Source organism: Lates calcarifer, linkage group LG12, assembly GCF_001640805.2.
Source record: "Lates calcarifer isolate ASB-BC8 linkage group LG12, TLL_Latcal_v3, whole genome shotgun sequence".
NCBI lineage: Eukaryota > Metazoa > Chordata > Actinopteri > Centropomidae > Lates > Lates calcarifer.
Genome location: NC_066844.1, coordinates 4824086 through 4944139, shown reverse-complemented (window position 1 = coordinate 4944139; position 120054 = coordinate 4824086). Strand labels below are relative to the sequence as shown.

Here is a 120054-nt window from a genome sequence, read left to right as displayed (position 1 = left end):
AAGAGTTAACATGCCTGGGACTCCTCTCTTCCCTTTAAAATAAAATAAAGTAAAAAGAAATGTTGTGACCTGGATGGCTGAGAATCTTCACAGGTGAGCACTGAACTGCACTTGGACATTGACAAAGACTCTTGTTGTCAGTACTGTTGTTGAATTATTCTGTATTAAGTATTTATTGTCACCTATATGGTTTATTAAGACAGAAAAAATGTTATTACTGTACCATATCTTTAAATGGTACTCCAGATGTAACGCAGTCTTTATCCACATGGTGGCAGTGTTGCACTGAGCAACCGAGTCCCGCTGAAGAAGTCGTGTTTCACCAAAGTAGGAGCTGCAGATTTACAGGGAGACTAAAGACACTAAATTTGTCTGACGTGTAACGTACTGTACAGTATATTATGAGTGCTGGATAGCGCCCCCTAGAGGCTGCAGCACTTATTACAGCCAGAACATGAACAAACATTTTGATGATTTAGTTATTCTCATAGCCTTACCATAGGCACCACTGGACCCCATTTACTGGGGCACGTGCCCAATAATAAATATGTCATTGACTTTATACATTTCTGACACTGTCAACAAAAACTGAACATTATCAACTTCATAAAAGTAGACATCATGGCTGAGACTATTTTGTTGAACTGCATTAGATTGTACAGGTGCATCTAATAAAATGAGTGTAATTCACCTTCAGGTAGATTTTTCACAGGTGTGTTTTCTAATCAGCAAAGAAACGTGACCAGCCAGTGGCACTAAACAGAAAACAGCCTATGGAGGAAGAGTATTATCAACCAAATGTGCTTAAAGTATCAAAAATAAAAGCATCTGCTCTGAAGAAACTGCGGCCCCCCATGACTGATATATTATTCTATATGACATTTCAAGGCTGTTAGTAAGGATTCATCAATGTGTAAGCAGCATTTTACTCTTGTATAATGAAATGAATGAATGGATGAATGAACGTCCACATCTGGGCAGTGTTGACTCATTCACATCATCATTGTGCTGAGGCGGTAGGACTGAAAAGCTTTTTAATGGCATACTGTGAAGGAATATTATTGCTCATTGTAACACCTGTTATCAACCTGAATGGCCTGGCTGGGTCACTATGGTAACGTTGTGATCTAAGATGTCCACCGTGTGATTCCTGGAGCTCCCTGCTGCTCATCATCCTTCACCTCCCTCTCTATGAAAATAAAATACAGAAGCACCTCAACCATGGTGACATGTTAGGAGGATACACGGACATCTACCAGCCCTGTACATCAGTATGACTGTAACTTATTTCATCAGATTCTCGAACTACTTACTTACTTGACGACTACAGGTTATATCATATTTAATGTTACAGTTCTGTGATCTGAAACCATGGGTAAGAGTAAGAGTACAGTTGAGCATAGTGAGGATCTCATCCAACAAACCTGCACAGAGTAAATAAAATCAGACAAGCTGATTATTTATTAGCTTACAAAGCAGGTAAAAGGCTCCTATTAAAGGAGCAGTGTGTAAGATTTAGTGGCATCTAGTGGTGAGAACGCAGATTACAACCAGCTGAATACACCTGTCCCCTCACTCCTCCTTTTCCAAGTGTGTCAGAGAGTCTACGGTGGCAGCCAGGAGACAAAATGCAGACAACTACATAGATATAAATAACTCATTCTAAGTGAACGAAAACACAACGATTATTAGTTTTAGGTGACTATACACCAATGAAAACAGAGGGCGAGAGCCGTTGTTAGCGTTTGACTTTCTGGGTGGCTTGTTAATAATTAGCCAGCACTTTTTTAACGACAGCATCATCTCAGAGAAGAAGCCAAGATACAAAATAGCCTACGAGAAAAAAATCACAAATTGACACAGATTTATTTCAAATTCCAATGGCTTTATTTTATGTATATAGATTTGTATATATTTATATATATTTATATATTATATATTTATACTTATGTAACAACTTTTACTCAGTTGCTTGATTATCATCTTTTGTTCAGCTTAAGTTCAAACGACATGACACTAAGACCAAGGCATTCCACATGATCATATCTTACAAAAGAGTAAAGAAAACAACGTGTGTGTGTGCAGCTGTCATACACGCACACTAACATACATCAAATGTACAGGTATTGTGGTTCTGTTTGTAGAAAGAACTGAAAAATAAAAAGTAGATAAAGACGGAGACAAGCAGACAAAGAGTGAGAGCGTGAGGGAGAGAAAGTGAGAAACCAGATGAACCACTGGAGCCGAACTGGAGGATTCTGTTGCATAGATCGAAGCAAACAGGAGGAGGATGTTCGATAGAGACAGACAGGATGAAAGCGAACGAGGGAAGAAGAAGGTGACGCACACACTGAGGAAACACACCCTCACCGAGCTAGCAGCCCGCCTGACAACAACAACAACAACAACAACACACACACACACACACACACACACACAGGGAAGCACAGAAGTTTTATTTTGGCTCACAAACAAATCACTGCAGAGGCTCACAATCTGCCAGACAGGTACAACTGAAGACACTGAGGTCAGTTCCTTAACAAGCAGAGCCATACTCACCATCTTAATTTAGCCTTTTAGCATGCTAACATTTACTAATTAGCCCGAAACACAGAGTGAGCTGAGGCTGATGGGAACGTTGTTGGTTTTGCAGGTGTTGGATGAATTACATGTTTGACCTGATGATGGCACTATATGGAAAGCTAACCAATCCTTAAAGCTGGTACAGTTCATTACAAAGTGGACATGAATGTGTGCATCAGAACTAAAGACAGTCCATCCAAAAGATTTTGAGATATTTCACTCAAAACCCAAAATGTGAACCCATGGTGGTGCTACAGGAAAACTTTGAGGATCTCCAGTCATTAGGATTCATCATCTGGGCACCATGAATGTTTCTGCCAATTTTAATGGCAATCCATTGGATAGGTGTTGAGATATTTGAGTGTTGCACCAAAGAGGAAGAGCGACAGACCAACGCAGATTCACAACACCATTAAATTTAGGTTTTAATTACCTTAAAGGAGTTTGCTTGTTTATGTTCTGGACAACATTCCTGCTAAATTTAGTGCCAAGTCATTTATATCACAGTAATTTTGACTCTGATGTTTACATGAACATCCCTGGAAAAACTAGCTCAGTAAAGTGAATTCAGATAATTAGAGGGAGATTTCAGTGACCTCAGTATTTCTTCCTTCCTGACTGCCAGATTTACCAAACTGGGATGAAACTGTGAAAGATTTGTCAAAAAGTCAATAAACACTAATGTTTACTCAGATTTAAAATTTGAGGAGAAATGTTCAGTTGTGTTACGATGAAGTTTTGTTTTTTGATTGGATGATCACTCTGTTGTGTTTGTTTTATGACATTCTGTTGGTTTCTGTCTCCAGAGTTTAGCTTGGCACAAAGTCTGGAAGCAGAGGAAAACATCCAACAACTTAAAACCGGTTTGATTTACATATTTCAGGAAACATTCTGGCTTTTTGCTTTGGTCTCTTTTCTGGCAGTGAACAGTCGAGATTTAAATGTTAATTCATGATGCTTGTTTTGAAAGGAAACTAAAAATACATCATGAAAACTGCTCTCAACAATCAGACTGATGTGAACTGGAGCCTGATATAAAACATGTTTTTAACATGAACACAAAACATAAACAAACACTTTGATCCCTTGGACTTGGTTATTGAAGAGCAGGACATTTAGTTCTATGTCAATCAATTGATCAATTAAAGTCAAATATTCTGAGGATTTGCTGCTTTTCTTTGTCAAATATGAAGGTAAACAGAATATCTTTGGGTTTTGGGAAAGTATAACATGAATTTTTATGGACAAAACGATACATATCAATCGAAAAATACCTCTACCGATTACGATACACAGCAGATTAATTGATATTGAAAATAATCCTTAGTTGCACCCCAACATTTTACACTTGAAAAATAAACTTCAGTGAGCTCTGAATAAAATAAATCTCTACCAATAGTCAATCAGGCTCTAACATCAACAGACATTCAACAGGTGAACAACAAACTCCCATTATCCTCATTTTCCTCCTCCACCTGGCCAGTGGAGGGAAGCAGGAGGATAATGGATCAATGGATGTGACGGGTGAGATGATGACACCTGCAGAGCAGAAGCCTACCTGAACCACATGCTGAATGTTTTCAGGTCTGTTAACTGTCATCGTCTCCCTCCTCCTCTCACTGCACAGATGAGTGGGTGATGAGTTCAGGAGAATCTGTAAATCTGAGTGTTTCTCTATGTGTGTGTGAGGATGAGAACAGCTGGGAGGTGGATGAGCAGACAGATCTGTTTGCTATTTTTTCCGGGTTAAATGAGACGATGGAAATCAAAAAAAAAAAAAAAAAAAGGAGGAAAAATCTTCATCTTTCATCAATCCATCCATCAGAAGTCACACAGTTTTAATTTCCTCAGTGTGTTTCACCTCACAGTGCAAATACATGTGTGCGTGTGCGCGAGTGAGAGTGTGTGTATGTGTGTCTCGCATGTGTGTCTGTGTGGGCCATGTAATTTTGAGATTCATTTGGAAAAACAAGTCAACATTTTGGGATGTTTCATTCCATACTAAAACATGCAGAACACAGAACATTGAACACATATACTGAACAGTTAGTTTTATCCAAATGCAGTTACTCTTTTTTTTTTTAAATCTCTTTTCATACAGAGTGGCTTTAGGCTACACAGAACACGACGGAACCAATCGCACCAGGTTGGACATATTGCTTTAAACCACCAAATTGTATATATGTCATGCATGCCACATAGATGATATTATGTTTATACAAAAATAACACCAACGCCTATTACTGTGTATCATAGTAATTACAGAAAACAAATCTTTTTCAGTCTTTTTTGCAATGAAGTTCAACTGAGAAATCATAAATATATCTATGTATTTATATCTAATATATACACACATACATACCAGATATAAATATATAGAGACATTATATAAATATATAGATATATATGTTGAGTGGTTATGACTTTTCCAGCTGTGGTATTCCAGTTCGTTTTAACCATTTTTTTTTTTTAATTTGTGAATTTTGAAGTGGATGTGAAGGTTCTCTCCAAAGATTTCCTTTAATATCCAACTACAGGAAGCTGTTCTGAGAAAAGGCAGTGCTCTGAAGAGGAAGCAACGCAGTCAAAATGCAACAATGACTCGATAAGAAGCGAGTTCCTTTTCCGTACAGAGGTCCTAATGGAAAAACTGTGGCGAACTGAGATCTTATATACTCCCAGAAAAAAAAAAGAACCTTCAGGAAACTAAAACCAGGTGAAGATTTTTCAGTCCGCTGCTGAGTCTCATCCTGTCGACTGACTGTTTCGTTTTTTTGTTTGTTTGTTTTTTTAATTCTCATGACGTGGCTGAAACCAGAAGCACAAACAGGTCTGGAGTGTCTCTGATGGCGGAGGGGCTGTACTGTGCACCTGACATGAGACGTGAGGGGCAACCAGTCCAACCAGTCCAACAGACGACCACCACAGCCACACTGAGGCTATGGCCGAGAGCAGGGGGCAGGGACAATCTTATCCAGGCGGGGAGGGGGGAGAGGGGGAAGGAGGGGAGGGAGGAGTGAGGGGGTCATGTGGCTGCAAACAAACTTGTGCAGAAGAAGAAAAGGAAAGAGGAAACGACTTTGGCAGAACATTCTTAAAGCTTTGCTGGGTGATGATTGGCTGATTGCCCCCTCTCCCATTTGCTGTCACCGACACAGACAGCAGGCAGGTACACTTCATTCACTTATAAGACAATATTTACATTGTACTGACTGTAGGAGCACAGGTGTTCTTGTCAGATTCACCAGTAGAAACAAAACAGAGAGGGAATGCGTCATTGTTTTGGGAGGCGTGTGTCTTGTTTACAGTTGATGGACATACGAGCAGGAGGATGAAGTGATGTCACAAGCGCTTTTTCACAGTCCTGCTCTTGTCCCCGGGGGGGTGTGCGAAATGTTTCTGAGGATGTTAGTTGTATAAAAATGGCGGTGACATCTAGAGCTGCAGCCGTGTCCCATCACAGGCCCCGCCTCCTTTGATTTCATCACCAAATTAGCAATCAAGGAGTTGAAGCTGAGAAATGTGGCGTCTTTTCCTTCTTTGAATTTAGACAACGTAACCTGAGGTCCAGGGCCGGCCTAAGCATTTCTGGGACCCTGGTCATGATTAGAGCCCCCCCAACCCTCCTCCTGAGGCAATGAATATAAAAACAAAAAAAAGGAACTTCTAGCAACCGAGATCTGACCTGGGATCTGATCAGACTGGATTTCATTTATATTCAGTCTAATCAGGTTGGGTAGAGCCCTGTTGTGTTGCCGCAGGTCTTGGATCAATTTTGAAGCAGGTTCGTTCTCCCTCTGACTTTGGACTAGGTCAAACTGTCTCTGAGCCCAAGGCAGTACGATGGGATTAAGATCATTGTGGCCTTTAACTTAGTTTATACTTCACAGTATTCTCACAAACAGGAGGGGGCCTTAAATTAAACAGTATGTGAAGAAGCACAAAGTAAACAACTGTTACCAGTTGAACATGGCTGCAGATTCTGCTCTACTGCTCCTCACTGCTGAGAACATGTGTGTTCCTGGCTATTAAACAGAAAAAAAACTTGGTCATGTTTGTAAAGGTGTACCTGTCTGGCCAGTCTACCTTTTAACACATCCATGCTGAAATGAAATGCAGCAGTGGGTGCCTCATGCAAGAGGCGCAATGAAACCAATGTTAGCACATACGCCGATGACACTGCGCTGAGCATTAATAACCTCTAAGCTGTGAGGCCAAAACTACTCATTGGTTTGTTTCATGACCTGGGCCGGCTCGACTTTGGTTGTCAGGTTACTTTCTCAGTTTCGGTCTGTCTGAGGCGAGGACACGTCTTTGTAGGACGTACCCATTTGAAGGAGGCGCAGCCTGAGGCAGGACACAGCTTTGATCCTCTTTAAAGTCATCAGCTCCGACAACAGCCAGTTGGAAAACAGTCCACTCATTCAAACAAAATCAGTTGTAGTAGCTTAAAAGTACAGAAACAAAGAAACCCAGAGGTTGGATAAATAATTATACACTCCCATTTAATGTTTTGATACAGTTAGCTGTATTCACGTTGCATTTGCTGAACTCTAATGGAGTTGGATAACTGCGAAATCACATAGCGTGTAGTGTGTCACAACATCTTAGATAAAGTGGATTATACTCATGTAAAAGGGGGCTGATGAGACTAGATTGTTGAGATTCCAATTTAACGGCCAACAGGAAGTAAACAAGTCACTGCAGGTTTCTGAGCCCTAACATCAGGTGACCAAGACGACACACGTGGCATAAATATTTAGAGAGCTGTAAAAAGACAGAGTCCACGGTAGATTCATCTCATTCATGTACTGTACTGTCACCAAACTCTTCAGCCTATACATATATATTCATATATCTCCAAAATATTAAAAAGTACTTAATATAAAAATACAGAAGAATTGTAAAAAATGAGCAAAACATTGAATTTTATATGAAAACCATGCAAGAAAGATTCCCCATTTAGTTAAATAGTAACTCTAAGATTCAGGAAAGCAAGGGAATGAAAGGGAAGTGGTCGGATGAGAGAAGCGCAGGCGAACTGCCACACACTCGCTTTTCATGTAAACATTGTAGAGGTCCTTTAAACTTGGTTCGGCAGTGACGACTGAAGATTTTCTCCTTGCTTTTTGGTCATGTTTGGAGTAAAGGGCCGGGAGAGGTGGTGGGGCGAGGCTGGGGGGGAGGGCGATGGGTGTGAGGGAGTGGTTGAAAAGGGGGGTCAGGGGTGAGAAAGTCCAAAGGAAACCTCGATAACAATGAGATAAAAAACAATACAGACAACCTATAAAATATGGCTCTGAGTTACATAGAAAAAGCTCATCAGAGGGGAGAGGAAGAACCTAGTCATGACAAAAAGTTGGAAATATGGCAGTAGTAGCACATTACTTCAATAACGTGTCCTAGTTCAAAGATTGGTTGATGGCTGCTAGTCAGACTAAGAGGGGATTAGACGCATCGCTGCTTCTGATTGGAGGATGATTCCTTCTTCTTTTAAGACAGTAATCTGCAGACAACGGCAGGCAGGAAGTACTGAGCAGCAGCGGGGGAACACACAGTGGATTTAACTCTACAGGCTGAAATCATCAGTCTCCCATAAACCTCAGCGTGGCCGCCACACTGACTGTCTGTTAATCAAACCACAGCAGAGCGGAGAGGGATGATGATGACGATGGCGATCAAACACCTCCTCTGCTGCTGGCTGTGGGATGTCACTGACGGCTGATTTAGCTTCTGTTCGTAAAATCTGACAAACAAGGGAAACAATCAGAAAAGTGGGTACTAAGATTTGTCTTAAACACAGACACAGTCCAGAACCTGTTTGGAGATCTGTTAACTTCCAGTCTGTCGGACTGAACTTCCTGCAAAACAGACTCATCGATACCGTAGTACTTTTCAATTCAGATAAGCTTCTGCAGCAATGTGGTGAAGAGGGAACTGACCTGAAGATGACACTCTCGATTTACCAGTCGATCTATGTCCAAACTCTCACCTGTGGTCCTGAGCTCTGGCTTAAAGACTGAGATATGAGCGGCTGAAGTGAGTTTCCTCTGGGCTCAGGGCACCTCCTTGTTGATGTACTCGGGATAGGAGGAGCTAGAGGACATTATTGGGCGGTGGAAAAGGTGAACTGATGCCACTTCAAAATGGATAGTTGAATAAAATAAGGCTGCAGTGGGAACACACCTAATCCTGTGGCAGTAGTGTTCAGGTTGGAGACTCCAAACCTTAAAGACGTGAGTGAAATATTTGCTTGACTTTGACGCCGCATTGAAAGAAAAAGCCCAAATTACACATTCCGTGTAGTCGCAAGGGTCCACGAGATCTGAAAGGATCTACGAGGACGGCACGGTGGGGCAGTGGTTAGCGTGGTCGCCTCACAGTGTCATGGTCACAGGGCGGCATTTGTGTGATTTCTGACTGGCTGACAAACTTCAAGAGGGTGGGGATGGGGGGGACACCAAAGATACAAAAAGGAATGAGACAGGAATGCAAGAAAAATAGTGTTTGAGACTGTGATGGTGATGATAACACTGATCCCAGACGGATTTGGATTAAATTCTGTTTTAAAGAGAAGAAGACCAGAGCAAACTGGGGTGTACCCACCTTTCCCCCCAGTTTGAGCTGGGATAGGCACCTTTCAACCCTGCACGTACGGGTGAATCACCTTCCCACAACGAACTGCTAAAATTCAGGACCACGTGGACTGGACGCAGATTGTTCTCGCCTACGAGCGCACGCCGACGTGTGGAACACCCACTGCTCTGCTGTCAAGTACAGCAGGGCTTCAACTGTCCTGCCACAGTTTCCTCTTCGTTAGCTGAGTATTGACGAGTCTGTCTCTGTCCTGTCGCGTAACAGGATGTTCGGTCCTACAGACAGGAAGTTTGACGGAGCTCCGAACAGACGCTGCTGCAGACGAACACACAGATGGTCGACTAAACAGAATCCCAAATATTCATTCCTAAGTTATCATCATGCGACTCAACACGAATGAAACATAACATGCATCCTACTTAGAGGGGGAGCAAGAACAGGATCCACACTGTTTCCTATCAACACCGTGTGGTTGGGGGGCGGGGGGAGGTTGTGGAGTGGGTGGAAGGGGGGCAGAGAGAACCAGGACCCTGACTGGATGAGATGAGGTCAGACTCCCACTGGGCAGAAAGCGAGCCCTCTCTGGAACGCCGCCATGTTCGATATTTTTGGGTCGTAAACATTCTGTCTTATCCAACATCTAACAACAGCAGCTAAAAAAAAGAAAAAAAAAGAAACCAACACATACAGACACGATAAAGGGAAGAACATTTTTTTAACAGTTGAACCTTGAAGACCGTAGTGTCACACTCACAAGACATTCTCAGGAGTTTGAATCAACCATCAATTAACATTCGTTAGAGGTTTTTAAAAACAAACAAATGCTCAACATCTACAAAATAAGAAAAAAAAAAAAAAGAAAAGAAAAAGTTACATTTTTGCATTTGCCTACAAATCTTCTGATCACCAAACCCGGCTGTTAGCTGTGTAGAAGAAGAGCGGAAGCGTATGTACATGAGAATCACTGCACTCTTTTTGAAAAGTTCGGTGCGGTTTTTGAGAGAGCATTACGCAGGAATGAAGCGAGTTACAGAACACGACATGCTGCTGCGAGTCCCCCGCAAAAAAAAAAAAAACAAGAGATTGAACCCAACATAGTTTTAAAAGCTTTTCAAAAGGATCATCAAGTAAAAAATATACATGAATGGACAAAAAAACAGGGACAGGCCTTCCACTGTGGAGAATCTGGATTCCACCCTCTACTGATTTGTGTGTTTTTGTGGTGGAGGTGAAGGTGGTGGCGGGACAGACTTACAGGCAGAGCAACGCCACAGTCAGTATGAAAAACACAACGTGGCAGGAATGACTGAGGGGGAGGCGGCGGGGGCGTGGGCGGGGGGTGAAGACGATGTGAAGCATGTGTGCGTGCGGGATGAGGGGATGAGCAGAGCGATGACTTCCCTCCTCAGTGCGACAGTTCAGTTGGTGGGATGACATATGATGCTGATGAAGAGGAGGGAGGAGGAGGAGGACGAGGAGGAGGAGGAGGAAAGAGGAGGAGCTCAGATAGATGACTCGCGGCTGTGGCGGAAAGCACAGGGTGGCTCTCCTCCTCCCATCGCCCCAGAGGAGGGGCTGGGGAGGGGGTCGATCTCATCTCCAGTCTCCTCGATGGGGGGGATGCGGGCCTCCTCCTCGGACAGGGGGACGAACTCGGGATGGGCCATGAAGCTGTGGATGGAGCTACGGGACTCTGGGCTCTCCAGCCCCGCGTACAGGGAGCTACGGAACGCGTTCACCACCTTAATCTGAAACAAGAAGAAAGGAGACGTCAGAAGACGAGTGACATTTTTATGAACGTGTGATGTCAAACAGGCAGCAGGGGCTGATGGGACATGGTTGGTGCGTCTGAATCTGGGGCGGGGGGAGATGCAAAAACCACAAAAATACAACATTAACAAGTGGAACACAGGTCGGCCGGATGAGAACACAGCGGGAAAACTGAAAAATATTCACAACACATCAACACAAAAGGTCAAAAAAAAAAACAAAAGGTCAACACAATCTTGGAGGCAGCTGAGTGCAGGGAGATAAACCGCAACGAAAAAAATCCACAAACAGCCGGCTGAATGTGGAGGAGCATCAAAACACAACAGCTGCAACACACACAAACCCACTCACACACTTTTTTATCTGCAGTAGGAATCATATCCTGTGCACTGATTGACTTCATGATGCCAGTTTGTATTTATAGTCACAAATTTAAATATTCAAATTCAGGCTCAGGCTCTCAAAATGCAGTGATCAGCTCCCATTCAGCCTCGAGGTCCAACACTGATTTTGATTTTGGCTCAGAGTCGTTCCAGTTCATCCCAAAGGTGCTGGACCAGGACTGAAGTCACCTCCACAACAAACAAGGGAAAACCACTTCTTAATGGACCTGGCTTTGTGCACGAGGACACTATTATGTTGAAACAGGAAAGGGCAATGCCCAAACTGTTTACAAAAAGCTGAGAATAAACTATTGTCTAAGATATGACAACAGAAAGAAACCAGGAAAAACACACCAAGTAAAGCGTATGGGTGTGTTTAAAAGATATGGACAGAGTGCTTTCTTTACTTTTCTTTTATCGCCTACCCATTAGTGCTTTTGAGACACAAACACATCATGTTTTAATCAAAAATAAAAGCTCAGTCTGTGTCTGGGGACACGAGTCCTCTTAATCTGACTGCACAGGCAGCTACTTTGTACTTCATGGGTACAGTCTGAAATAAATCCATAGTCTGTTCTTTGATCAAAGAGTTCCTGATTTACATAAAAAGTTTTAAACTTTATGCATTTGACAACTGTCTTCTTTTGTTACATTAGAAAAGAAATGGAAGAAAAACATGTTCATATTTCTCAAAGTAAGGTTTAAAATCAAGTGTAGTTTGAGTTTTTATACTGAAGGTATTCAGGGCCGAAATGAATCTTTATCAGGCCCCGGGGCGAGAGTCTCTGTGAGACCAGAGAGACCACCACTCTGTGAGGGCTTGGTACTGAATCTAAATACTTTTTGTTACCAAAAGAAATGAATATTGAAAGCCAACAAGAGAACCTAAAACTGCAGGGTCAGATAAAATCTGGCTTATGTATTCTTTCAGATACTTCCAGGTGTAGATGATATTTTTTGGAAGTTTCAGACTTTTATGTAGATTACGTTCTTTTATGGCTACAACATTTAACATTTGAAGACGTTACCTTTCCTTTTAAATAAAAAACAAGTAGCAGCAAGTAAATTGCTGAATAAAGGACCCGGTTTTCACAGCCAGATTAATCAGAGGGAACATGATGCAATGAACACCCTGCAAACACCAGGTCTGGGTACTGAACCTCAATACTTTCTGTTTCAGATTGAAGTGAGTATCAAAGGCTGATGAGTCAGATTCATTGATTATCTGACGAAGCAGGAGCCGTCTCTGTTAAATCTGGACTTCAGTCGTGTAAAGTCACAAACAAATCTGCAATAATGTAAAAATAAAAACGTATAAATGCCAAAGAACCGGCTGACATGACTTCTGGGGCCCTTTGGGGTCCGTGGTGTCGACTGGTAATTCAGTCACAGTGGTATCATCAGCCGCACTGAAAAAAGCTCAAACGATACTCTACCCCAGTAAACAACACACACACACACACACACGGGGGAAAAACAACAAACACATGCACACTGTTAAGTATTTATAATCACATTCAGAGCCAGAATCATTTTGTCCTCTAGCTGCTCTCTTCTCTCTGCCTAAAGTCGCTGCCTCTGTGATGAATCCACAGAGGCTGCAGCTGATCACACTGATTTATACGCACCAGCAGACACTCTTCATTATAATTAATAACCCTGCAGTTCAAAGCTCTCTATTACTGAACCACAGGAGAGCTGCAGGCTGAGCGCTGCAGCTTAGAGCAGACATGCAACAACCATCACTCACTCACACACACACACACACACACACACACACACACACACATGCAGCTCACAAGTTAAAAAGCTCTTGGCTGTTAAACCATGAGAGACTTGCTGAGCCTGACAGATTTAACCCTGCTCAGGATTAACCCATAAAATTATCTTGGTGCCCAGGCCGTCGCCTCTGAGAAGAAAAGAAGAAAAGAAGCGAAAAAAAAATAACAACAAAGAAAATAGGACAGGGATTTTTTTTTCTATGTCACAGATCAGAAGGATTCACAGCTACTTTCTCTTCTCGTGTGCCGACAGTTGTGATCTGTCATTGACCCGTCAGGCAGCAAGTCACATCAGGGTTAATGGACGCATGTCAAGAGTTTAAATCTCCACAACATGCAGGAGGAGAAGCAGCAGGCCGAGGGGGAAGTGGATGACAAGAGAGAGATTAAGATGAAGAGGAAGCTACAGCAGAAGAAAGTGGAGTAGGAAGCACAGATCAGGTTGTCTGCAGGTTCATTTAGGGAGTTTTTGGATGGTGAAGCTGGATATATTCTAGATTTTTCTTACTGTAAATAAATCCAGTGATTGAAATCAAAATTATATTTATGCTGGCAGATTTATTTGTGTTGTATTTTGAATTGGCAGATTCCCTCTCCTTCCAGTCGTCATGCTAAGCTAGGCTAATCACGTCCAGTTTAGCTTCCTGTCAGACTTATGGCTACTCACTTATCTCTTTCCTACAATGAATTCACAGATGTATTTCCTGTTTTAGTGACTGTAAACACAAACTGAGCATTCCCTCTTTCACATTCACAGCAGACAATGCAAGTTAGCGGACAGTGACATTAGCAGTGCCATTTTACAGCAACACTGTGCTTTTTCGTCAGGGGTCGTAAACACTGCCGCACTGCAGTGTTTGAGTGGTTGCAGCTGCCCACAGTTCAGCTTGCCGAGAGTATCCACCCATTAGAGAGATAAACAGATGTCTTTTGACCTGCAGATTACAAAATAAAAGCTGCTAACACTCCAGATTTAAGGTCATTACAGCTCAACAGTCATTTCATCACTTCCTCAAGTCAAACTAAAGGCAACAGTTACTACAGAACAACCAGCTCAGTTACAGTGGCTGACTACACCTCACATCAGTTCCAGTTTAATGTAAATTACTATCATGTTTTATGAGTTGGTTATTTAGACTAATAGGTAAGTAATTACTGTCAGATTAGTTCAGGACGTGCAGACACCTGCTGGTGACAGAAACAGCGTGATGGATTTGTGAGTCATGCAGCGTTCAGTGTGTAGTTTCAAACAGAGAAAAAGAAGACAGAGTCCAGCCGGGTGAAGCGTGGTGTTAGCTGGCCTCCGGTCACCGACTCACTGCCTGCAGTGGAGGAGGAAGCAGCAGCAGCAGCAGGGGGTGGAGCCCCGGCCGAGTTGGTGAGAGAGGAGGAGGAGCTAAGCCCTACGTGGGTGGGGCTAGAGAGAGTTTTGGCGGCAGTGGCGTCATTGTGCTGGCTGACGACGGACGGCTGGCGGCGCAGGGCACCTGGCACCGCCGCCTGGCCCGTCTGGAAGGTATAGACCACATCCATCTGAAGGAAGGACAGCCACAACACACCGTTAGACAGCAGAGACAGAGCGAGGAGACAGGACAGAGGAGAGGAAACAAGAAGGAAGGAAGGACTTCTAGAGAGGTTAGAAAAGGTTTTCAAAGGCTGGAAGGTGAAGATTGTGTTTTGGGTTTTGAAGGTCAGTTATCACAGAGAGAGGAGGTCGTTTGAATGCAGCAGCTGGAACCAGCTGAGGTGTTAATGGAAAGACGGCAGTGACGTCTGAGTGACCGAGGAGCTGATGTACATCTCTGAGATATTAGTACGATGACATCAAGATGCTGCTGGGTGTTTGGACTTAGATAGAAAAACAGTGGGTGTATGTACTGTTGAGCTTAGCTTTGTCTCTCCCAATGCAGGCTGGGTATCAAAGCAGAGTTGACATTGAATGCTTGAGTACCAGATTCTCAGACAGACTTCACCTCTATCTGGCATTAACCTGGGATCTGTTCTTATTATGTCCATTCTTCTTCTGTAACAGGATGTTAAAATACAAAATAGTTCAACGCAGCACATCTCAGGTCAAGCGAAGTGATGCTGGATATTCTCGAGGTATCTCTACGACTTCCAGCACAAAGGTCATTTAACAAGAGAAGACCCTTTTCAATATCCCTGCTAACTCTGCTTATGATACACTTTCATAATCATAAGTTTATTTTATCATTTATTTAAATTGGACTCAGGGTTTTGGAGAATGCGTGTGAGATTATTTTAAGTATTCTTTTTAAACTTTCATCATATTTAATGACAATAAAGATTTGTGTTCTTCATTCTTTTCTTTTTTTGACAGGCAGCTTAAGGTAACCAGTAGAGGTGGAGCTCTGTGATCTTTCAACTCCGTACTGGATGGACTTAATTCTGGTTTGACACCTGATCATAATGAGGCCTAGACCACCTCCAGATGTTTTCTGGGTCCAGATCCAGATAAAATATCCAAACACAGGTTACTACCAGGTGGAGATGAGGTCACGTTTCCAAAATGTAAATCGTATTTTATCTAATTTTAGAGAGCTTTTTTGGGGGGGAAAGTTCTTGTTCTGTGGTTTTGTGTTAAGATAAAATAAAAGAAAGATGTATTTGAGAAGTTTGGCTTGTATTATTAAACAGGAAAAAGTACCGTATCTGTGCCAGGATCAAAAACACTGACATGAAACCCAGTCTTGGTCTTCACCTTCCAGTTTTTACACGTCATTAGCTTTTGTTTGTGGCAGAAAGAAGAAACATGAGATAAAGACAAAGATTCTTATTTCTTCCAAAAGCCTGTTGCAATGTTATTTTACACATTTTAGCCCATTTACTTTTAAAAAGTCATCTTTTTTTAATCCCATCCTCTGATGAGATAACCAAAACAGTAATGATCTGTTCTGCAGCAGAAAGAAAACATCGTCAAGCTGATGCAAAGTGGGTGAAGAGGCATGAAACAGAAACAAAAACAAGAAGAGGAGGATGAGGATGGAAGAGAAGAGAAGGAAAACACATAAAAAGAGAGAGAGAGAGAGAGAGAGAACGCTGTCATTTATATTTGGTGAAAGACAAAAATGTGAAAATCCAGAAGAAGCTTTGATGGAACGAAGGGATGAAAGAGGAAACAGAACAATGAATAAAGAGCTTTTGAATCGGCACTTGGAGATAAAAGGAGTGGAGACAGGAGAACGAGGAGAAAATGTGTCACTCCGAATGACTGATAAAGTTTCAGCAGTGAGTGCTGCTTGTACCAATTATTCCCCCACTGTGTTTGACTGTCGAGGCGTTGAGCGGCACAACGCTGCCCACCAGGATTAGAGAGGAGGAGGACAGGAAGAGGAGCATAGAGAGATAAGAACCTAATTAGCTTGCAGCCTTTCGTCGCCTCCCCCTCCATCCCCCTCATCCTCCCATCCCAGGAGAACGACAGACTGATATTACAGATACACAGGCATGAAGAGAAAAGAGAGAGCTTCCACTTTTCTCCACAGCATGTTCGATGGAGGAGGGATGAGAGCTTTGTTTCGCTTCCTTCTTTCATGACGCTCAACAGCTACATGAATGCCAGGTGAAGGTTATTAACACACACTTTTTGTACCCACCATGCACCTGTCCATCCATTTAGTAGCTGAACCACCACTGAAATATCACATTTTTTAAGTTGACATGGTGAACTTAATTTACATGTCTTACAGTTTTTTAGGTTCAATATTAGTTCAATATTCCCTCTCTTTTTGCTCTGGTTTTGCTCTCCACCACCTCCTGAGTAAAATGTCTGGCTTGTTAGCGGCTAAATGCTCCACTATGTTCACCAGATACTGTCGAACTGTGTCCAAGCAGGTTGTGTATTATTATATTATTCTCTGAAAACAACCACTTGATGAAGATGACACTACAAGAATGGAAAGAGTGAAACAGTAAAGGTGTGGGTCAGACAGATAAACAATGAGATGAAACTCACTGTAGATTATAGCTGCTGTAAACCAACATGAAAGACAAGTCCTTTAAAATGATTTTTTTTAATTATAAAAGGGAATTCTTAATTGATTTAATTCAATTTAAAACAAACTCAAGTTTGGCTGTTTATGCTCAGACAAAATAAACACTAATTTGAGCAGTTTGGTTTGATAAAAGTTGAGTAATAGTAAATATCATAGTTGCAGAAACATGTTTTAGTAAAGTAAGATATATGGAAAGATACTGACGGTTGTGTCTGAAAAAGAAACGTTTCAATATTCAATATTAAAATGTGTGAAAAGCCTGATGCTCTGCCTGTTAGTTTGAGTCTTTTCAGAGAGAGTATGTGTGTGTGAAGAAGCGGCTTTAGCTTCAGCAGAGGTCAAACTGGAAACTCAAGAGGACAAAGCAGAAGAGGATTATTAGTTATTATTAATTCAGATGCTTTTACCCTCTGGCCACAATAAGTAGAAGTTAGTCCTCAGCTGAGAGGAAAACACCTGACCTCTCTGACTCCTGAGTATATTTGTAAGTGTGTGTGTGTGTGTGTATGTGTGTGATTGTGTGGGAGCAGAGCGTTGGCTGCTGTTACTGTAGGTGGGTGTTAGCATTGAGGCTAATGAAGCCCACAGGGACTGAATGGGACTGCCTGTGGACATGCTAATGCTTAGTGAGTGTTGATCTATCCTGTAGGAGGAGGGTTTTACACACACACACACACACGCACACATGCACACACACACACACACACACACACACACACACACACACACACACACACACAGCAAAGTCCTAGTCTGTGAGATGAGTCACAGTGGTGTGAAGGTGCTGTTGTTTACCTCCAACACTCATCAGGTTTCCAGCCACATAATTTCATTTCAATATATAACATTAGCTTGGTTCATTCAGTTCAAACAGTTGGTGGCACTATTTCTCCAGGCAGGTATCATTAAACCATTGCAGTAGATGAGATTACATAATTAAAAGAGCGCCACTCACACTTTTAAAAGATGGAAAAAAACACATAGAAAATTATGTCAATATGACTTTTATATTTGTCTCCTCATCGCTCCACAAAGACCTGATGTTTCTGTCTCTTCATTGGAAGAGTACTTCCTGTACATCATGATTTATTTGTCTGTTTCCACCTCACTTTATTATATTTTGCATTTATTGATAAACCAACTTCTCCTTCTCGGCCAAGCGTAAAAACTCATTTTAAAACTTTGTTGAGAATTTTCTGTGTTTACTTTTTTAATGCACAGATTGAAAAATGTGCACAGAAACAACTCAATGGAAAAACACAGTCGCTAACAGACTGACTTATAATATCCAATAAGTTTTCTGTCCCACGCTGGTTGCCGTCTTTAATTTCTGTATTTTAATAAAGTGGGTTCTGTGCCGGAGCTCTGCAGCAGAGTGTGAAATTAACTGGACAGCAGCTACAGTGTATGTGTGTGTGTGTGTGTGTGTGTGTGTTAAATCTCTTTTACTCTTTTACCTCTGCTGTGTTTTAATTTCTTTCCAACAACAACATGACTGAACAGGCTGAATGTGGAGGAGAGTTTGTGTCGTCTGCTGCAGCCACAGTAAACTTTTATCTAAAATGCTACTGGATTTTAAATATATAGAGTTTTTTAGCTCCTTTTTTAGAGTTTAGTTGCTTCTTCTGGAAATATAAACTTAATCCAAAATACATTTGAGATGTGTCATGTTTTCATTCGACCTAAGCCTCTAGTTTTCAGACACATCAACTCCAAGTGGAGACATTTTATCGTCTCCTCAGTTTGGTTTATGTGTGAAGAGTATGTGTGTTTTTTTTTCTCCTGAGGAAAAGAAAACTATTGTGCATTGACCGCTGTCTCTCTGCACAGCGATGGAGATATTTTGTTCCTCAAAACAAACAAACAAACTCTGTTTGTTTCATAAAATCACAAACCAAATTAGCCCAAAATGGCAGAGCTGATTAGTTTCACTCGCTTCTTACTGCTGACTGTTTGAATCTCATTTGACTAAAATGAAATACAGCTCATTTAAACTGTCAGAAACGTTTGTGCTTAATGAAAAGTCTCCTTGTTGTGTTGATGAAACACGACGTCTCTGGTGGGACGGTTTGTCTACGCTCTCGGTTCTTTACCTCATGTTGATTCGGCTTTGGATTTAAAGTTGTTGGGTTCTTTGTAGACGACAGAACAGAAATTTACCTGAAAGCTTCAAAAGGTTTAAAAATAATTCACATAACAACTGACCAGAAAAATGTAAATAATCTGAAAACAAAACTTAAATGTCGTCTGTTTTCTTCCTGAATCCTGTGTTACCATGGCAACAGCTCTGACAGAACAGATGTTTGAGTCTCGTTATTATCGTCATACACAGAAAAAGCTTGAAACAAAAAATAGTAAAGTTAGCAATAAAGTTAAAACATGGCCGGGGAGTCGTGATGGTGAGTCGTACCTGCGTCTGGATGCGGTTCAGACCTCTGAACCAGAGGATCTGGCCTCTCCTCAGCTCCATCTCGGCGTGGTCGATCTCATCGGCGCCCTCCGTCAGCTCCTCCTCGTGGATCTCCTCCTTTGTGATGCCGTGGCCCGCCTCCTTCAGGAACTTCAGGTGGTGGGTTGGGATGGCCGAGATCAGCTGAGTTTGACAAAAAAAAAAAAGTTGTTCGAGTTGTTAAAGAGCCACTCAGCTGTTCGAACACAAACAAAATCAGAGACTCAGTTGTACATGTTTGAACCAACAAGGTTAAAATCTTGATTTTCATCAGTGGAGTGTTTACAGCTGCACTGAAGCTCGACCTATAGGCTCAGAACTACCTATCAAATATGAGAACTACTGAAAAATATTTTCATTTTTTTGTGTGCAAACTTTGCCTAATATCTTTTTTTTGTTTTCATTCATTTATTTACACCCTCTGTGAAAAATACTGATCAAACCTTGAGTCATCTGGATGTTACCAATCTGATCCAGCATCTGTAAGATACACCGGAACAAGTCAGATCCACGGAGGCCCCACTGTGCAACCCACAGGACCCAAAGGATCCACTGCCAATGTCCCAGTGCCAGACACCACAGGACACCTTCAGAGGTCCCAATGGGTCAGAGCTATTTTGACGGCACAAGGGGGAACTACACAAAATTAGACAGGTCCCACAGCTGCTGGATCAGAGTGGGATCTGGAGAGTTTGGAGGTCAGGTCGACACCTTGTGCCCTTTGTCGAGTTCCTCTAGATTTTTCTGAGCAGTTTTTGTGGTGGGAGCTTTGTCCTGCTGGGGGAGGAGTGTTTGGTCTGTTAAGGTGGGTGGTTTTTGTCAAAATAAAAGCCAGGTGAATGTCAGGAATCCAGGGTTTCCCAGCAGAACATTGTATTGTAACGACATGATCAGTGTTATTCACCTGTCAGTGATCAGTGTATATATTATATTGTGTCATGTGTACTGTTGTGCTGTTCTTGAATTGTTGTTGTTCATTGTTCAATTAAAAAAAAAAGGACAGGAGAGAGACACACCCTGCAGCTGCACATCAGCTTTTTATATTTCTGTCACCTTCTCTCTCTCTCTCTCTCTCTCTCTCTGTTAGAAACAAAAGGCGTTTTACCTCTAAAATAACTCACAGACCTCAGATCAGCTTCTTTCTGTCAGCATCTTTCTGTCTCTCTGTTCTCAGTCTCTGCCCTCCAACTGAACCCATCAAGCTTCTCAGAACTGAACTTTTTTTTCTTTCTTGTGTAATGTATGCTCTCTAATCCTGTGTGTGTGGGTGTGTGTGTGTGTGTGTGTACATGTTAACAACATATCGTGTGTGTGTGCATCTGTGTGTGCGTGTGTGTATCCTCAGAGGGACTGACACGCTGGGTTTGTTTTCCCTCGGCGCTCGTAAACAGGGAGTCGCGCTGCTTTCATGTGCTGAGCTCATTACCATGGCGATGGTCGTGATGGCAACGCTGCAGCAGCAGTGTGACAGGCAACAGTTTGCTGCCACAAAACCTCACATGTATCCACCTCTTCGACTTCTCCTCGGTAAATGAGGCTCAGAACTCAGGCTCATATTTGTTTGATTCTGGCTCTGTTGCACTCCCTCTGGTTCTGGTTCTGGTCTCACCTGTCCCCACAGCAGCTCTCCCACGCCAATGAACACGCACCACAGCCACTGGTCGATGGTCAGAGCCGTGCAGGAGAACGGCTTCCCTCCAAACTGAACGATGATGATCTGAGGAGGAAAAGAAACGCAGGACATGTTGTTGATGTTCAGAACTTTTCTCAACAACAGTGACCGCCATGATGATGATGATGATGACGACGAGGAGTTACCTGCAGGGCGAAGGTCCCCAGTACGACGCTGCAGAAGATGGGGTTCCTGTAGATGCCCTCGAACACGTTCCTCTCTCCGTGGATCTTCCTGGCGTTGATTTCGTTGAAGAGCTGCATCATGACGAACACGTTGAACACGATGGTGTAGTGCTCCGATGGTGGCGAGTGGAGGGGGGCGTTGCGGCCGCTGTCAATGTCGAAAAACGTCTCACCTGAGAGACAAGATCCACAGAATCAATCTCATTATTTCCACAACAATTAAACGTATTTCCTCTGAAGTGGACTGGCACTGTCGCTGACACTCACCAGCAAAGAGCAGGGTGAAGATGATGACGAGCTGGTACACGGCGTGGCCCAGGATGTTCTTCATCATGGTCCTGGAGATGAGGGGCTTGTCGCGGCCGTAAGGTTTACGCAGCAGCAGAGACTCAGGTGGGCGGCTCAGTGGCCAGAGCGAGAGATGCCAGAGTGTCCATGATGAGGTTCACCCAGAGCATCTGTACGGCCTTCAAAGGAGAGTCCTGCAGGAGGAGGAGGAGTTTAATTTACAGGAAGGAATAATAAAAAACAACAACAACCGACAACACGTAGTAAAACTGCAGCATGTAGTCAGGATCAGTCTGAAGTCTCAGGTGTCTATCAAGGAAACTATAAGAGAACTCGATGAGGAGCAGGCTACAGATTTTTTTTCATTTTTAAACTTTAAACTGGAGCCACAGAAAGATTTGTAAAACTTTTCTCACAAATACCACAGTGCTTCCCAACACCTGTACACAGACTTTAATGTGTGTGTGTCAGGACTTAGTGCTTTAACAATACACTCTTGGCATGTGACACATTAATTTTATTCTGGAAAACAGACTATTAGAAAAGTTTCTGGACATGGACATTGGTCACAGGCAGACTTGACTGATAAGTGGTGCAGCAGTTATAACCTTCCTTTCTTTCCTTGTTGATTGATTATATTTACAAGAAGTGATTGATAAGTTTGTGGCCTAAGGTAGAAGGAGATGAGTTAAACAGCTCTTGTTACATATATGTAAGGTTCAAGGCTTTGAGTGATTATGCAGAAAGTTTGTGGTTTTTCTGTTTCAGCTAGTTGAAACTTGAAGGTCAGCTCTGTCTGAGAAAATGAAAATGGCAACCACTGAGCTCCTTCTTCTTTCTGGGGAAGAGGCAGCAGTCTGAGGGGCCTCATCAGGTGAACAGGGCAGGTGTTGGATGAGTTCAAATCCACATTCAAAGGCTGATGTCGTCCATTTTCTCAGACAGAGCTGACTTGTAAATTTCAATTACCTGAAGCAGGAAAGCATCATAACTCTCACCATAATCAATCAAAGGGTTAAACTGCACTTGGCTTTAATGAGAGCTGTTTAACTCATCTCCTTCTACTTTAGCACACGTGCCTTACCAATAACATGCTGTGCAGTCCTGGTAATATTGTTGCGAAGCCATTATCTGTTCCATATTAGCTGTTAATAGATCAGGAGGTGATTAGAAAACCAATTTCTCTGTCAGACTGTGAGGGTTAATGTGGAAACTGTCACATGTGCTGGCAGGACATTTTTCTTCCTGTACAGATAATACACACAGCTACTCTGGACTTTCTTAACTGTGTGAGTGAAAATAATCGATTCTGACTTCCTGTGTTTTGATCGCCACTCTGCGGTGAGGGCTGTCCTTTATTTCTATCATTGTTATCTTATTTTTCATGAATTAAATGCATGTTAAAACAGGAAAAACACACACATCCACACACACACACATTTCATTGGACCCCCTCCACTTGTGAAACCCAACCTACGCCCCTGGCTCCGTCTCTGTATAAACAATAAAGACATAAATCAGTTTACCATCCTTTAATGATCTGTGCCAACATTTCAGCGCCCTATCAGAAACCAAGCGGTGGATGATCAGTGAGCATAAACAGCACAGAGACCACAGACCTGCTGAGTCCCTGTTATATTTCAGGATTATGATGGTGACGTGTTGCCATGGTTTCAGGCTGTATCTTAGCCTACTTTCTGTTCTCCGCTCTGTAGACGAGTTAGTTATCTGTCCTGCCAGCTGTGAGCCTTTCAATTAATACACAGCCGCAAGTTACTCTTTTTTTATTGTGTCAGGAGTTCACTTTCATGATTAGAGACACATTATAAAACAAAAAAAAGTGACACGGTCGCCTCGCCTCCTCGCAGCACCGAGACGGTCACATCAGAGTCACAAAGGATTCACTTTTTCTTGTTCCTGTGGATATTTGACCCGACAGAGATTTACCAGAGTGTGAGAGCAGGTGCATCGAACACAGCAGTGAGCATCAAAACTTAATCAAAGTAAACAAAAATCAACAGGTAGAAACGGTAGAAGGGAGAAAAACTGATTTACTAACAGCTGAGCATCAGCCATGATTAAATAATTTAACAATTTAATGATGATTTAATTGAACTTTTGCAGCACCAGACTTCCTTTAAAACACCATAGGTAGCATCTTGAGCTGTAACACTGCCGACATCCCACCTGTGTGATGCAGGCGCCGGTGAACGCCACGATCACGGCCACCACGTTGACGGTCAGCTGGAACTGCAGGAACTTGGAGATGCTGTCGTAGACGTTCCTCCCCCACATGACGGCCTTGACGATGCTGGTGAAGTTGTCGTCGGTCAGGATGATGTCAGACGCCTCCTTCGCCACATCTGTGCCGGCGATTCCCTGACAGGGGGCAGAGGAGGGACACGATCAAATCCTGGTTGGAGCATCACGGGATCACGTAGAGCTCAAAGTCCAACAATGAAATTAAACCATAATATCATCAGATATTTGATTGGAGGAAATACCCATTTACTCTTTTCTACTTATGACACATGGGATAAATCATACGTAAGGACCAGCAGGCTGTTTCTGAGTTCAGTCCTGTCATTGCCTCATCAACCACATCTGTGCTGCAGATCTGAGCTAAATGACACCTCGGGCTGCATCATCATCATTTTTCTATTTTCAATTTAACCGTACTGTCAGTTGTCTTGTCTTGCTGTTGTTCCCTCGGAGTCTCAGTTATTTTTTCCCCTGAGGTATTCACAGAGTTTTGAAGTTGCTCTGAAGACAACCGCTGATTTCTCTCAAACTACAGAACCACGTATTTACTGTCTCATCCAGCCTGAGATTTTCTTTCCCCATCTTTAGTTTTTTGGAGTCATTAATTAAAGGAGCACTGTGTAGAATTTAGTGGTGAGAATGCAGATTGCAACCAACTGATCACCCCTCCCTTTCCAAGCATGTCAGATGGAGAGTCTATGGTGTCTACTGTAGAAACATGGCAGCACAAAATGGCAGATTCCATGAATAACAACCAATTCCCAATGTAGATATAAACGGCCCATTCTAAGCAAACGAAAACACAACGATTATTAGTTTTATTAAATAAACAATAAAATGTCTTTTTACTTCAAATCTTAAAGAAGAAAGGTCTGAAGAAAAGTGGTTGAACTGGACACAACTGATGGACACAAAAGACTGGGAACAAACAGCTGTGACACCTGACAGGAAAATGTCTCTTTCTAAACTTAAAATTAAAGGTTTGGTAAGACTACTTCCTGTCTCAGCTGTTCTCAGTAATACACCCTCAGCACCATTATCCTACTGTACCTCTGAAGCAGTCTGACAGGTACAAAGAAGAGGATAAGGTAAGACCAGGTGCTCGGCTTCAGAGAGGATATGGTTGGATTTTTATATGGTGGATTTTTTCTTTCCTTCCCCACTGTTCTAGCAGAGAACAACCCGACCGGTGGCTCCCTGGTGATTTGAGTTTGACATCCCTGGTTTAGAGGAAAATGCTGCTAAAGTGTACACAGCTTTAACTGGGAATATTTTAAACCCAATCAACTGACACAGCGGTAAAAATAAAGCAGGAGAATTAGCCTCATGTTAACAGTAACCGAGAAGAAGCTGTGATCTGAGTCGCTGTGTCCCAAACAGACGGAGGCAGATCGCTCTGTGTTTTCCAGCTGAACAGGTGATAATTGAACAGGGACACTTGGTGCAAACTGAAAATATTCCAAATGGGACACATTAGGACTGGAAGGTCACTGGTTTAAGTCCCCAGAGTTGTTTCCGCGATGTGTTTAGGAACAGTAAGTATTGCCAGGGAGCCATTTGACAGCACAGCAGCTGCTCAGCAGCCTGCAGGAGACACTGGTGTTCAGATGACTTTTCCTCAGTAAATAAAGGTCACAACAACAACAACATCCAACACACAGAGCTCAGCTGATGTTACACAGCTCAACCACAGGCCTTTGTTAATTGATACGTATCTGCTGTGATATCAGTTGATCATTTTTCAGTGCAGCTCTGATGTGAGCTGGAAGAAAAACGCCTCCCTGTGACTCCCCTCTGATCTGATGAACAAATAATCATCAGCAGCTGATTCATCGATGACAAAACAATGATTCAGGTTTCAATCATTGTCTTTGTCTGTGTTTCACCAACACTCCTCAGGTGAATCACGTTCTGCTCCTGCTGCTGCTTCACAACTGCATTTAACCCTCTGACCCATCAGAACCCAGAGGACACCATTTGTAATGTATGTTTGTATGTATATGTCCTGAGTTTCTGGCACTACAGCTCCCATCATGCTGTGGGTGAGAGTAATGTTTCCACTGAGTCAGTGTTTTAGCTGCAGGCTCCACACGAGCGCTGTTTTTGTTTCTTTTTTCACCTGAAGTTGTGGGTGGTCTGTTCTCTGTTGCTCGGGGCTGAGTTTGTTTTATCCTCGTGAGGAGTCGCAAGGTCACACATCAGATATCAACTCTGTTCTGCACTCACACAGTAAAGGCTTCATAAAACTGAAATATAACTACAGGACACTGAAGAAAACACTATAAAATATGAAGGGGTGTATTTTCTTTTCGGTTATTCACCTGCTGAAGATATAAACTGAACTGATTTCAGAGTCTGTGTCAGCAGATAGTCATAGAGGATCACACCAGTGTGTCTGCAAATTTTAACTACAAATAATGTAAATGTAAATATTTTGTATGCATGCTGTACATTCTTAGATGTTCAAATGTGTGTTCTCTCATTTCCCAGCAGTCACTAACATCATACTCGTCTTTACAAAAATAAAAATCAAATTAAAAACTCTTGAAACTTGCTTAAATTGTCTAATCCAGTGATTCCCAACCAGGAAACCAGGGGTACTTTTACCCCAGAGGGTACTTCTGCAGTTGTCAGGGGGCATGTAGAAAGTTGAATGAATTAACTAAACTAAAATAAAACATAGCGGGTGATGATTTGATTAAAAACTATTGAGTTAAACATTTTAATGGGGAAAATAAACAGCCAGTGTTACAAGTGCTCTCACGTGAGTGTGTGAAAATACTGAGTAAACTGTTCAAACTGCAATGGTTAAATGAAGTAATAAAATCGAGTTTCATATTATTAATAATGTTAAATAGCATCCAATTAATAATACACTGATAAGAAGATATTTGGATCATGATGGTTTGGGGTTATTTGAGTTCATCTGACGCAGCTGCGAGGATACATCAGACGTCGAATCTATCACCAACTTTTGAAGAACTGTAACTCTTATAATTAAAGTCTATGAATTAATTTGACCACAAAGCATCTAAAACACAGCAGCATGGTTTGTAAACGTGTTGGTCTTTGAGGGATAAAGGCAGTGAACATGCCCCCCCCCCCCCACTGTGTGGATGATCTGAGGCATCCAAGCTCAACATTTACTGATTTATTATTCCATTTCACAGCCACCTTAATGAATCCACGGCATTAAGCTTGAGTGTTATTGTGGATGACGTTTAGAGAAAATACCTATTTCATGGCTGCATTAGAAATGTAATTAACTCAAAGGATTTTTATTGGTAATGATGCAGAGCAAACTGAAGCAGCAGATGAGTGAAGGAGTGAAGACAACAGGTGGAAAAAAAAAGGTTTAAAATATTGAAGACGTGGTTACCATGGCAAAGCCAACATCGGCTTTTTTGAGGGCGGGGCCGTCGTTGGTGCCGTCTCCTGTCACTGCCACCACCTGTCGGGTTTCACCCACTGTGCTGTCAATGATGCCTGAGTGGAAACAGATGAACAGATTCTCCATCTCAATGAGTGTATGAATATTTCAGGAAAGATACTGCAGCAGCAGATTAATTCACCCCATCTGCATTTAAAACAAAAACATGCAATGACAATTGAGAGTTTTCAACCAACATGAGATCTGGTTTGCACTTACCTTTGCTAATTTCAGGGTAAATGCAGGAATCTTGAAGCTAAGTTCAGTAACTTTAACTTCTTTTAAAGACCTTTTCAGTATATTTTAAGACGGCCCTGTAACTGGTTTCACACACCTTGAAAATCGACTGACTGTTCTATGCTGTACCTGCGTCAGGGCTTCAATCTGCTCTGTGCAGCTTGACGTGGCTATGAAACATAAATAAATTCGTACAAACCCTTTGGATAAAAAGGCCATGCACAATGAACACCGACAATTTAATACCTTTTAAATGGTAAAAGAGACACTTCAATTATTTTTAAGGGCCTTAGTTTTCGTTGATTTATTCCTTTTCAGTTCAATTAAATTTTATTTAAATAGCACCAAATCACAACAGAAGTTATCTCAGGGCACTTCTCATAGAGAGCAGGTCTTGACTGTACTCTTAATATTAAAATATTTACAAAGAGAGACCCAACAGTTCCCACCATGAGCAAGCACTCGGTGACAGTGGGGAGGAAAATCTCGGGCAGAACCAGACTCAGGGTGGGCGGCCATCTGTTGGGTTTAATACCCTTTAAGACCCTGTAGACACTCTGAATATTTATCCTACATATATCCTAATATAGATCCTATATAACACTGAATCCCTTTTGAATGAACCGACCTTTGACCAGAGTGTGTTTGTCTGTCGGTGATGAACGAGCCAGAACACGCAGTTTGGGCCAAACTTTGTCCAGACGCTCTTGTTCCACCTAGAAAAGTAAAACATAACAAAAATAGTTTAATCGTTTTTTTCATCATCATGTGCCAAATACAATCCCTGCCTTTAACTTTAATTACATAGACTGCATCTTTCTGCTTGTCTCACCTCTCCCTTGTCGTTTCTGATCTGTTGGTTGAACTCTTTGCCCTCCAGACACAGGAAGTCCTCCCCGGGCAGCAGGATGCCACACTTGGTTGCGATGGCGCGGGCGGTGTTGATGTTATCTCCAGTCACCATGCGCACAGTGATGCCTGCACGCTGGCACTTGGAAATAGCCTCGGGTACCTGGGGGAGTTTTGGGAAAAAAATAAACGTGTGAAGTCAGAACAACATGACACCAACGACATGAAACTCAACGGCTTCTGTTCCTGATCCATCCATTATTTTAAGGGTTATTCTGATTATTCAGATTATTTAGTCCATGTGAAAACTGATGCTGAGGTTTATTTTACTAAAGTCACGCTAAATAAAGCAGCGACTCAGAGGATGTTGACCTGAGCAGGAGACCCGACTCGTCTTGTAACAGCAGCAGCAGCCGGGTCTACCTCTGCCTCTGCTGCTGTTCTTCATCCTGCTGTTACTGACACCTCATTCACCTCAGGCTGTCAGACACAATCGAGCAGATAAACAGAGGTACAGACAGAGCTCTGTGAGGAGTCTGTGGTGATGTGATGACCAGATGACAATCAGAAAACTGTTGGCTACTTCCTCTGCTCATCAGGAGGTGTCTGCTGACCAACAGAGATCCTGTGTGTTTGCCTACAAATACAACTTCATATCTCTGATTCATGCAGAGGGGAGCCTTGAGCCGAAGGTGAAGGGGTGAAGGAGCCTGATGTTATTAAAACAAACATTTTACCAGAAAGTGAAACGATCAACGTCAAACAGTGTTTGTCCGGGATGTCTCCACATGTTGAAGTGGCGTGCATGTGACTGCAGTAAGAGAGATGCTCTGTATACAAAGAGCTTGTAGGTTGGTTTATTTTTTGTCACCTTTCTACAACCAAAAACACAGGAGCAAAAGAATGTTTTAAACAGTGCATTTGTCTGATTTAATGTAAAAATGCTACCGATAGCATGTTCAGCTGACTAACGTACAACCCACAGTAATAACCTAGTGTTACTTCAGAGGTCAAATGATATTATGTCATGATGTAACTCCATTATATAGTGACTGTAAATCTGCTGCCACACTGTAAAGGACAGAGTAGAGTCGATTAAAAAGCTGCCAGGCATAGCAACAGTAAGTGATGGGAGTAGTAGAGTACTTTTGTAGTTGTGATTTGCTCTGCTGAGCAGTTGAACTGGGTCATCATGGGAATTTGAACAGTGTTGTATCCTCCATCACCTCTGCCCTTAAAGTCAAGGAACTGACCACTAATTGTTATACACACAGTCAGGTCACAGTATTATACATGTTTTATGTTTCAGAATATGAACACAGAGACTAAATTTTGTGCCAAAAACCTAAAAATAATCTGAAGAGCTTTGTGTCCATCACAGGTCGTGTAGAGATAAACGACGAGCCGCTGACTGCCTCCTGCTGCTCTCCAGTTATTTCCATCCTGTCTGTGATCTTTGTGCTCTGACATTAAAGCAGCAGGCAGCAGCACTGATGCTTTCTGAGCTTCATTACAGGCTTCATTTAACACTTCAGAGTGTCCAAATCTGACACACCTGAGCAGGACTCACTTCAGTCTTCCTGTTAGGAAAAGAGTGTTCATTTATCTCGGCACTGTCATAAACCGCTGAACGCTGGAACATTTTCCCTTAGAACACAAATACTATAAAATAATCATGAGCAGCCTGTCAGATCAGTTCAACTTAGACTCTTCATGTGGAAGATTTCACATCCATTTTCTCTGTATTATCTCATGATCTTTCAGGAATAAACTAAACCTCAGTGACTCTCTGCTGCATTTGTAAGCCGGACTTTTTTTTCGTATGAGTGAAAACAGCCGCAGACTAAAAACACGAGAGCTGTAGAACCACTGACACCTGACAGAAGTCGATGTAATCCTGCAGGTGACAGCGGCTGCAGCCACACTGAGCTGCAGGCTCTTAACCGCCGTTCATCAAAGTCACGTTCTGCTGCTTCTGTCATTTTTCACGCAAACAGCCGAGTGAAACATCATGAATGTCTCTGAGGAGAGACAGTATGAGAGCGTGCACCGTTATCCTTTATTTATATGATTCACGGGGGTCGAGACAAAAAGATAAAATACAGCAGGATGCACCCGGGAGGTTCAGACTTTTCATCTTGCCTTCCAGTGTGGAAACAGAACATGTAAGAACTAGTTAATTTTTCTGATTTGTATGAAACATTTCCTCATTTTTCTCATATGCATCTTTCTCTTGTGACTCATTCCAGTCTCTGATAGATCATTAAAATGTGTTTCCTCCTCCTCTCACATGACACAGGGTAAAAGGGTGAATGACACATCATGAATAATGAAAGTTGTTTTATAGTTCTGTTGTTAAAAAGACCTACAGTTAACACACATCTACACCAAACAGCTCGCACTGCCTCCTTTATTGGTGGATTCTGTTACACTTCAGGAGCGATATCAAGCGATATCACTTGATATAAAAATCAAGTAAAATGTAACCACACTTAAGTCTGTTTTATTTTATCTGTCACAGCCTCTGCTCTGCTGCCTCCTCTCTGTGCTCTGTTTGTATGACCCTCATACAAACACGGCACTCATGATTTTCTGCTCCGCCAGTCTGACTCTCTTGTGTCACCAGGACAGATACCTTGAAAAATTCTCCAGGTTTTTACTTATTTAGAACTGGTTTCAAGTAGAGTAAAGTTAGATCTTAACCGTGCTCCGTACCTCAGGTCTGACGGGGTCCTCGATTCCGACCACGGCGATGCAGGTGAGCTCGTTCAGGATGTCGTTCTCACTGTCCCAGTCTGGCTCTCCGGCCTCGGCGGGGAATTCCCTGTAGGCCACGCAGATGGTCCTCAGCCCGTCGCACGCCATCGGCTCGATCACCTTGCGCACCATCTCGTCACGGTCCTTCGGCTTGAAGACCCGGGGCTGGCCCTGGGCGTCCTAAGATACGAGAGCATCTGCGAGAGGAGAGAAGGGAGAGACAGAGGAGGTGGGTTATCATCAAGCTGAGTGAGGGATGTAATCTATTACTTCATTCCTTTTGGGATTTGATCTCACGCCTTACTTCCTCAGGATGATCTCCGACGCTCCTTTGCTGTACATGCGGAAGCCTCCGTCTGCGTTCTTCAGCACCGTGCTCATGGACTTACGGGAGGAGTTGAAGGTGTAGACCTTGTAGAGCTTCTCCTCTGGGATCTCGTCTCTGATTGGCTGGTAGTCCCTCTTCAGGTCCAGCACCTAGGCCCAGCAGAGCACACTCGGTTTTGTTGCCCACGTGGCGGGGCAGGCCGCCTTCTTTCTCTGGAGGCTGAGGAGGAGGAGAAAAGGTTTTAAGTTTCATCAGTTTTAGCAGCAATGAGGGGAGGACCCCAAGACTAGTAAGGGTCTGATCAGGTTTAGGGTTCGAGTTAGGGTTAGATGCAGCGAAGGTCTCACCAGGATCTTGGTGGTGTACGCTGAGTTGATGGAGATGCTGTTGACCATCATTTCCAGAGTCTCAGGTTTGATGGCGTCCGGTTCAGGGACGGTTTTGTAGTGTGTGTCACCGATGTACGCCTGCACCACCGTCATCCGGTTCATGGTCAGCGTGCCCGTCTTGTCCGAACAGATGGCCGTGGCGTTGCCCATGGTCTCGCAGGCGTCCAGGTGACGCACCAGATTGTTATCCTTCATCATTTTCTAAAAAGATGGAGAACAGGGTTTGCTTTCAGACCTGGCCTTGAAGGTGAAAATCCAGTCATGCTACATTTCCCATAATCCCCTCTGCTTCCCATCCTGCTCACCTTGACAGAGTAGGCCAGGGAGATGGTGACGGCGAGCGGCAGCCCCTCAGGAACGGCCACCACCAGCACCGTCACGCCAATAATGAAGAACTTGACAAAGTACTGGATGTAGATGGGGGTGCACTCGGCCACCCAGGCCCGACCCTGGATCCCAAAGGTGTCGATCACAAAGTAGAGGATGAGGATGATGACGGTCACGGCCGACATGATCAGACCTGGTTGGAACGAGACGAGCGGGTTTTAAGACGAGAACACGTCCCTTTCATGTCAAGTCAGAGGCTAATAAACATGAATGACTCACTGTGAGTTTTTGTTGCAGTAATGTTTTTAAAACGTCTCATGGTGCATTCAAGGACAGTCTGATGTCCAATAACAGTTTATAGCAGTTTGTTGAAAAACAATAAAGATGAGATTCAGGTGGTTTCGTGTATTGAAAAAAGTTTGTGTACAGTCATCTTTGAGGCCTAGAAGTTTAAAAAGTTTATCAAAATGTCCTGTCATCCCTTTTCTCTCTCTCCATGTTTGACTCCTGAATGCTACATTTGAATATATCAGGTGGATAAAACACACATCATGGTTAAACTACAGCCAAATACAAAGTTGGAAGCATAAGTCTTCATGATACACAAGTGTAATCAGAGTAGTCAGACGACATCCTGGGTGTAGAATCAGAAGCAGGTGAGACAGAAAAATGCCACAGCTTCTGTTTTTCAGCGTCAGCTCTCCTGTCAGTCAAAGTTTTTTGGCTCAAATTCTATTTCAGTCCAGTAATGAGGGGCAGTTTATTACTGAGTCTGGTTCATGAATGGAGCCCCCCCCCTCCACTCTGTCCTGAAAGCCCCTCAGTGTATTAAGGTCAATTGAAATGACACAGAAAATACCTTCAATTCCGGGATGAATCATGTTCCCACTAAAACATCCATCCAATAAAACTGAGTGCGTTCTGACCCTCAGCCTCGTCCTGAGCACTTTGTGTAATATTAAAGGAACAGTCCCACATTTCTGGAAATCCTCCCCCCTTGTAAAGACAGAGATCCAGGATCAGTTATTGTCCAGTGACTTTGCAAAATCATGATCCACCCTCATTTTTAGATTACACACTGACCAGGATCAGAGTTTAAACTGGACAGGTGATTTAATCTGTATTTCCCACTCATTATTAATCAGTTTTGAGTGGCTTTAGTACTGTGACTTTGCAAGAACTGTGGTTGGAGACCTCTGGCTCTGACTGAATTTCACTTGGCAGGCAGCTGTAAGACACTGATAATATTAAAAAAAACCTTCACAGACGCCGGCAGAGAGATGCCATCAGACACGGTTCAAATATTTATTTCTCTTTTCTGGCAGTGAGCAACACACATCAACCTGCAATAAAAAAAACTATGCTGCATTCAGAGCTTTTCTAACATTAGATATTCAGAGCTGATGAACAGTTAAATCACCTTAACCACTCCAAACATCAAGGTTATGACTTTGTTCTGGAACTCACTCACAAGGAGAGATGAACTACAGCACAATGCTTAATCCTCTAAAGGGCATAAATGTGCTTCAAGGCAACTTTGACTCTCTGTCTGTCCAGCAGAGACACCTGCACCATGACTACACATCACTATCCATGTATATGTGAGCAGTCAGTGTCTGCAGACCACCATGTCTGCCCTTAGTCCAACAGGAGAGGATAAAGAGGTAGCACTGCCCAGAGGATGTATTCTCACCTCTTGTCTTGTTAACGCAACAATGGTTGAAGCTCTTTGTATGTAAACAGCTGTTAATGCTAACGTTGTCTATGTAGTGATAGCTAAAACTTACATGTAGCATCTTTAATACTGTCTATTACACTTGTTTAGTATGACTTGATTTAACAGATGTTGGAAGGTGTATTTTTTGTCTTTTGACAGAGCTAAGCTAGCAGTTTCTGAGTTTTTTAAGCAGTTGCTAAGCTAGGTTAAACCCGTTGTGGATCTGTCGCTAAACTGGACACACAATGCATCTGAAACATCTCACTGTTGGCAAATATAGAAGGAAAGGGCATCATAAAATGTCTGACTGCTCTTTTGAGGGAGGTTTCATATCCTATATGTGTGTGTGTGTGTGTGTGTGTGTGTGTGTGTGTGTGTGTGGTGCTCACCAGCTTTCCCAATCTGCACAGCCAATCTGGTCAGTTTGCCCTGCAGCACAGACTTCTCCTTCTTGGTCACGTTGACCTTCTTCACTGGTTTGGCCTCCTCTTTCTCTTCTTTCTCCTCCAACTCGGCGGCCTCCTCGCTCTTCAGGGGCTGGATCTCCAGGGCGATGCCGTCCTGGGTCTTAGCTGGAGGAGGAGGAGGAGGAGGAGGAAGAGGAGGAGGGGATTTGGGGGCACGGGGGGATAAGGTGGTGGTTGAGGGGTAAAAAGAGGAGGAGGAGGCAGGTTTTAAGGGACAAATGAGTGAGGAGAAAGGTAGAACAAGGGCAGAGGGGAAAGGGGGATGAGGAGGAGGTTAGGAAAGGGTTTGTGATGAGGAAGAGGTGATGATGAAGGAGGGATGAGAGAGGGAGTTATGGGATAGGATGGAGGGATCAGGAGCAGAGGATGAGGGTAAGGAAGGATGGTTTGATAAACGGTGAATGAATTAAATCAACAATAAATCACAAAACAAAACAAACAGAAGAAGGGAGGAGGGTTCAGGAGTGGTTTGGGGATAAAGGGTAGAGAGGCAGAGAAAACGTTACAGATTCAGTCGGAAGGGAAGTCGAAAACGACCGCATTTTCTCAGAGATCAGAAAAAAAAGACCCCTGACTCTTTATCATTAACATGGTGACCCTTTTGGCTGAATGCAGAGAGTAGCAAGCATGTTCATCATTTTTTTATGATCACAGGACAATCATGACCAAAAAAAAAAGTTCCAGGTAGCTTTTCAGAGAGTGTCACAGACGAGTTGGGAGCAGCAGGTCGTAATGAGGAGCAGCAGACAGAACAGAGAACAGCAGAAACAACAGAGAGGATTTAACAGGGGGGCTGTCAATCACACAATCACACACTCACAAACACACACACACACTGTGTTGTGTTCCACATCAGAGCTCAGAGTTTGGAAACGAGGCTGGGCTCTGAAGTCTGACATGGCGTCTGGTTTCACGTCCTGCTCGGGCGGCTCTGCTCCTCATTTGCATAAACAAACTGTGTATTTGCATTTCACTTCATCAGCTGTGATCCTGTTTGGACTGTAGTACTGTAAGTGCAGCTTTTTCTCTCTTTTTTTTTGGATCTGTTTGATCACTAAGCTGGAGAGCTTACGCTGAATTCAGCCGCCAGCGTTCCCTCCCCATCCACTGCTGTTTTGTCCTATTTCCATACCAAAGAAATGTGAGCAGGTGATGAATGGAAAACAGAGCAGACCTACAACTAACCTGACACACTGAGGTCTGATGTGCTGTTTGTCCTCGTGAAACAACTGAGCTGACAACAGTGACTGAAACTGGGATGAGTTTGTCTTGAAAGCCCATAATTTCCTCGTTAAATTATTAATGTACAAATGTGATTGGGCCTTTAAATATATACACAAAACCTCCATCCGTCAGCTGACTGTGTTTTCCTGGAGTCACTTTTGGTAACAATATCAGCATTACTTCTGGAACCAACAATACCAACAGATCATGGACATAAAGCAGGTTTAGATTCCTGGATGACCAGTAAAAAAAAAGGTCTCTAAATGACAAGTTCCACTGCTGAGAAACTCTGCCCAGGTTATTCAAAATCTAACCCAGCCATTTTAATGAAATTCAAATAACATTCCAAAGGAATGGAGTGTGTGGAAGAAGGTTTCCCTTTTCTATTATCTACTGGTGTCGAATGATGAAGACTGCTGGGTCAGAGAGGACGACTGATTTGATCGAATTTATCTGGTTTCTGCTGGAGAAACTTTCACTGGAAAAATAGTCAGTAAAAATAACAATAATGATAATAATAATGAGGGCTGGAATGTGCAGTGTTTGTGCAGCAAGTTTTCAATGAAAACGTATTAAAACATATTCACTGATTGAGCCTCATGTAAGAAGCAGTTGCCACACTCACAGATTTAGATGTACAGGACTAATCATGCACAGACAGTCTGCTTCCTCCACAGGGAAAAAAGACAAACCAGGGGTCGTACAGAAGGTGCTAATGGTGACATGGAAACCTGTGCCACTGTTTTAAATGAGACTGATGTAATATAAAATAACTTGACATTTCAGATGTAATTCCTACTTGTGTGATGTGATACTCAGTGTAGAGAGGTTGCACTGTGAAGTAATTCAGGATGAGTGTGTCTAGAGGGGAGGGCGGGATGTAAGATAAGGATGAGTCTGACTTTAAATATGTTACTGGAATCCCACGACACTACAGTGAAATACTTGAGTATTTCAGCATGTAAACTTACACAGTTCAGGTGAGCACTGCCACATCGGCTTGACTGACTCCCAGTTTAGTCACAAGTACATGACTAAAACAGCTGCAGTAATACATCTCATTTTCTTGGATCAGCTTAATTTGTGTTTGCTGATTTCTGACAGCTCGACCATTAAAGTTTTGTGGTTCTTTTCACACCTGAGAAACATTTTTGTGAGCAAAACATTTCTGCAAATGCAGCAGAATGAGAAGTCTTATATAGCAACTGATGATAGCTGTAGATTATAACCTGTGGACAGTGACACTAATCAAGTTAAAACAAGCGTTTGTTCACTCATGTAAGCAAACATAACAGAAAGACAGAAGAGAACTTAGGATAAGAATATGAAAACATTCTTCCATGAGGCTCAATGTCTCTGAAACAGACATTTTCTCCCAGCTCGCTGTTGATATTTTGTAGAAAACATCCACAGTGAGCTCAGGGACCTTCAAAGACTTTGCACAAAACCAGAGGGTGCATCTCTAATGTGTAGTAATGTGTTTTTTTGACAACTCCTTCACTGTCGGTGTCATTGCTTCACTCTGAGTTTCATCAGGTTGATGATGAGAAACTCCCCACACTGAACTTTGCTAAAAAAGGGGAAGTGAATTGCAGGACAACACGACCTCAACATGACATTTAGACACTCTGAATGTGGGGATGAGTCGGTGTCAAACCAGGAAGCTGTGAGAGCTTTATGCACATGGTCCACTCTGAAGACAAGCCACAACATAGAACTAACTGACACAGCTTCACATGAACAGGACTGAGACCCACTGACCAACCACAGAACTGTAAACAGGCGCAGCACTGAACCATGGGAGAACGCATGGCGGGCAGAGGGGGGCGAAGAGGGGAGGGGAGGAAGGAGGGGTGTCTGACAATCAAAAAGAAAGCAAGTCAACAAACAGAACTCAAAGGATCACCCCAAAAAACAAAACCAAAAACCAAAACCACAGCAATGCAGAACCACGACAGAGAGAGACAGGAGGAGGTAGAGGAGGCTGCAGAGCTGTGGAGGCTGCAGGAGACTTCAGCAAGACAGAAAAATAACAGAGAGGAGGGAGAGAGTCAAACAGTGATTACAAGACAACATGAAGTCCTGAGCAACACCCTGCAAGGAGGCAACAGTGAGAGAAATGAGAGGAATCAAAGGCGAAAAAAGAAAAAGAAAAAAAAAACAGAAACTGAAGATACACAAACAGAACAGACGACAGCCCACAGCCCACTAAATGCTGCAAGGGTGCAACTCCCACACACACTGACAGCCTCGAAAAACAGCCAAAAAAAACCATCACGGCACTGTCAGGATCGGTTTGTTTTTCCTCACTGGTGTCAACAGAAAGGCGCATTCGTTAGAACATAATAAATATATTGAACCGCGAGGTGAGAAAACTGATTTCAATCCTCCATAAATTCTCAAATACAGTGAGATCTCAGCTTGACTCGCTTGACACGTCTACAGGAAGTGTTTAGTTTCATACTGATCGAAAAAAAACAAAGCAAAGTAGAAGTAACTGTAATTAAATGGTGACTTAAAACAGTATTAGTGTTAAAAAGATGAAGTGAGAGAAGCAGAGTGGTGAGTGTAACACAACTCTGTTGTTATATTGATGGATTTAATTTGAGCAGACTGTTTTCTAGTCAGCTCCTGTTTTAATTTGCTGCTCATAGAAACTCAACACTTCCTCCATGTGTACCTGTTGTCTGCATATATTCAGTATGAAGTAGATTTCCTCAGCTGTAATTCCACCAGTACAACATCTCATCCCTCTACTGAAAATATCTACTAATTCATTCACTAATTATTTTAAGTTAAATACACAGACGTTACCCTTTAAACACTTTGTAGCAGCTCAAAAGTCATAATTTTCCCTTAAACTGAAACTTATTGATGAATAAATTATCCTATTAACAGATAATTACCATTATGATTAATTATTTAGGTATATAGGTTTATTTCTAGCAAACATGGCAAAATTCTCAACTTCCATTCTCAAGTTGTGATAATAAACAGAATATCTTTGGTTTTCCACATTTAGCTTTTAGGAAATTTATCATTTTATCAACAAGGTTTTTAGTTGCAACCCTTATTTTTTCTTTTATTCATGCTTTTATTGTGAAACATCTGCAGGAAGTCTTGAGGTGTTTCAATGACAGGAGATTTACAGTGATTGAAAAAAGGGCAAAAGGTTTTGAAGGCATCAGAAATACCTTGTGGTGTGTGTTCCGCAACAACTGTACACTTAAATTTAAAGGTGCATTACTCGAGTTTTTTTACCACTAGGGGGCAGAAGAACGCCCCCATCAGCTCTGACATATTATTAGGGGCTAACAGCTGCTAACTTCCAGAAACATAAGAAACATCATCCCTTTGGAGTCGTGTGAAAACAGCTACTTGCTGCTGAAAACTGAGCCGCACAGTTAATCTGTCATAAAATTAATGCTAGGAGCTAAAAGAGGCTAAAAAGCCGGTGAGGATTCCCGTCAGACTCTGAAGCAATAGCAGACGACGTGACTGAGGGTGTTTTGTTCTTGATGTGTTTTTAGTGGAGGTCGTCCATGACGGCAGCTCTGTCTGTGAATTATTTCTGTGTGCAAAACTGTGGTGAGCGTCCAAGTGTGTGTTTGTGTGTGTGTGTTTCTGTGTACATCAAGAAGCATTCTGCCCGCAGCAGATGCTCAAACCATGGGAGGTCGGGAGGAGGGGAGCTGTGTGTGCGTGTGCACGAATGTGTGTGTGTGTCTATGTGTGTGTGTGTGTGTGTATGTTCTGAGACAGCTTGCGGAGGAAGTTGGACATGTGTTGGATCACACGGGACATGGAGGACGGTTGGCTGGTCAGAGGAGTTTGGAGGTTGGAGCGATGACGTCCTCAACACACACACACACACACACACACACACACACACACACACACACACACTCTCTCTTATCAGATCGGTTAAATATTAAATATTTTAAGGCACTGAAGGAGCACTTGATGTCAACACAGCGTCACACACCAAGGACACCTCAGAGGTCAGACGACTACAGAGTCCATCGCATGGACTCAGACTCGTGTCTCAGTTCTGAGCGTGTGAGGGGACATTTTGAAAACAGAAAAAGACGTATTTTGTTTTAGCCATTAAAAACATCTGTGTCAATACCTCTTCATCCAAAACACAGAGTCAGATTGGAGACTCTTTGTCAGAAACGCTATTACACAGTCCAGTTTTCTATGATTATTGTGTAACAGGCTCATTAAATTATATTAAAATTATATTTTTAATATATTTTATATTTCATAGTTTGGTGTCAGAAATCCGATTCCAGACCAACAACTATTGAAACCGAAATATCGTACCATGATCAAGTGGTCTCCTAGCTGCTGTGTTGACTGCTTTTTACCTTTGTTTTTAGTCATTTATTTATTCTTTTTAGCTTTTATGTTCAGTTTTATATTATTATTATCATTATATTATTATTAGGCACCGACTGCTGGTGAGAAACATTTCATTCCTCCATTAATGCAAATACTTAATACGAAATGACAAATGACTGAAATTCAATGACTGGAATCTTGAACGTTAATAATTTATCTGAATCAGTTATTGATCCTTTTCATGATACATTGAGCTGCTGCTACTTCAACACACAGTAAGCTAGCTGAACAATTGTTAAACTTGTTAACTCCAAACGTAACTGTGTGTCAAAGATAATCTTTGTAATTTAATATATATGGTGTTGACAGCTCCTGTGACTTCCTCATAGATTTGGACGCATATTCTCAGATTTAAAAAATGTAGAGTTAGCTGAGACTTTTTACTTGTATTAAAACTAGCAACAGCAACTGGAAGTTTAAAGACAGAAACAGAATTAGAATAATAAAAAAAAAAAACAAAACAGGTGCAGTCGACAAAAACTAAATGCTTTGGCACCATTTTTTACATTTAGACATATTTGAATTAAATGTAGCTATATTAATGATTTGGTAATCATCAGTTTTGCTAACGTAGCTTAGCTTAGTTAAAGAGCAATCAAGTAAAACAGAGTGAGGCTCTGGATAATAGCAAACACACAACATTACTAATAATACAAAATATTATTATCATTTACTTGCAGAAACATTTTTTCTGTGCACCAAATGTCCCATCATGCACTCAGAATTGAGCCACAAACATAACTCCATAGTCACCCTGTGACAGTTGCCATGACGACTGTGGATGCTGTGACTGGCTGTCAAAGACCTGACGGTTGAGAGTTGCACCCTTTGACAGGTAAAGCAAGGCAAGAGAACGTCCCCCTTTTTACAGCAGAGAGAGAGAGGAAGAGAGAGAGAGAGATGGACTGGACGCTCCCCTCCTGCCGCTGGGTGGAGGGTGAGGAGGGGGGTGAGTAAACAGGGAGGATGATGGAGGGACAGAGAGGGACAGATGGATGAATGGAGGGGTTACCTTTGTTGCGATTTTCGGGGGGTCCTTGTTTTTTACCTGTTCGGACAGAGAGAGAGGGCGGAATGCTGATAAGATGGCTCAAAGGAAAAATAAGATCAAATCAAAATCAAAAGGGAAAACACAAAAGTTCAAACTGATAGAAACCCACAGGTGTGTGTGTGTCGTGTGTGTGTTGTGGGCAGGAATGGACCAATCAGAGGAGAGAGACACACGGCTTCCTGCTGCAGAGAACCAACGGCCACAATGTTTGACAGCCGAGCTAATCAATTTATCAGTACACAAGTGATCAAAATTAATAATTGGATGTTTGTATACGCTAACATGGATCTAAACATCTGTTATTGATCCTTGTCAGCTGTGATCATGTATTGATCAGATATGAGACCGCGTGAGTGCGACAGGTGCAGGTCAGGTGCGTTTTTTCCTCCACAGGGACATCAACTTCCTATTGCCCTAATATGGAGCTCTGCGCTCTTATTGTGAAAGGAGGTTCGGCAAGGTCAAAGCCACCATTGACACACACACACACTAAAACACACAGCTCTTTATTATTCAGCTGGTGCTTTGTGATTGATGACTGAGACCAAACTGCTGTGTGTGTGTGTGTGTGTGTGTGTGTGTGTGTGTGTGTGTGTGTGCGTTTGTGCATACACACTGAAGGCTGAATGCCTGTAAGATAACCAATGGGTGTGACTCAACACGAATGCATGAATATATGTGTGTGTGTGTGTGTGTGTGTGTACAGCAGCTTGATGCAGCCATGTGTGACTGTAAAATCTGTTGTGTGTCTCTGTTAGCAGAACACAAGAGACACACAATGGAGCCTGTGGGTGTTTCTGTACTTCTATCTTTGTGAGGACCAATTAAAGTTTCAGACTTGGTGGGTGGGGACATTTTTGGGGAGTGAGGACATTTTTAAAAAACTTGGGGCCATTTTGTCCAGTCCTCACTCCTTCATAGGGCTTTTTTTGAGGGTTCAGGCTTGGTTTTAGCACAGTGGTCAAAATTAGGTATACTTTAAAGCAACATTATGTAACTTATTAACCTCAAAATAACAGCGTGAGGATCATTTTGATGGTACACTGACTTATAATAGGTAGAATTGAGCCTCTGTCATCCCTGTTCTTGCCCTTTGTAACTTTGGTGAGCAGGTGCGATCTCCCTCTAACTGAGTGATGGTCTGCAGTTTAAACTGCTAGAAATCAGGTCCAGCAAGTTCAAGAGTAATGCTGAACTGTAGATCAATCAAAAAGACTTGCGTTTTTCTCTGATATCCAACTTTAAAAATATCAAGAATTTTACATGGAGTTTGGTGTGTTTGTTACAGCAACAGCGCTTCCTGCTTCAGAAGCCGGGGATCATGGGTAATATACACCATTCAGCCATGTTTCAGTTCAGTGAGTGGGCTTACGCAGTCAGAGCTCTGGTCGAAAGATTGATTTGTTTTCTGTACCCGAAAACAGCTTAACCGCTCAGACTCGACAACAGAATTATTATCACTTATGGCTGCAGGGGGCGCTCTTCCTCAGCAAAGTTACACTGTTGCTTTAAGGCTTGGGAATGTCAATGAGGAATTAAAGTGTAGCACTACAGACACGTGTATGAGATGCTAATCTCAGTTTTAATTTCAGTTGAATCTGGGAACTTGCCTTGTGGTCTTCTTCATTAAGAATTAATTAGTGGTTTGTTTGTTTTTTAAAAATGAGTGACTGGAGGCCGAAATATAAACCTGAGCGTCTCTCTCCGCTGAGCTGGTACATTCAGCCAGTTCACAATGAATGCCTGACAAACTCAAACTTCAGCGAATAAAACAAATGATCAGACAAAAACAAACTAAAGGGAAAGACATGAGTAAAAGGGGGTTAGCATGATCACAAGCAAATCAAAAGCAATAGAGACCGACTGCAGAAGCCTGTTGGTTTACATCAAACTGCTCTGTGATAGTACGAGGATCATCTGGACTCTGGCTTTTGAAGGGTTCCACTTCAAAAAGCAACAGGGGGAAGGTATGTATCACATTTTTAACAACATTACATCATTGTCAAATCAATCCTCAGTATATTGGCCATAACCTACCACGAATAGATGAGACCATGATGTAGTATTTACTCAGGTGATTCTCAGATTCTTTGTCCTTTTTAAGGTCTGTGAGGAAACGCTGTTCAAGTGTGCATTGGCTAAAATGTTCACAATAATGCCTACAAACTGGACAAATGACAACTGTTGAGCTTCCTGTCTAACTTTTTTTTTTTCATTTAAAAGGTGTTTTTGAATTTCAGAAACAAAAGCAGCTTCTCATTTTTAAAAGTCACAAGCACATTTTATCAGATCTAGCTACCTAGTTAACAAATGTTAATTCTTGAGAATTGGTTGAAAACTGTCTCCAGTTGACTTTGATTGTTAAAAAGGTTATCTCTTGCATAATAGTTCAGTATAAAGAGAAAAAAAATGCACGATTGGATCCATTTCTTGCTAAGCTAATTAGCCAAGCATGCTAACATTAGCAGTTTACATTGACTACACATGATACCACTGTACAAAGTCTTTGAATGCAGAATATACATCAGATTTAATTTTAATTTTAGTTAACTTGTGAACTTGTTTTTGTTGAAATATCATGATCACTACTGGTCTCCTTATCCGTGGTCTCATTTATTCACTGACAGTGTTTTAATGATCAGATTGAAGCTTGAGAATGTTAAAATGCTACAGTTAGACCCTTCAAACAGCTCTGCTGTTATCAGCCCAGACTGGATGAAGTCTACCCACTGACAGAGTCAGCTAGTATGACAGGAGAAACTTCAAATCAACACCAGCTGATAAAAACGGGCAAATATTTCCAATCTGCACTGTTCAAACAGTAGAGTAGAAATATTCAGAAGCTGACACGGTGATAGTCGTCTTTCTAACCAAACCTCCCTCCCAACACTTCGCACAATTACTGTCCTCGTACGACCTTTGACACTTCAACATGAGCTGTGATTTGTTTTAATTTGTTTTGTTTTTGAGATGTGTGTCACAGGCTTTGTCTCATGTCTTACTTTTCTTGACCTTCTTCTCTTCGTCGTTCTCACTGGCGCCGAGCAGAGTGAAGATGATGCCGGTTTGAGAGTTGAGGCCGACGGCTGACACCACCATCCTGCCTGATCCCTCCATCACGTGGGTTCCTGGGTAAAGGGTCAAAAAGCTACGAATCACACCTGAAACTTGGTCTTTAGCTTTTGCCGAGTTACTGCTATGTTCATTTATTTTCAGTTTAGATTAATATCAAATCATTTGTGACATTTTCAGCTTGAGAGTTTTGTTGCTTAGTTTTGTAGTTTTGTACAATCAAGTTTTACCTGTACACTCTGTATGTCATGTGTCTGTGAACAGGCACTCACCGGACAGCAGCATGGGGTCCTTCTCCAGAGACTTGCGGACCTGGTCGGATTCTCCAGTCAGAGAGCTCTCGTCAATCTTCAAGTCGTTGCCTTGGATCAGGATCCCATCAGTAGGCAGCAGGTCTCCTGCAAGTACAGAGGTCAGAGGTCAGAGGGTTCCCATCAGCCCCAGGAAGTGAGGAAGATCTCATACAGGACTTGCATTTCATTTATCTCTTAAAACAACATCAGTGTGGACAGATTTCAGCTTCGGATTTGGTCGAGGGCCCCTAGTTCTAATGAAGGCGACATAATGCGATGATATTTTAAACTGTTGTGAGTTTCCAGCTTTGTGTCAGCGGTTTGGGGAAGGCCCTTTCCTGTTTCCACATGTCAATGCCCCCGCGCACAAACTCCTGGTCTATGAAGAAGTGGTTTTCACAGTTTGTTGTGGAAGAACTAGACACAGAGCCCCATCCAACAGCTTTGGGACGAACTGGAGCGCAGACTAGGTGCCAGAGCCTATCACCCAGCATCAGCGGCTGACATCAGTCATTTTCCTGTGACTGAATGGGAGCAAATTCCTGCAGCCTTTTGCAGTCTCGTACCGTATTTGATCTGAGCGATGTCTCCCACCACAATCTCAGCCACAGGGATCTGGATGACTTGGCCTTTGCGGATGACGGTGAACTTCTGCTCCTGTTCGATGCGACTCTGCAGCCCACGGAACTGCTTCTCCTTGGACCAGTCGTTGAAGGCCGTCACCAGGACCACAATGATGACCGAGAACAGGATGGCGGCGCCCTCGATCCAGCCGGCCTGGGCCTCGCCCTCATCCTCGACCCCACCTGCAACCTGGCCGCATGCTGAGAGAAGACGAGGACACGTTAGACTGGAATCACTTTTACCGAGTAAATATGTCAAGTCCAAACAGGTCAGAGCAGCTGCGTTAAACTAACTTACAGCTTCAATTAGGTTTAACTTCAATATCAGTTTTAGCAACAGTGTTTTCAACATGAACAATTTGAATATTCAGTCATGGGCAAATAATTACTCATTGTAGAGTAAAAAACATATTTTCTTAATCATTATCTGATCTGATTTTTGAAGATCTTTGCACAGGGTGATAGCCAGGAATCCACCAATACTGAATTCAAATTAAATTCATGATATCTAAATAGAAGAAGAATAAATTGAATATGAATATGACATAAAATAAATGTAGAAAGAAAGAAAGAAAGGGAGAAATCAAACTGGATAATTGCATTACAAAACCAAACAAATAACTAAAAGAAATAAATAGATAAAAATAAAAGTTAAAATAAACAAATACATAAAACATAATTTTGTCCAACTGCACTGACCTTCACTGTCGCCCCCTGGTGGATGGTAGAAGGACAGGCCGAGCGAGATGATGGCAGCGATTTCCAGGATTATAAGCGTGACGTCCTGCAGAGCCTCCCACACCAGCTGCAGGAACGTCTTGGGCTTCTTGGGGGGGATGAAGTTTTTTCCAAATGTTGTGTGACGTTTCTCCAGATCGACAGGGTTACCAGACAGACCTGTGGACACAAACACAACACATTAATATTCACATCAATACAGAGAATATAAAGAGGAAATAACTGGGAGCGTGCTTTGCTTTTTAAACAAAAGGTAAAAGAGTATTTCTGGAAAGTAAATAAAGTTAACATGCAATATCATACTGAAAAGTTTGCATCACAGCTCTTTTGAAATATCTAGTGTTACTGCAACACAAAGTAACGATGCTGAATGTAACCTAGCACCAAGGATTGTCTTTTTAAATCCAGTATCTGTGGTGGACGTGGTGTTGTCAGGCCTCATGACCTTCTCAAAAAAGTGTTCCCAACTTTAACAAATGTGTAACAGGCTGTGCAAACTGATCAGAGCCAAAACTTTTACTTGTATTTACAACAAAAAAGGTGCAGGCTGCATTGGGTCAGTAGGGGATTTAACAGTGATTTTAATTGGTGACATTTTTGTTTCTTCCTTGCATGAAACACAACTAATTTGACAGCTCTGTGAATCCTGCACCAACTCATTACCTTAGGTCTAACTGGTGTTTATCTCACTGCTACTGTAATCACTATTATTGAATTAGTTGTCCAATACTGTTTTCACACACGCCTCCAGTAAAGACTTAAAAAGCCAAATCCTGTCTTCAACCTTCAGTGAAAGTGTGTTTGTTGTGTGTGCACCTACACACACAGCGAGGGGGCAGAGGAGGCACCACAGTTAATCAAGGTAAAGATTTTACAGATTTCTATGAAAAGCAGTTTTGCAACATGACCTACTTTTGTTGCAAGGAAAGACTGCAGTGTTTCCATATACAGTTTTTTTTTTTTTCTTTTTGCTTTGGGCGAATCACCAACAGATTTGTCCCACCCAGAAAAATTATGTATTTTTTGTCTTCATCATTTCCTCCTTTCTGTCTGGAGAGACAGTTGAAGAAAAAAGGACTAAAAGGTCAAACAAATGGTGCATTCAGGTGCAGCCCATATCTGATTTGAAATGTAAAGGACTGTAAGTATAGTTGCCTAGTTTTCTAGGTTTCACTGATGCCTGTCTGTTGTATCCAGGAGCGGTTCCCCAACATCTTCTGACCTTTAAAACGACCCCTTGTCACCGACTCCATTTGTCTACCAATTGTGACCAGCTCAATCAAAGAGAAAATATTTTTAATTTAATAACTTTCAGAAGCCTGATGAGCTAAAATGATCCCATAACTCACATGAAAAAAGCAAATATCAGAGAAAAATCGGAAGAAATAAATCTAACTTTAAACATCAGAACTAGGTTTTCTTCATCATCCTCTTCCTGTCAATCATCCTGTGGCCCCTTGTGTGGGTCGATGGGTGTGTGTGTTTTTGTGTCTGTGTTAAAGATGAGTCTATGGCAGCCTGAGCTGACCTGAACCCACCCCTGCTGTACAAACAATCTGCTGCTTCACCCAGAGCCAAACTGCTCCACGTCAGCACCACACCACCTGATCAGAACAACCCGGTCTGGATCAGCTACTGAGGATCCCGGTTACACAATCATGTGGAAATCACGAACAAAAAATGATTAGAACAACCAAGAATCAAAAACCATAAATGATAAAAATAGAGTAAGACACAAAGGTTTGGATGAATAAAACTGAATATGAATTGCAGTGTAGCAGCATCCTCTAAATAAAAATCAGTCATAAGACGTCTACAACTAACTGATTAGTTCAGTTAATTGAAAAATGTCTGATGTTTCGCTTCCTGTCCCGGCACAGACAGATCTCTGACGATCCTCTGCTTACTGAAGGCCAAACAATATCTGTGAGTTATTGATTCCAGAGCTGTGACTGTCATTTTCCAGCAGTGACTCACATCTATCCGCTCATTCGTTCTCCATATAAAGACAATAAAAATAAAGAGATTTCTCAGTCGACATGGGAGGGCTGTGTCTTTAGAGCTCCTTGCTTTTGGCTTTCATTAAAACTGGGTGAAAATTACATTTTAAAAACACCATTTCCAGTGTATTTATTGCATTATATTAATTAACAAAGGGTAATCAGGAGGTCGTGTTTAGCTTCACTTTTGGAGGATTTTCTGAGCTCATGGCAGGACCTCGTTAGCTTTAACTTCACTGTTTATTTGCAGCAATTTCCAAGTGCACAGGGATGAGTCTGAATGAAAACTACTTTTAACGACCCGTTTTTTAAAATTTATTTATTTTTTTATAAATCTGGTATTTTTCAGTAGAACCTGAAAATCTGTGTCTTCCTCTGCACGGCTGTGTGGGCAGCAACATGGCCGCTGTGGATTCTTGGTGGAGTTGGGAGATGTGCAGTGGAACGTGATCTGAATGTCAACAGACCGCACTGCCAGGATTTCTCATGGAGGAGGACTCTGTAAGTCAGCACGAACATGAGCTAAGACATGTTTCTGTCTTTATATGTTTTAATAATGGCCTCTTATTCCATCTCTGATTATTCTCTCGAGACAGGCTGAATGAAGAAAACCCCTCCTCTTCCTCCTCCCATTCCTCCTCCTCCTGCTCATTACTTTTTTCCATCTGTGTCTCTTTTTTCTTTGGATGCAGTAATCCAGTAGAACTACCAGATAATAGTTTCCGCCATTTTGAGGTTTTATCTGCTTCCAGAGCAACCACAACATGACTAGTTTCCTCATCACTCATGTCATAAAACCATAATTCTGTGGGAGAATTATTTAACAACTGAACAGTAAATCTGGCAGAGGTAAGAGACAAGAGTATCTACAATTAGATGAGGTGAACAGAGATGAGAGTTAAGGAGGAAGATGAAATGAGGGGGGTAGTGAGATGAGTGAAGAGGGAGTGAATTGAGTGATGAGATTAGATGAGGTAAAATGAGGTAAGGTGACATGAGATTAGAAGACATGAGAGGAAATGAGGCAAGATGAGATGAGCTTAGGTTTCATGAGATCAGATGAGATGAGGATGCAAGATGACGTGAAGTAAGACGAGAGGTGAGAGGAGGAAGGGGACACGAGTGGAGACGAGATTAGATGAGATATGGTGGAAGAAGAGATTAAAGGACGAAGAAGAGATAAAATAAGTGAGATCAGATGAGATGAGATGAAGTGATATGAGAGTAGGTTTTGTGAGATCACATGAGATGGCGTAAGATTGATGAGGGGTAATGAGATGAGGTGTGGTCAGGTCAAAATAAATTTAATTAATTAATTAAAAACTATGTAATTGCTGTCATAATAAATTCAATCTCTACTTGATTTTTCCTTTTCTGGTTGCTCTACTTCACCACATACTTGCAGACTCTCTTAAGGATTAGCGCTTAAAGCTAGGTAGCATCATTGCATCTCTTGCAGTGAGCTACAGTGACAGTGGAGACAGCAAGGGTCAATCAAAAAACACAGTCAATTAAGTTATTTGTTGTAGTGAGCAGATCTGCTGATCTGCAGTGAAGTAGGCCCATTTGAGCAACTCACCAATGGCAACTGACCTAATTTATTTTATTTGCCATCGTAGATTTTTACTTGCGCTTGGCGAGTGCTGGGTGCTAATTTCACACCCTGGGTTGGAGGCAGCAGAATAAGGCGAGGTGAAGTTAAATGAGATGCCGTGAAAAGATCTTAGGTGAGATTTTCAAACATAAAAGCTGTTGTATTAACACAGTACTCCACCACAGACCGGGATACATGAATATACATCAGTTTATTTGACCGACAGTGCGGCTTTCTTACATGTCTGACTGAGTATCTCTGTGGTTTAGAGCTGAAGCAGAAGTTTCATGATGAGAAAGACAGAGATTTTAAAAATACACCGGTTGTCAAAGTCATCAACAGCCGTATTTCATCTCACTGTGGTTTAGTTCAAAGTTTGGTTTGATCAATCTGAAGCCAGTGATTGACGCCGAAAGCTCCTGACACACTAAAATAAAGACAAACAGAATCACAGAGCTTTACTGGCTGTTTGATCGATACGAGTCTGTTTTTTTCTGGTTCAGTATTGTGATTGTGACGGCGGGTTTTCATCTGGTGCTTGGCATGAGCTTGTTGTGTTGGTGAACGTCCCCGTGGAGATGCAGATTAAAGCTCCGCGATGATGTTGTTCCAGTAACATAACAGCGGAGCGGTTTGCTGCGCACACTGCCTGTCACAGATGTTTATGAATTTCAGCTTCCAGCAGAAAATGGACTTCATTGGTCCAAAAAGAGGTCTCGTCCAATTTCACAGCCTCATCTGCCAATGTGCAGCTTTTTACCACACACAGCTTTCACTTTCATTCATTCTCCCCATGACAGATTAAGCTACAGCAGCAGGTATTAACATCCAGTCGTTTTGATGTCCACTACAAAGACACAGAGGACCTGTTCCTTTATCATCTCTGTGGTTCATCCACCAGCTCCATCTTTTCTATCATCATCCTGCAATGGCTTTCTCTCACTGCCGTCCCACAGATGGACTAGCAGTCTCTGACATACACAGAAACAGATGATGCTAGGCTCACGCCTCAGTTTCAGCTGTATCTGACAAAATTCAAGCAGGAAATCCAGCTGTTAAGATTTAAATTAAACTTTAATTTAATTTAATGAAGTGAATCGAGTGTGTTTCTTAAGACTCCTCTTTTCTTTTTCTGAAACAACGTCAGGTAGGTGTAAAAAAAAAAATCACAAAAATATGTTTTAATAGTTATATAATGTTGGCTTTAAAATGGTTATCTCATGCACAGTATTTATCTTGTGTCACGGTTTGTGTTCACTCAAGTACTTCAAGAGAAGTTAAAGTTTAAACTGAGAAAGTTTCAGCTGCATGAAAACAGAAATTACAGACTGTTTGTAACCTTTTATAAGCGTACACAGTAAGTACATTTTATAAATCAGTACTAATATGATTTTTCCATACCTTACTTTAAGAAATACAAATGTTTTTCAACAAGCCTGTTTTTTCAAGAAAATGTTAAAATGTTAAACACAATCTAAATACACGGAGCCATTCAGGAACTTTGTCTAAATGAAATTTGGTTCTAATTAATGATATTTAACAGTAGCTGCTGACCGTTTAAATGTAGCTGCAGTCAGACATCTTTCAGTTTTTTCCTTTGGTTCTTCTGGACAAAAAGCTCTTTCACTGTGCTTATGAATGCATGAAGATATGTGGCTTAATAGCATGCAAAGGTATGTGGTGACACGCACACACAAACACACACACACACAGTAAGATATCTGAAGTCCGGGGACCAGGTGTATTTAGTTTTTTTTAGAAAAACCAGATGCTCTGTGACTCGGATGTAATGGTAAATACACAAGAGGCATAAGCCGGGGCTAGCACATGACCAACGGCCAGTACACAAGGTACACAAATGGATGAATGATACACACTCAGATCTCTCCAAAATCTTAACAACTATAATGAAAAATCAGCTTTAAGTTATGTTTCCTTTACTGTCACTTATTTTACTGATGCATGGTGAGTAATATAATGCATGTGTGACACAGCTGGGTCCTTCAGAGATCCTGGGACATTTTTTCTTTCTTTAAGGAAATTACCACATCCCATTTCCTCTGTATAATCAAAATAAATTCTTCATGTTTGTAACCTCATCTGCTGTCAGACTGTTCCCTTTTCACAGCGTTAATTTACAGGAGCCAGCTCTATCGTCAGTATCCACAGAGATAAATAAACCTGCCTTTAATACAGACACTCACATCCTCTGCTGCAGAATGATGCAATGACTGAGCTTCATAAGTCCTCAGGCTTATACTTTTTTTTTTTTTTTACAGGAACTAAATTACATACAGAATATTTTACATTTGTGTCTCTCAGCTATTTTCAGATTTTTGAAGGAGAGAGGATTTCAGAGGGCGAGATACACTCTAGATACCAGTTTCTTTTAGTTCATCATAAGAGACGTGAGAGGATGAAAAACCTGATACAAGAGAGGAAAGACATGAAGAGCGTTGCATGTCTCGGTGTCTTTCTCTCTCATGGTGATCGTTTAGAGGAGCATTCTGCTTCGACTGGCAGAGACGTGGATGACCTGAGGCTCTGTGTGTGTGTGTGTGTGTCTGTGTGTGTGTGTGTGTGTTTTACAGTGAATAGGACTCGGGTCACGCAGCCCTCGCTGACTTCTCACACCACCGAGCTCTAGAAGATCCAACACGCCAGCAGCAGGCCGAGGAACCTCTGAACCTACTTACACTACTAACACTACTACTGTGTGTGTGTGTGTGTGTGTGTGTGTGCACTGATTTCCGTATAACTCAGATTTAAGCCTGACTGATGATTAACGGTTTGCTCAGTACATATCTTAGCGAGACGTTCTCGCTGTGTAGTCTTCACTGTCAACTATTACGGAGCAGAGGAAAGGAGAGGGAAACTCACTGCAGCCTAAACCGACCAATCACAGCTGTTGTCGTTTCCGCGTGGTTACAATTAGCGCTGAGACGACTCGTTAATTAATCAACAAGCAATTGCCATAAACTCTCATATAAAGAATTCAAATAAAGTTAAAGTCTCGACTAAGAGCCAGTCACTAATTGAGGAGGGTGGGAGGTTAAATTCTCCACCACTTTAATTCATCAACACAACAACAGAGAGCCATGTTACACTCACCACTGCTGCTCTGAGTTTCTCTTCTCAACAGAAATAATGTTTTCATACTAATTCATTCCAGCTGCTTCCTGTTGTTTCTTCACATTAAAAGCACGCCTATAAAGGGAGATGTTAGTTAGTTAGTCAGTCATTGTGATAATAAATAAAGGACAGAAACCTCCTCGAAATGCAATTTTTTTCGATTAAAACTAATGACTAGTGGCTACTGGAAAACAGAAAGACAAACTTCATCTGTCCAGTATTTTTCAAATCACTTTTATCTCATCACAAGTTCTCTGTGACACTATTTGCACGAGAAAACATCCATAAAAATCTGAACATCTGATCATCAGCTGATGACACAGTCAGTTACTGTTTAAATCCATTTTTCTTTGCTGGTTTCAGCTCTCAGTCGTGGATGTTTATTTGAAGACACTAACTCCTTTACAAGGAATAAAAGTGACGCTACAGAGGCAAAGAGAAATCAGCCGTTCATTAGCATTTTCCTAAAAATAGTTGTTTATTTTTAGGTTCATATGTGTCTCTTTGTGAAGCTCTTTGTAATCCATGTCCTGTTTAAATAAAGTTTACATCCAGCTGTGTGTCTCATGCTCAGAGGCCACGTGTCCTCTCAACATGAAATACACTCAGATTTTGTAAAATGACGAGAAGGACGATCAATGACCTCCAGAGAGGCAACAGACTGATTCATCAATACACATTAACCAGCGGGATACGCAGCTACAGCTGAGCCCTGTTGGTGTGTTTTAGGACGGGTGAGTGTGTGTGTGTGTGTGTGTGTGTGTGTGTGTGTGTGTGTGTGTGTGTGTGGTCAGGTTGAACTCGGGACAATGGCAGCCGTCCCAGCGTCCAATCAGGAGCTGATTTTACAGACTGAAAGTAAAAGCAGCTGAAGAAGAAACATCTCATTATCGCAGCCCGAGCAACGAGCTGACACAGAAACAAAGTTAATTAAAGCTGCGAGCAGCGTTGAACGGGCCCTCGCACCCGGCGCCCGTCGGGGGAGCGGCGACCGCGGGACCCCGGCAACCGCGGGGTCAACGCAGGTCGCAGGGCACACGCTGGCGTAACAGTTCACACTTCCGAGATGTAAAAATTTTAAATAAAAGCTTTTACGCTAATTATTTTCTGTGATAATATTTTTCAGAGCTCATCATCTGTGACAGCTCTTGGCTCTCCTGACTGTAACCTCTCTGTGGCAGCTTCTCACAGACTCAATCAACTCCTCTTCCCCTCCCCCCTCAAACACAAACACAAACACAAACACACACACACACACAGATACCCCCTCCCAAAAGGAGATAAAACTCAGTTTTAACTTGAGTTTACAAGCTTTGAGCTTTGAGCAAAAGCATTTTTTTGCAAGTTCTGTTATTGGGTGCATATATAAATCATTTATGCTTAAACAAGGGTTATAATGAAGTTATTTGAACAGTGAATATCTCATCTGCCTAAAGTCAGGGCGAAGCCACTAACCAGCTGTAGGGATGGGTATCATTAGGATTTTATCTTTATCCATACAGACCCCTATCAGTCCAGCTCAGACTGTTACTGGTTTAAGAGAGTGAAGTTTATAGCAATTTGCAAAATTTGGAGATTAGTGACAAACTAACCAGTTAGACTACATACAGACAAGCTTTCATTTTAGCTGTTAGTAACAGTTTGCCATGAGCTTAACCAGCGTGCTGTGCTTCGTGTTAAACATGTCATGAGACTGTGGACAACGCTGAAAATATTACTTTACTAACTACTGGCCAAACAGGCGCTTTGACAAAGAAAAGGTAAAGGCCAGCAGCTTTTACTTTTCAATGCACTTGTCGTCAACTTGAGTGGCTTATATTCAGCTGGTTCACCTCGACGCCGGTGGATGTAGACGTGCACTTTTCCTGTCGCCGTACACTGTGTAACATGAAAATATCAGCCGACCCCTTGTGAAATTTCCTAACTGATCAAAACCAAACTGTAAAGACTTTGGTCAAGGGGAGACATATGGTAAGATTACATGAATTCAAAATAACCTACAATTCCTTCAAATTAATTTGAAGCCAGTTTAATTTTTTGAGCCAGCTTTGACATCTGCAGATATGAGTTTCTGAAGAGGGGCCTGCTGAGGTTAGATGTGCTGAATAATATCCATTTTCATATCAGAAAAAACACTGCATTAAACATTGTCTTAGCTCACTGAGCTGAGGTCAACAGGTAATATAACCAACCTGTGAGGTGGCTCACCCCCGTAAGATAAACACATAAATGATCCCTGATAGAACCGATAATTAAAGGCACATCAGTGACAGGGAATGCTATTAAAATTAAACTATAAACTGGTGACATTAACTGCAAAAGAACATTTTTATTGATACATTTCAGGTAGAATTTAGTTTTCAATAAGGAAAATGCTGTAAGAAACCTGAATTTGTTGCAACAAATTTAAAATAAAAGCTTTTATGCTAATTATTTTCTGTGATAATATTTTTCAGAGCTCATCATCTGTGACAGCTCTTGGCTCTCCTGACTGTAACCTCTCTGTGGCAGCTTCTCACAGACTCAATCAACTCCTCTTCCCCTCCCCCCTCAAACACACACACACAGACACACACACACAGAGACCCCCTTCCAAAAACCCATCAAAGAGTAATACAATGGCTCCATCTGTAGGATAAAGTAGAGAGTCGCAACAGGAAGTTACCCCAAAATCTGAGGTTTCAAACAGGAAGTTGGGTTTCCGAACTTTGACGGGCCAGAACCGGCACACGCTTCGACCCAAACTCACAATTTTCGGAGGACTTCTTCCAAAAATTGTCAAGGAGGGGCTGACAACATTTGAAGTGAATCTGGTCACCCGTCTAGAAACTGGACATCACACTATAAAATATGTCATTTCCTGCTATAAATAGGTGGCGCTACAACAATTGTATGAATATTGACATATGGATGTGTGCAGATAGGTACCATTAACAATCCTGTAAAGTTTGATGCAGTTTGGACAAAGTATGGCCGAAATATAGCAAAAATAAAGCAACTTCCTGTTTCGTGGCGAGTAATCGAACTTTGAGGGGCCATAACTTCCACGCCCTTCAACAAAAACTCAAAATCTGCCGCAATTTAACATCGTCTATGTCTTAAGAACATACTATTAAGTTTTGAAGTCAATCGGATAATGCGTCTAGGACTAGTTCGCGTTCAAGCGACCCCTGGAAATGGCCAAAAACACACAATTTTTTCACCTTCCGGTCAAAATAAAAATACTTTCTGTTGGGTTTAGAATATGGCTCCAAGAGACTTTTTGGTGCGTCATGGGATGTTACATATGTGTGCAGATTTTCAGATTTTTAGGCGCAACGGGCTTGAGGGGCTGTTCCGTTTAAAAATGTAGGTGGCGCTACCGAGGGCATTTTACCACGCCCATGCTCAAGACCCCTAAATTATTAAATTTTTCGCCGTGCCTGACGCGTCTGCAAATTTTGGTAAGTTTTCACGCATGTTAAGGCCCTCAAAAAGCCGATCTAAGAGGCGGAAAAAGAAGAAAAAAAATAATAATAATAATAATAATAATAATAATAATAATAATAAACAGACCGAAAACAAGAGGGTCCTTGCAACTCGTTGCATGGCCCCGTTGGGCCCACGCAACTCGTTGCTCGGGCCCTAAATATAACTGTGTGAAGTCTCTAACTGCTAACATGACGCCTCTGTTACTGAGCTAATCAGGTTAGCTAACCGTCAGCTGGCTATTAGACACACAGAGCAGGTTTTACGTTTGTGTTTCAGGATGTGAGAAACAGGATTCATCTCAGTTTCAGTTTCAGCACCGACACTGACCGTTGACCTTGACAAAACAAACCTGGTTAATGTGAGAAATCAGATTCAGGTGAGAAATCGAAAACCTCTGTGTGAAACTCAGGTTTCCTGCAGGTTTCCCTTCTGTCACAGAGACACACAACTGATCTGAACTGCCTCGTTATTGTGCACATGACAACAACTCAAGTTATAATCATTAAGCTTCTCATTATTTCAGTCCAGACTTTGGTTTACCTCTGTGTGCATAAAAGACTAACAGGAAACAGCTGCGTGCTGCTAAGGAAAACCAAACATCTCTTGCTGCTGATGCCTCGCATTAAAACTATGGGGTGGCTTTTATTGTGAAGTAGCCACAGGAAATGCTATGTATTTACCACCAAAGTAACTAAAAGAAAAAGACAAATAAAGACAGGTGAATTTAGATGAAAAGCTGCAGATGACGACCTCTGAACCAACATTCCATCGAACTCATCATTTTGTTCAGATCAGATCAGATTTAAAAGGATGTGTTTTTGGAGTTTGAACCACACCAGGAACCGATGCTGCTTTCACATCACATCATTTAAACTGTAATTACGAGCAGACGAGTGAAAAAAAGTGTTTACATCATCCTCTGACTTGTAATTCTAAAATGGAGATAATAATATCTCCCACTCTCTGGTGGTTACATCAAAATAAAGTCCAATATTAACACTAATACAATAGATTCAGTTAATTTTTAAGAGCTACACACTGTTTGTTTGTATATGCTTCCACTTGGTAATGAACTTCTACAAATACAAAACTATTATTTTATTAATTTAGACTACAAAATGTAAATAAATAAAAATTCAGAGACCCAAACAACGACCAAAAACCCAGAATATATTCAGTTTAGTGTATCGAAAGACAAAGAATAAAAAATAGCTGCCAATTAATTTTATTTCAATCAATCAACTTGTCTTTGCAGCTCTAAATATGACACAACAAAAGTAGCTAATGGAGGCTATCTATCTTATCATATGCTAACAACAACGTCAGATTAATGTGTGGATGCTCGGAATACGAGGGGTTTTTCCTGTTCCTCCCACTGACACTGAAAGTCTCTGCTGCTCCAGCTCTATGAGACTGAATCACTGGAGAACTCTTACATGTGAGTATAAGCTCAGATAATGATGCTGATGTAGGACGTGATGAGAAAAGACGAGACAGCAAACCGCATCTGGACTGAAACTGGATTGACACTAGTCCACCCTTGTTAACTGTAACAGTCAATCATTGTGTGTGTTTGCCCTCAATCTTGTATTTAGGTTTCCCCCATTTTCCCCCCTCTCCCTCTCTCTCTCTGCAGTGAAAATATAATTACACTTTCTTCATTAAAGTGAGTAATTTCTTGCGTGGAGGACGCGACTACAGCTGTCCTCTGATTACTAAATGGAACAGAGCAATGATCTATGGAGCCATTAGGGGAACGGGCTGGAACTAATTTCAATCCTGGAATGGACCGATGACTGCAAACACACAGGCACGCACACACACACACACAAACACACACACACACACAGAGGGATCAAAGGATGAGACAGGGAGAGGGAAATAACAAACAGCAGCTTGTCGGCCATTTTCTGGCCTCGTATGAAGCTCTGACTGAAATCCAAACCGATCATCTTTCACCACAAAATAAGAAGTGTGTCAACCAGAAATGTTGGCGATCTGTTTGTGTGAATTATCACTGCTTGGTGGCTGACACACTGTCACCTCCTGATCTGTGTGTGTGTGTGTGTGTGTGTGTGTGTGTGTGTGTGTGTGTGTGTGTGTGTGTTAGTGCTGCAACCAAATCAGTTTTACAAGTCTACTCTGATTCCCCAACTTGTTTATAATAGTATATAATTCATGGCAGAGTCACTAAACCTAAACAATAAATTCCTACATGGCAGGTATCAGCCCGATTATCATCACAGACACAGTCACTGCAATAAAAAGTCTGCTGTTGTGTTATAGTTTGTTTATTTATCAGCAGGATTATGTAACCGATTTGCACCAAACTTAGTGGAGGGATGAGTCACGGCTCTGGGGAGAGAACTCGTTAAGTTTTGGGGCAGATCCAGATCATTTACTATAAATCTGATATTTTTTCTCTGGAGTCTGGTGTATGTTTGGCATTGCACTGTGCTCTTAAGCTCAGTAATAAAATCCTAACACATGTCAAGTGTCTCTGATGACAGCGCTGTCAGCTGAAGTGTTGAGGCAGTAGAGTTACCAGAGCCAAAGTCTGGTCCAGATCAGACGTAGTTTAGAGAGTCAGGGTGTAGTAGAAACAAAGGTGAAGAAACAAGATGTTCCTGTAGCTGCTCTGCTCTCTTTTTTCCATTTCCCTTTTCTGTTTCCATGACAGTCAAGTTTCCATTTAGGCCATTTTGAGATAAGATGATTTGTAAAGTTTTAGAGCCTGTTATCTTGTGTTGCCCTGTTTTTTCCAATGCAACATGGAAAAAACTTGATGTTTGACCCTTGTTAACGAGTGAAAACTAGATTTTTATGAAGCAGGGCAAGAGTAGAGGTCACAAGATTACGCAGTAACACAGCACCTTCATTTGTTGATGCTGAACATCAGTGGTGCAAACAAACAGAGGAAACTGAGGATTTGGGAGCCCCTGCAGTACTAGGGGCCACACTGTTTTGTTTTGGCAAATCTCCTCCACAGCTCTGCTCTCTGTCCCAGGATAGAGAGGTTCTGGACTAAAATCTTTAAAGCGCTCCCTGATAATGTGGATATAAGATCCACACTGAACTTGATCTTGTCTTATTGTACTGGGAGCTTCAGATTCCATATTTAAGCTAGGAAGAGCACAAAGGCAACTTCTTTCCTACGGTCTAATTATAGCCAAAAAAAGTGGTCATTCCTTTAGCAAATGACTTTTCATCTTTTGTTTTTTAATTTCCATTGCAATCTTTACTGTCACATTTTATGTACAGAGCAATAAGGAGAAAGAGAGGGAGGGTTTATTAAGGGTGTATCCCCCTTTTGTGTTGGTCAAACATACTTGACAAAGAAATCAACACTGCAGATGATGACATGTGAACCAGCAGCTCCCTGAATTAAATCCTCCTCTAACATCTTGATTAAATGATTTATTATTCTAGGCAGTGGTTACTAACACCATGAGGCTGTGGAATATCTGAGGAAGAATGTGATTCAGCAAAAACAAAAAGTGTACTGACTCGTGTGTTGGATGCGTCTTACCTTCTATCGGTGATGTTTTCAGGCGGCGGCAGATGCCCTGCACGTCTCCGTACGTGTCCCGAATCTTGTTGACGGCCTCGGCGCTCCGCAGCTCCATCAGGCCCCTCAGATCCGTCATGGAGATCCCAAAGTCCCCGTCATGGTTGCCCTCGGCAACCGAATTCCCCGGAGGGTGGTCCGCCGTGTTGTTGGCCATGTTGTGATGTCCTCTTCACAGAAGGTTAGGTGGTGGTGGTGGTTGCTGTTGTTGTTGTAGTAGTTGTTGTTGTTCCTCGGAGTGTCTTTGTTGAACTGATCTAAACTTCACACTGTGGGTCGTCAGCTCAACAGGGAACAGGAATCGTGGGTAGTGTAGTTCTCACAGGAGGCAGGCGGAAAAGACGAACACTGAGATGAACTCCTGGACCTGGGTGTGCATGCTCCTCTCAGTTACCATGGAAACAGGGGGTAAACATGTTCCTCTGGTCTGTCGCTGAAGAGGAGAAAAAAATAAAAAAGAAGAGACAGGGATGAGACAGGTTGTTATAAACTAGATCCAGACAGGACGCGGCCTGAACGCACAGCAGCCCCGACATCATCATCAGCAGCAGACAGATCAGTTAATTAATAGCACAGAGACTAATTGGGCCAATTAGTGGAGAGTTTCTCATCTTAGATTATTAAAGGAGTCCCCTGAATCACTGAGGTCGTTACGATATAAACTGATTATCGGTTGGCGCTGCTCCTCTGAGACACATGATTAGGTGGTAAATATCTGCTCTCCCTGAGCTGTCTGCTGAGTTTATGAAGTAGCAACAACAATATAAATTTTAAAAAGTACATTTTCTTGTTTACGAATGAGTCACATTTCATCTTTCAGAAATGAATCAGCACATCAGTGACACTCAAGGGATCAAAGGTCTAAAAGGAAAGAAAAAAACAGCAGTAATGATGATTAAAAAATAAAAATGTTCTCTGATTGTCACATGGAAACGAAAGAATTCCCCGACAGAAAACATTTACAACCTCCTGTACCCTGAAATTGAATTTGTCTGGCAATATCCTCTCCACAACAGAGTTAATCTATAAATCCTCGCTCCTCTGCCCTCACAATGCGTTTAGGTGCACAGCTATACAACGAGCTAAACACACTTCCAATAAAGGCTGAAGACAGGAGTCAGCCTTTTAAATTCATAACTGGGAGCGATTGTGAAATTGTAAAAAACAGTGGTGCATAACAAATTCAATTATAGTGATTAGAAACCAGGAGAAGATACAACGTGCTGTAAAAAATGGCAGCATGGAAAAACAGATTCACAGGCACTTTGTTCTGCTGATGAAGAACCAGAGGTCAGAGCTGGAGATACGGCAACTTTCCAACGTGTGTGTGTGTGTGAGTGTGTGTTGCCTAAGTGTAGTATTCCAGCCCATCACCACAGATTATGTAAGTGCACATCAAAGGCTGTCCTCCATTTTTCACTGTTTAGTGCCCCGTCATGGACACACACACACACACACATACACACACGCACGCACACACACACACACACACACACACACACCCTGTTATGGAAGCGCTGCTATTACCAGTGCTGCTGATACATGTGTGTTCTCCTGAGTGGTGGTTTGTAGTGTACTGTAGGTGATGCGGCCAATTGCCTCGGTCAGTGCTTCTAAGACTTGGTGGGAGGGTGTAGGAGCCATTTCAAGAACAAGAAAGACTGAAAGAATCTGAATCTCTTCTCTGACACCGAATACATCACATTTCAGCCGAATCATTCGAACACACAGTAGGTGACTTTAACATAACTCTTCCTTACAGCGTCATTCATGACAGGACTCTTATGGAGAGAGACAGAAAGTGAGATGTGTCAATTATTTTTATTATTATTATCAGCACTGAGGTCATAGTCAAAGATGGTGTTGTACAGGGCTAGATTGTAATGAAACGTGCCCTCCATATTTAGATACATGGGGCATGCAGAATATTAAAAATATCAATATAATGTGATGCAGTGCAGTCAAGTACAACACCACTACTATAAATTCAATGCTAACGCATACAGTGTAATTTCATTAACACCTCTGTGAGAGTGTCAGCAAAAACCTGTCAACATTAGGCATCGTCACAGTAAACTCTGTTGCATTGGATTGTATTAGATTTATCTAATGAGTCCAGTGCAGGTCTGAGAGGAGCTTGATTCATGATTCAGGGATAGTTTCACAGGAGAAAACAGGAACAGATGATGCTCTTTAAAGATGCATGATTTAGTCAGGTCGACCAAACTTTTTTTTTTTTTTTTTTGCATAAATGTCAAATATTTGCAGTGTCTACGTTCTTAAGTATGAGGATTTGATGCTTGTCTTTGCCACAAATGATAGTAAACTGAATATTTTATGGATTTTGGACTGTTTGTTGAGCAAAACAAGACATGTAAAGACATCACCTTGGTCTATGAGAAGTGATCATGGCCATTTTTGGCAATTTATTGCCAAAACTAACTGTTTTTGTCAAAAAAAATGTTATTGAAATATACATTGAAAAAATAAGTCAGATTCAGAGAAAGGTAAAAAGAAATGCGTTCTCCTCGGTGTAACATCTCAGTCAAATCTGAGCACAGACAATACATTAATCCACATTAAAGCTAAAGAAAAAGGTTTTATAACTTCTGATCTTGCCTCATCATCACTGGTTTTCTGATTGAAGGTTATCTTTGATTGAGACAGCTTTCTGAATTTACCGTTTCATCATGTGAATGTTTGGTTGGAAACAGCTGTGGATGTGGAAACAAAAATAAAGTTAAAGAAACCATTTCTTCCTTTTTCCAGAAATATGATCTGTCTTTTAACCTCCAACCTTTACCCAGTTCCCTGTCTTAATCTTCCTCATATCAGGTTTCACAAAGCACTCTGTCATTATACATGTATGGTTTGTGTGTGTTATCTTAAACAGACCAGGACAGATGCTCTCTCTCTCTCTCTCTCTCTCTCTCTCTCTCTCTCTCTCTGTGTGTGTGTTCAGTAATTATCCGTCTGCTCACTGACCAGAATTCGAGTCATTATCACAATAAGACAAGAGAAAAATGAAATGAAATAAACTGCCTACAGTTCCTCGTCCCATTAATGTTTGTTGTACATTATTACACAAACAGTTGGTGATGTCACTGTGATGGAACGTGTTAATTACAGATAACGAGGTTACTTCATTATGCCGGCTCTGAGAGGAGGAAATTGGCAACTACTTAATTAGACCAGACCAAACAGGTACATAATTCTACAGAATCAGGTCGGCTCGGTTTGATTGTTCATGGTTTAATGATAATAATAAAACATTTTTCTGCTTCAAACTGTGATTTGTTTCTTGGATTTAAATTCTTTTTGCTCTTTTTTTCTCCTCCACTTTTGGAAAACTGAGTCATTTCCTGAGAGACAAACCCACTTTTCTAAGTGTCACCATATAAACTCAGGGCAAAGAGAAAATATCACACTGCTGATTATGTAAAGCAGTAACCATTTGTGTACTTGTCAAGAAGACACTGGCCCGCTGTGGTTTCAATTCTTGAGTCTCTTTTTTCTCTCTGGTAAGACGAAACAAACCAGAATTACCACCTCAAGGTTGTATGCCTCCACCAGCCAGTCCAGTTGTGGTTAATTAGCATGTGAATGCTTAGATTTATGTTTTGAGGGGTAACAGTGACCTTGACCTTTAACCTCTGACCACCAAAATTTAATCAGCTCATCCCTGAGAAACGTTTGTGCCAGATGTAATGAAACTGCCTCCAGATATATTGCACCAGTTGCAGTGACTTTGACCTTTGAACATAAAAACCTAATCTGTTCATCCTTGAGTCCAAGTGAACATTTGTGCCAAATTTGCAGAAATTCTCTCAAGCGTTAAGAACAAATGGATGGACAAACCCACAGCTGTCGCCGACACAGAGCCATAAAGAGTGTCAATATTTGGCAACAATAACCAGTTCTGTATGTATTTGTCCATTAATCAGCACAGGGAGAAAACGCATGTGAAAGCCAGGATGGATTATATGGACTAGAGAGTCCCATCCCCTGTTTACACAGCACTGTGCTCCGGCCATGACCCACAGCGGAGCACCTTTTCCCCAGTCAAACAAAGACACTGCAGTCACTACAGGACCAGAGAACCAGGCTATTTCTCTGTCTGACTCCAGCTGCTCCCACCATGACTTGCTTTGTTTATAGTAGCTGGTCAACCTGCTGACATGTGGCTAGTTCATCGGTGCTGAGTTGTGACGTTTACTGAGAGAGAGTGCATGCATTTTACATGAGTCACAAAGAGGAAACTCCCTGCATACAGATCACACACATTGTTATTCATCACACACCGGCTTTAAGTCTGACCTTGGTAGCGATATCACATTTGCATAGCGTCTACAGCCATGACCAAAAGTGAGCTGAAGAACCAAAACACCGTGCAGGATTTTTGAGTTCTTCAGCAGCTGTTAAAACCCAAAGAATTCAGAACATAAAAGAATCTCATGAGAGACACTAAGAGGCATTCAAAGTAATTTCCACTCAGTGTGTCTTAAACCTCAAAACAACCAAGTGTATTTGATGTTTGTTCAGCAAAACTTCAATATGCAGCTCACAACTCCGTCATTAAGGTTTGAATGAATTCAAGGCTGTTTATTTTACTGTGTTTACTTTGATATTTTATCGTGTTATTACCATATTTACTGTTATAATGTATCCTGTTATTACCATATTTACTGTGATATTTTACTGTAATATTGTATCCTGTTATTACCATAATTACTGTTATACTGTATCCTGTTATTACTGTATTTACGGTAATGTTGTATCCTGTTATTACCATAATTACTGTTATACTGTATCCTGTTATTACTGTATTTACGGTAATGTTGTATCCTGTTATTACCATGTATTGTGATATTATACCGTCTTAGCATGTTTACTGTGAAACTTCTGGTCACGGTAATCGAAGAATGAAAATGTGGCAGCACAAGAGGAAGGGTTGGAAATTATGAAAGGAAAAAAAACGCATGTTGGGTGGAGTTTCAACATACACAACACACACACACATACCTTTATCATTTGTTAACTAGAGCACCACACCCAGTTCGGTCCAAAGGTGAGCTTTCATATTTTCAGACCTGACACACCTGCTGACACACACACACACACACACACGCACACACACACACACACACACAGATAACACTCACACACATTCACCTTTTCTTGCTCATCATGTGACTGAGCATGTGTGGCTGTTATACTTTAACGGGCAAGTGTTTGATTAACGTGGACTAATCACATGCTGATAACAAACACACACTCACACACACACACACACACACTCCACCAGATATGCAAAACGGTCACTTAGCACTTCACTTAACACATAGCATTAGATATAGAGAATACAGGATGTGTGAGAGAGGGAGAGAACGAAAATGAGTTGTGATTTCTAACAGCTGAACTTCATCTCATGCTGAAGATGCTGCTTCCTGTTTTCATGGTTTTACTTTGGACCATTTTCACTCATTAAGCTCTGCTCTTGTCAGACTCAGAGCCTCAGACTTATGTTAATGGTGTAGTCCATAGCTGCATCAGCAATACTCAGAAATTACATATAACCACAACTAAAACACAGTGTTCATGAAATCTTGACGGCAGCTGAGCACAGATTTTCTTGCCAAAAACATGTTTCTTAATTTCTGAATGAGATGAAGAATCAAAAACCCTGGCGAGTCAGACAGAGCAGGTACGACTAGATGATGACATAACCATCTGATCAGCTGTATCTTACTGACCTAATGATCTGATCTACATTACAGTAACAGCAAAATGCTTCGACCTTTTCCAGCTCACTGTAACCCCAACCAAATCCTTTCCTGTCCCTTTGGATAAAATGACTTAACGTTTCTCAAAAGATGGAAAGAAAGGAGGGAAAAAGAATGAAGAAGAGAATAAGATAAGATGAGGTGAAATGTCTTAAGTGTGGACAAAAGGTGAGAGCTTAAACAGAAACTTTAATTTGATATTTATTCAGTGTAATGTCACTATCAGTGTGTTTATCAGTGAAGTGAAGCTCCACTGAAGACTGAACCAGCCTAATGCCACAAAACAGGCCATAAAGAAACCCTTTATGAGAGCTCAACAGGAAGTGATGTCAGGACTTTTAGTCGTCTCTATATATAGACAGATGATCTATGTAGGCATAAGACAGCCAGTGTGTGTGTGTGTGTGTGTGTGTGTGCGCCAGAGAGACAGTGTGTCTGTTCTTTGTCCATCTTATCTGTTTGTTATTGACTCCAGATGAAATTATGCTGCAGCCACCATGTTGCCAGCCACTCAGCTTATATGTGTGTGTGAGAAATGATAAGCCAGTGTGCGTGTCTCTCTGAGTGTGTGCATGTGTGTGTTTGTGCAGAAAATAATAGAAAAGGGCAGGCAGAACAAACCGATTCATGAGGGGGACAGTCTGTAGTCCTGGACCTGATGTGTCTGGATCTGTCTGTGGACTCTCTCTCTCTACAGTCTGATACTCTGACACTCCTTTTGTCTCCTCACAGTGTTTATAATTCATGCTGAAATTATTTGTGTGATTTATAGAAGCCCTTTCACATTTTGTTATACAAGCATCCTGTCTCATGCTGTGTTAATAGCATGAATGAACGGTAGAGACGGAAAGATTCCCATATTTACGACCTGTGAATGTTCAGTGTCATCGAGGGAGTTGTATGGCTGCAGAGTTGGTTGTGCGTGACGCTGGATTTTCCAACCATAATCTCATAAATGGGTTTGCACTGTGGAGGAAGAGGAAGAGATTTATCTCTTATTTTCTATCTTTTGTTTCAGTGTTTCACTGTGGACTTTCACCTGAAAACATAAACACGTAGACACATCATTTCATATGTAAACAGTTTTCAAAAATAATCCATCTCAGCAAGGACATGATGTGTTTTCTGGCCGAGCGCACTGTGTTGCTTGTCAGGATTACATTTGGTTAAACTAAACAAACCCAAGTAGGAGAATGACTCACTCACTCACACACACACACAAACAACTATCATCCCATCCATCATGTTGTTGTTATTAGGAAATCACAGTGGACTGAGCATGAATTCATACATGTAAAACATTTCCTTAAAACATTTTAAAAGGGATTTTTGCTTTTGTTAAAAGGGGATGAATCAACAGACAGACAGCACCTGAGCGCTGAGAGTTTTGTAGAGAACAGATACTGTAATGGCCATTTTTAAAATAAGTTTTAAAAAGGTGGTGGTTGTCTTATATTTCAGGACTAGACAATTACGTGTCCATTTATTACATTAAATATTCTTTTGGATGGAGAAAGTACAAGTTTAAGTTGTTTGTAGACTAACAAGTCCATCTATAGTAAGTATTTCACAGGGATGCAAACTCATAAGGGCGACTATGATGCAGCAACAGGGGAAGGGGAACTAATATGGGTTGAGTGGGTTTGGTAGATAGTGAAAATTTACAACTGTTTGGTCAATAAAAAAAGCAGGGGTTACGTGTGACGTTTATAAATTGATTTCACAACAGCTACAACTAAATTGTTGTAATGTAACTGTCGGAGTTGTTGTCCCAGAACTCAAACAAGCCGTACAGCAAAAACATCTGAACGTTAGCTGCTGTGTCAGACACAGTCCAGCAAGACTAAAGAACAACTACGCAATATAATGTGACCTTGCAACAGGTCACTTCAGATTCTGTACACAAAACACTAAACTCCCCTGAGCCACCACAGCGCCTAAACGCTCCAAAAACCCTGGGAAAACTCTACTAAAAACAAGCCACAAAAATCTAAATAACAACTAATAAAATGACAAATGTTAAGGTTTAACATCATGCAGAATTTAGCAGAAGACAGAAAGAGTAAAGAATGTGTTGCAGAGATTTAGTCAATATATAAATAATGTTTTCCTCCATCAAAGCAAAATTAAATGTTCAACTTTTTGAATTCAGTTTGGTCTGTGACAAAGAAGAAAATCCATTACGTGTCTGAGTTTGGACAAGATGCTGAACGAACGCCTGAAACAAACATCTGTCTGTGAACGCCACACCAAAACCACTCACGGCATCTGCTGGGGAGAGGTCAAAGGTCATCAATTAAAAAAAACAGGGGTTACATTTCCGCCTCATGTATAATCACCTGTAGTCATGTGACTGAACTGCAGGAAAGAGCACGGGGTAGAGCTGCAGATATACAGTACACTGTGCTCGCAGGATGACATCAGTCCACAGAGCTGTAAATTATACAACCTCTTATCAAACACTTGACTGTTATTAATCTCCATCACTGTCACTGCATCCGGGCAACTTCCCTCCTCCTCTGCCATGAAAACAACATTACCCTGAAGCAGAGGTCAGACCCACACCTTTATCTGGAACCTGAAGAGCCCCAGAGTTATAGACGTGTCTGAGTTCGACTGTTTTTTTTTCCCAGAATGCAGCTTGTCAGGCAGTCATTTCCTCTTAAATCTTGGACTTTCTGTGGGCTCTTATTTTAAATCACAGTCCATCTGCAGCACCTAACATGTTCCTGTTTCTGATTGTATAGAAACAACTGAGGATTTCAAGACCGTCTATCTTTCTCTGACACACACACACACACAACGAGTTGAGGGTCATAAAGAGGTTTCATTCTTCTCTCTTTTTATTATCCTCCATCAGACCGTCCCTCTGTTCAGCTGCTGTTATCCTCCCTCTTCTCTGCTCTCTGCCTCTGCAGACACACCTGCTCTGCATACTAAAGCAGTAGCCTGCACCGCCTTCCCCTACACACACACACACACACACACACACACACACACACACACACAAAAACACACACTGCTGGCCACACCCTCCACACAGAGAGGAACTTTTTTCTTGTTGCACCCAGCAACAGATCACACACACACACACACACACACACATACAGTCCCATTGAATCATGTCACACAGACGTTTCCACATGCAGGGCACGTCAAACGGCCGACACCGAGCCCTGCTGGTCTAGACGACAAAGTGTGTGTGTGTGTAAGTGTGTGTGAGTGAGAGAGTGTCGCAGCACGCTAGGCAGAGTAACAAGAGAGCGAGAGAGAGAGAGAGAGAGAGAGAGAGAGAGAGAGAGAGAGAGAGAGAGTGAGGCCAGGAATGCAGGAGACCACACCCATATCTGCAGTCACGTGACCACCAGAGAGGAAAAAGGAAATCCCCACACTGCAGAGAGACGAGGCAGAGGACTGGACTCTGCTGTGGAGGCATTAGACACCCACACAAACACACACACACACACACACACACACACACACAACACACAACTCAAATCTCAGTCTATCCAGGAATCATCTGCGGGACGTTTCCACACAAACACAAACACAGATGTTTGCTTCAGTTCAGCGTGTGTTAATGATGCTCTCAGATGATGACACAGTATGGACAATTACTGAGGATCACTCTGACAATCGTGCACACAGATAAGCCCCCCACACACACACACATATACAGAGTACTTGGTAAATGACTCATCTCCACAGGAAACAGTACAGATGTGGACTTACTGCCAGTTTCCTGTTTGTCTCTTCATTCACTTTAAACCTGCACTCTCTTAACCCCTTAAGCCTCACTGGTCAGTCAGCGCAGACTCATGCTGTTTGTCCAAGTCTTGTTCAAAAACCTGCAGAACTTCATTTAAAATGTTTACAAATATCAAGTCAAGTCTAAATTACAGAGGAGGTGCGCAAGCAGAAACAAGGACGGGGCCATAGCAAAGCAAAATCAGGACAAGTGAAATATGATCTAATTCTCAGATCTTATGAGGACATTGTGGACCAGATGACCTCTTCTTGTTGTCACGGATCGCCCAGAGTAATCATTTCAGCATGTTATAATGGCATGTACATGTACAGTGGGATGGGTGTTGGCTATGTTACGTAAATGAAAAATGTGTGGGGGTGGGCTCAGGCGATGACCGGGTGTTAAAGCTTCCCCTTTAAGATCAACTTTGCCCGTCTTGATTGGGTGAAAGACTGAACATAACAGGAGTCAGACTTTGGCTGAACACTGACAAGCTGCCGTCAGTGTTTGTTCAAGGTCCAACTGGCGTCTTAATGATCGTCAAACACTCTCACTGGAGTGTCTAATGTTGACTGTGTCGTGTTAGAGCGATAGAGTTTGAGATCTCTGATAGCTGCATAAAATAAATCTGCAAACATATGCCGAGTTTGTAAGTACACGTCAAGACTTGTCGATGCCCAGATGAACAAATAGGAGCAGAGATCTGTACACAGTCAGACATGATCAGTCAAACTCACAGTATCAACCAGAAGAAACTCAAAGAGCTCAAAGTTTCTCATTTCAGTGAGGATTTTTGTGTTTTCAAGGACAGCACGCTGCAAAGCAAACGAAAACACTAGGTCACCGCAGATGTGCCTCTCCAATTAACTACAACAACGGTCGTTTTAATTTTACAACAACAACAAACATCGACTTTGGAGGAACATTACTGCAGTGCTTTGAGAAACAGGTACATTTTCAGATTGGAGCCTGTCTCTGACTCACTCTCAGCTCTCTTAATAGATCCATGGGACAGACTGTCTCTGCCAGGCGGTCGGATACTGGAGTGAGACAGAAGGGACGGAGATGGTGCAGACTGATAAACCTGAGGAATTTAATCTAGTCAGTGAGACAGACGAGTGATAGACACCTAAAAAACACCCCAGAAATATATATATATATATATGTGTGTGTGTTCATTGACCATTAAAGCTGTATGAAAACACATACAAACACACCGTGGATCCATGCAGAGAGCTCATTCCTGGGATTCCTGACTGACTGGCTGGATGAGTGGACAGTTTAGACAACCAGACTGAGGCCCCACAGTGTATTGTACTGAGCTGTGAGTGTGTGTGTGTGTGTGAGGGTGTGTACAGTGTAGTACACAACAGTATATCTGACTACTTGACTGTTTTTATTAGTGTGTCCTCTATCTTTAGTCCTTCCTTCTCAGCGGGAGAGCCTCAAACTATGGCAAGCCAGGGGGCCAAAATCCTGTGGTATCTCATGTGCATCACCAACCACAGTTGTTTTGTCTTTACATGCCAAGTTGCAGCTTCCAAACAGGTTAAAATCTCACCATTTCAAGCCACTTTTTTAAAAAATGTTAGAACTATAATCTTAAACCAGATGTGGGATTTTTGACATTGGAAGTCTGGATCTTAAGATATCAGAGAAACAAGCCCCTCTTGATGTTTTGTTTCCACCAAAGAGCGCTGAAAAAACGCAGATTTTTAACATGGAACTACTTTATTAATTGTCAGGTCTGTTTGTTTTGGAGAAGAGGAGACATGACTGGATAATTCAGGTCCTGAATGATGAACACTGAAGGAATCCTAACCTTAAAACAAGCGGAGCTAATGTTAGCTGGAGCTGGGGTTGATTCTGTTTCCTCGACGCTGATAGCACCAGACCCTCCCTCTTGGGATCACTCCACTCCCCCTCCTGCTGAGTGTCTGTTGACAATGAATCTCTGCCATTAGATGAAGAGAGCGCACTGCTGATAAACTCTGAACGACACCGGAGACGAGCACAGTGCAGAGGATTCATGTCCTCCTTGTCCTTCGTGTCAATTTTTAGACCAAACGACGACAGCAGGAAGAAGACGGATCTGAACCAAACAAAGCAGCAACATCTGGAGAGCATCCAGAGATTCAGTAATCCTGTTTCACACAGGCTGAAGCTCTGAAGCTCAGCCTGTTCATCACTGGAGAGTTCTGATCCACACTGATCACAACCCAAATACACTGAAAAAGACCTGTTTGTGTGTGTGTGTGAGTGTATGTGTGTGTGTGTGTGTGTGTGTGTGTGTGGACACATCAGACACTGGTGGTGCTGGTCCATCCCCAGGTGTGAGGAACAGTCTGATAAAAGCCGCCATTGTTGCAGCACATGAAGGGAAACAGGCTGCAAATACCAAAAAAAAAAGCACTTTGCAGGGCTGAAGGATTTAGAGCCATGTCCCTTTAATGTTTGTGCTTTTCCTGTGTATTGTCCATGTGGGGCACCCGTAGGAATGATCTACCATCTGCAAGAGGACTAGGATTTATTATTTCTGGATTTGGTTTTCATGGCTTTTCCAGGGCTTTCAGGCACATCTCATGGGCTTCATCAACATGGAGATAGTTGTGGGTTTAACTGCTATTTCATACAACCACTTCTTACGATATGACCAAAAGGCCATACAAACTTACAGAAATCATAAGGTGTCACAAGCTTTATCTCAACATATTTCTTTGATCTAACATGACAGATCCTAGTGACCTCTGTCACAGACACTGAGCCTAATTATCAGCTTTTAACTGTGTCAAAACACCATGTTACGCACAGACAGTCTGTAGTGTGAGCGATTTGTTATCAATAACCGTGGCTGATGAGTAGCAGCATCAGCAGGTATCAGGTGTTTTCTGGTCCAACTTCACTACCAGAGGAGACATGTTTACTGTAAACTCCTCTGACCTCTGCAGCAACACACACCACAATGTCGTCACGCCTGGGAACCTGAGATCCAATCACTGTTAACACATCAAACCATTTTAAAAAGGTGAGGGCAGTTTTCTGTGGTATGCTGGTAAAATGATGAGTGTGCTAGACTTGAGTGTGTGTGTCTGCGTACGTGTTTGTGTTCATCTTCAATGGTAAACATCACTGAGATGATGGTGCTGAACTCTGAAGGTGGCAAAAAGGATACAGACAGCCCTGCTCACATACTTTCCTGCAACAACCAGCCCTGCTCTCACAGCAGAAACTGAGCGAGCATAGTAGCTAGCAGAGCGGCTTCATAGTTTACATTTCAAAAAGGTCTATGGTCTAATTTATTCAGCTCTCCCTCACCCTCCTCCAGGAGAGATGGAGGTTTGGACGGAGGCCAACAGTCCTCGATAACTCTTACGTACCCTGAATTTGATAAGCCACACCTAATTTTGAGTGATCAAATCATATCATAGGTTTGACTTAGATGAAGGGCACATTACAGGAGATAAAGACGCTCCAACTGCTGTTCCACTGTGACTTTAATATTGGAGTTTAAAATGATATATAAAGCTTCCAAGTTTGTGTCAGCAGTTTGTGTTTGGCCCTGTCTTGTTTTCTTTCTTTTCCAGGTCCATGAGCGTTTGTATTGTGGACAGTCTGCGGACATGGTTAGGTCGTGGAAACCATGAATTAGCCTTATTGCTCTTGTGACTGTAACCAGAAGAGTGGCGGCTCTTCTAGCAGCAGGTTCATGTCTGTGGTTTGCTGCTGAGCCATAAACATATGACTGCGATGTTCATGCATCCACACAGTTTTGTTTGATAGTGACTCTGCAGAAATTGTGAGATTTACAAAGGATCTACAAAGCCCAGAAAGAGCTTCACTTTCTGTTGTATAAGGGAACCCTCAGAGTCAAACTATTTAACATGAAATCATACATATATTCATGTTCCTCCTCCTATTCCCTCTCTGACCTGTGTGCTCTTTGAAGGGGAACTCCTTTGAAGTGCGTCAGCATCTGTGCAGTAAAGACCCTCCCAATTAGCTCCATCAGCTAACGAGCTCCACAGGGCTGCGAGGGTGGGCCGTCCTGCCTTTGATATAGCCCAGGTGACAGTACCTGCAGCTGCGGCTGGAGCCGGCTGAACTCCTCTGGGCTGTATACTAACAGGTGGAGCCCCTGAACCGAAAAAGCCTCTGCAACTTCAATCAAAGGGGTTCGGACTGATCATCAATTCTTAGTGAAAATCCTGAGGACTGAGCCGTAGCTGTTAACATTAGCTAACAGGACCATCACTTCTGTTGTATGAATATTCATGTTAACTGAAGCCTGCATGACGGCTGAATTCAACCATGTTTCCTGTTTCTGTGTGATCTCTCTCACATACCATTAATTTTTTACATGGGCTGCTACTAAAAAATCAGGTTAGAACAAATTCAAACTAATGTGATTCTTTCAAATTAATCTGAGCAAGATTTCCACCAAGTAGTTTCTCACTGTTTCAAGTCACGTCACTGTCACTTTTTATAACGTTAGGACTACAATCATAAACCAGATGAAGGATTTTTGTCATCGGATGTCTGGATCTTCAGTAACCAGAGAAACAAGCTGAGCAAACAGCCCCCCAGGCCGTCGTGTGTCCACCCGAGAGCACCGGAAAAACACAGATTTATAACATGAATGTTTTTCTTGTTGTAATTATCAGGTCTGTTTGTTGTAGAGAGGAGGAGACCTCTGAGAATAATTCAGCTCCTGGTAAAAACCTCCTGAACGATGAACACTGAAGGAAACCCAGAGAAACTCAAATTTAAGGGTCTTCCATATCCAGTTTGTTTGTTTGAGGCCAGAGTCAATGAGTGTTTGACAAAACACTGCATAATTATCAACTTGTTAGCACAGGTTTTTTTGTTTTTTTTCACCAGGAAAAATCTGGTCTTGTTGTGTTTTGTTCGTTTGTGGTGCCTCTGCAACCCAAGCTAACGTTACTGCAGAGAATGCAGTATAAGTCACAGCCCTGTTTACGACCCACATCAGAACCATGACATCAATTTTGTCGAACAAAAAACTAACGCGATACATGCTAGGTTTGGGAGCTTTAGGAATTTCAGAACTGAAGAAGTCAACATCGTTCTACCAAATGCAAATGTGCCTGAAATGGCTTTATCTTACAATTAGAGAAAAAAACAGCTTCTCCTTTAAGAACATCACAAAGCAGATTTTGCAGGAGTGTGAGACAGAAAGCTGAGGCATGCCAGCGAGACGTGGAGAGTGTCTCTAACACGTTAGATAACAGCAGTTGTCTGCTGCTGGTTGATAAGCAGGACACACCGAGTGGGACATGCCAGCATTTTGCCTCATGAGGTAAATGAAGAAGACGGAGGAGAAGAAACTAAAAATATGTCAGCGCAGGGGGCTGCAAACATCCTGACGAGACAACACAAAGAGACAACAGATGGGACGTGTCAAAGTCGTCATATCAGGGAGTTCATGGCCTCACATTACAGATACCAGAGAGGCCAGGATTAGTGGTGTGTGAGGGTTTGAGAAGTGCTGGACAAAGTGTGTACACACATATTCAACCACAACATGTCAGGTGACCTCCGTCTGTAAAAGCTCCACACTGAGACGTACACCATGTTTCCCAGAGTCCAAGGTGGCAATTTAAAGTCTTGTGGGACTTTTTTTTTTTTTTTTTTTGCGTTAAACCAATAGTCAGTTATCAATACAGTTGCCAATTAGTTGCAGCTCTGGAATGGCACATATGCATTAGCATTTTCTTCATTAGCCTGATGGATACTGGTTCAGTCTAATTAGGGGTAGAGAAAAACATCCTAATTATCAGACTGAATTTCCATTTAGTTTCTCGTCATTATTCAGTCTGACATTTATTCATGTAGTTATTTATTTATTTTTGGTCAAACAAAGCACGGTGTGTTTTACAATGCATTATATGTCATTAGTGTATGTTGTCCTAAACAATAACAATGTGGAATTGAGTGTTTTATTGTTATATGGTCTAAATGCTCCTTAAAAGCTTCTAATCGTTTAAACACAGTCAGGATCTGCACAAAGGACAAGGACAAACATAAACAGCCACTGGAAGCAGCTTTTTCCCAACAAGGTTACCTTAACAGCCTCTATTAAGTCTGAACGCACCATGAACATATTCAGAGAACCAGAAGAATCCACTGTGCTGGGAGCAGTCAGTCAGTTCCTGTTCTGAACCAGCAGTCGACGGCTGTTGAAGTGTTGAAGTTGTTAGGATGGCAATCAGTTCTTTTCCTTCCTCCTCTGCTTTGTTTTATGTTCTACAACCTGCCGTCATTCCCACCTTTGTAATTTATCACGTAATACACAGTTGAGTGTGAACACACACAGAAACACAGCTTACAGCCTGCAGGTTGTTACTGCAGCAGACATGGTTATCTCTCCTCGTCACTAAACTTTATCAAATGTCTCCTCATGTCCTCTGTGCTGTGGGTGTCCGTGAGTGACGATTGCCAGTTTTCAGTTTGAATTTTAAAACATTAGACGAGCGGCCATGTTGTGTGAACAACTGAGGAGCCAGTTAACCAGGCAACAACTTAACATCTAGTCTAATGAAAGCAGCTACACTCATACAGGGTTTCCCACATTGTGTTACAGCAGCAGGAATAAACTCCTCCAGTGACATTAGAAGAAGTTACACCATCATGAAAACAAGCTTCACCACCAAACATCGAAGGTCATCTGTCTAATGAGTGAGTGAATTAAAAATGTTGCAGAGAGAGAAGAAAAACCTTCAGTGTTGAGAAAAGTTGAAACAACTATAGAAATAAATGTGTTGGGGAGAAACTTCTCCACCTCCACCGACCTATTTCCTGCAGGAAAGTAGAATGAGTCATATTTCATTATATATTGATTTAGATGCCATATCGGGCATCTATATGAATTTACAAAGAAACACATTTTCTCCTCTCCACTGGGCTGAAAAAGCAACAGCCACAACTCCATGTGTTTCAGACAAGATAAAATAACAAAGGAGGGATCTTTGGCGAGGGAAACAGTCTGAGGAGGTCGAAACTCCAGCAAGATTTGTAGCATTTAATGTGAGACCATCACATTGATCTTCCATTAAACTACCAGAGGAGACAGAGGAGTTATCGGAGAGAAGGACAAGTTTACACAGACGCTGGAATGACTAGTCTTAATTATGCAGAGTTTAATTAGCAATATAAAATGAATCCCGCTAACGACAGCCAAGAACAGGACAGCTTCACACAACTTGAGACATCCATCTTAAATCTGACTCTAGATCTAAGTGTGTAATCTCCACAAGCAGCTGCTCAAATCTCACAAATCTGCCGTTGTCTATATAATATGTTGTGAATTTATAAAGTACAATGAGGTATCAAGGCCTTTAGTTTCACTGTGGATAGACAGCACAGAGCTGCTGTGGGCAGGGAACTGAAATCAATGAATCGATCAATAAAAATAATGCAGTTTTCTTCCTGTGTGCTCCTCGTGGAGCCAACCGCAAAACTATTTTTGCTTGGTAAATATCTGATGTTACACAGCAGCAGGTTGTTTTCTGTCGGACTGGTCAGACTGTACTGAACGACGGTGGTACTGGCAGTTGAGCAAACACAGTAAAAACAGTACAGGCTGCAAGAAATATACTGAAAGCAATATTTTTCCTGTCAATCACCAGAATAAATAAAAGTTCCAGTTAAGAAAAAAATCAATCAGAGAGGTCGGGTCTACATCAGAGAAGAGGAGTCATTATGATTCATTATTCATCCGTATAGTGGAAGTCAATCTCAGGAGAGTCCTAGAAGACGAAGGGGAATCCATCTGTCTAATTGATTGACTCTGCTACAGCCTCACACTGCAGATAGATGCGTCTTTTAGTTTAATGTCCTCACAGTGCAGAAGTCAAACTGAGAGATTCAGGCAGCAAACGCACCTCTGTAACTGTCCAGATTAACGTTGCCAAGTGAAACGAGTCTCTCGCCTCTTCTCCGCTGCAGAGGCTTATGAAAACATAACACACCCCATCAGCTGAGGTTTGTTTACATCTTGTGAAACTGGCACAATTAGAAAAATATACTGAAAGCTATGGAGTGGTGCAGGGATGATGTATTTTTGTTAGCCAGCCTGGAAGTTAGCATCACTCTGGTTCCCTCGACAAAAAGCCAAAAGGAAAAAGTCTTAAAACCATGAACCTAACCAAAAATCCAATGACTTTGGGATGAGGAAACCAGGAGTGCTAAAATGCTACTTTACATCTGGGTTTTAGGACTCATTCCTGCAGTTCCTGTTTACAGCATGGGAGATAATAATAATATCTTAAGAGAGAATAAGTCACGCTAAATCTTTTAATAAGTCAATGAATTATGACTCCAAGAAGGAGTACAAGAAGTTGTTGTTAAGCAAGCCAACCAGCAGGACAAACTGACTTCCTGTTTTTTTTCCCAATTTACCAGCATTACCTATCCATTTCACCTCACTCAGTGTCTTTGCCTCAGGTCTCTCCCTCCACATTTATAAAACTTCTGCTAATAAGTACCTGTTTTCTCTGAATCTGCTTTTCTTCCCACTATTCTCCGCCTGCTTTGAGGACAAGTTCCTGGAACTAAATCTGGGTCCTGCTCAGGAGTTAATCCAGGTTAATTTCATTGGTTGGCAGCATTGCCGTCGATCATGATCCATCATGTCTTCTTGGTTTTGGATCTTTGCTGCATGTCACTCCCCTTTTCTGTTTTCTGGTGCAAGACAATTGAGCAAGAGCCATAAAAAATCCCTGCACCACATGAAATATGAAAGGCTTGTCATTGTCATGCATATTCATAAAATATCAGGTTACCGTGCTCAGCCGTGGACTGTCAGTACCAGATGCTTAAATGAAGTAGAGCATGAAGATCCAGTTTAATAATCAGTTTCAGCACAGGTGGAGCAGAAAACGCAGCACACCAATTCATCTGTTCCTGCTGTTTGTGCTTTCAGTCTCATATCTGCAGACAGCCGGCTAGCGAGCAGAAAGGCCACATATTTAATGAGGAAACAGTAAACAGTGTCATCTTGTACCCAAATCGATCATGAGATGATGATGATGATTTGGCTCAGCAGGTGATTGACTGATCAATCACACCTGCACGTTCACTTCACAAGGGTTAATCAGAGCAGCGTATTTTAGGGGCAATTTATGCCTTTATGGAAAGTCTAGAGTACAACATGACCGGAAATGACATGCACCAAACATCCAAGGTCAGGCTCAAACCAGGGACATTGTGGTTCATGGTCAGCGCTTTAAATCCCTAGGCCATCAGGCGCTGTGTTACTAATGCAGCTTTGGTCACAACGCCCTGTTGTTTGGGAACCACTGGGATTGTTTGTCCTGCTGCTGCATTTTTAATGATGCACAACTGAAATGTCCCAGTCTGTAAAATACAGTAAAGCAACAAGGAAGATCCTCACACTCACAAGGTTCTTAAAGTACATTAGAAGAACCAGGTTACAGGTTACATTCCTGGTATTTTGTAACCAAAACCAGAACCAAAAAAACCTACTTTAACCATGAGTCAGCTTCTGCATTCTGGAGTCCTAATCAGCTCCGTTGTGCACAACATTTGCTTGGACATTTTTTTTCCTATTGTGCAGAGAAATAGCCTCAACAACCATCAGCCTCTTCCAGTCCTGAGCAGTGAGACGGCACATTACTCAGCCTCAGATGACTGTTGGTGGAGCATCTTGTGACTGAGAGCAGAGTGGAAAAAAGCTTCACAGTCTGCTGTTTGTTGGGCTGAAAACCAGTTGGACAATGTGACACCAAACATTCCTGGGTTTTATGAGAAAATAACTGTTCAAGCTGACAAGAGAGAGAGTGGAGAGAGAGACAGAGGAGCGTGTGAATGCAGAAAAACACAAGCTGCCATTCATGTTAACGGGTGGGAGGGGAGTTTTATCTCGCGGCCCAATCGGAGAGCAGCTGAGTACTCAAGAGGAGGAATGTGGAGTGAGGAGGTGACGGAGGAAACAGTCAGTCATCAGTTTCTTTGATTACGGCATAAAGACGGCGCCTGTCAGAGTGTCTCAACCGGAGCTGTGCAGGGGTACCTTTGTTGGGCTGACCTGAATGCTCTGAAGCATCAAAGCCTGACCTGTTGCCGCAGTAAATGTAGTTCAAATCTGTGTTCGAATACCTTTTTTTCCCCAAATAGTCCAAGAAGTACTGAAATGTACTATGAAACGAAAGTTACTACGACTGCCCCTTAAGACTCAAAAATGTCAATTGACTGCAGAGGGTCACAGGAAGCGGAGACAGTGGTAATACCCAATTGAGAAGACGAAGAAGAGAAAAAGAGAGAGAAAGGTAGAACATTAAGTTAGATTTGTAAACAACTGATCCTCACTCTCCAGGGACAAACCCCATAAAGTTGTTATTGGCCTATGTTCGCAAGATGTGGAAAAGTGAAGTATTCAGAATAATTTCCAACTTTGAGAAGATGAGCCACAAACAGTCAAAAGGAAAGTGGCATATCACAAATATACAAGTCTGGCAAATCACCTGAAAACTGTGAGCAACGGCTGAGACGTCTGCAGCTGAACTGATAAAATGTCCTTTTTTCCTATTAAAGCATAATAAAGTATTACTATAAAGCCTGGGACAGCCCTGGAGCTTTGTACGTCCACCATCTACATCTTCTAGCAACTCTGCTGCATTCATTCATTCATTCATTTAAAAATGTACACACACCCACGCCCACAATGTATACACTTCAACACCTATGCACGAGGAGCTGGAGGTCAAACCACCACCCCTGCAATTCATCAGCTACCTGTCCTACCACCTGAGCCACGGCCGCCATGTTAGTCTGCACATACAGCATCATTTCTACCGTTTTCAGGCTTCACACATGCTGTTAAAAGCAGAACACAGCAATCTGACACATTCAAAGTCACATGAAAACATGCATGCATGTGTGTGAAACTGTGCTGTATGAACACACACACATACACACAGAGCACTCATGTGCCTCTCCTCCACCCTCTCCTGCCCATTTTTTCCTCTGGTGAACTTTGAAATGAAAAGCCACTTCAGTTTCATTGAGCACATGATCTCACAGAGCTGAGGCCAAAGGCTCTCTGACTGTACTGAGAGTCAAACACAACGGCAGGTCAGAGGAACAAAGCTTCAAGACCTGATTCTGGTCCTCAGGGGTCGGATGTCACAGAGTTATAACGACATTTAGAGTTCAAGAAACTCGAGTGAAGTGGCTGAGAACAAAAGCTGAGATTTTTTCCCAAACAGCAGAGGAGCGAGCAGGTCCCTGTTCCCCTCTGATGTGTTTTTATGTTTTAACAGTTTTCATCTTGTCCCAGTTTGGAGGAGCGTCTTGGCTGTGACAGCAGAGCGAGTGTGTTCAGATCTGAGCCGTGTGTTTCGGTGTCTACACACCGTGATGAATGGCTGCATGCTGACTGTTCAGTCGTGGCCAAACACAGCCACGCCCGCCCCAGCGTCTACAACACAAACACTGCATTCCAGTACCACCCCCCACCCCCCTGCTGCACAGACCGGGAGACCAGGAATGAGATCTGACTGGGACCTGGTAGACAGAGGTTATAGCTTGTCTGTCGCAGGGTTCCCCCGCCGTCAGTTCGACATCACGCTGACGGCAGAACTGAAAACAAACCACAGCGGGGATTCTGTGCAGCGTCTGCAGTCTGAACAGGAACCAGGACTGAGTGTCAGCAGGGTTTCCCCACAGGACAATTTAGCCGCTCGACTCATCTGGTGACCACTTTTGGCAAATATTTTGAGAACATGTAGGAAAATGTAACCATGGCTACACAGCCTAAACAACAGTCAGCAAACTCTTTAAATAAATGGCATTTGTGGCATTTTTTAGTGAAGTGGGGAGGTAACACATGATATTACAACATGCGCCAAAACTGAGTCAACATTAGGGATGTGCCTAGATACATGGTCCCTAAGCTGATACAAAACAATAACACTACTACACATACAGTAATTTTGATAATATTGGATATTGATTAAGCTCTAAGCTCTTGGTCATAAATTAAACTGCTTTACTTCTGAGTAACTGGGATAAAAATCAATATTCCCTCAATTTTTATGTGAAGCACTTGAGAGAGAAATTGCCCAAAGAGGAGGATGTTTTTACTAAAATGCTAAATGGTCAGAATCATCCATCTTTTCCCAAAATGCTGCTATGGACAGATGTCCTTGTCAAACAAAACACAGTTCATGAATTTATTCATTGCCTTCAAAAACAAGAGGAGCAGGGGCCACATGGATGTAGCGTTGGCTGCTACTGTTGCTGACTGTAATTTTACGTCACTTTCTTACACAGTTTTGAGGTTTGTGGTGGGAGTGGCAGATTTTATGACGCCCTGGCCTGGATTTCATACAGTATTTGGGTCAGAGCTGTGGTTGTGCATCAATGCATCGTCATAATCATCTATGTAGTTACTAGATGAGAGTTTAAACTGTTGCCTCACTCGTTATTTGCTGTGTGGTGTGGAACCACTACTAGTTTATATTTTATAAAAATGTAAGAATTCCTCCTTATGTTGGCGTAGGTGCGGTTTATTTTTTTACATATGATATTAAACACTGTGGGAAGCCCTGAAATATTTAGTTTACTGTTATATAAGACAAAGAAACCCAGTAAATATTCACATTGGAGAAGCTGAAACCAGTGAATTCCTGGCATTATGGCTTAAAATAATTAGTTAACTGAATTCAGTTTAACTGTTTCTGCCACTAGCAAATCTCTTCCAGAGAGAAAAATGTTTGCAAAACATCAACCGAATACAAACATGTTGATCGGTAGCATTTAAAAACATCCTGCTAATAAACTGATAAACTGTCTATCCGTCGATTTTCTTGACAACCATTCATCCGATCGACTTCAAACTTGCCGAGTGTATTGCTGAGGACCCGGATGAGTGCAGCGTCAGCTGTGATGTTTTTTGGGCGAGGGGTTCTCGTATATGTTTACATGTCGATTTAAGGACAACAGGTCTGCCCACTGATTGACAGTTAATCACAATGTGTCAGTTGTGCCATGATTTCATACCAGAGCAATGACACATGGGAAAAAAGTTGTGTTGACTCATGATGACCCAACCCCCAACAAAAGATGGCCTCCACCAGCAGAACACCACTCATATTTTCAACAACATTTCACACATTATTGAGCTTCCAATGGAGCTTCTCAGATTTAAGTTTGACAGAAATCAGACTAAGTGCTGTAACTTGAACCTGACTCCACCTCTGCTGGCTTTAGTCTAAAACTATAACAGTCATGGATCCAGGAAACTGGCCCTTTACTGCTTTTTAACAAAAAGTTCCTCTGAAATGAAGGAGAATCAAATATAATATGAAGAAAGGAAGAGCTGGGGCTGAAACGTGACACACACTTGTCTCGCAGCACCTGTTGGCTGCGGTGAGTACAGGGAAGTGAAATCCTGCCTGTTGCCAACACAACATGAGGAAACCATCAAGCCTCCACTTCCTGTTGGTTCTGTATCCGCCCTCCATCTGCTCACTTCCTCCTCCCCTGACCAACGCCTTTTTCTGTCTTGTCTCTGAGGGGAGACACTCACCACATTACCTCCCTCTACAGACTGTCACTTCACCTTTACTTGGTCCTGCTCGCCTTTTCAATCATTTCCGTTTCAAATAAGATGAAACGAATATTCTGCAGTTTCCCAGCACAACTTTCCAGGCTGTAACAGGGTTGGGCAATATAGCGAATAACCCCCGATACAAGGTTATACATCACTGAACATGACTCATTTATGGTGATACTGGAATATATATCATTTTTGCATAAATATGACAGTGTCCTTTGATTTGTCAGCTTTTAATTTGCTGGATGCAATAAACATTTTCTCAATGTTCTCCCCATGTCTGCATGGGTTTCCTCCGGCTTCTTCCCACTGTCCAGCTGGCAGCTTTAAATTGCCCTTAGGTATGTATGTCAGTGTGAGCATGAATGGGTGTTTGTCCTGTGATAGACTGGTGATCTGCCCAGGGTGTACCCCGCCTCTCACCCAGTGCCAGCTGGGATTGGCTGCAGCCACCGCCCCACCACAGTGACCTCTAATGGCTAATGGAGGGGTGGATATGATATATACGGATATAAAATGACATGACGTATGATACATTAAGCGAGAGGCAGGGTACATCCTGGGCAGATCGCCAGTCTATCACAGGGCTGACATATAGAGACAAACAACCATTCAGGCTCACATTCACACCAATTTAGAGTCACTAGTTACCCTAACCTGCATGTCTTTGGACTGTGGGAGGAAGCCGGAGTACCCAGAGATGTTTGCCTCCAATTCAAGGACAATACACCATATGTATTTAATGCTCAGGAGTGATCACAGAAAATGACACAACATGAAATACAACACACATACAAAAAGCATTTTTGCAGCATTAAATTTAGATTAAAACAACTTGGACTGCTTCTGAAAATGTATGTTTAGACAGTGATGAAATAATGAACCACTAACCGAGTCAGTTCACTTGCAGCTCCTCTGCTGTGTGTTTCAGTTCTGTTGCAGCTTGTTGGTAAAAAAAAAAAAAAGCTCTCTGCTCTCTGATACGCTCTCTTTCTCCTGCAGCATCCCTCTCTTTATTCTCTCATCTTTATCAGTTGTTAACATGCTGCAGAGGGATGCCAAGTAAGCTGCCAGCATTAAACACACACACACACACACACCTACAGACACACACCCACACAGTGGACTACACAAACACCGGTCTAAATTACACAGCTGCTCAGTCTTGGAGCTGAGTCACTTCACTGCAGTCTGTTTAATATATTGTATATAAAGTTCAACATTAAGGAAATTTTCAGACAGAGCAGTTGCTGTCGCTGTCTCCTCCGCCTCTGATATAAACATCACTGTGCCACAAGGTAGCCGCCCTCTCTTATCACGCCACTGCCACCTTCATGAATATCTGTCCAATCTGAGTTGACGAAGGTTTATTTTTTTGAACTTGTTTTATGACTACAGACGAATTTAAAAAACAGTTTGAAGTTTTGGGTGACTGCAAATCAGCACCGTCTGAGAGACAGCAGCAATGACTGTCAAAATGGCCGCCACTGAGCTCCCTCTTCATCTTGGGGAGGACGTAGGAGTCTGAAGGGTCAGATCAGGTCAACAGGGCGTAGGTGTTTGACCAGTTCAGATCAAAAATGCAGTTTTCAATTACCAGAAACAAAAAAACCATACAACTTTCTGCATAAATCAATCAAAGAGCAGATCCGCATGTGGCTGTGACGAAAGCTGTTTGACTCATCTCTTTCTACCTCAGGCCATGAACTTATCAATCACCCGTTGTAATCATGTCATGCAACCATTTCCTCCACTTTAAGCCCACTCTGCCTGGGTATGAGATGAGATCCAGCAGGTGTATCATATGTAATCAGGCCATTTAATCACATTTCCTGCATTATCTAGAGTCCTATGTTCACTGTGTGATATGAGGGAGGTCCACAGAGAGGAGAAAACCCAGTTGCTGTGGTCCCAAAGTGGGCATCTCTATGGCCACCATAGCCCCAGTCAGTTGCATTTTTGCAGCTACAGCAGCTACTTACATAGGCTCTAAAACTACACCGTGTAATGCAGAAGTATAAATCCAGCTTAACAGCTTGCTGTGTGAAAGCACATTTGCTGACACTGAAACACTGAGTCTTTGGTGCCTCAGATTTAACTTTGGAGGAACCTAACACACACATTCATACCAGGCTGTTTTATCCATAAACAGGATATCAAGAAAATGTGCTGTATCATAAAAAGATCCATATCTCCCACCTCTGTTTTGCATATATTAACATACTAAAACTTTGTTTGTAACAAAGAGATAAAAAGCGGTACAGACAATAAGTATGAAACAAAATCTTCCAGATGTGAATTTTTTTACCATATTTTGAGAACATAATCATGTGAAAGGTTATTGGGACTCATCAGCAAATCAATCACAGACAAATCAATCTTTTGCAGTTTGCAGATAAAACTCTGCAAACTGATAATTACTGATCCTCATAGCAACAACTGACGCACATCAACACCGTATCAACCCACAGAGCAGCAAATACACTCACGTGTAACATTCCCACACAAACACACACACCTATGTCTGTTAGTACACAGCATTAAACACACACTCATACACTCACTCACACACACACACCGCTCAGCTCACTGCAGCTCATCACATTCACAACAAGCTTCAACACCTCTCTGCACCGACGGCTTCATCAGGATTAACACACACAGACACACACACACACACAGACAAACGTATCTGAGCGTGTCACAGCAGCACCTTCACCTTTAGGAGGTGAGAGGAGTTAAAGTTAGACCGCTGAGAGAAAGAAAAGGAGCTAAAAATCCTCCTCATCAATATATAACAATGACTGCGGTGCTCACAGACTGAGGTATATAATATTTTATGTTTAATGTTAAGTTTAGTTTGTTCTTTTCTCTTTACCGCATTCTATTTTTATTCTTTGCATTATTTTATGACATGGATTTCCCCGTCATTATTCATTCGTCTATTTTTGTTTTCATGTTTAATTTTTGTCACTGGTTTATTTTCTTCCTATGATCTTGCTGTATTTTATTTTAATCGTTGTTTCCTCTTTAAAGTTAGAGCTTCTCTGTTAGGGACTTCACTTTCACACCTAAGGACCTGACCAGTGTGTTTCAGATGTCAGTTAAACTTCATTTGAATGTGGTAAACAAAACAGTGCACGCTGCTTCGACATGTCGACCTACATTGACAACAAAAAAACCACAGAAGGCATACAGGATGGTGAACAGCAGCCTGAGTCCAGGCCTCTGAAATTTACAGATCTGCTGTTGCCTTCACTAACAGCTGCTTCACTGACTGGAAAAAAAAAGACCAATGAAAGCTTTTGTGGGTGGGGTTAAGAAGGAAAACGTCATCTTCGTGCACCAGAGCATGAAAAATGAGATGTTTGCAACTGTAGCAGGGTGTTGTACTTTAAACTTAACACCACATCAGGCTGAATAATGAGAGGAATTAGGTCTGATTATTTACCCAAAAACATATCTTTATGTAGTTTTGCATCACTGTGTTGAAAGACAGATGTTGCACATTATTTTCTGCCCTAAATTTAATCACATCATTTTCAATAAATACTCTAAATCCTACATAATTAAACTAAGAATGTCTATGACATCTAATTAGACATTAAACCAATCAGTTAGGCCAGAATCTGTCACTGATCACTGTGACAGACATATTAAGCTGTCGCATATCGTTTCTTGATCTACTGTAAATTGTAATTATGGTTTATCCCACTTAATTTGACCTCGACTGAGTCATGTATTTGTTTGAGTGATGGGATGGGCACAGTTGGCAGTTACCAAGAAAAACGTCACACAAAGGGCAGAGGCGGTTTTATTTTGCATTCAGTTTTTCCAGGTCCCAAAATGATCCACTATCTGTTAAACTCCTTTTTATCAAACCTTTTATCTCTGCTCACTGTATCATTAATAAAAGGTAGCAGCTTCTCATTTATTACCCATCACTGGCAGCAGATTATGTCAGCAGTAGATAATTAAAGTTAATTCAAGAGCAGCTAAACTTTTGGCTGGTGGTTAATATGCTCTCTGTGGCTGGTGTCTGTTCTGAAACAGAAACCACTCTGTAACCATGACTGGTGTTTCTGCATCAAGTCAACTTCAGGGGGAGTCCCTCGGTTGAACTTTTAAACATATATTATTATTTCTTTACAAAGTTATAGCTGTGAAGTATTTTTTTTCACTCAGATACATGTTTAGTAAACATTTTGTATCTACTGCAGCTGATTTCGTTTTCAGATTAGAGCTACAGGTTGTCACCATTAATTAGGTCACAGGTTAAAACTGTAAAGTACCTGGTTCTTTGAGTTTTAGTCTTTAATAACTTGAGGTACTTGCACATAATTAAAACTGAGCCTGACGAGATCTGATTAAATGTTACTGAACCACAGCCCTGATCAACTAGTTCATGCTTTTTAAAAAACGTGAACGTCCGCCCTGCAGCTCAAACCTTCCTGTCTGTCACACACACAAACACAAACTCCCACATTCCCACCCACAAAGCACCTGCCAACCACCAGACACACACACACACATACACAGAGGCGTTATGTAAGCATGTGTCAGGAGGACACTCTCAGATGGTTCAGTTACAATCATCAATCCTACTGACGCCTCCACGACATCTGCGCGGATATTTCCAAAAAGGCAGGTGCGGCGACAAGGTGTCCACTAGTCCAATGAGGAGGCAGAATCGTCCCTGTGTGGACATCTTGGAGTCCATTATCGTCTCCTCTATCATCTCCACTCACATTGCTTCAGTTAGTTAAGTTTCACCAGTCAGTGAACTGCTAACAAAGCCTGGAGCATCAGTTCTGTTGCTATGGTTACCTGCACTTTAACATACGTCGTGTGCAGCACTGAACGGGATCTGGAATTTGCATATGTTGCACATTGTGCTGGTGCATGAAAGATGAAAGTGAAACAATGACTTTGTCGAAACCATTCCGCCTCCGCCTGAGCTGCAGACTTCTGGCACTGATACAAAATCTATTTTCCATGGCATGTAATATAAGTAAATATAAACTAAACTCACAAAGGAATGCTGTAACATGCTCTTATTGCATCAGGGAAAGGATTTTAAGCTGAGTGGTGAGCGTTGGACAACAGGTAAAACAGAGAATGTGTCATATTTGCATTAATAACAAATTAAAACAGGAGGAGATCAGTCTTCTTACGAAAATATGATCAAATATATTCATAAAACAGGGGAAATTAGAGATAAAGGTCTGTTTCAAATAAATAAGCTGAGATAAATAAAACCAGAGCATGCAGTCTACCATAATCACTTTGTTTAAGGATTAAAGATGACTCAATTGATCAACTAATGGACAGAATTGGCTGATAATGAGCATAATCATTAGTTGCAGCTATTATTAGCATCAGCTCATGGAAATTTTATTCATATTTTAATAGTTAAGTTTCTGTTTAATTCTCCTTTGTGGTGTATTTTGTGTTGTTATCTATCTGGAGGAGACTCTTGAGAAAAGATTGGTTAAATTTTAAAATATTAATTAATAAATAAAGGCATCACACACAGCTGTGTTTCCGCAGGTCTCCTTTACAGTGGGGTGAAGTCTTTCCAGCCAGCAGTATTATGAAATAATTATAAAGGCCAACAGCTCTATTATAATCACAAACTGTGAGGCTTTGCTGAGGAGCACAGAGCATCCATATCTTAAATATAGGACTGAGCTTCTCACAGCTGCACTGCGTCCATTAATAATTGATGGTGGACTTACATAAGAGGCAAAGTGTGCGTTTGCTGGATCTGGTTCACAAGCAGGGATTCCATCTGCAGAGGGGTTTCCACATTTCACTGAATTTCAAAACCACACCGGGGTAATAGTCTGTGTGTTTCGCTTGGGTTCTTAAGTCCCAGCTGTGAATGATACTCTGCTCTGGCTGCTACAGGAGCGTGAGTCTCTGTAGGTGTAGGACTAGAGGTGGGTAATATGATAACTTATAGAGGTAGACTGTATAAATCTATCAGCTGTCAAAGATTTTTCCATACTGCATCTAAGCTTTTAATGTCTCTGATTGTAAGAGTTCAAATTTGCACTGCTGTGATGAAGCACTAGGATTTTACAGATATCTAATTTGTTGGAAACATTTATGTCTGGTTATTTTGCTTATAAATGGTTGATTTTCCAGAAAATATACTATATCACAGGTCTGCTCAATTATTTTGGTCAATATTGATATCACGATTACTCACTGACTTTGGATTCACTGCAGATATAAAGTTTGAAGTTAAGCTATAAAAATATGAAATATTGTGTCTGAAGTGAGGACTAGTGTGTAAAAACGGACAAAACATAAAAGCATCAAAAGGCAAAAACATAAAACCTGAGAGCAATAAAAGATCAGAGTTTGTTCAAGTGCGTCAGACAGAGTCAGAATAAAATAAGATAGCTTACTTTTATATTTCATTCTGCAGTTCAACGGTCATAAAGTGACCGAAAGAAGACTGAAAAGTTCAGAGTTCAGCAGTGAGAAAGGAAACTGTTGTTCTGCCTCAGGGTGAGTCAGATCGTATTGATCTGTAAAATCAGGCCCCAGAGGGTTTGGACTCCATCTGGAGGTCTGAAGGTCTGAATCACTGTGATCACAGTAACACACTTGTTTGCAGCCTGATTGTGAGTGTAGCAGGTTGGTCTGAGGTGCCAACACGTCAAACCACATACGCATTTCTTTTTAACAGTTCACATGTGTTACTTTAATTTGCACAAAAAATGTAATAAACTGTATTCACTGGGACCAGAATGAGTTACAGTACAATACACATACACAGAATTCAACAACATTAAAACAGCGAGCGAGTGCTTTTTGTAGAGATGCCATTTTTAAATCAACATTGAACAAATCACACTGAGGAGAGAGAAATCCATCAGAGTAGAGGAAACCCTGCAGCCAGTGTATTCAAACACAACAGCCTCAGTCTCCCACAATTCACTACAGCAGCCACACATCAGATCATACGTGTTAGACAGCAGGTAAAATCAAAACAGCATCCATGAGCTGACAGGGCTGACAGGACATTTCAACAACCAGACAGACACAGATATAAACACTAGACCTCAATCAATCATCTCCTCTTTCTGCTTGTTTCTCAAAAGGCCTTCTGGGAAATGTAGGAAAATCACAGAGAAAAAAATTCAAAGAAATAGAATGGATTAAACTTCATTTATGTTCCACGTGGGGAGAAGTGTGATTGTCCACACATAAAAAAAACCAATTTAAAAATCAAAACTAGAATGATGTGTTATTCCTCTGCCTGGCCAGTGACTTGCAACCACTTCATCCTTGAGTCCAGGTGAACATTTGTACCAAATTTGAAGAAATTCCCTAAAGGCATTACTGAGCTATCACATTCACGAGAACGGGACAGGCGGAGGGACTACCCAAAAAACACTGAGCCTCCAGCGATGGCTGTCACCGGTGCAGAGGCATAATCACCAGAGGACAGCAGATTCTCACAGCTCCACAACCTGAGGCAGAGCTCATCCTTAGCTCTTATGATCACAGTCACTGAAGCACAGACAAAAATAGCTGCCGATACCAGATATCGAACCTTAAACATACTTCAAGTCAGTGCAGAAACATCTGTCTAGTTGGTGATAGTGAAAAAACTTCAGTCAGGTGTCTGTTTAGTATCGTTAAATACTCAAAGTTGGTCAAAGAAATTAGAAGATGGCAGAAGATATTTTCATAACTCAACAACATAGTAAAAATAATGAAACTCAACACCACCTGGAGCATCAGGAACAAGTGACAGTGACACCTGAGATCACACTGAGCTTCTTCAGTTAAAAAAATCAAAATAAAATAAGAATGAAATGTTAAATCTATTCTTGTTTCTGCTGCTGGAGGAGCCTGAACCTCCTGCAGGACGTTAAGAGGACAGACACACTGAGTCAGCATCCGCCTCTTCCTGTGCTCATCAGGCCCTCAGCAGCAGCCTCAGACACAAACAGAGCACTCATCTGTCTGCAGGTAAACCTAACTGTGTCCTCGGCTGGGAGGAGGTCACGCTCGAGGATGGAGAGATAAAAATCCATCAGAGGGAAAGCGGCATTGTTTTCAGATGTGATTCATTAGAGCTGGCACCATCCGTCTATTTGTTATTATCTATACCCATCTATTATCCTGTGCAGGGGCATCAGGTGGGGGTTCAGCCTATCCCTGAACAAGCTGCCACTCTATCATAAGGCGTGCATAAAAGTCTCATTTAAAAACTCATATTCAAATCATGGCAGTCTCAAAGAGCAGCCAGGGGTGTGGCCGGCATGAGCAAACACAGGCCTGGAAAAAAAGAAACACTCAGCGTGGAGTTACCTGCAGCCATGTTACATGGTTCACATGGTAAATTCAGTACGACGTACACGTTCACAGCAGTAAGACCTCACTACAACATGTCACATTGGCCACAGTACTGCTCTCACTTTCTCTTTTTAACACTAAAACTGTTTTCATTCACCAATAACTTTTTTCATGTTAGCTGTTTTTCCCAGTCATAGCTAAGCTTCTATCAATGAAACTAAACACTTCCTGCAGATTTTTTTTTACATCAACTCCTCCAAATTAAACGGTCTCTGCTCTCTGACATGAACCATGGGAGTGTCTCCAGAATGAGAATTTAAAAATCCACATATCTAACCCTTTTATGATGTGACAATGCTGTGGTAAAGGTTTGGTTCGGTTTAGGGAAAGATTATAGTTTGGGTAGAGGACTTTCATCGCTTTACTTACAATAATAGGTTTAAGTATAAAACAACACTTGTTAGTTCTTTTAATTATCAACATTTAAGTACACATTTAAATTTTGATGACAAATTGTTAACTAACGTACGGGTCAATAATAAGATGGCAATGATATGAAGTGACTTTAAGAGGAATTTAGTTTCCTGTGCTCTGTTAGAAGATCACTGGTGGCTGTACTCTACTGAAAAGTAAATAACCCAGTACTCAGTACTGCCAGAGGCTGCTCTGGGTCAAGGGATCCCAGTAGTTGGTCCCCTGACTCCTCAGATGCAGTGCTAGCAACCGCAGCAGGACCTCAAACATCCCACTGACATCTTAAAATATGTTCAAAACTGGCCTATATTTCACATTTTCATACTGTTTATTTGCCATGCTTCTCTGGAGTTTAAAAGCCTTAATTCTGACTTTATCTGCAGAACTGTAATACATAGCAATTATTCTGGTTATTATTTTCTCAGTTAAATGGGTAATAAAAAAAATGTCCATCACAGTTTAATCAGAGCTCACGGTGATGTCATTAAATTAATGTCTTGTTTTATTCGATCAACTATCGAAGGCCTAGAGGAGGAAAGAAAATCCTCACACTGGTTATTATTTGACATTTCTTCTTTAAAATGACTTAAACAGTGAACTGATTAACTAGTTAAAGAATAAAGATTAATCAGCAAATCTTTTCTGCTCCAGTTAGAATCAGACATAGGCCAGCTCGCCTCAAGTAAAGACCACCTCAGCTAACTTCATAAAAAATAAATACACTTATATTAAAATTAAACTGTGAACCTTCAGGGAAGGAGAGCAGAGGTGTTATTTCACACAGCAAACGCCATTAGTGTGGCTGCTGCTCAGGCCGTCATCTGTTAACTAATTATATCACAAGACAAGACGCATCAGGATCTGGTGTGGCAGACCACCTCGGCTGAATCGCAGCACGAGGGAAATCCTGAACCGGTCCTTCGTTTCAATACATCGTCCTGTGTGAAGGGACCCAAAGACACTAATAATCACCTTTAAGGGATTTTTGTTAATTGGGTGTTTTTGAACCAATGCATGCTGTCAATAAGACTTGATGGTGTGCAGGAACTTGCAGGAGCTTGGTCGGGTCTCAGCACCCCATAAATCAGATCAATGCATCACTAATCATTTGGTTTCTCCTTTATATTCAAATGGATATGAAGTGATTTGTGGGATTTGGACGGCTGGTGCTGATACATTGAAATACAGTGAAAAACAAGCATATTTGATCAAAAGTAGCCATTTTCCCCTCAAGGAACCAGCAAACAACAGAGTCACTGTGCCATCGCTGCTCACAAAATCACCAAAAATTCAACATATTTCTCTGAATCGGGCATCAAAGTTTTGCCTGCAGCCTGATTTTCTTTGCAAAGAGCCTCTCTGTTTGGTAAATTAGCGGTGCTGGAAAACAGAAGGAGCAATGCCCTCGTTTGGAGGTCACAAGCTGAAGAGGAGTCACCATGAGCCAAGATGCGGGATCCCCCCTCCTTCCTAACGCAATAAGGCAGGACACACCCAGATACAGAGAGGGAGGAGGAGGGAGGAGGAGGAGGGAGGTGGATGAAATGAGAGGAGAGGAGGAAAAAGAAAAAGCAGAGCTGCTGCTGCCCATCCGCCCATCTTTGCGGATGACGTAAGGCCGGTTCTTCGCGAGCTGAACGCCCGTTAATTAAAATAAAACGGTAAAGATATTTTTCTATCTCCTCTCCTCTACACCCTCGTTCACTGAAGCCCGTCATTATAACAGCCTGGAAAGCAGAAGCACTATTTACACTGTTGAGTGATAAATGTGGGGAAACCACTCCAACAAGCTGAACAAGCTCACCCTGAAGGCACCGCATTCATGACAACAGTGCAAGGACACCAGTCATACCAGAAACACATTTTAATACCATCACATTAGCAACAAGCCGCAGCAACCAGTGTCCGCTGAAAAAATGCCTGTTTTTATTATCAAGTTACCACAGCCCGTGTAAATCTCTGAAAAAGGGGGGGTTTCTTTTATGGTTACCAAGGGGAAATATCACTCGGAAAACAAAACATTGTAAGCAGAGACTATGAGCAAACTGTTTCCAGACACTCGGAGACATCCGCAGGCGGTCTGATTCCTGCCTAGCAGCCACTGCAACAGTCGATACGTGCCGTTCCGTCGCCCGGGGAGACCCGACACAACAGCACCATGCAGAATCCTGCAATTTTTTATTAAATTTCCCTATTAGGTTGCGAATATTGATCATTTATACACATTAAAAGCATGTTCGCAATCAGTAGAAGTAGCTCTTCAATTCGGCATACCCCCAATACACATAAAACATGTTATTTCACTAAAATTACAACTTTACCAACTGATAGGCACTGATAGTCTCACGAGCTGGAAAATACACAGCAGCGGGCGATAGAAACTACTGCGTACCAAGTCTAAAAGTTGCCTATGTTATCAGAATTAAGTCATATTCGATTGATTATAGGCGTGCTTAACCCTAAACTACCGTACATCGGCAAAGCGTGTGTTTAAGGGGCGTTTTGGTGTATCGAAAACCGATATTAAGTTGGCGTTCAACGTCCACATTTTTTGAATGGAGACTTGACAGCGCTTGTCTGCAGAGCGAGAGAAAGGCACGTATCGGGGGCTGTAACCTAGCTAACTGTCGGGACGTTGGGCGAGAAGGAAAACGGGTAGAAAACGTGCCTCGCGGGGGGGACTTACGAGACACCGTTGGGGGGTTAATCTCGCCGGGAATATGATAAAATAGAGACTACGGTGAACACGAAGGGGATAGTTGCGCGTTCACACCTGTGGAAAATCCTCAGATTCGCCTGTAGTTGCTAATAAGTGGGTGTCAAGGTAAGGAAACAGGCAGTTGTGAACGTTACCCGGATGCTAAGCAGTGCGGACAACCGGGGACACGACAGACTCCTTGAAAACACGTTTAAAAAATCACTTTAACGGTCACTGGCAGGCACGCGATCCCTCGTCGTAACGGCTTAAAGTGAAGTGAAAGAAGGCGGACTTGTGGTGAGTTAAAGTTTAGGGCAAAAAAGAGAGAAAACACCGAGTAATTAAGACGTTACCTCTCTCCGCTCTCCGGGGGAGAAATCCTCGTCCAAAATCACGTCCTTGTGGTTTGTTGTCGGTGAGGGCGAGCAAAGCGTCTTCGATTTAGAGGGGTTTGTCCATTTCCCAGCAGGGCTCCAAGTTGACAACTGCAGTGGTGGAAAAATGATTGACAGACCGAGGTGGAGGGGGAGAGAGGGGGGCGAAAAAAATCTTCAGCGTCCCCCCTCTTTTCTTTTTTGTTCCGACGTTTAAAACCAGTTTATTTGACAGTAATTACATTCGTAGAAGCGTCGGTGCTCCGGTCCCTGCAGCGGCGGCCCCCCCGAGGAAGGAAAACAACCCAGATCCAGATTCAGTCAGAAATCAATCCGTTAAAAGGGAAAAATAAACTCCCCCCTCTTTCTCTCTCTCTCACTCTCTCTCTCTCTCTCTCTCTCTCTCTCTCTCCTGAAATAAAAAGCAGAGGAGGGAAAGGCTCTGATAACAAAGAGCAGATCCAGTAAATGAGCACTGGTGGTGGTGGTGTGTTGCAGAGCGGTGGGTGGGACTGGGACTGGGGGAGGAGGAGGGAGGGAGGGGGGTCCGACACATTCAAACCAGGACCAGAGAAAAGACCCAACGTCCGGATCAGCTTTTCCTGGGCGAGCTGGGCAACTGAGCGAAGCAGAGAGAGAGAGGCAGAGGGAGGTGAACTGGTGCTGGAGACCGCGATAGAGAGGGAGGGACCAGCCCCGGGATTACCCTGTTTTTAAGGTGGATCTATGAATTAATTAGGTAATCAAGCAGAAACCGAGCCCTGGCTATGGAGCACATCAACCCCCCCCCCTCCCCCCGGTGGAGATCCAGGCTGAAAAAGCCCTGGGAACTTGAGAGGAAGGATCAGCTAAATCCACATCTGGATCTGCTCTGGAGCGATGTATGGAGGCTCACTTCCGCCAAAAGCAAAGAACTTTAATATGATGAGATATTCCCTTTTATTATTGCACATATCTCATTGTTTTAACCTAACATTGACTACAAGTCACAGTATCTCAAGAATAAAGTTTTCATATTCATAAAACTGATTAAGTTGGAATATTTTGACAAATAAAACTATTTTTAAGAGAGAAAAACTTGTACTATTGAAATAAATATTAAAAAATATTGACAGTATTAAAGATTATGGTGACACACTGCGAGCAAAAATGTGTAATATTTCAAGCTTGAGTGGACATATTTTGAGATGAAAGTAAAAATATTTAGAAACAATTTGAGAAATGAGTTGAGACAAGTTGTAATATTACAACAGTATATACATTTAAGATTAAACACTAAGATTGCTAAAAAAAAAAAAAAACAAAAAAAAAAACTTGAGATCGGGAAATCGGGAAAAATTGGCTGAATGGAGAATAAATCAAAAATGCATTGAGAGAAACTCAAAATATTTCAAGAGAATAATCATATTTGGCGTAGCATTTTCTAGAATAAGTCAACATAAAAAAGTTGTACTAATTTGAAAAAAATATATCTTGAGGAAAAAAATTATATTTAAGATAGTAATTCTGATATTTTGATGAAAAATGTAATATTTTAAGTGTAAAGTTGCAATATTTTGGGATAAAAATGATGAAATTTCAATGATAATATAAAATGTTGAGATTAAAATGGTAATTTTGGAGAGTAACATTTTCAAAATCAATGTCATAAAAATTTCATTGAAATAATTTATTGAGATGTAAAGCAGAATTATATTATCTCATTACTTTTCCTATTTTTATTTTTACTCCTGGGAGGAGTCACAACCCCCGATGGGGCACCACTGCTTGAATTTATGTCCAATTTAAAAAAAAAAGAAACATAAAACCGAATCTGAGTTTAATTTGAATCTGCTTTGAATAGGAGTGTTTTGACCTGTGTTTGTATCGTGATCATATATGCAGATACCTTTTTAACCTTCATGGAGGAACAGATTCTTGACCTTTCAAAGACATTAAGGAAGTTAGGAGCTTGTCTTTTTAACAGCTGTTGGTGAAAACCTGTAAAACCTCCCCTATGATATACAGTTAAAGCCTCTGATCCTCTGTGCACATCTGTTTGATATGGAGTTATGAAAAGCAGAAATCAGATTGTATGTGTAACACTGTTTATGCTCGTGTGTGGTGATTTTTTTTCTGGTGCAAACACATGAATATGGACAAAGAATCTGAAAAGAAATTTCTCTCTGACTGCCAACTGGCCACTCAATCAGCTCTGCCTCCTACGCTATGCTAATGACAGAGAGGCAGAGAGGTGGTTAAAGCTGCCATTTAACGGCACAGCACACTGCCTCACTTTAAATAAAACACTGACTGCACATGAAGGAGAGCTGCTGATTCACATAACTGTTCCCAAAGTCACCACGACCTGTCATCCTCCATCAGTGCAGTGATTACATACTAACTGCATATTTAGTGATCTTGCTGCTTGTAAATCTAATTGATGTGAGTGAACAGAACTTTTGTCATCTGGGTTTTGGCAGTTGAACAATCAAGGATGTTTTAATGAGTATATCAAATTGAAACTGAAAACATAGAGGGAACAAAAATAGAATCTTGAAAATACCAACCCCACATCCATCCTCATGTGAATGAGATCAGAGGAATGTGTCTTGTCAGGACTCACCTGCCTGATTTGCTGCCATTGTCCTTCATCTCCCCTCCTGAACACACTGTTGTCACAACACACCTGTGTATCTAATGTCAATACGTCCTGCAGAGTCGGTCTGAGGCAGGAGAGGCAGGGGAGGAGCTGGACGTTTGATCTGAAGAGACAGTGACCACAAAGACTGGCATCTCTGAGGACAAGGAGGACAAACAGAAACCAAAACTCAAAATAATTGTAAATAATCAGAGTGATACTGTAGGAAATTAAATGTCAAGAGGACACAAGCAAACATTCATCTCTGGTTTTACTGGGTTTTTGATGAAGAACAGAAAGAAACAATGGTAAAATTACTATAAGGTAAATATTAATAACATTTTTACAAATATGAACCCAGGAAAACTGCACAATTTTTTAAACTGGGCCTTACTGTCCCATGTTTTTGGGTGTAAATGATGATGTACGTGGCCACCGTGAACAGCTGCTGCAATGAAATCCAATGGATAATAAAGTAGTACAGGAATGAATCCTAAAACCCTGAGGTAAGTTAGCATTTCAGCACTCCTGGTTCCCTTGTCAACAGGTTTTGGTTAAATTCTTGTCTCTTGCTGCTGTAACATGTAATTTTCCCACAAGTGGGATAAATAAAGTTTATCTTATCTTATTGTGGGGCCAAGTCAGGTCAGGTTTATCTATAATAAGTCAATATCACAAATTTGCCTCAGGGGGGCTTCATAATCCATACAGCAAACAACACCTTCTATCCTTACACCCTCAGGTAGGATAATGAACTCATCACCTCTGCCGTAGAGGATAATTAGCCATTATATTTAGTTTTCTTTAATACTCTTACAACATGATGACATAAGTAAACTTTCTCTTGTTTGCTGCTACTTCTGCAGCACGAACACGAGACGTCAACACACAGCCTCACATGTGTAAACAAACTGGTGTGTGTGCAGATGAACAGGGATCTGTTTGGTTTGGAACAAGTTGGCCTGGCAGTAGCTCCCTGTGCAGCTCACCACAGTAGCTAATCCAAGGAGGAGGGCACTATTTTCTGTGTTAAAATCATGTAAAATTGTAAAATTGTCACGCACTTTCACCACACTTCTTTAATTGATCTCCTCATTTAACTGGTTTAGTTGTTATTTCGAGGTCTCCTACTGCAGTCAACCTTCAGCGTTGTCCCTCACTTGTAAGTAACTCTTGATAAAAGCACAGTGCCAAATGAGTAAATTTGATCTAACTTAAAATGTGAAATTATAAAGTTTATTTGGAGAGCCTAAGGGTGCTTTGGTACCTTGTATAGTTTGCCTTAATGTTCACTGTTTCCTGTATCTCTAGAAAAGAGGTGAAGGAGCACAGTGACGACCACACCAACAACAATAATGGTGTGTCCCCCTGAAGTCTACTGATGCGGGTAGCAGCCATCTTTAATTCTTATGTCGGTGTTGGTGAGGTTGCTTCAAGTTCCAAGTTGGAAAACCGACTTCAGGGAGTATTACAGTTGAAATTTTTGACTAGGAACTCAAAAATTTTGGCTTCCAAGTACAACTGGAAAGCACCATTACCTGTCCACCAGGAGCCTCTTGGCAAGTTTGGACCTGAATTTAACCTAAAGATGTTTTTGTGAATGGAGCTCCTGATCCATAGCCTAAACCATCTAAAGTATTTATTTAGTTGCTGGAGGCTCTCCAGAGCCTGGAGGGAAAGCGTCCGGAGAGACTTGGTTCAGGGCAAAAAAGTCATCTCTCCATCTGTTCATGGCTGCAAAGGCAGCAGGAGATCTCTCCCTCTCTCCCCCTCTCTCCCCCTCTCTTTCACACACACATACACAAACAGGCAAAGCAGACTTGAACTTTTTCCCAAAATGTCTTTTTGACAGCCAAATTATCCACAACATCTCTGATAAATGTGTTGTGACCGATGGTAATGAAAAAGCAGCCAGTTATGCTGCAGACCACAGATCACACAATGATTTCTGTTTTAACCAGTGTATGGCACCTGTCCCACCAGTCTCATATAAGTCCTGTATGACTCGGTCTGCTTCACCTAATCAATCTCTTTACATTAGTTGCTTTCGGTTCCTTTCTTCAGTGGAAATGAAACTTGTAGCTTTCACTCATCTCTTAAAAACCACCAACATTATTACCAGACTGTCATTATTCATGCATTAATGGTTTCAGTACAGAAATCTGTTAATGGTAGGAAACATTGTAAGCAGTATTTGTTAAAAAGCTTAGAGCAGCCCAGACTAAAGCACCCTGCTGACTGATCTTGTTGTCTGCAGTGTAATAGCGTCATACATCACTGTGCGATGTGTTATTGGTGCTTCTGCCCTGCAGTTTCACAGATACGAAAGACTGATTCCACCTGCAGCTCAGAGTTACTGCAACACTGAGCAGCTGTGGCTAAATTTCATGGTAACATGACTTTATGTTTTCCATTTTATTTTTAGCCGCGTGGCTCTGAACGCTTTGGTTCAGAGTTAAAACAGCTTCATCACTGTTGGATGGATTTTATCATCATCAGGACGTGTTTCAGATGTTCAGGGTCCTCAGAGGATAAATCTGGCTTTTACACAGCGCTGCTTGGATGGATTCATTATTATTTGTTTCATTATTATCACATTATTTATTACCTCTGCTTCCCTGCAGTCAAATGTTTGGGTCACGAGTCGTTCTTACTACTATGAACACAGAAACTCAGTTCTTTTAAGTCAAGGCTGAAGACTCATTTCTTACACTGCACTGTGACTTCAACCCTTGTATGTTTTTAAATCTCATTTTTATTTTCCACTTCACTCCTTTTAATTCCTATTTAAATAGTTTTAAATAATGTATTGATTCTTTTTATATCTTATGTTGTTGAAATGTGTTATACAAATAAACTTGCCTTGCTTTATCATCTTTGTATAGATATATCTCAAATGAAGGAATCAAAATACAATTTTTTAAAAATAGTGTGTGCCATTTGTGACTTTTAAGGAATCCTTTTTCTGTGAGAGCCTTGAGACAAATCTAAAGCATTTTTGGTCAGACATCACTGTGGCTGCAGTTTTCAAGCATGACTGTGTTCAGTGAGTGGGAGAACATAAGTAGCATAAGTCAACCAATCAGCAGCCAAACAGAAACATGAATCAGCTGTGAATGTGCACACCTGTGTGCAACCAATCACTGATCTCCTTTGTTTGCCTGTGGGAACTCCTTACATGTTGCTTTTAAATGTAATAAATGGACAATCTAGCTTTACAAGAGTCAGATTATTCTGCTGTCTGAATCCTCTTTGGTAAAAATACCTCAGTTACACAAAATATACAACAGTCAACATGTAAAGTTTTGAAACTGCAGGCAGATTCAGACACATACAGATGACAAAAATACATATGGATGCAAAACAGTGCGTGATGTTGACTTCATGGAGGTATTACAGCAGTTTTTCATTCTCAAAACTTCCCTTTTTTCTCTTAAATGTTTCTATGGATACTGATCTTTAACTTACTGTAAATGTGCATAAACAGTTAATTAAAACATTTTGGATGAACTCTCTTTCAGTTTTGCCTAAAAACAGTGATTTAGATGATCTTATATGATTGTCTGGTTGTGTTTCTGCCCGGCTTGACTCGTGTGAAATAATCTTTAACTCAGAATATTAAAACTTAACTGACTGACCTGCCATTATTAGGTCAGTCACAATATACTGTGCAGTACTTCCAGGTTAAAATCTAACTGGGAGACCATAAATTCCACAGAAACAGTGATGATGATAATTGTGCAGCAGATGTGGTATTAACCTTATAAACAGAGCTTTATAGGTTCAGTGTTGTGTTGAACGGCAACAGGAAACTGAAGGAGAACTAAGGACAGTCAAATTAAAAGGTCACAGTGTTTTGTGAACTGTGACAAAATAGATGAATGTACTTAGCTTAAAACCAAAAAAACAAATCACTTTATCTCACTTTGTTAAAAAACATTTCAATCCCCAGATATATTTTTCTTGTACTGTATTCATGTAGATATGTATAAGTTGTGGAAATATTATGATTACAAGCTCTTTTGCCCAGTGAGTGAATTTTTCTCTAGGCTACATGGTACTGGAACTGATCAGTAAAATAATGTTCTTAACTGATGTCTCTAGACGGTCCTGTTGAAGGGCTGCGGACTAAAATGTTGTCATAATAATTTCAAGAGTTCAAGTAATGGACAGAGCATTTGTCAATAACACTGCAAGAACTTTTTTGAAATTGCTTAGCTTAGAAAAAAGTTAACAAACTGAACTTGGACTGGTCCAAGCCTTTACAGGGCCCCCTTCACACCACAAATACTACTGACTATTGTCAATGCTTGATCATTTGTGCGCCTACTGTAAATATTAACACACGCATTATGTATTTTCACTCAGCTAGGATTCGCTACCCCGAAAAGGATAAGCGGTATAGATAATGGATGGACATTCAGAGTGATACAGTACCATACTAAAACTGATGTACTGAAAATGAGCAGACAATGCATTTTTGTATGATTACGATTGATTACAATGATTTATATGATTAAAAAATAAAAATTTCAAGTGCTCTTGGGGGCCCTCTGGTGGTCCTCAGATCTTAATTAAATCACCTCTGTCACTATATTTACCTTCCATTTTATTGTGTCAAAACTCTGAGAAATGTATTCACTACAAAAAGATTCTCCTCAATGAAACAAAAAAGTAGAGGCATGTACTTTCTGTGAACACTGATGCAATGACGATGATTCATAGCGTCCGAAATCTCTTTTTGCTGCTGCTCACTGAAGAACCACTGAGTGTTTTTGATGTAGGATGTAGTGGATGAGTGAATGATGGAGTTTTTTGGCCACAGCTTTGGTGAGTAAAATATTTTCAGAGAGGATGAGAATAACGGCCAAAACTCTGAAAAGGTTGTAAAAAAAAAAAAAAAAAAAAAAAAGCTGAAATTGTCCTTTACGGTTTTCATAGTAACTTTCAAAATAATTAATTTACACTTCCACTGGCGGCTGTTACTCAAATATCTCACATGTGTGAGTTCTCTGAGAGCAGCAACCAATCGAGATCACTGATTCGATCATGAAATCACCATTCCTGCTGGAATGCAGCGCAGTTTTCCAGGGAAACTTTTCAGTGTTAATGTTAATTATGAAATGGAGGCTGTGATTCAAATCCATCAGGCTTATGTAACGCTGTGACTTCCTGGGGTCAGGATCCACCTACACTGCAGCTATCTGACAACACACAGCATTTAGACAACTACTTGAGGTGGAAACACATAAATCTCTCCATATATGCACTGACAAGGGTGACTGGATGTTGTATCCATGGCTACCTTCTCACGTAATCTGTATTATTTTTATCACAAAAGCTTTTCTGTTTTTTCTCCCGAGCCTCCTGCTAACATGATAGTGATATACACGGTTCTATATGTGAAGGAACCAAAACCAAATAGGCTCAGTAACACATAGAGAGAGAGAGAGAGAGAGAGAGAGAGAGAGAGAGAGAGAGAGGGTTTTATCCATTTAACTGAGGAACAAGTCAGTGAGATGATCTGCATTTGTCATCTGTTTGGCTGCAGATATGACGATGAGGATGAATGAAGGTAGAGCTGGTTCACCTGCAGATCTTTTCCACATAACATCTGATTCTCTGGATGTAAAGTTAGGGCTCTGCCTCCATGTGTTTTGACAGGGTGGTTGATTATGATAGGTCAGTCACTGCCATTTTTCTACCACTTCTGAATGGAGAAGGAAAAGTGATCCTTTAAACAAGACTAATGTCGCATTCATGTCCCCCTCTGATCGTCCCAGTTTCAGAGTCGGGAAGTTGTTCTGACTTTGCTGAGTTCACGTGCTTTTTAGGCAGAATTTGGAAACAACATGGACGCCACAAAGAAGATGTGTTTTAATTTATTCCTTAGAGTGTTTTAACAACACACTGATAACTAAATAACTTTAATAAGTAATATAATTCACTCTAGATTTACAGCAACTAATGGTTACAACCTAATACCACATTTAAAATTTAATGTTAGCAAAAAAAAAGTGATACGCAATACATGGATTTACATTAATTATTATTATTACTATTAATCAACCAAATCAACCTCGCACGTATATGACGTCAACAACTCAGCTAGTCGTGTACCAAAACTTTCACAGACTTTCAGAGTTGTTGGTCTGACTTGAGGGAGCACTAACATGCTCACACAATGCTAATATTCTTATTCTAAGCAGGTATATTGTTTACTCTTACTTTAGCCTGTTAGCATGCTAGTTAGCATTTAAAGGACTAGTGTGAAGAAGTCAGTGGCACCTAGTGGTGAGAACGCAGATTGCAACCAGCTGAACTGAGCTCACTCTGAACTAATGGAGCAAGATTTTAAATCACTTTAAAGTAGCCACAACAAATTAAAATGTATGCAGTTGGATCACAGCCTCAGCTGTTTCCACAGTTGACGAAGAAGAAATACAGCTGTCGACAGCCAAGGTGAAAGGTCAGGAGAGAATCCATATGAGGCATATGAGGCAACGCTGTTTCAGATCGAACATCGATCCCTGTCACCTGCTCGAGGGAATCTCCCATCATCCTCAGCGCCGCGGCTCCTGGAGCAAGCTGTCAGATGATGTATACCCCAGTAGAGGTGTCCCCCCGCCCCCAACACCTTGGGCAGCCACGGCGAGGCCTCCCTCCTGGCCTGGAGCTCTGCTGGTGGTCCCTGACATGAAGTCCAACCCTGTCATTACCGCTGCCCGGGGGGGAGGGGCTGCTCACTGATACCATTAACTTTTCATCAGCAGTTCAGGCTCTTGACTCAGAGGAGATGCTTTCACTTCAACAGCCCTATCATATACTCAGACATATACAGGTACAGGAACGACTATAAATACACTCCTCTGTCTCTGCAGTATCACTTCAATGTCTTGGACCCTCATTACCTACAAACCTGCAGAATCAAATCTATTCAGGAGTTTTTACAGCTTCAAAGCTCGACAGAATGATTGCTTTAAGTCATGTATGATGTCCTACCCCCTGTCATGTTGTGTTGCATGGATAAATGATGGACTGTGCTGCCATTTACTGTATGGAGAGAAACAGAGCACACTGATCAGCCACAACATTCATTCAACATTCATCCAGATGAATGTCAGGACCCAAGGTTTCACAGCAGAACATTGTGTTATAATGAGATGATCAACATTATTCACTTCATCCATCACTGGTTTTCATGTTGTGGCTGATCAGCGTATGTGCACTTGTCTGTCACACAGCTGGGTTACTGTGGTCGGCTCACACCCAGAATACTCTGGCACATATTGTTTTAGATCACCTATATATAAAACAAGACTTGGTTTTATTCCAGAAGCTATAAGATATGTGAACAGCTGATAAAAGCTGATCACTTTACTCTGTGATACAGACTGATAAATGTACTTTTTGCACTTACTAACTGTGGTGTTGGACACTGTTGGTCAGCTCATTAACGTGTATCTTCAATGGTTTTTCCTCATAGTTTTAAGTGTTTTTTCTGTGTCTCAGTTTCACAGCAATAATCACATAACACGGACCATAATTTGAACATATGTGCCTGGATAGGAACAAAATATACAGTGTGTACTGGCTCATTACTAAACAGTTACTTCAGCACAGTGGTTCACGAGCTTGTTTGCAGAGTGCACTGTTCCGTGTTATGTTACCAATTTAGCACTGTAAAATAAATTACATACACTCGACACACTTCTCAATATGCCAACATATTCATACAGAGGACTTACTGATATAAATTGTTAAAAGTGTCCTCCTTTGCTTGTTATGAGCGCTGAGCTGAACACCTCGGGCAGTTCTCTAATGAACTGGCAAAGTTACACAGCTACTACAGAAGTTGCCCTGTGGGCAACAGACCTACTGCTGCTGGATATATAGGAAGTGCTGTCATGTACTCTGTCACACCAGCACCACATACATTACAACTATATCCACTCTGTTTCCCAGTGTATCAGGTGATGTTCAGGTCGACACCTCTATGAACATTATGGGCCTGTGCCCACAGGCAGTGTCTATGTTCTACACAAATCCTATGAAATTCAGTATGGACAATGTCTTTAGTGCAACAACAGTGTACACTGTACACTCACAGGTTTTTCAGTTGAAAATAATTCAACTTTTGAAACATCACAGCACTTGTCAATCTCTTCCTCTTCCCTCACACCAACCAAACAAAACCAATGTTAGAGGAGAAACTGATCTTAGCCTGATCTCACTGACAATCCAGTACTCACAATCTCACAATAGCTGATGAATATTTGAAATCAAGAGCGTGGAGGGATGTTGCCACGTCTGTCGGGATGTCAGGTGAGTGTCACACAACAACACAAACAAACAAACCGATTGAGGCAGCAGTATACCAGCAGCTCCTGTGTTCTGCTAGGTAAAATTACTGTTTTTGTCAATGGAGTTTGGTGGCAATGTATAGCGATCTCACTCCACAGTGTTGTCAGACACTTATAATAACAATCATGTCTTGAATATGCTATAATAAAGTCTGCGGTTTCAATGTCTAAAATGAGCAAGAGGAAACACAAAAACTACATTTTCTATTCTGCAGCAGACGCTCAACACTGGTCCAACGGTGCCTGACGGAGGTTCTGGTTCATTGGTCTTTAGTGTTTGTGGGTTTGATCCTCCTGATGCTCTGCACTGAGGCAGCAACACATCAACACATCCAGCCTGTTTTCTGATTCTCCACCAGGAGAAGTGTGAAATGGCAGGTTGTGATTGTGTGTGTGTGTGTGTGTGTGTGTGTGTGTGTGTGTAGGCGGGCTCTGGCCTTTTCCCCTCCTCTCCCACGTCCTCCAGCTCTGCCGCAGCATTAGCATGCAAACAGCAGCTGCAGCGCTGCACCCCATCACTCACTTCAAACAGCAGCACAACCTCAGCTCCCACACACACACACACACACCGCGTCACACTATGACCATGTAGTACAGTTCATATATCACAACAGTGGAAGAAATAGCACTTTGTACATGTCAATGAGATGTATTCATTTGACATCCAACCCACGCAGAAAGTGACACACACACACACAGTTATCAACCCACACGGTATAAACTCTGCACACACACACACACCTGTACACACACACACACACACTTCTAACCTGCACACAGTCTTCTCCTCTGCAGAAACAGTTCAGCTGCTCAGGGTGTTTTCTTATTTCTTCACTTTTCTTCCAGGATTCAAACTTGTGCATTAGGAGGTTAAAGCGTAGCAACAGAGCCCAGGAGCCACTGTGGCTGCACCACAGTCTCCACCGGAGCTGACCTGCACCTCCTCAAAAATGTAACTGCACACTGGGGCCACAGGGACTAAAGCAAAAATGGACAAATAAATCTTTACCGTTTCCAGGAAATAGCCACAGCCTTTTAAGCTTAGTCCGACACCACACAGGTATTCAGCTTAAAAAAAAAACAAGCTCTAACATGTGAGGATCTTTTTATCCAGTTTGAAAACCTGTTCTACACCCAGTCATAAAGCACTATATTTATTAAAACTAGAGTGCAGGACTTTTACATATAAATGAACGTGAGTTACATTCAAACCCTCACTGCCAAACAAATTGACATTATTACCAGGTAAATCAGGGTTTGAATCTGGTGTCTGTGGCGACGTTCCTGCTCTGGTGCACCAGTAGCGATGCATTTCACATCACCCGGCAATGATTGGTTTTCCAAAGCTGAAGAGGAGAGCAATTCTAGCGACAGAGATGGAGTATGGAACTAGTACGGAGGAGAAGTGGCAAAAACCTAGGAAGCGTCAAGGAGAGGTTTCTAATGCTCAGAATAAAAAAACAGAAACTCAGCGTTCAGTTTCAAAAAGAAAGTAATCGACAGACACAAATCGATTGTAATTACTCTCACTGCCAGAAGGGGGAGACATACAGGTTTAACAGTAGCAGAGTCACGTAGATGTAGTTGGGGTGGATGGTGGAGCGCACAAAGAGCACAACTGTTAACACCAGAGACCGGAGTTCACATCCACAGTCCCATCGGTGGTCAGATTTAAAAGGTTTATGGTGAAGGGAAGATTTTAGTTTTGCTTAAACATGTTGTATATTACGCCACTGTTAACTTTTTCTGTATTAAACTAGACTAACTTTTCCAAACCTCAGTGCCTTGTGTACGAATGCGAGCCAACCAGAAGTCCACCCATTCCTATGGTAACATTGATATTCTATTTATATTATATAGAATATAGATTGAAATTTTTAACCTTTGCTGTAACTTTCAGACAGACCATATGCAGTGTGCCACAGGAAGTTAGCATAAAAACTAATTAACTAACTATTTAACTAACTTTTGCAGGATGCTAGCTGTGTAACTTGTATGACTTTAAACAAAATAGTACACTGAACACTGGGGGGAGTATTTCATATATTATAAAACCAATAAACCAATAGGATTTCTCTAATACTGTAATATGCACAGCCTGTTGTAGTCAGCTTGGCTAACCTCAGCTTGCATGTCCCACCAGTCCATCAGAGCCTCCCCATGCTAACAGGATGAGGCTGGTAATAATAGGAACCAGGATGGGAACCAGTACAACACAAAGCAGCCTGCAGTTCACAGATAATCGTGTCAAATCCACGGACTCGTGTGAGTGACCTCAGGACTGATCACAGATGGTAGTTTCTAATTACACATTTCAAACATTTGGGGGGAGGTGGGCTGGTGGGAACGAGAGCAGAGTGCGTTAATTAACAGACATGTTCAGACGGAAGCTGCTCATTTAATGAAATAAGATCCAGACCTGCGGATAAGACAGAGCTCAATCAATCGAGCGTTGTTGATGAGTCTTACTGTACGTGTTTGTGTTTCAGCGACCGCAAGCATGTGTTTATCTATTGTACAAATGACCACATCGGCGTAATTGCACGATGATGATCATTCAGTTGAGTTCACTCTCCAACATCACAGGAATAACGACCTGTTCTCGGCCGTTTCCTGGTTCGTCTGGCAGACAACAAGGATCCAGACCAGGAGATGTTTTATTTATTTCCTGCTGTAGCTGAAATTAGCTGATGGTGACACAGTAATGAGGTGGTCTGACTTGACACAGAGATGATACAGAGATGTCGAAGAGACACTTTCCACTACAAATCTCACTTGTAGGCTTTTTTGTTGCCTTCAAACTGAGACTGAATTACACAGGAACTCAGAAAAACAGTCTGAACAACACCGAGCATACAGGCGCTTGATTTTACAGCTGCTTCCAATGTTATTCACCATGTACTCTGACTCACCGAATGTAGACTGTAGGTATAAACCTGCCATTTGACACCTATTCCGGCCTCCTTCCTATTACCGTTTTCAAAATCCCCTTTGCTACGAGAAACCTCAGAGCTGGCAACCTCCATGCTGAAAATGGTTCAAGTTTTGATGATGATTTGGAGGATGTAATCCCACAGTCAACATACGTCTTTCACACGTTTTCTTTGTGTGGAATTGGCCACCCTCCTGGTGGTGGTTAGCACCATCCAATGCGACTGTGACTGGTGATTTTTTCCCCCCATAGCAAAATAATAATGACCTTTCTCCAGTGCTGACACAGCGCTGTGGAGACAGGTCTCACTCTGCGAGACTATTCACCATGAGATATTGCTGAGACAAGACGTTCACACATACAGATAGAAAGCAGAGGGCAGCCTCTGGACAGCTGTATTCTGATACAACACATGTGGAAGTTGTATGTCTCCTGTTGAGGCAGGCAGACATAATTATATTTAAATTACTAGGGCAGGCTGCAATCAGCTCCAATGCTGTTAATTAGGTAGAACAAAGTCCAGTCCAGAGACTGGTTGCCATATCTTAATAAAACCTTCGACCTAGGTGGAGGACAGTTTTTCTATTACCTGATACCAATCATGGTGCAGGGAAGTTCTCAGAAATCCAGAGAAGAGGTCTTTGTTGCTATATGTAAGAGTATTCCAGTTGATTCAGTGTTGCACTCTCCACTTCAGCTGCTAAAATACACTGAAGAGGTGATAGATCCAAGTCCAAACTAGGTGTCACATGACGGGACCGTTTCATTACATTTCACTGTTTCAAACAGAAGTATCACATTTATAAATGTTTGTATGTTTGCTGTCAACAACTGGCGAAAAGTGAACTTGGGCACAATCTGTTTCCATAGCAACACAATCCATTAAAACTAAGCATATAGCCAGTCACCATAACTGGCGGGGTAGAAAAAGTGTTTCTTTAACTGTTCCAGTTGCAGTAACACTGAAACAGAGCTGTTAGCATTTAGCTAAAACTCTGTGTGCCCCTTCTTTCGCGACCCAAGCACAACAATGACCTGCAACATCAGTTCCTGAAGCTACACTGATGAGACAAGAGCATAACTGTCTGAGAAAAGATACAAAATGCAACTATATACATAATGCAAACATGTTTGTGTGTGTGTGTGTGTGTGTGTGTGTGTGTTTTCTGTCTACATATGTGTAAAATAAGTAGAAACATTTAACATACAGGCAGCTCACAGAAACAGCAGATACCAAATACTGTTTTCTGTCTCTCCTCCCTCACTGTGACACACACACTTCAGTTATACAGTGTGTGTGTGTGTGTGTGTGTGTGTGTGTCAGATGTGACTGTGGCACCTAAATCATGTAGGCGCTGCAGCAGAGTGTCAGATATCGACGCCATGGCAACAACACAAAGCTGCGTGGTTACATAAAGATGATCAGAGTTTCAGAGTTAAAAGACAAACTGATCAAAAAACAGAGACGAACACTCACCTGAGGAGCTGCCGCCGCTGCTGCCCTCGTCTGATCTGAACCGATCTGATCTCAAATTTAGTCCCTTCAAACATCTTGGACATAAATCAGTCTGATACTGAATTGTAAATCTGAGGTGTAAATGAATCAAAGAAGCCTGTGAGAATTCAGCTGTCTGAGACAGAGTCTAGCCAGATGCTGAAAAGCTTTAGTTCTTCGATGTCAAACTACATCCACTGATGATGACCCACCTGCTGACTGCCAGTCATTTCACTTGAAGGGTAATCTTATAATTTTCAAAAGTTCAAATGTTCTCTTGGAGTTGTACCAGGACTGAATCAGCTGTGTCACTTCTGGCTGCTACTGCTTCATTTTATAAAAAGCTTGGCAGACAGCCCTCAGCATTGCTCCCCCTCACAGTATCCCTGTGTCAAGACTCAAAACTCCCAAGACTTGAAATGAGAGTCCAACCAACATCAGCCCCATCCTCAAAAAGGCCCAGCAGAGGATGTTCTCTCTGCTCTACACTACAGTCATCGAATCCGTCCTGTGCACATCCATCACAGTCTGATTCAGAGCAGCCACAAAACAGGACAGGAACAGACCACAGTGAACAGTAAGGACAGCTCCTGCCCACCCTCCAGGATTTTTACAGGCAGGGAAAATCATTATACATCCTGACACAACCTTCTTCAACTCTCCCCCCGCCTCCGGCAGAACCACCAGATTCAGGAGCAGCTTCTTTCCTCAGACACAGCTGACCAGTATCATACAGATACATTTACTGAGCACCAATTATTAGTATTTGTTGCCGTATATAGCACTAACTCCTGTTGTTGTGCACAGAACACATCTCACACATCAGTTTTAAATATCACAGGGAGTAATCGTATAAAAAAGTAACAGCCAGAGAAAGCAGGTTTGATAAGAAGTTGGAAGTGACAGAATCTTCACACTGATTTTAGTGTTGTGTGAAAAAAAATGCAGCTCTCTTATTTATTTGAATGAGACCAGTCTGGCGATGCAGTTGCAGAGCCCAAAAAATTGAACCACACTCAGCTTTTTGCTGCAGACTGCAGAGTGATATCATCTGGCAAGGTGCTGAAGTGGCCAATCCAATACCAGCCAAAGCAAGACAAGAACAGAATATGTCTATTTCTATTTCTACCTTGTGATTGTCACATCAAGAGATACAATTATTGTCACTCTAACAGCTTTCCAGAGATGGAAAATCCTCTCTCAAACCATCTGATAAGCCTTCAAACTCATGGATCTGTCACTCAAACTGGATTTCCTGGACCAAGTCTCATCTGTACCTGAAACAACTTCCTGCTTCAACACAGCCCTTTGCAGGAATGTTTTTAGTTATCAAGGGAAACTTTTACCAGTGCCACAATGTCGGACTGGTTAAGCACTCGTGCCGTGGGTGCATCACAAAATCAGTTGTCCTCCTGTTATCGACCAGTTGCCTGAGATCCACTGTATTTTTCAGCTGATCTGTCTCTCATGTTTTTTATGTCCTATTGCGCCTCAGCTCCCCCTTGATAATATATTCAAAAAGTCATATTTGTGGTCAAATGTTTTGCAGTTTAAAAAAAGTGCAATGTAGCAGAGTTTTCCATTTCTGACACAGTATGTTCACCATGAATGTATTCTCTTAATATGAAAAAAAAGTCCCACTTAAGGCATGAGACAGAATGTGAGACAGGATGTGGTTATCCTGCTTAATTCTTCCCATATCGTCTCAATCAATCCCCATTCAAAATGGTCGATAACGGTCTCTACAGGAAAATGTTACTGGTGCTACACTCAGTTGTTCATATGAAGCGAGACAGAAATAAGTTGTGTAACCTCCACACAGCTGCTCAAACAGTGTGAAGTGGGATGGATGTTGTCACATACTTGGATTTTTTAAAGTAAGCATCTTATAAACATGGAAAAAAGAGGCCTGAGACAAACAGAAATTAAATCACAACCATGTGTTTCCTCCTCCTGATGCAGAGCGCAGCGACACTCAGCTGGTTTTTGTTTTTTCGGGTCCAAACGTCCCCTCAATCACCCAAATTCTTCTCTATCTTTAGAACAGGACTGTTTGTCAGCCTCTCATTCACAGATTAAATGTGCCCCCTTCAGTGTAATGAGCCGTACACATAAACAGTGACGGGACTTAATCACTGCCGAAAATTTAATTAAACGTTAGGAAACAGCCAAAAAATCTGACCCAGCATGACTCGATGCGTTGTGCGGTTTCTGGGCTGTGACCCAAAGCAAGAAACAACACGAGCCCTGATTTTACACTGTAAATATCTGCCCCTTCGATTGATTACTTCATCTAATATAACTGAAAATGTCCAGCTTAAGATTCCCCAGCCTGTTGATTTAGTCTGAGCAAATACCAGGATCAAGGACGGCCACGTTCTTACAGCGACTACAATCAATATAACTCTAACAATTACCACCTGAATCTGCAGCTCTACTCAGCTTTATTTAGCTTTCTAATGAGTTTCAGCTCATTGTTCTTTTTTATAATGCAACACTGAGTGTGCTGTGTCCCAATTCTTGGGTGTACTTAGTCTTTAAAGAGCAGAAGGTGAAAAGTGTGGAGAACCAAGAGTGCCTCGGTCCTCGTACTGACAAGAGATTGAACTTTGATGTGAACACTGAGGCCATATAAAAGAAAAGGGCAACAGAGGCTGCAGACCTCTCTTCAGTGCAGAGAAATGCCAAGTTCAGTCAGTCTGATAAAACCTTTTTTTTTTTTGTTTTTGGAAAGCAGATGTTGGTCAGAGGGTGAATCTTATAATTAGTGCTGTCTTAAATTTGTGTTTTTATTGTGCCTTGAAGCCGCCTCGCTGTATTCATTCTACATCCCACACAATAAAGAGATTTTATTATTTTAGCAGGTGTCAGTTCCACTTTGTGCTTCCACTGGAACATCTGAATGTGAATCCTGTTTTTCAGAGGATTCATTCAAACACACTCACCTGTTTCCAGGGAAGCGCTCATAAATAATTATTTTACACTTTCCAAACACTCCCCAACACTTTTGCTGTGTACAGACCCTGGGAGCTGGCCTGATTATGCTGTTTGCTTGTTTACGAACAACATTTTTTTGCCCCGGCAGTCTCTGCAGCCACTCGCTTTTCAGCGTCTCAGGAGTCCACAGTCATCCGGATGATGCTGCTGCTTCATACCCCGGAGCTGAAACAGACGCCTCCTGTTCTCCAGCAGAGTTCACTGCTGCTGAAGAGGAATTTATCAAAGCTCTGCTCAAAAATAAAAATAAATGTAAAAAAATATATTCATTGTTTTGCCACTGGGATTTAGCTCCAGCTGTATAATAGCATATGCATATGAATAAGTCCAATACTAACACGTTTTATGCCTGTGCCTTTGCCTATGTGCCTTTTTTAACATCGATGCAGTAACAGCAGAGAGGAGGAAAGTGTCAGTGCATTTTAACTATTCAGGAGGTTTTTATAAATTCAGCAGAGAGTCAAGTCAAGTCCAAGCTAAAACAAACACTTTACAGGTTCATATTTTGAAGAGGTGCATCAGAAAATTGTATAATTGTGATGCCTTTATTCGCAGTTCAAAAGCTCAGAGAAATCAACCGCTTTCTGGAAAAAATAACATCACCTTTTCAGTGCGTAATATTCTGTGTGAAAGTACTCGTAACAATAAACAACAGTTTTAAACAATAAGTTGACATGCAAAGTAATTGCCAGAAATGATGACTACGAGACCAAGTCCAAGTGAGAACATCAATGTTACAGAGACACTTCCAAGTCAGTCAAAACATCCCTGAGACCAAAATGAATCAGGCCCAGAAAACCCACAAGACTGGAACAAGTCAAATCAACTGTGAGACCAAAACAAGTCAAAATACCAAAGAGACAGAGTCAGGTCCAAGTCAAACACCCACAGGTCCAAGATAATAAGAAGAAACATTTCGAGACTGTGACCTGCAGCAAGTACTACAGCACTGTTGTAGCTAAATGACCTTTTGATCATTAATCTATCAATACTATGTGTGAGATTCTGTGTGAATATGATGCTGCTGAACGTCCAGCAGAGGATTTTATTACCTGAACGTGAACTGAACGGCGGAAACACCGAGAGAAGAGAGTTGAAGTCAATAAAAAGAGAAAGTATTCAGGGTTCACAGCTGACTCTGTTGACCTTTGGTGAACATGTTGCTGAGTGTGGGTGATGATGCTGCTCCGATCAATAACGCCCACCAGACCCATCTCCAGCCCGAGGAGACAGCAGAGTGAAGCTCAGAGAGAGCATATCTGCTCTCTGCAGCAGCGAGGAAGTTTGTCAAGAGTCTGGCAGTATCTGAGTGTGTGTGTGTGTGTGTGTGTGTGTGTGTGTGTGTGTGTGTGTGTGAGTGTGTGTGTGTGAGTAAGCTTTCCTGACTGAGCAGCATTCATTTTCCACTTTACAAAGTCTCATTCACACAAACATCTCCTCCAGACGGAGAGTCAGGTGAAGACCATCAGTCTGAAGTCCTGCTGGTGCCCCCTACAGGCAGCAGTGGTCATTACAGACACATTAGGAGAATTATTGAACAAAACAAACAGCGTACTAATGATTAGTACTGGGTACTGAGCCTCGATACTTTGGAATAACTATTGCTACTGGGAGAAATCAGACTGCTGTGACTGACGGTGCTGAATCATGGGGTGCCACAGGGGCCAGTGTTTGGTCCATTACTATTTACATTATATATATAACATTATTCCTCTCCAGCTCTATAACTCATCCTCAGGGCTTTCCAGTATTTATTTCTTAATCATAGACTTGCATCAGATGCAGATAAAACCGATGTCTCCTTATGGAGTGATGCAGGGATGGCGAATTCTTGTAGGCTAGCCTAGAAGTTAGCATCACCCTGGTTGGAGAAAATAAGCTGACCAACAAAAGAGTATGATACTTTAATGTTTTGTTCAGCAAGATAATCTTCACAAATCAACACTACTGTTATGATTTCTGAAGCCTAAATACAATCTCTAGTAAAAAGTAAAAAGCTGATGTTCACCTATAAACAAACTACACCACGGTCACATGACGTCAACAACTCCACCACTAAACTTCCAACTTGTAATTTAATTCAGCTCTGACCTCTTCTACAAAAGCCTTTCTTCCATAGTTTGAAAGAGTGTGAGTTTAAACACAGCGAGGCTGTAAAGGTGAACTGATGAGACAATCGGTTTTCGTGTTCGTTTTTATGACGACAACCTCTGTAGTCTCATTTAGCCACTTGTTAGCAACTGCCTTTTTTAAGACATGTAAAAGCTTAAATAAATCACAAGTGGGGTATTTTCTGATGTATTTTATGTTGCAGAATAAAACATGAAAATGTCTTGAGCTTGTGTTAAAACCACAGACCTTACTTCATCCATTTAACCAAAAACCCACTGACTTTGGGACGAGGGAAACAGGAGTGCTAAAATGTGAACTTACTTCTGGGTTTTAGGATTGATTCCTGCACCACTCTATATATCCTTTTGTATAACCTAAATAAGCCTGGTATCAGCCTGGTCCACTACCATCCTCACAACAGCAAAGTAGCTTAGTGATATAGACTATGCCTGTAGCCTGCTGACAAACTTGATTTTAGGATTTATTTGTGAGACTGTCAGTAAGATAGTTCTAGCAAGTAAATGAACAACAGTGGTATAGCCACTATAAAACATGCCTTCAGCTGATCTGTTGCTAAATTAGTTAGCCACAAAGCTAACGCCAGTGGAAGAAAGCTAACGAGGCATTAATGTACAGTTTTTTACTAATTTTCATTTTCATGTCAGTACAGTTGCAGTAGGTGCATCAAAAACACATCAAAAAATGTTTAAACAAAACAAATAACATCTGTAGTGTGTCTCAAAACATTCAAAGCTGGTACGCTGTGAATTTACAGAATTTACTTCAATAAATCAGACCATCACATTTCAAACTGAAAAAACTAACAAAAATAAATGTGTGATAATTACTAGTGACAGTTGATTCAGACACTGTTCATAGTCTCCCTTTAATTAACTAAATGTCAAAATCTTTATGCTATGTGTGTCTGTTTAAAACATTAATATTAGCCAGTAAATCATTTTCAGTTGTTTAGTACTAGTAGTTGTTTGTTCTCTCTACATCTACCTGTGGTGGGAGGGAGGGAGTTATTAGCAGAAAGAAAAAATTTAATTCACCTGCAATTTCTCATGGGACTGTTTTCAATATATCAACGTGTCTGTTGACACTGCAGCAGGAACTGCGTCAAATAATTAATCATGTCCAGCAAGTTTGATGTGCACATAAGCACAGGCGGTTGCTGTGGTTATTTTTGCAACAACAGTCTGCAGCTGGTTGCACAAAACTGTGGCTTTCCAGTGACATCATGACTCCAAACAGAGACCATTGGTATTTTGTGGGTGGAGGACGCAGAGAAAATAACCTCAGTGCATCCGAGGGAAATGTCAGTTCACCTGTCATCAAAATAAAAACCCTCCTGGTAACAAGAATTGTCAAGTGTTAGCCCTTTGTCAAGTGTTGTTTACCTGTCATTTAGATATTTCTGCATCAGCATCAGTATAGTATGTTTTGATTGCTGAAATAAAGACAAAGGCTGATGTTCACTCTATTTGATCATTTCCAGATTCATTTCTTAAAACATGCCCAGTGCTCTCATGTTTTAAAAATGCATGTATGGAAGGAAGAAGAGCAGATTTTCCTGACTGCATGTTCTAACTACATGAAATCTCCCAGTTTCCAGTATCTCCAGCTCTGAAGTACACGCTGTGCTTCAAAGCTTTTCTTTTGCAGTCACTGATCAATATCCCAGAAAACTTTTTTCACACAAACTTTCCATTCAAATTAAAAGTCAAATATAGTGTCATGTTGTTGTAGAGAGGACATGACCTCTGTGTCCTCACTAACTTTCTCCTGGGGCTGCATAACATCTGATCAAGCAACATGTCAGTCTTAGAGACGACAAAGAGTCACACAAAAGAAGAAAAGGTGAATCCTACAAACGACACAAATAATTCTCTCACCCACTTTTTGCTGCTTCTAAAACAGTACATCCTGTTTGTCTTTGACTTTATACGTCTGGATATTTTGAAGAACACCGTCATCTATGAGACAGAGCTGTGGGCCGCTTCATCACACTTACAGAAATATGACAAAGGTGTTGACATGTCATACAGCAGACAGCCTTCGACCTCTATCAGGCTCCGTGGGGCTCTGAGCAGCAGCACACTGAAATGCTAACAGGAGCCAACTCAGCATCTTCTTACGTTCAGCAACTTAAAACAGCAACATGTCATGCAGACGACTTACAGGCAGTGAAGGATGACCTCGAGTCCACCGCCTCCTGCTCAGGTCTCTCAGGGGGGGAGCTGATCCACATCCTGCCACATCTGCCTGGTAACACGCCTGTTCTGTGCCAAAACAAATCATTATCATGTCGTCAGTGCCTTCGACACAGAACTGTGTGTTCCTGCTCTATGAAACAGACTGATTCCAATTAGAGTTTTGGATGAGTCTGAAATCAAATCAACCAGATGTTGGAAGTTAAATTACCAGTTTATAGTCCTGATAGTCCTACTTATATGATCAATTCCCAGACAAAGCCCATGATACCCAAAAATAAATTTGCCTTGTGCTGTTATTATGTCTTTCTAGATGGAGTTAGAAATGAAAAACATCTCAGACTACTGAATAACTGTATCCAAATAACCTTGACTTAATCTGCAAGAAATAAACTGAACTGTCGTAGTTAGTGCAAAGTAGATCTAAAGCATCATTAAACTTGATGATTTAATGAAGTTGGTTTAATTTTAATGAACTATCATTAAAACTGTATTGGCCTGAATATGAATATGACAGTTATGACAAACCCTTTTCCACTTTCTCTTTTAGAGAAGAACTCTGTCTGGTCAGACTCTTAGAAGCAGTCAAAATCATTTTCTCTGACACTTTTTTCCAGACTGTTTCTTAGAGCAAATCATCTGGGACAGCAGTAATTTTCTGACTGTTTGAGAGCCCTGGTTCATTTCTGCAGTAACTTCAGGAGATGCTATCAACTCGTTTTTAGTCGTCATGAATTTACGCGTTCAGGACTGACTTACCCTAAGCAGATGGTATCATGGTTCAAAACTCTCTGTAGAAAAATATCTCATATTCTACCTTGTCCTCAAATATAAGATGGTTCCTATTTTTCAAGCCTCATTTCCACTAAAAAAAACAACAAAAAAAACATATCGTCTTGTATTCGGGACAACATGTAAATAAGATTCATTTCATAATTCCTTGTAATTACATAAGCAAATTCACAAACTAATGATAAATGACAATGACAATGAAAAGTCTATGAAATACACTATTTGGGAGAGATTATAAGTGAAAAGGTATACATTAAACCACATAATATAATGTAAAAAGTCAGTTTCTAAGTGTTGTTAAACCCGCCCCCTTAGTTACTGTTGCTATGGCGTCCGAGCATTCCATTCTAGAACTTAACGTTGGCGGTTAGCAGTGATAGTGGTGGCAGACTCAACATCAAACAGATTTCTGGGTGTCTTTTTCAAGTTGATAAACAGACATTTAGTGACATTTCAAGAGAACAAATGGTTAAAAAAAAAAAAAAAAAAAATGTTTCTCTCTGTGAGGCTACATTATTCACTGCCTTCATTTTAACTGCAGTACATATAAAAATAAGATGTTAACTGGAAAACTGTACTGATAGCCTGCTTAGGACTGAAAGAGATGTGAGCTCAGACTTTAAGTGCAGCCCAAGTCAAAATGTGATAAATTTGGCATGAGATGCACACTGACTCATGTTCACAGGAAAGACGAACCTTCAGGGAGAATCTTTGACAACTACTGAAGGTGTGTTAAAACAGAAAGTGAGGTAAAATTTCACCTCGCATCATCAGTGCAAAGTTGGCTGCTGGATCGTTTGTGTTTACTTGCCCCAAACAGCCTTTGTACCAACTGTACAGACATTAGCTGCAAGCTAGTTAGCAACCAACATGTGCGTGGGAGTACGTCTCTGAAGAAACTCTGGTCCCCTCTGTTATTTTCCTCCAGTCTCTCTCCTTTTTCCTCTTGTCTCTGTACATTTATGAAGCAGATTCACACCTCGTCTAAAACTTACCTCATGAAAAGCTTTAATGTAACATTAAGCCTGAGGTGCAGCTAAGCCTGAAAACTAGCCTGACAAGGACCGGGACAAATTAAAAGGATGTGTAATTATTTACAGACTGAAGTAAATTTTAGTATCAGTTATTAATTATATCTATACATTCAGCAGATAGAGGACAAACCACCACATGACTGAACTAAAACATTACAGTTCACAGTAGTAATCACATTAAGAGCCATAGCAATAAAGGAGTTAGCATTACATTATGCTAATCCATGACACAGGCTCATTAAAACTTCAAATGACAAACAAAACCTGATAAATCCGTCACTGAATGTCAGCTACTCACTGTTATCTGCAGGCAGAAGCTCTTTGAACATTCACACTGAGTAAAACAATGAGGAAAAGACCAGAACCTGCAGGAGCAGCATCACTCTCGTCACTCAGTTCACTAATTAGATGTAATTGACTGCAGCTGCAGCTCTGTCTGTTTGAATGTCCAGCAGGTGAAATGGAAACAGAACAACCAAATCATTGCTGGACATTTTACAATATTCAAATGAAGGAAACATGCACTGAAAGGAAGTCTATCTATCTATCTATCTATCTATCTATCTATCTATCTATACATACATACATACGATACATACAAACATACATAATCAAGATATCTCCACAGGTCTCTGATGTTGGTTCAAGATGGCTACACTACAAAAACCCTCTGAGACATGTTTTAGAGTGATTGTACAAAATATCATTGGTCATGAGGTGAGTAATGCATTATCTGAAGCAATGTGTACAATTCAGAATAGGGTGGCTTTAGTTTACGATTTGCATTTAATTTTAATATTTGATAGGATGTTACTTCTTCTTCAACTTCTTTTTATCAGGGCT

General features: G+C 41.6%; 1 protein-coding gene across 1 annotated transcript; it reads right to left on the bottom strand.

The window, feature by feature from the left end:
- Nucleotides 1-7062: 7062 nt before the first annotated feature.
- LOC108889786 (plasma membrane calcium-transporting ATPase 1-like) lies at nt 7063-95639 on the bottom strand. The gene is given in 24 exon segments (XM_018686415.2): nt 7063-10928; nt 19541-19723; nt 21189-21296; nt 21398-21609; nt 21704-21827; nt 21829-21918; nt 23912-24103; nt 27366-27472; nt 28282-28369; nt 28486-28665; nt 31218-31439; nt 31441-31456; nt 31564-31736; nt 31738-31806; nt 31935-32177; nt 32282-32496; nt 34410-34592; nt 41128-41163; nt 44169-44294; nt 44511-44636; nt 45098-45355; nt 45854-46051; nt 59619-60090; nt 94630-95639. Coding segments are annotated over 23 exon segments (3591 nt in total). The 5' UTR covers nt 59815-60090; nt 94630-95639; the 3' UTR covers nt 7063-10682.
- Nucleotides 95640-120054: the final 24415 nt, after the last annotated feature.